The sequence below is a fragment of the Notothenia rossii genome (genome assembly GCF_949606895.1).
Source record: "Notothenia rossii genome assembly, chromosome: 6".
Lineage (NCBI taxonomy): Eukaryota > Metazoa > Chordata > Actinopteri > Perciformes > Nototheniidae > Notothenia > Notothenia rossii.
Window position 1 is genome coordinate 33,865,735 of NC_136909.1, and position 144,179 is coordinate 34,009,913.

The 144,179-nt window shown below is 42.0% G+C and overlaps 2 protein-coding genes and 1 long non-coding RNA gene across 3 annotated transcripts; 1 reads left to right on the forward strand and 2 right to left on the reverse strand.

Moving 5' to 3' along the window:
- Positions 1-21,108: 21,108 nt before the first annotated feature.
- LOC307043402 (uncharacterized protein) lies at positions 21,109-27,200 on the reverse strand. Its single transcript, XM_079687830.1, has 2 exons — positions 23,836-27,200; positions 21,109-23,013 (listed from the first exon to the last, which is right to left on the reverse strand). Exons 1-2 carry the CDS (start codon positions 26,755-26,757, stop codon positions 22,939-22,941), a joined length of 2,997 nt encoding a protein of 998 aa, XP_079543956.1. The 5' UTR covers positions 26,758-27,200; the 3' UTR covers positions 21,109-22,938.
- A 91-nt stretch (positions 27,201-27,291) lies between these two features.
- On the reverse strand, positions 27,292-113,742 carry LOC307043404 (uncharacterized protein). Its single transcript, XM_079687832.1, has 10 exons — positions 113,623-113,742; positions 85,264-85,386; positions 30,422-30,578; positions 30,133-30,224; positions 29,947-30,030; positions 28,270-28,543; positions 28,038-28,174; positions 27,834-27,932; positions 27,542-27,647; positions 27,292-27,453 (listed from the first exon to the last, which is right to left on the reverse strand). The coding sequence occupies exons 3-9, from the start codon at positions 30,573-30,575 to the stop codon at positions 27,573-27,575; spliced, it is 915 nt and encodes a 304-aa protein (XP_079543958.1). The 5' UTR covers positions 30,576-30,578; positions 85,264-85,386; positions 113,623-113,742; the 3' UTR covers positions 27,292-27,453; positions 27,542-27,572.
- On the forward strand, positions 77,671-85,207 carry LOC307044361. Its single transcript, XR_013809612.1, has 3 exons — positions 77,671-78,419; positions 79,311-79,447; positions 80,312-85,207. It is a non-coding gene; the product is annotated as an uncharacterized lncRNA (long non-coding RNA).
- Positions 113,743-144,179: the final 30,437 nt, after the last annotated feature.

The following is a 144,179-nucleotide window of genomic DNA, read 5'->3' on the forward strand; positions in this document are numbered from 1 at the left end:
GGAAAAGCACAGGCTGACTCGAGTTATTACCAATTTCAATGGATAAAAGCAACAAATATTGTGTGAAATCCATCACTGCCAGAAGATGAGAAAATAATCATGTACAGTGTATGCACATAAATTAACTTTATTGACATTGTCAACCAAGACAGGTGCGACCCTACAGTATATGCCATAACAAGCTAATCTGCATTTCACAGTATGAATGAGTGTCTCAGCCCCAGGTAATGCGTTGGCTTGTTTTGTACCAAAAAAGGAAAGTATATATTTTTTTTAAAATACAACTGCTATGCTCAACATATTGTCATGAATGGATTACTGAACGGATCGTTGTAGGCACCCCCATCCCTTAGCATCACTGAAAGAGAAACATAACAACTATGGACGGACTTCAAATGACCATAAAGAAACCTAGCAAATACAAGAGACAACAAATAGAACTAATAGATGCAAAAAAGCTTCAAAGAGACCACAAAAGACTTACATAGATGACGAAAACGGAAAAACAACTGTAAAGAGATACAAAACACACACACAAAAAGACCCAAAATGACTGCAAAGAAAAACAAAACAACTACAAAGAGTCCCAAAAATATGTTCTTATTTGTTTTTGTTACCATAGAGAAATGTATCCCAAAACCACCAGTTAAAATGATTGAAGGAGAAACTCTTCAGTATGTTATAACAGCATCAGCCGGTACCCCCCGCCCTCCCCTTTTAGAGTGTCAGGTAATAACCGCAGTCTTCCTCTTCCCAACTTTGACTCTTATGTATCTCCAATGTCATCAATGGATGAAGCTCATTTCTGCTTTATGTTGGAGTGAGACAGGCACAGTTCATTCTCTGCTGTAATGACATAAACATCAATCTGTCTGAACTGCTGCTTAAATGACTGTGTAACCTTTACAGCACTGTTAAAGAAAGATGTATCATTTCCGCATTAAAGAAAGGGGGAAGCCGAGGTGATAAAAGAAAGAGAGAAGTCTAGCTGATGCACTTTCACTTTACTGGACTTGCAGTATTTGTTATGCTCAGTCAAAAAGTCGTGCCCCAAGAGTCACTTTGTAAAAGACTCACTGATATTTCCTGCTTTTAACACATGCATTAAGATTCACAGAACTTTAACAGATTTAAAAATTGCTGAGGACAACAACAGATTGAGAGCCATAAAAGTAGAATAAAACCTTTATTACCCACTGACATTCCCTACATAATGGAAATATTTTACAATGCCTCCCATTTATGGACCTCTATCCGCTATAAATTATATTATGCAAGAAACATCATGACTGGTGGCATTAACTACTTTATATTAAATAGGTTTCCAGAGGGAAGCATTGACTTGCTATATGTGGCCTGGAACAAAATTCAATCTGCCGCCATGTTTAATACCACAGTTTTTATTATCTCGCAAGCATATGCTGGAATGGCTACAGATGATGAAGCTAGCTGCTGGGCAAAGTGATAATCAGTGCTGTTTTTATTTTAAGCTCTCTTAATAACAGGATCCAGCAAATTGTTTGTGACCTTTGTCAAGGTTTTGCTGGAAACACAGAGGCTAGCAGCAGCCACTGTGCTAGCCCGCGGCATGTGTGAATATGCAAAGCTTTTTTTCCCCGTGCAAGGTTTCAACATGAAAACGTGAAATTGTTTGGAAACCTTTTGCCTTGCAGGGCCTTCATGGGGAGAAGCCGCATAGAGCTGAGCTCTGCAAGAATGTTTGATGCCGCTTCCTTAGTTGAGCATATGCCACATTCTGTTGTAGGGAGGCTGTGTTTGTGCGGCGGCCTTTTTCACAGAGCTGCAACTCTGGCCCTGGGAGGAAGGGCTGGTCAGGGACAGCATTTGCCCAGCCCTCAGTGAGCATTATGACATGCATGACCTGGCCAAAAACACAAGGTAAGCAGAAAGCATACCAACAATGCTGCTTTTCTCATATTTAAGCTCATTTTACTGTATGTGAAATCCCAGTCTGCCTCCCATAACATCTCCCTGTCCTTCATGTCAAGGGTGGCCATCCAACCGGTTTTCAGTCCAACAGTCCGTTTTTCAATTTGTCTGTTGGAGCAGCCTTGAGCCAGACACTTTTGATATCATCCCTATTTTATATTTATGTAGGGTATATAATAAATAAAATAAAAATAGCCAATAACAAAAAATAAAAAAATAAGCTCAATGCAACAATACATCCCCTTAAAACCTGGTTTTACAAATGATTGACGGATGTCTCTGTCAAATAAATATCTTGTATTTCATTGGTTAATTAACCTAATCATTTGGCCCAAAAACGCCTTTTCCCATTGACTTACATTGGGAAATAGACGTCTGTAAATCAGCATATACGTCCGATACTACCCTGCACAAATATTAGTCCTTATTTAAATAATTAGGGTCTATAAAATCTAAATCTGAAGCGCCACCAAAAAAACATTGTAAGGAAAAGGAAAGATCGACTGTATCGAAAAAAGACGTTCAACTTTTAGTTATTACACTACAGTCTCTGTGTTTTGAATCTGTAGGATTCAGTGAAGCCAGGATGAATAATCCCAAAGTGTCCCCCTTTTTATTGTTAGGGTGATGCCCCCCCTATTCATGTTGTTGCATTAGAAATGATACTCCAGGAGAAACATGTGGGTCAGAGTGAAATGTATAAGCAGTTAAACATACAGTGGCCAGGAGGGAAGAGGCGTAATGGAGAGATCAAGAGAAAAGACAGCAGCAGCTCATGGAAGAAAGACGGAGGGAGGGAGGAGGGAGGGAGGGGGCAGGTGGTGGGCATGGGCAAGGGTATGCTGGTGCATCTGCCCGCGGCGGTGGTATTGACAGACATATTTCCCACAGCTCCGTGTCACGGCGGGATCATCGCGCATGATTACGGGAGGAATCAGCATGATCGGCTGTCGCTGATTTCACTGACATCTGTCGTTGAGGTGATACAAGCTGTGACAAGGATTGCCCCAGACGTAAAATCTTGAGCGGTTGTTGAGCCACAGTGACCAAGGCGCCGGTTTCTCTGAGCGACAACGACAAGGCGCCTCCATGTCATGTTTTATCCCCGGATGAAACGAGAAAGAACTTCTTCATCTGCTCATGAGTGTCCACACTTTGAGAAGCTCTTTATTTGCTTCAAAGAAAAAAACGTATTTACAATTATATTTTATTTTATTCTTTTGTGCAGGACAAACTGGCAAGACATTCTGGATGTTGCTTCACAAGATATTACAATGTATTACTTCTTCACTTTTTATCATGGAAGGAACTAACAATACGGCCAAATAAAGTAGTTGCAAAAAATACAAAAAGACAAGACCAGTTAATGTAAATAGTACTGAAAATAAATGGTCAAGTGTGAAAAAGGTTTTCTTTAATTATAAAATATATTTTCAAAAAAACATAATCAAAGTCTTCTGCTTCTTCCAGAGCTTTCAACCAGGGCAACCAAGACCCTTGGCATAGGCAGTATAGGCGGCTGCTAAGGGCGCATCAATCAATGGGGGGCCCCAAAAATTAAAACATTTTTTTTCATAACAACACAATTTCCCGATTTTGGATCAACAAAGTACATCTTATTATCTTATACTAACAGAATTACGCCTATATTGCGTACAGCGCCCATAAACTATGGCGCCCCCCCCCCGCCCCAAATCAAGTTGAACTGCCCCAGCCCCAGTAAAAACCAGAGGTTTATGTGAAATAGTTCTTTTTTGAAATAATGGTTTTAGTGTGCAATTATAGGTTTTGAATGTTGTATTTGTGTTCATTTAAAATAAATCAAACTCCCAAAAAACGTATACAGCTTTTATTAACATTGGAATTTACTGTGTAAGGGGACGCGGGGGGGAGAGCTTTAGAGAGCTCTCTCCTGAAAGACTGAGCGGCTCTGATAACCTCAGCTCAGTGAGTTAAAGGCACACCTTATTATAGTTATACATTTGAGATTTTCATCTATTCTCTTATAGTATAAAATACTATATGACAGTAAAAAAAAGTTGTTGTAAAATATCCATCAAGAAAAAGAAAATCTGCTTCCAGTTCTGTTTCATATGGGTGTTGAGAGATGTATCCATAGATCTCCTCATGTTGCTCTCAAAGTGCACCAGATTGATGCTTTTAACTTCAATATTTAAAAAAAAAATCTTCCCGGGGGAGCATGCCCCCGGAACCCCTTAGAGGAGGTGAGGTCCACCCCCCACTTAAATCATGCTCAAATGGATAGGATACTAAATACACTTGCACACATCTTGTGTCCATATCTTTCTGTTTTTTTGATGCCACAACCGTGCATGCATACGCGAATCATAGTGAGTGTCTGCATTTTGGGGGGGGGGGCGCCAGCTAAAATCTTGCCTAGGGCGGCAAATTGGTCAGGGCCGGCCCTAGTTTCAACCATATCACAGACGATAGAGCACTCCACTAATGCAGACCATCAGAACAGCTGAAATCTCAGGAAAGCTTAGTAAAATAAATGGTATTTACCTGAAAAATTAAAGTGTGCCAATTTTTTTTATTTAAACACACAAGAGATTAGGTCTACTGTGTCAAAGAAAAATAAAAGCTTTCCTTCATTTGGCGGCATCACTTGTAAATACAATTTTTTTTAAAGAAGATTTTCAAATGTTGGACAAAGCTAGAAGAGTTTTCTTAATAGCACACAGCACACTTGACTGGTGAGATTGAAACATCACAGTGAAAGCGATTCACACATAATCCACTGATTGAGCGTCCTTTGGTTAAACCAATGGACAGTATCTGTCCAGCTTCAAAAAATGGATTATTTTTCCCAGGGTAAGTAATTGCATGGTTCACAACAATGAGATTCGGATTAGGGAATTCATTATGGATTTGAAGCGGAGCACAGCTTGTATACAATTACCTTTAAGTCCAGCCCAAGAGATAAAAATCATTTCCTCAATATGAAGCGCCGGGACTGCTTTGATATGACCCTCAGCATAGTGGTGGCACAGAAAATGATCTCCCAGCTAAATCCTTTCTTCATTTAATCTTGGAGATTGGAGGGAAATTCTCAAACATATGGCTTAAATTGTTGTGGCGAGTCATCTGGGGCAGAAGCCTGAGCCCGCCCCTTTCTAATTTTTTTGATACAAGCTCCATCTTTGATTACATTTCAAGATCACACATATGCTGGGAGAAATCACTTTTTTCCCTAATGTGCTATTCCAAGAAAATATATCTAAACTGCGCCCTGACCATTATGAAGACATCAGACATAATGCTGCCATTCTTGTAATGAATCATCTCAAAGGTTGTATCCAATAAGAAAACTGACAAAAAAGCTTCATGTCTGATTTAGTTGAAAAATGTACCGTCGTAAAGTCAAAGAAATGTCTGGCCTCTTTACCTGACTGCTATTGAAGCGGAAGGCTTTTCATGTCGTCTGATTGTCTAAGTTAGTTTCAGATGCTTTTTCCAGAACCATAAAAAACATGGTTGTATGCCTCCACCAACCAGTTTTGTTGCAGTTTAAATCCATGTCTAACTAAAATCACCTCATTATTTTAATCTTTTAGACAGTTGTATAAAATCTTCATAATAAACATTTGAATTGTTGATTTACAGTTAAAAACATGTTTTTTGAGGACACAGTGACCTTTGTCCACCTAATTTCAATTAGTTTCTTCTTGAGTCCAAGTGGAGATTAGTGCCAGATTTAAAGAAATGTCTTAGATATTGCGACACAAGAGTACAGAGGGACAATCCATACAATTTGATTAAATTACACTTGAAAAAACATTAAGGTATGCAAGTTTATGTTCAATTTAAATCTATGAATCTTGGTTTCCAATGTTGATTAATTGTCTAATTTCTGGTAAGCAGATAGATTATAATTGTGTTAGTCATATATAATTTCTGGAGAAATTGTTGGAAAGTTCTAAAAACTGTCCGTCCACACTACAGCTTCAAAAAAAGCTTGCCGGCGGGTGCGTCTGAAGCTCGACCAACAACTACTGTAATCACATGAATCTCCCGCCCCTGACACACAAGCAGCGGTTTGATTGGCTAGAGCTTGTACTGGCATATGATTTGATTGGCTGACGCTTCCACCGAAAGCTTCAGAAGTTTCAAAAGTTGAACATTGCTCAACTTTTGCAGCCTGAAACGCCAGGAAAGTTCCGCTCTGCTACCCACAATTCAGTTCGGCGAAAAGCGAGGCAACGTGACGTCACCCCATTCAAAGTGAATGGGCAGACGCGTTGGAAACCGTTTTTGAAGCTGTCGAAGCTGTAGTGTGGACGGGCCGTAAGACCTTTGGTAATGACTAGAGTGCCCAGCATCTCATTTAGCCGTCTATAAAGTGTGTGATTATAATTTACAGATGAATCTCTCCATTTAACAGCTCGTTTGAGCAAACAATGAACATATTAAATCACCATAATAACAATAATAATAACTTGGATTTATATAGCGCCTTTCAAGAAACCCAAGGTCGCTTAATGATACATTTAACAATACATGGTTTTAATAAGAAAAAGAGCTCAACTGCAAATACAAATTTCCCTACTGACACACATATTCCTTAAGAGGAGAAATATGTTCATAAAATACAAGAAACTTGAGAAATGACATTTAAAGAAACGGTGTGTTGTAATATATAATTGTTAAAGATGTTGATTTCTTTTTGGTGAAAAACTCAAAGCTAGCTGTAAAGCTGAATGCTTGTTTGAGGTTGTTTATTGTGTATGATCAGTCATTTGCATGAGTTATGTCACCCCGCTTTACCACTGAAGTGTTTATGACAGATTAGAGGGCCAGCATCCAACTGCATTTTCATTCCAGTTATTATTGTTTTAATGCATGTGTGAATCAATTAATTCTGTCATAAAAGGCCACCATAAACTGTGTGGAGAAGTTAATGAGTCCGGCATTACCACATCATTACACCAGCTGGCATAATGGAGCATGTGTTGTTTGTCATAATATATGCTGCCATGCTTAACAGTCATAAATTGTTTGGATTGCTACATTTAGTTTTTTGTTTGATGACAAAAGGCTTGTGCACTAAGATTACCATACTAACCGCAGGTAGGTACCTACATGTTTACATACAGTGACTTAACAGCTGATGAGAGTCTCACAGTTCCTGAAGAAGCTTAAGAGCGCTGGACGTAAGAGAAATTAACAAAAGAAGCAAGACGGGAAGTAAACACTAATGGGAACAACAGAGGACAGACAGGAAGTAAACACTAACGGGAACAGCAGAAGAAGGGCTCTGACAGTGTTTAAAGACTGGTTAATGGAAAACAAAATGTGAACAGACTCGTTACAGAAAACCTAGATCAGTGCTGCCGTCATGACAAGTTACGTTGCTGTCTCAGCAGTTCCAGCTGTTGGCAGTGGAACGGACACCTTTTTCCTTAAAGGAAGCAATACAATCATTTTTAAATCAATAAAATACATTTGTATCAATGTTGTGATTCAAATCATTGGTTTATTTAGTAGGTAGCTGTATAATGAGCAAGATAATGTGCAGCAAGGCAGTCATTAGTGACTGCTCGCTGCACATCATCCCTTACATACTGTACTGCATCGATATATTGCTCAGTCCTACCTACTGGTACTGCCTGCAGTAGAGAATCACCACTTTCAGTCATCTGAGTGCTTGTTTTTCAGTCACTAGTTCTCAAAATGTATTATTCTCACATGTTAACCTGCCTGGTGTAAATGCATCCTTACTGTGTCAACTGTTAAAGGGTACACTAACATTTTGCTCAGTCAAGCCTCCCACCATAAAGCCAGGTTAAAAATGCATCACAGTGAGTGCCACTCATGCAGCACATGTTTCGTTCAGTCACAAGCTGCACAAAATGTGCCTCCATCCATCGTCTCATAAGCAGTCTGCAGCACAGCGAGGGGGAGGGGCGGGCGGCCTGTCTCAAGGTCACTGGGCCCTCCACCACTGTGGCATGATGGGTAGCTCCTGCCCAGGCCAGGCAGCCAGCCAGCCAAGGACTGCCCGAGTTTGCCTGGCCAGCCCTACCTTGACTGAAAGGAGGGAGGAGGGCACCGGTGCCCCCCTGCCGCTCTGTAACTGGTACCAAATGGTGCCTCCCCTCTTGGGTCCTGACCTGCGAGCAGGCAGAGTCCCAGGACACCTCAGAGCCGGGCTGGAGGACGGGCAGACAGCTGTCTTCTGTCAGTGGGCCCGCGGACCTCGAAGATCATCTTTCTCCACACACACACACACACACACACACACACACACACACACACACACACACACACACACACACACACACACACACACACACACACACACACACACACACACACACACACACACACACACACACACACACACACACACACACACACACACACACACACACACACACACCAAGAGACTTGGTCTAAAACCAGGGAAGTATAGGACTGTAATCATCTCATCAATTATTTATTGGTTACAGTCACTCTGCAACTGTTGTGACTGTTTTACCCTCCAGGTGCAGATCTAACGCTATCTACTGTATGCACAGAGATGCACGCATGAAACCTATTATATTGCAGAATTCATCAACTAACTTGGTATTTAAGATATTGAAAAATAATGTGACATTCATCTCTGTACAATATACCCATGTGTTTATTATCCTGCATTTGTTCCACACTGAATCTTAATGTATGTTTTGTACAAAATCTAAAAAGCCTCTTAAAAAGAGGAAGTTTAAAACATAATGAAGCTCTCAGAGTCCAGGTAATCTATTTAAAAGTGTTCTTACCGTGAATTTGAAAGGCAGTAAATTATTGAGTAAAGTCTCAGACCTTTTTTTGTATAGAAATGACGATATAACACAGGAGATATTACTTCCTGTTCTGCTACCTCTGCCTCAGAAGTCACTGAGGCTCTGAGGAACAATGTTATATGGATCTTGATGGGGAGAAGCTGCATAATTAATTTGTATATTCTAGCATGACAGATGTTTGATTTTGGCCGTAAAAGTAATTAATAAGAGAGTGGAGGGAGAGGCAGATTGCTGGAAGATTATTTATGGACTCCTCACTGAGCATGTTGGTGGTGGTTGCGGAGGGAGCTGTGTTTGTGTATGTGTGTGTGGCAGAAGTATCAGCCCTTGCCCATACCCCAACATCACCTGCTCCCCTGGCTGTTCCAGCTGTTAGCCTAGCTGCTACCACGTCAACTTCAAACCTTTGTTTTAATGTCCCTCTATGCAGAAGGTAACAACTGAAATGATTACTATTAAAACAGATTGCATCTGTGTTTGAATTGTTATAACACAGAGCTAGAGGATTTAATTGCGGTAACGAAAAATCAACAAATTATACACACTCGTCTCACTGTTCTAAAGGGCAGACCAGAACACCTGCTTATATTTGGAAGATGGGCTATTCAGATAATTCAACTCAGACAGATGTTTGCATCTGCCTCACACAAAAGATTACAGAAACAGATTTGTGTTCGGTTTATTTTAGTTCCCAAAATGTAGTTACAAACTAAACAGGCCTGAGAAGGAAATCTACTGGTTTGGCAATTATCCAAACAAGCTGTGATTACAGTTAAAACGTTAAGAAATGTGGACCTAAAGCATTGTTCTCCTCTGAGGCGGTCAAAAAAAACTTTATTCAGCAATGTTTCCATTAGCCAGTATTTATTTATATATATATACACAGTGGGGCAAAAAAGTATTTAGTCAGCCACCAATTGTGCAAGTTCTCCAACTTAAAAAGATGAGAGGCCTGTAATTTTCATCCTAGGTAGACCTCAACTATGAGAGACAAAATTAGAAATAAAAAATCCAGAAAATCACATTGTCTGATTTTTAAAGAATTTATTTGCAAATTATGGTGGAAAATAAGTATTTGGTCAATAACAAAAGTTCATCTCAATACTTTGTTATATACCCTTTGTTGGCAATGACAGAGGTCAAACGTTTTCTGTAAGTCTTCACAAGGTTTTCACACACTGTTGCTGGTATTTTGGCCCATTCCTCCATGCAGATCTCCTCTAGAGCAGTGATGATAATAATAATAATAATAATAATAATAAATTCGATTTATAAAGCACCTTTCATTGCTCACAGCAATCCCAAGGTGCTACAGTACATGAGGCATAATAAAAACAAACAAAATAAACAAAAGTTTAATCAAAAGCTTTTTTAAAAAGAAAGGTTTTTCAGCCTTTCTTGAAGGCATCAGTGGTCTGTGGAGTCCTCAGGTGGTCTGGGAGGGAATTCCACAGACGAGGAGCAGCTCGTTTTGGGGCTGTCGCTGGGCAACACAGACTTCCAACTCCCTCCAAAGATTTTCTATGGGGTTGAGATCTGGAGACTGGCTAGGCCACTCCAGGACCTTGAAATGCTTCTCACGAAGCCACTCCTTCGTTGCCCGGGCGTCGTGTTTGGGATCATTGTCATGCTGAAAGACCCAGCCACGTTTCATCTTCAATGCCCTTGCTGATGGAAGGAGGTTGTCACTCAAAATCTCACGATACATGGCCCAATTCATTCTTTCCTTACACGGATCAGTCGTCCTGGTCCCTTTGCAGAACAACAGCACCAAAGCATGATGTATCCACCCCCATGTTTCACAGTAGGTATGGTGTTCTTTGGATGCAACTCAGCATTCTTTCTCCTCCAACACATCTAGCTGAGTTTTTACCAAAAAGTTCTATTTTGGTTTCATCTGACCATATGACATTCTCCCAATCCTCTTCTGGATCATCTAAATGCTCTCTAGCAAACTTCAGACGGGCCTGGACATGTACTGGCTTAAGCAGGGGGACACGTCTGGCACTGCAGGATTTGAGTCCCTGGCGGCGTAGTGTGTTACTGATGGTAGCCTTTGTTACTTTGGTCCCAGCTCTCTGCAGGTCATTGACTAGGTTCCCCCGTGTGGTTCTGGGATTTTTGCTCACCGTTCTTGTGATCATTTTGACCCCACGGGGTGAGATCTTGCGTGGAGCCCCAGATCAAGGGAGATTATCAGTGGTCTTGTATGTCTTCCATTTTCTAATAATTGCTCCCACAGTTGATTTCTTCACACCAAGCTGCTTACCTATTGCAGATTCAGTCTTCCCAGCCTGGTGCAGGTCTACAATTTTGTTTCTGGTGTCCTTTGACAGCTCTTTGGTCTTGGCCATAGTGGAGTTTGGAGTGTGACTGTTTGAGGTTGTGGACAGGTGTCTTTTATACTGATAACGAGTTCAAACAGGTGCCATTAATACAGTTAACAAGTGGAGGACAGAGGAGGCTCTTAAAGAAGAAGTTACAGGTCTGTGAGAGCCAGAAATCTTGTTTGTTTGTAGGTGACCAAATAATTATTTTCCACCATAATTTGCAAATAAATTCTTTAAAAATCAGGCAATGTGATTTTCTGGATTTTTTTTTCTCATTTTGTCTCATAGGATGAAAATTACAGGCCTCTCATCTTTTTAAGTGGGAGAACTTGCACAATTGGTGGCTGACTAAATACTTGTTTGCCCCACTGTATATATATATACACATTTTATTTGGGGGGCGCCTTTCATAGCACCCAAGGACACCTTACAGGGCAGAGGGGCAATATAGGGAACAATTAAACAGTGGATTTAGTGAAATATCAGCCGGGGTAAAACAAGACAAACAACAGGAAATGGACTACAGAAGGACACAAAAGGACACAGGGTAGGCTAGAGTTTATAAAGAAAATGCCAGTTTGAACAGGTGGGTTTTGAGTTGGGTTTTGAATGTTGTTATGAAATCAGACTGTCGGATATGTAGTGGCAGGGAGTTCCAGAGTCTGGGAGCCGAGCAGCTGAAAGCTCGAGCACCCATGGTGCTGAGGCGAGAGCTTAGGACGGTGAGAAGTCCTACGGACGAAGAGCGGAGGGTGCCTCCCGCACCCTTTACTGGACTTTGACGGGAAAGATCTGTAGAAGTCAGTTATATGTTACCGGTCATATTGTCCGGTAACAATAATTTGCCGTTAGCACAACTTAAAATATAATCAAAAAAGCTTGAATAGACAAGACGGCACTAGCCGTCTTATCAATGCCACAAGCATGCACCGAGATACCATCTCTGAGCGAACAGTGCTGAAAGTTCCGCAGAGCGCACTGGTACGACACTTAGGGACCTTTTTTCTCTGAGGTAAAAAATAATTATTTGCAATTTGCATTGGGGGCTACAAACATGCTGCCTATTTGCGTGCTGAAATTCACTGTTGTGAATAGGGCCTGTTGCTTAGGGCGGTACAGCTGAGTAAGAAGAAAAATAAATAAAGATGGAGGATGATTTAACATCAGGAATCTGCTCGTTCTATGGTGAAGTTCTCTGTAGGCGGCAGGAAGTGAGGGAGGGAGAGGGACCGCGGGGAGGGGTAGTTAGCTAATTCTTATTGGTCTGATAAACGACGCAGTCGCGCAGAGCTACATCTGTGCAGAAGCGGGCGTGGTTAAATCCAAACAGGGATGGAAAAACGATACACGCTAGTAGTCCTAATTAAGCTTTTTACTGTTAGTGTTTGAACTTGTTTCTTTCTGAACCAAATTGTATTAGGAATCATTTCAGACTTTCAAATATACTTGTTTGTGATGCCCACTTATGTATTCAATGTGTCTTTTAGGTATTCTCTGTCTAGTCAATTACAGTTTGTAGTGCCGAGGACATGGAGTCGGAGGCGGTGCAATGGAGATGTGAAAGGGTACTTTAATAGAGAACAGAATAGGACATGTTGTCGGGTCGCAGCCCGGGTCGACAAGAGAAAGAGCCAAGAGGGCACAAACTATATATAAGTAACACATAACATGTCCGTGCGGGAACAATAGCCGCAACTGTAGTTCCCAGTTTGAATTATGAACCAGTGGTTGAATACGTGGTCACCACACAAGCCCCCCCAGAATTCAAGCAGGGCAAAAATAAATCCTCGCGCCCGTGGAGGAAGCACCACAGGGGCCGACGAGGGTGTGGTCGCAGGTGAGGACCGGGCCATGGAACGGGCCACGGTGAGGAGAGGGTAGGGGCCCTAACAAGGGCGAGGGCACCCCCACCGGGGGCGGGCCGCAGTAGGTGTCGCGGAGAACCCAACAGGAAAAAGTGCAACCCGGCCGCAGCAAGACGCACAACGACGGCGGGCACGAAGTCCTCAGCAGGCGTTGAGGTATCCCCGGAAAGCAGGAGCGCAACCCGGCCGCAGGCAGACGTGCCGCGGCGGCGGGCATGAAGTCCTCAGCAGGCGCTGAGGCGTCCCCGGGAAGCAGGAGAGCAACCCGGCTGCAGGCAGACGTGCCGCGGCGGCGGGCATGAAGTCCTCAGCAGGCGTTGAGGTATCCCCGGAAAGCAGGAGAGCAACCCGGCCGCAGGCAGACGTGCCGCGGCGGCGGGCATGAAGTCCTCAGCAGGCGCTGAGGCATCCCCGGGAAGCAGGAGAGCAACCCGGCCGCAGGCAGACGTGCCGCGGCGGCGGGCATGAAGTCCTCAGCAGGCGCTGAGGCGTCCCCGGGAATGAAGTCCTCAGCAGGCACTGAGGCGTCCCCGGGAAGCAGGGGAGGAACCCGGCCGCAGGCAGACGTGCCGCGGTGGCGGGCATGAAATCCTCGGGAAGCAGGAGAGGCTAGACAGGGTCCCGGAGGGTGCCACTCATGGGCCGATGGAGCATGGGCGACGTCCGGAACTGTCGAGGCGAGACGGGGTCCAGGAGTGCACCACCCAGGCATCGATGAAAACGTGAGTGGCGTCTGGAACCGGCGCCGATGTGGTGAAAAAGGTGAGAGTGTCCACATGAGGTCAACCGGCTGGTCGAACCTCCTCTCCGGCACCAGAAAACTCAAAAGGGCCGATAGCCATTAGCACTAGCCGTTAGCAATAGCTGTTAGCAATAGCCGTTAGCACTAGCCGTTAGCCGCTAGCTAACAGCCATGGGTAGCTGCTAGCCGTCGTTAGCCCCACGTGGTTAGCCGCTAGCTGGCAGCCATGGGTGGCTGCTAGCCGTCGTTAGCCCCACGTGGTTAGCAGCCAGGATGTGCAGCCACATGCCCCAAAGAACAAACCCACGAGGTAGCAATGGGGTTGCTGGTCAACCCAGCAGGTCGTGCATCGTCCCCCCGTTGGATACAAAGCCGTTGCGGGAACGGCGAGCAACGTCTCCAGCCTTCCGCGCAGCACGCACCGAGCCTCAGTCCGCGTGCCGGTGGCAGCCACGGACGTCTCCAATCAAACCCCAGCATTTCGAGAAAGGAACTCGAGTTCCTTTTGCCGTGTTCGGCTCCGTCCAGGAAACTTCCCAAGACGTATCGGGGTCACAAGTGTAGTGCCGAGGACATGGAGTCGGAGGCGGTGCAATGGAGATGTGAAAGGGTACTTTAATAGAGAACAGAATAGGACATGTTGTCGGGTCGCAGCCCGGGTCGACAAGAGAAAGAGCCAAGAGGGCACACACTATATATAAGTAACACATAACATGTCCGTGCGGGAACAATAGCCGCAACTGTAGTTCCCAGTTTGAATTATGAACCAGTGGTTAAATACGTGGTCACCACAAGTGACCTGATCTTTATATTTTATATGCACATTTTCAACTTTTCAGTGATCCTATATAGTTAATACATCTGTAAAATGATTACGGCAATGTCTGTTAACAGACTTGCGGTCAGAGCTGTGGTCTCATGGAGCTGTTATGTCAAAACTAAAACATGCCCCATGATTAACTGTGAGGAAGACGAGACCTTGCAGCACCTCCTCATGGACTGCTACAGAGCTGAGGAGGTGTGGTCGCTCCTGCGGGGCATTGGTTTAGTATTCAATGTAAGATATGCCTCCATTATGTTTTGTATTCTGGATGAGGGGATGGGCATAAAGCAAAGGGAACTTTTTCAGATGGTAATTTGTATCGCATGTATGAAAATATGGAAGACAAGGTGTAAAATGATACTGAACCAGAGAGTAATAGGCAGTAACACCATCATGAAACAGATACTTACTGAACTAAGGAGAAGAAAGACCCTGGACAAATCCCAGACTCTGCCATGGGGCATCTTGAGTCTGTGACATAACTGAGCCGCATAAAATAAAACGTGCTCTCCTTATGTTATTTATATATTTTTACTTTATGTGATGTATGTATTATTAATGTAACTTGTATATCTATAAAATGTACTGCCCTAATAATTTAAAATAAAGTTTATAAAAAAAAAAAGGTCAACTAAATGCCACCTCTTATTCCTATATTAATAAAAAAGGGTAATCATAATAAGGAATTTATATTCTGTGAGTAGCAATATCATGTACATGTGTAGGGATGGGTACCGAGCCCCGGTATTAAACGGGCGCGGGGGCTGAATTATTAAAGACCGTGGTACCGTTAAGCTCCGACGTTAGCGGTCTTTTTATCGGTAGCCTACTGGAGAAATGTAAAAAATATATGTCCTATGTATTATTGCTACACAAACATTATATTGCATATATTATATTATATATTTTCGATCCCTCTCCCCCGCCCGCCTGCTACATGCAGCAACACACACACACACACACACACACACACACACACACACACACACACACACACACACACACACACACACACACACACACACACACACACACACACACACACACACACACACACACACACACACACACACACACACACACACACACACACACGGAGGAGATGGCGGAGAGAACGCGCTCCGAGGTGTGGTTAAACTTTACCCGTCTCGATGTAGACAATGCTCGTTAACAAAAGTGCAATAAGAGTTGAGCATGTCAGGGCGGTAACACGAGCAATTTGTCTAAACATTTAGCAAAAGTGCACCACATTCAGACGGAGGAATGCACCGTTTTTGACTGTTTTTCTAGTAGCTCTGTAGCCCCCCCATCCACGAGTAACGTTTCCACGTCAGGTATTATGTATGCTAGCAGCAACACACGGAGTTAACTCAATTATACAAACATGGGTTAATGATTAGAGGTAACTGAGTTATTTATTTCGTTAAAGTTTCCGCTATTCTGTCATCAGATTATTTAATACGATTTGTTAAAACGTTGTTTCATTTGATGTGAAATATTATGTATTTAATTTAAATAAAAAGCAATGTAAGTTTTGTTCACAATTTGTTTCGTTAGTTTACCTTTTTTTTCTCCAAAAGAACCGATAAGAGTACCGTTAAAAGACCGGACCGATAAGCGGTATCGATAAAAGTAGTAGTACCGTTAAAACTTTAACGATACCCATCCCTATAAATGTGTATGCTTCAGTTAGCATGTTTAGCATTTTAAAATGTCAAACAGAATGTTCCTTTTCTTGGAGATTAATACAGTTGAAAAAGGTACATTCAGGACTATTTCACTCTGGACCAACAGACAAAACTGACAGTGCTACAGCCACACTGCTAGTATGGCTTAAAATAAGTCCAATCTGAAGAGTGGCTGCATATCTTTGGTCAACAAGTATGCTTGGACTTACAGAAGGACAGATAGAGGGGGAGATAGAAAATAATTGGATGCCGCCAAGTGTTTTGCAACAGCAGGGACAGGACAATTTATGCCTCAATCTAGCCAAAAACTTCAGTTTTTCTTTTTTTCCGTTTTTATTACAGAGCTGTATGGCTTCAGAAGATAATAATGAACTGTAATGGATGCCAAACAGTGAGGACAGGGAGTGAATGTAATTTTCGCAATGAGGTCATAAATCTCACATGGAGGCTGTAACTGGAAAGTCTTGTGGATATTCAAATCTGCTGCTTTGATTGAAGCAGTCACAGTACATCACAGGCATTGTAACTCGACAGAAGGTTAGGGCAGGTGATCTGCCACAATGTGATCTTGTTCAGTGCAGCTCTGGATGCTCTGTGGGGCCTTATTATTTAGCAATGATTAAAAAAACAAAGCTTTGGTAGCAGTGCACAGGAACAGGCCGATTTAATCAACCCCCCTCCTCTTTGCTGTAATATACGTTGTTGTGACAACAATAGGGTCTTGTTTCATCTAGCTGTGAAGTCTACTGGCTTACATTAATTCAGACTATAACTGGGGCCATGGATTATGGGAATTAAACATTATCTGAATATGAATGGAGGTGGAGAGGAAGGCATGCATGGACAGCTATGGAGAGATTAAAGTCTGACTGATCTATCTGTTAAGCCTTATAGCTACAATGTGATGGGACCCTCTGGTGGATAGCTTTCTGTGCAGGCTCCTGGTGTCAACAGTGGAGGTTAACTGGAAAGTGCACTAGAAGTTGTTGATCTTTTATACCTTCAAGATGCTCTAAACCTAGTAAGGTGCCAGTCATGAGTTAAAGTTGCAGATGTAAATGTGAGGAGATAAAAAGGCAAATTTTGGCATGATTTTTTTTTCTCACCTACTGTATGCTCTCGCGGACTGAACCTTAGGTATAGTTGTAAAGATAGACCCTTCAGAAAAACGCGATTCTGCGTTCGCAGAATTTACCGCATAATCAGCAAAATGGCGCAGATTTTTAAAAGGCCGCATATTTATCAAAAGGCCGCATAATCCCCGCATTTTTCCACACAAAGTTGAGAAAAAAAAAAGTTAACTCGTATTGACGTGACGTCATCAGCTCGCACGTTACAGAAGGTAAACAACACCGTAGAGTGAACGTGTGGAACTCACATGAGAGAGAAAACACCAAGATGAAAAAATCTGATCCTTCTCATTTACCGACGAACATTTATACTAAAGACCGGGCAAAGCAGTACCCCAATGTCTTTCACAAAAGTGGGGGGAAACTATTCTGCACCCTGTGCAACTGTGTGTTGGAGCATAAGTCTTAGAGAAAATCGACGGTGACGACCAACTTTGATTCATTCAAACATTCGAAAATGCTTTCTGCTGCTGCGGACAAGAAAGCCAAACAACTCACGTTCACCGAGGCATTAACCTCCAAAACCCTTTCGAGGGCTACAAGAAACGAAGTGAGTAGCCTACAAGATTGAAGCTGGTCAGATAACGAACGAGTAAATGAAAACAGAATCAGACGGAGTAGTGTGTGTGTGTGTGTGTGTGTGTGTGTGTGTGTGTGTGTGTGTGTGTGTGTGTGTGTGTGTGTGTGTGTGTGTGTGTGTGTGTGTGTGTGTGTGTGTGTGTTTCTCAATGTCGAGGACACTTCCTTGGTAGGACATGTCTTCCGGGTCATTTCCTTCAGAAGCGAGGCATGAATCCTTCCTAGCCTCGGAAAACCAAGAACGGTGGAACAGGCTAACAGGTGTGCAGGTGTGCATCATATGCGAGGCCCCGCCTTAAATGGAGCGCGATTTCTGGAAATTGGTCCGCGCGCAAAGCATTGTGGGGATTCTAAGACCGCGGAGGATACAGATGTTCAGCCTCGTGATTAAAATAGCCCAATTGCTTTTACAATAAATAAACATTGAATGTGTTTAATTCAATAGAGCTCCTACGGATGATGTCACATATGCTGGTCACGTGACGAGAAACGAAGGGGGCAGCCATTTTGGCAGTAATCGCGTCAGTAAATTCATTGGCAGGCACTGGCAGACTGTCGAGGATGGTGGATAACTGCTGTGCACCAGGTTGCACAAATAGGCGTGGGAAGAAGAAAGGTGTATCTTATTATCGCATTCCAAAAGACGCGGAGAGGAGGGAAAAGTGGATCGCAGCGATTAAAAGAGCCAGGAGCCGTCTGAACAAGACTGAAAGATGGGACCCCCCGGCCGTTTGCTTTCGCTTATGCAGTGATCACTTCATATCAGGTGGGTGAAGGAATACAGTACAATGCTACAAAAATAGATAAATAAAGGTTAAAAACGCCAGCCACTTTGGTTGAGTACGTTCAAAAATACAAACTAGTTTCAGACGCACTGCAGTAGCTATCCAAGCTAATAAACAAACATGCTAACGTGACACTGCCGTAGCTAGACAAGCTAATAAACAAACAATGCTAACGTGACACTGCCTATCAAACTGGAATAATTTAATACTTACCCTTGCAGTGATGATGCCAAAGTTTTTGGATGTAAGACTCCACAGTTGAATGTTGTTTACGAAGCCGGACTGACACCATTTGTAAGCCTCCAAGCTTTTGTAAGCTCTGAGGGAGTCTCCTGAGTACACTGATGGAAAGCTTACAAGATAGCTGTGGATGTCCGCGTAGCGCAAGTCGGGTACATCGTCTTCAGAGCAGGAGGTTATGCTCTTGAAAAGCACACCGGGTGCATTATATGGGTCGCTTATATTTAATCTTTCTAATTTTGTACTATAAAGCCGAATTTCACTTGAATTAAAATGAGATGTATACTCGCACGGTAGGAAAACGCTGGCGCCGGTCGTCATGTTTACTGCCAAAATGGTGGCTGATAACCAAAAGTCACGTGACCGCAGGAGCTCTATAGGAAAGGGGTTTAACGTTAGTGGCAGGTTGTGTGTGAGAGAGAATAAATAAGACAGCCCGCATATTTCGCAACTTCCCGCAATTTCACCGCATAAAATCACATAAAAACCCTGCATGTTTAATCGCATAATCAAGGATTTTAGCCCGCATAATCAAGGATTTTTGCCCGCGTTTTTCTGGAGGGTCTATAAAGAAATATTGCGTCTTCCTTTCTTCACTAAAAGGCATGTTACCAACTTAACCTGTTAAGCCCTGAGCCTGTTTTTCAGGTTTCAGGCTCGAAAATGAAATGCCCAGAACAAATGACTATATCTTCCCTTCTAAAAGGGATAAATTCATAATATTTTTTCTCAAAGCAATGATAAACCTGTGAGTTTGATGTAGAAAAGTCAGAATCAATATAGATGTTTTTGTTTTAAAGTAAATTCATATTGAACATAGTAAAAAAATTATAGTTTCCCGTCCAAAAAAACCCCATTACTTATATTGAAAACCACCCTTGAATGATGGGATAGTAGACAAAAAGCTTTAGGGAATCCAAACTATAACATATAATAAGTACCCTGTAACAAGATTGATGCAAAACAAGTGAACCTTTATAGAGAGGTTTAGAAAAAAAAAAACACCTCTGGGGTCATTTGGGTGTATTTGCCATATCTCTGGAACCCATTGGTCGATTTTGGTGATTGACACTTTTGAACCGTTAGAGCCAATAGAATTGAAGGGGATCCACCTTCACGTTACCATTGAGGAGTGAGAGTGATGCGCATGCAGTTTGCCCAAACCGAAAGCTATGTTACGCTCTGAAAACTGAAAACTGAAAACTAGGCTTATTGATGGATTATCAGTAATAATTTCAAAGGGACACAGAGACATTGGATTAACCTTCAGCAGCATTTATCTGCGTTTTCATGCCCTTGAACACAACTCAGCAAAGGTATTTGCCGTTTTGGCTACGTAAAGTGAAAGAAAGGAGCAATTTCCATAAACCCCCATTTTATTTTATTTTGTTTTACTTGCTTGTAAGCGCTTTGAGCACCAGGAAAAGCGCTTTATAAATGTAATGTATAATTATTATTATTATTATTATTTTAAAATGCCCAACTTTACGGCAGAATTAAGCATGTTTCTAGCCTGGATTCCAAAAAACATATTCTGGATATAGTTAGATTCCACCTTCATGACAACGGAATGGGGAGTGATTTTTTTTATAATGCATCCCTTTTACTTATATTAGGTCTTAAAGGTCCCATGTCATGCTTTTCTGGTTATTACCATTCCCCTTGTGTGTTATGTAGCTTGTTATGCATGTAAACGGTCTGCAAAGTCACAAACCCTCAAAGTACACCCTGTAGCGAGTAAAATTCTAACACAGAAAAGACGTGTCTATGCTGCCCCAGAACGCCTCGATGTAGATTTTGTTGTTGTAGGTTGTCCGGTGCCTTGCTCAAGGGCACCACGGCAGGGCAGGAGGTAAAACTCTCCAAGTAGCAGTCCACACTCCATACTTTAAGTCTGTTCGGGGACTAGAAACCAGCGACCCTACAGCTCCCAGTCCAAGCCCCTACTGACTGAGCCACTGCCGGCTAATGTCACAGTAGTGTTGTTGACCAGCGTACTGTGAGATTAACCTCACTATAAGATCTGTGTATCTTAAAAATATGAATCTCACATTTCCAGATGGTTCCAGAAATAACGTTAACGTAGATATTGCAATATGGTTTGTTGAGCTGGAGTTGATTATTGAAGCTTACTGGTTAGCGTTACCATCATAATAAACGAACGAACCCAAACGTTGTTGTTTTTATTCCATGCAAAAGGTTACATTTAGATTTTACCAAGCAACAAGCAACATGATTTTTTTGTCAGCTTTCACATGTCAATGTATTTAAGGCAATTATTATTTTACATTGGGAGAATTACTACCATTTGTCTCTACATATTGTCTGTAAAAAACGTGGTAAAAGTGGTTCTTGCAGTGAGACAACCGAACAGCATGATTCTACAGTTGCACTAAGTTCTGATAACAGTTGAATATTATTTTAATAAAAACATATTTCGAAATTAATTAACTGCATACTGTTCATTCCTAATCTGATTATCTTTGTAGTACAAAGTGCTGAATTAAAAAAACACATTAACATAAAAATATATATATTTCTACAGCCCCTAAATAAACAAACGCACTTCTTTCATAAATAACAAAGTTACTCTTCAATAATGTCATATTATTTATGTTTATTGTCATTTATTTTTGCCCTTATTTGGATCAGGCTGGAGCAGGCGACAGTTACAATCTGACCTCATTGTCGTGGCGGCAGTGGCCGACTCCGCCTACTAGGGGCTTCACAGCAACTCTGCAGAAACCTATGGGTGACGTCACGGACACTACGTCCATTTACATATCAGGCATGAAAACGGGTCAGGAGTGAAAAAGGTGAGAAGGATATTATCCCTCTAGGGGGGTCCGGGGGCATGCTCCCCCGGAAGAACATTTTTAATATTCCATATTTTAAAGCATCAATCTGATTCATTTTGAGATGCATTTTTTTGCCAACCTGGGGAGAGCTGGAGAAACTTAACTTCAGCCATGAGTCAAAAAATATTATGGCCTCCTTACTAAGTATTATGCAAGACATTTCATGCCAGCCTGTCACTGGGTCTAACATTTACAGTATATGAGGCACAATGTGGTAAGGGCTTAATGCAAATGGCTTAATGCATATGCAGATCGTGGACATGCTGTAACTTAACTTGTCTACTCTTCCATCATGACTGACAGCCAATACAATGTTATGTAATTCAGATTTTAATACATTTTATTGGCAAAGATAGCCTAAAACACACAATACAGTGGTTTCCAGCATTATGAAAACATTAAAAACCTTTCAAGGGATAGTGATATATTATTTTAAATCTGTTAAGGTCAACATAGAAAAGGAACACAATCAATCTTGTTTTGTACAAAATACTGAATGAAAGGGAGAGGAAAGGGATGTCCTTGTGATACTGTAGTTACAGCTGAAACACTCCCTCCTGAGACTTAAGGACACAGTTTGTAATACTCTCAGAACCAGATCTCATTTTTTCTTCTTTGCCTGGAACACCAGTGTCTCCATGGCCCGCTTTTGCTGTTTTGCCACATGTCTCAGCCTTGCCCTTTTCTCTTCTTCAGCAGTCTGTTTCTTGGCCTGCTGAGCACTGCCAGATGCTTGGGAGTCATACTTGCTCTGTTGCTGCTGCTTTTCTTTCTGATTCATCTTCTGCTGGCGTTTGTATGTGGCTTCTACAGAGTTGATGTTCTTGCATAGTGTTCTGTCCACCTCCCCAAACTTCACATCCTCCCTTCTGAAGAGCTGCACGGCTGTCTTCCCCCTGGACTGCAGGGTATACTTGACCGTCTGGAATGCATTAAATGTTGGTACATTCATGTTGCCACTCCTTTGGTCAATTACTTCATTCATCAAACTAAAAGAAGACTCAACCCTTGGTCCGTGAAAGATGGAGAGGCAACATTTAACCACCGCACTCAGGGAGGGGTACTTATCTGGCTTGTCAAAGACATGACCCCACCACTCAACGATGCTCTCTCCCTCCTTGAAACTGGGGATGGTCAGGTCAACATTGAACCGCATATGTTCTCTCTGGATGTCCTGGTCTGCTGGCAAGAGGTGCCGCAGCATACCACTCAGCCTGCCAAGAAATGGATGAGAATTTGAAATCAGTTTAAGGACATGAGGTAACAAAAATCCCAAAGTACCTGGTAATATGGCAAAAAAAACTTTAAATGTTATTTTTACCTCTTAAATAATAATAATAATAATAATAACTTTTATTTATATAGCGCTTTTCAATAACCCAAAGTCGCTTACAAAAAAAATTAAAAGTACAGAAAGGGGGTGAACAGGCAGAAGACAACATATTGGACAAGAATATTGAACATGAACATTACATGAACAGGCAGAGGACAACACAGGGGGGGAGCAAGCATAGGACAACGAGCAAAAGACAACATAATGGAAAAGAGGAAAGAAAAAGTTGATGAATGTATGAATAAGAGATGCAGCGTGGGGTGAATAAGAGATACAGCGTGGGGTGTGAGTGAAGTCAGTGGGTTGGGGGGTAGGGTAAGTTGAAGGCTTGGGAGAAGAGGTATGTTTTCAGCTGGGTTTTGAAGGTAGACAGTGTGGGAGAGTGGCGGACAGATTGGGGGAGGGAGTTCCAGAGGCGGGGTGCTGATCTGGAGAATGCTCTGTTGCCAAATGTTTTGAGTCTTGATGGTGGTACTGTGAGGGAGAGAGTGGAGGAGGATCGGAGGGCTCGGGGGGGGTTGTAGGGGATGAGGAGGTCAGAGAGGTAGGGGGGGGCTAGGTGGTGAAGGGCTTTATAGGTGAGGAGGAGTGTTTTGAAGATGATGCGTTGTTTGATGGGGAGCCAGTGAAGAGAGCGGAGAACGGGAGTGATGTGTTCACGGGTCCGGGTGTGGGTGAGGAGGCGGGCAGCAGAGTTTTGTACCATTTGGAGTCTATGGAGGGAATGGGAGGAGATGCCAGTGAGGAGGGCGTTGCAATAGTCGAGGCGGGAGGTGATGAAGGCATGGATGAGGGATTCAGCAGCACGGGGGGGGAGGTAGTGTTTGATTTTGGCAATGCGGCGGAGGTGGAAGTAGGAGATCTTGATGATGGAGCTGACATGGGGGTCAAAGGAGAGGGTGGGGTCCAGGATAACGCCAAGATTGCGTGCCAGGGGGGAGGGGGTGATGGTCGAATTCTCAATGGTGAGTGAAATGGGTCCTGTTTTATTGAGGGTTGATCTGGTGCCTATGATGAGTAGCTCTGTTTTATCACTGTTGAGTTTAAGGAAATTGTGAGTCAGCCATGTTTTTATTGAAGAGATGCAGGTTTCGATATGGGTGAGGGGAGGGTTGTGAGGGGATTTGGTGGTGATGTAGATCTGGGTGTCATCGGCGTAACAGTGGAAATCAAGGTTGAGGTTGCGAATAATGTGACCAAGGGGGAAAAGATAGCAGATGAAGAGGAGGGGGCCGAGGACTGAGCCCTGGGGGACCCCCTGTGTGACTGGGGAGAGGGCGGATGTGTGGCCAGAGAGGGAGATGAATTGTTGCCTGTCGGTGAGGTAGGAGGTGAGCCAGTCGAGAGCGGAGCCCTCAACACCCTGTTGGCGCAGCCTTTGTAGGAGGATTGAGTGATTCACAGTGTCAAAGGCTGCGCTGAGGTCTAGTAGTAGCAGGATGTTGAGGGCACCGGAGTCTGCAGAGGAGAGGAGATCGTTGATTACTTTGACCAGGGCTGTTTCAGTGCTGTGGAGTGGGCGAAAACCAGACTGGAGGGGTTCATAGAGGTTGTTGGACTGGAGGTGGGTGTGGAGCTGGGTGGCGACAATACGCTCCAGTGTTTTGGAGAGGAATGGCAGGTTGGAGATGGGGCGGTAGTTGGAGAGGTTGGCTGGGTCAAGGGTGGGCTTTTTGAGGATGGGGGTGATGGAGGCAAGTTTGTAGATGGAGGGAACAAGACCAAGGGATAGAGATTGGTTGAAGAGGGTGGTGAGGTGGGGGATGAGGACAGGGAGGCAGGCCTTAGTTAGGGTCGTAGGGAGGGGGTCAAGAAAGCAGGTGGTTGTTTTGGATGAGGTGATGATGGCTAGGATGTGGGAGGAGTCAACAGGAGAGAAGGCAGTGAGGGGAGGGAAGGGCGGGTGGACTGGGAGAGGAGGGGGGGCGTGGGGGTTGGAGGAGATAGTGGTCATGGCAGTTAGGGAGCTGTTGATTTGTGAAACTTTGTTGTTGAAGGCGAGGAGGAAGGAGTTGCATAGGTCAGGGGAGGAGGGTGGATTGATGTCAGGTGGCTGGAGCAATTTATTGATGGTGGAAAACAGGATGCGGGGGTTCCGGTTGGTGCTGTCGATGAGGGTGGAGAAGTGGGCAGATTTGGCGGCTTGGAGAGCATCACGGTAGGAGGAGATGTGAACTTTATAGGCTTCGGCGTGGACGGTGAGGTGGGTTCGTTTGAACAATCTTTCAAGTTGACGGCCGGTCTGTTTCATGGTACGGAGTTCCGGGGTGTACCAGGGGGCGGGGTTGGTGAATGAAACAGAGGAGGTTTTCCAGGGGGCCAGAGAGTCGAGGGAGTCAGAGAGAATTGAGTTGAGTGTGGTGGCATAGTCGTCAGGGGAAGAGGGGGCAGAGTCGGGCGGGAAGGCAGAGGATATGAGCTGGGAGAGCGTGAGGGGGTTGACTGCCTTGATGTTGCGGTAGGAGATGGTGCGTTTTTTGGGGTTGTGGGGGGAGGGTAGAGGGGCGGAGAAGAGGATGCAGAGATGATCAGAGAGTGGGAAGGGGAGGGGCTGGGGGTTAGATAATGGTAGAAAGGAGGAGCAGACTAAGTCCAGAATGTGGCCTTTGGTATGGGTGGGGAAGTCAATGTGTTGGGTGAGGTGGAAGCAGTCAAGGAGGGAGAGGAAGTCAGATGTCAGGGGGGCATTGGGCTGATCCATGTGGATGTTGAAGTCGCCGGTAAGTAGGAGGTGGGAAGATAGAGAGGATGCAATGGTGAGTAGTTCAGACAGTTCAGAGAGGAAAGAGGGGTGTGTCTTCGGGGGACGGTAGATTAGAACAGTAGTGATAGAGTTGGGGAGGGAGAAAGCAAGGTGTTCAAAGGATGAGATAGGTGGGAGGTTGAGGTTCAGTTCAGTGATGTGTAGGGATTGTTTGTGGAGAACAGCGAGACCACCCCCGCGCCCGGAGAGGCGGGGTCTGGCAGTGAAACTGTAGTTGGAGGGAGTGGCTTGGTTGAGAGCGTAGAAGTCCAGGGGCTGTTGCCATGTTTCACAGAGGAGAAGCAGATCAATGTTATTGTCCAGTAGCAGTTCGTGTATAACAGGTGATTTGTTGGAGAGGGAGCGGCAGTTCAGGAGTGCGAGGGAGATGGATGGTGGAGCAGGGGAGGGGGTACAAAGGTTGTTGAGGTTGGCAGTGCGGTGGATGGGGATGGCGGGGGGGTGGGGGATAGTCCAGAGTGAGGGGATGGGTGAACCGTCAGGGAGGTGTCGGTTGCGGGGGAGGCCAGCGCCCCGGTGGATGTAGCGGCGTCGGCGGAGGATCCCAGCGGCGCTAGCTGCGGTGGCAGTAGCAGCAGGGAGACGATGGTTGTTGTTGAGGCTGTGGAGGTCAGCAGCAGTGTAGATGAGAGGGCGAGAGGTTGGTGGTGTAGTAGGCTGAAGCAGCGGGAGAGATAGTCCAAGCAGCAGATGAAAGGTAGCAGCAGATGAGAGTAGCCAAGGTAGTGTATTTGCAGTGGTTATTAACTGATTGGCTAGGAGTTGGTAGGCAGTGAGATATGTGAAGGCAGCAGTGGACCAGGTGTTGGAGTGAGTGATGCGTGTGGTGTTGGCCACCCCAGACCGTCCCTGCGGCACCATGTCTGGACCTAGCTACCCAACAGTAGACGAGCTGGTGGGGAGTGGAGGCTCCCCGCAAGAACGCCGGCTGGGCAGCCAGACAGAGTGAGTGTTGTTGTTGTTGATGTACGGCGCACAACAGGTCGGTCCAGGTCGGCACAATCACCATCACAAAACACACAGCGTACTCACCCGAGTCCAGAGCAGCGATCAACACACCCAGAGCCAGGAAAAACAATCCAGTGGTGTAATAAGGTAGTCCAATTGTGACGGGAGCCAGCTGTTAGCTTCGGTGGCTAACGTAGCATACAGACCGGGTAATCAAGGTGACGGAGTGGAGCCAGCTGTTAGCTTTGATGGCTAACGTAGCATACAGTCCAGTAGTGAGGGAGCCTATGAATGGAAACGGAGCTGGAGAGATGCACAACGGAGTGAAGAGCAGCCTTGGATCTGCGAAAACCAGCATAGAGACCCGTAGACAAAACAAACAAACATCCAGAAACAGTCCGGGGGTAGAAGCGGCAGTCAACAGACAAGACGCCAGCGTTGCTCTAGCACCGGGATAAACTGGATGGTTTCCTGTGAGTGGCCTCTCAGAAGAGGGTCCAGAGCAGACAGGGCTGTAAGAGTCGGACTGGCCAAGGGGAGCTTCTTCTGGAGGTACACAGCAGTGGTGATGTAGGCTTTCCTGACGTCTGCTAGGAATGGCACCAACAGCTGACTCAAAACACCAAAAACTGACCATTATTTTAAGTCTCAAAAACAATTGAGAAAAAAGGTCATGCAGGTGATGCAGGGTACTTACAGCATGATTGGGATTCTGGCTCCTGAACGTGTCAGCCTCCTGTCCCACATAGACCTCCTTGGAGGGCAGCAGCATATGATCCTCCAGGACCATCTCCCTCAGAGCCCTGGGAGACAGCAGTGTAAGGGAAGTAATTAATGGGAGTAATACCTTAAGTGCCTTTCAAAAGACCCCAGGTTGCTTAACAAAAAAGGAAACACTCAACTGATAGCACAGACAACAGAAAAGTAAAAATAGGGATAAAATCAATATACTAATGTAGGCAGAGTGGGTGTGAGGAAAAGTTAATTACCTGAGTAATGTGTTCGGCCTTCACGAAGCAAGCCATGAAGGCCAGGAACAGCTCAAGCTGCCGATCATCATCAAGTTTGTGAACCAATGTCTGGCTACCCTGTGTATGTAAAACAAATTCTTATGAAATTGATTGATTGCCAACATTGGATGTGCATGCACGTGCACTCAAGTTGCAGCAATTCCAAGCACAACTAACACCCACCTGGAAAACCATGACATACTCCTTGAGAATAGCCAGCAAACCCATGTAGATGCTGAGCCGTAAGACTGTTGTCGTCTCCTCATGCCGCAGCTTCTGACATACCCTCTTTTTTCTCTCACGGCCTTGTGGAGTCATGCCTGTGAAACATAATACATATTCCTCCTCATTAGTAACTTCAAAACAAGTATAAGTGCTAATTAATATAAGGGATTGGAACATCAAGTCTCATCACCTTTCCTGTTGAGTTCCTCCTGAACCCCCTTGATACGGGCTCTTCCCGCCTGGTTGACGTGGTACTTGGTGTACATCAGTTCCAAAGGCTCCCTATACAGCTCCTTATCTGCAGTGGAGAGGAAGCCATAATAGAGGACTCCGTACGCAGGCATCATGGCATGGGTTGCCATCCTGGCATCGTATGCAGACAGCCAGCGATGAGGAACAAAGCCCCTCTGTGGGCTGGAGGCGGGGAGATTTAGAATCATAGCTATCTCCTTGAGGTACATCACCTGACAAAAGACAAAAAAAGATTTTGAAAGAGACACATACATAGACATTCTACACATTCCATAGTTTTACCACAGTACAGTACAGTAGGGCCAGCAGCCGTGGTCTAGACTAGAGCTGCATTTTGTTTTCCTGGTCTGGACTCCACTGATGGTCAACCTGGAGATCACTGAACAGCTTCTCCAAGTAGCTGTCAAAGGGCTCTGAGAACTTCTTTGCCTCATTGTTTATATGATGACTAGACCCTCCAGAAAAACGCAATTCTGCGATCGCAGAATGTACCGCATAATCAGCAAAATGGCGCAGATTTTTAAAAGGCCGTATATTTATCAAAAGGCCGCATAATCCCCGCATTTTTCCACACAAAGTTGAGAAAAAAAAAAGTTAACTCGTATTGACGTGACGTCATCAGCTCGCGCATCACAGAATGTAAACAACACTGTATAGAGTGAACGTGTGGAGCTCACGAGATAGAGAAAACACCAAGATGAAAAAATCGAATCCATCTCATTTACCGACGAACATTTCTACCAAAGACCGGGCAAAAAGTGGGGGGAAACTATTCTGCACCCCGTGCAACTGTGTGTTGGAGCATAAGAGAAAATCGACGGTGACGACCCACTTTGATTCATTCAAACATTCGAAAATGCTTTCTGCTGCTGCGGACAAGAAAGCCAAACAACTCACGTTCACCGAGGCATCAACCTCCAAAACCCTTTCGAGGGCTACAAGAAACGAAGTGAGTAGCCTACAAGATTGAAGCTGGTCAGATAAAGAACGAGTAAAAGAAAACAGAATGAGGCGGAGAAGTGTGTGTGTGTGTGGTGTGTGTGTGTGTGTGTGTGTGTGTGTGTGTGTGTGTGGGGGGGGGGGGTGTGTGTGTGTGTGTGTGTGTGAGATTAAAATAGCCCAATTGCTTTTACAATAAATAAACATTGAATGTGTTTAATTGAATAGTAAAGGGGTTTAACGTTAGTGGCAGGTTGTGTGTGAGAGAGAATAAATAAGACAGCCCAATATTTAAAAAAAATTGTTATTCTTTTCCCCCGCATATTTAGCAACTTTCCGCATATTTCGCAACTTCCCGCAATTTCACCGCATAAAATCACATAAAAACCCCGCATGTTTAATCGCATAATCAAGGATTTTAGCCCGCATAATTAAGGAATTTAGCCCGCATAATCAAGGATTTTTGCCCACGTTTTTCTGTAGGGTCTAGATGACAGGAGTCCCCATCAACATCGAGCAGGTTGGGACAGTATTGGTGCATCCTGATCTCGAGGCCGGTCTTGCTGCCACTCATCACAGCACACGAATCCATCAGCATACTCACAAGGTTATTCCACAGGATGTTGTTTTTCTCAAAGAACTCACAGAGCACCTTCTCTAAAGAAGCAGCATTCACCTTCACGATCTCCAAGGACCCCAAATGCTCCACTATCACCTTCCTCAAGTCTGCATGATAGTAGCAAACGAGCATGGAGAGGATCTTCAACATAAAAAGGTTTATTAGCCATGCAATATTTTACAGGGCATACACTGAAGCAAAAACAGAAGGACTTTGATGGCAATAGCTTAATATGAGACCAACCTTTTTGTTGTTGTTGGAGGTACTCTCGTCTAAATTTAACGAAAAGGGAAATATCTTCATGTTGGAAAAGGTCCTCTCAGAGTAGGTCCGCCCTACACAAAGTCGGACAGATTTGTCACATCACATGCATAATCTAATTGGTACAATATAAATCATACAACAGGTAATTCTGGCAACATAGCAGTATATATAGCAACATGGTAGTTTAAGGAACATGTTTTATGTGTGCAGTTCACTAAAATGGAAATTAAAACACTGAAATAGTAGGTAAGAAAGAAAATGTAAATACCTAGACCATGGATCATCTTGTATGAAGCTGCCGTCCGCGACAGCTTCATTCCCTGCAAAGCTGGTTTATCCAAGGAAAGGGTCTGGGCAAGCTCAACAATTACAGGAGCCTTAGAAAACGGGATGGAATGCTCTGCCAAGGTTCCAAGGACCATTGCCTAGAACACAAATTATGTAATTAATGTAAAGCTAGTGTATTCCATATTTAGGTGATGATGCTGCCAGTGACCGGAGCTGATTGTGAATAATAATAATAATAATAATAATAATAATAATAATAATAATAAATGATTATTATTATTATTATTATTATTATTGTTATAATAAAAATAACAATCTCAAAGTGCTAGTGTACTCTGTCTATGCTGCCTGTGCTGACTAACAGGCCTACACCACCTACCTCTGCATTTGCTATGCAGTTTATAACTGGTACGGGCATCTTTCCCTAGCAGGGGTAGACATTAAGGGTAAAATGCCACCAGCCCTCCGGGCCGGTGGAATGTTATCATCACTGGCCCCACCATTGTAACCACTGGCCCGGAGCATTCGTCCAAAAACAAAAATCGACTTATAATGAAAAAAATTAACACATTTGTTGCAATAGTAATATATGCACTAACTACATTACTACTTGTACTACAACATTTGAATCATCAGTTCTTCCTCATTTTCCTCAATTGTTCATATTTGGTTTATTAAAAATAATGATATTGTGGTCATTGTTAAAAAATGCCTGCTATTATTATGAGTATTATTATTTGTATAATGCGATTTCTGCCTTCCTGTCATTAGGAGTTAGAAATGTAATGGCTATGTAGTAGATTAGATTAGAACCTTCATTATCCTAAACTGCTGGGACATTTCCCTATAGCCAATACCTTTATATTTTCTACTGTTCACTGACTTGTCAGCATAGGTCGACATTGATGTACAGAGCCGACAGAAGACCTTGTTTATATTGGAATCATATTGAGAGGTGCAGCCAGTGACGCGTCCTAAAACCAGGAAGTAAGACGCTGGTTCCCTCGTCAAAAAGCAATGGGATTTCTCCACAGGGTTTTGGAAAATAGCTGGAAATAAGGTCTGTGGAAAACAAACCTGTTTCATAAATGCACGTTTTGTTCAGCCGGATAATCTCCACGTTTTGTTACCCTACTTTTATAATTTTCGAATCATAAATCTAATCGATAGATTATAAAAGGGTTTTAGGACGCGTTACAGTGTGGCTAAAAACTTCTCTCCCTCTTCTCATACTCCCTGTCACTCTCCTTTAACTCCTCCGGTGACTTTCTTTTGTTTGAAGATTGATTTTTGCCCGGCGCTTGGCCGGTTATCCCTGGTATTAAAAACATTTTGGCGAATAGTTAGGTGGCGCGATAGTCTGTAATGAAGAAGGAGCACGCTCCCGCTCACGGGAGCCTGCTCGCGCTGCGCTCCGCAGCAAACAGCTGTTTGCTTTTCACCCAACAACGACAATCGCCTCACAAAGACGCTATGTTGTTGCATTAATAAACGAAACAATTTAACTAAATTGGTCAAAATACCAATACCACAGGACCATTTTTTTTATTAAAAAAGCAATATTTTTAGTGGCCCGAGCGGGCAAGTGGAAAGTACGTTATGCTGGCCCGGGGTGTCTAAATAGTGCTTCCGGGCCAGCGGGCCATTTATAATGTCGAGCCCTGCCTAGCACTGCTGCCTGATTGTTTCTGACCCCTGGTTGGCTTGAATCTGGCTTGCTGGATTCACCCTGGCTGATGCTGGAAGGAAGCTGCTGGTAACACTATGAGTGGAAGCTATCATCTGCACCTTCTTCTTGTGAACTTCCGTCTGGCAGTGAGCCTGCAGAGCATGGCTGCCTTTGTTAGCATAATTGATCTCTTTGTGGCAGAGAATGCATCTGGCGAATCCCTGCCTGTTGATTTTGATGAATACATCTCCTAGATCAGGGGTGTCAAACTCATTTTCACAAAGGGCCACTCTGGGAAATTGGAATCACATTAAGGGCCGGACATATGCTTTACTGACATGCCTTTTTTATTCAATAAACAACATAAAAACATATCTTTCAATGTATTGTTGTATGTACTATATAGCCTTCCCATATATATTTAAACACATTGCTTGGCAATCATAGCATTTGGTAAAGCAAAATAATGCTTTCTGGCTAGCATACAGCCAACTCAGAACCTGTTGCACAGGCCTGAATATGACAACAATATGAAAACATTGTTGTGTTGAATAATAAACAAACACAAATCAACCTAATATAAAAGGACAAATATTGAACGTTGTCCCACATTTCAACAGATATCACAAGCCTTGATACAACAATTAAATGGTTGTGTGGAACATTGTATAAAAGTAAAACACATCTCAACATGTTGTCCCTTGCAGTCTGTCCCATTGGCATAACATCAGCTGCAAATAAAACCCCCAACATTTACATACTAACCTCACTGTCAAGCAAAACACACATTTAACCTAATTCACAGACCAGTACCATATGTACATTTATATATATATAAATATATATAGCCTTTTCACATTAGTTGGTCAACATAAAGCCCAAACTAAGTCGACAAAAAACAAAATTTCTTAGCATCATAGCATTTAGTCAAGCAAAACAATGCCTTCTGAATACATTTGAACTGGTAGGCAGCCAACTCAGAGCAACCTCTTTCACAGGCCTGAATAGGACTATTTAAAAAAAGGTTATTTGGGACATTATATAAAAAGGTATGGCCTGATGTAAAAGCTAAATAATGAATAGTGAATGATCTTGCCCACATTCTACAACTCTCAAAAGGCTTGTTTTAAAGTCCTGAATATGGTTGTGTGGGACACTAAATAGTAAGCAAAAAAGTAACAGTAACAGATCTTTGATCATATTGTTAACACGTTCCATATAAACTGTAGCCTTCTGATTTGCAACCAGGTGCACATAAATGTCAACAAACGTACAAATAAACTTTTCATTCAAGGAAAACTCACATGCAGCTAATTTCCCAGATTTGACACATCAATATTGGCATGCTATTTTAAGCCACCAGACACCTGACATCTTTTCTTTGATGCAAGTTCATCTATTCTTGGCTGAAAGTCCTGAGCTGTAGCCACTTTCAGAATGGAGCCAAGGTGTTTGTCTTTGAGTCGGGATCTGTGAGAAGACTTGTTGATCTTCATCAGAGAGAACATCTGCTCACACAAATATGTGCTCCCGAACATGCTCAGGACACGGGCACACAGAAGGCGGAGATGTGGCATTGTGCTTGGGATGAATGTAGCAAACTCACCTGCCCCAACAGAGTCAAACTTGGCCTTTAGTGGCCCATTGCATTGTAGTTCTATTAGTTCTAACTGTAAGTTATCTGGGGCGCTTTCCACATCAACTGAAAATGGATTTGTAAAAAGGTCAAACCTGAATTTCTGGGTCTCAAAGTCGGAAAATCGCCTTTCGAATTCGGCTTTGAGTGTTTTCAGTTTTTCTGCGCATCTCTCATTCGGGGAAGCAGTGTTGAGGTTGTCTGCAACAAACTGACAGGTCGGGAAGTGAACATAGTTTCCCTGCTGCATTTGGTTCTCCCACAATCGCAGTTTTGTCCGAAAGGCTTTCACTGCATCGCGCATGTCCGTGATCAGCTGTTTGCGTCCCTGCAGTTTCACATTCAGTGCGTTGAGATGGTGCGTTATGTCACACATAAAAGCCAAGTCATGTATCCACTTTTCATCGGCCAGCTCGGGGACAGCTTTCCCCTTCATAGCCATGAAACTAGCAATATCCTCGCGCACCTCATAAAATCTGTGCAACACCTTGCCACGGCTTAACCAGCGTACTTCTGTGTGGTATGGCACATCTTCATACTCCGAATTTCTCTCCTCCAAAAGTGCCCTGAATTGGCGGTGGTTCAAGCCCCGTGCTCGGATGAAATTCACCGTTTTCGTAACCACTGTCATGACATGTTCCATACCTAGCACTTTTCCACACAGGGCCTCCTGATGAATAATGCAGTGGTAAGCAGTCAGCTCTCCTCCCGTCTCCTTCATCTTCTCTCGCACCTTTGCTACCAGTCCACTCCTTTGCCCACACATAGCAGGCGCCCCATCGGTCGTCAGCCCCACAAGTTTATTCCATGGTAAGCCGGTTCCACTGATGCACTCATACACCTTTTTGAAAATATCCTCGCCGGTGGTTGTTCCGTGCATCGGTTTTAAGTCCAAAAGCTCCTCAGTAACAGACAACTGTGCATCCATTCCGCGGATGTAAATCGCCAGCTGAGCCGTGTCTGATATATCCGTACTTTCATCCACAGCAATTGAGTAGTTTACAAATTCTTTTGCTTTATCTTTGAGCTGTGATTGCAAATCGTCAGAAAGCTCATCCACACGGCTGGCTATGGTATTTCTTGTCAGACTGACATTGGCAAAGTTTTGTTTATTGGCGGGGCAGACAATGTCACAAACTTTAAGCATACAGTTTTTTAGAAAGTCCCCCTCGGTGAATGGCTTCCCTGATTTAGCGATTTCCTCTGCTATGATGAAACTCGCCTTTACAGCTCCATCTGTTAAAGATTTGGCCCTATGAAACATATTTTGCTGTTGTTGCCTGCCTTTTTTGAGCTCCGTGACTTTCTGAAGCCTCTGTTCCCTGTCCATGGTGGCATATTGCTGCTGGTGGGCCGTCTCAAAATGACGACGCAAATTATATTCTTTGAACACGGCTTTTGTCTCATTGCAAATAAGACACACAGGCCTCTCTTTATACTCAGTAAAGAAGTATTCTATCTCCCACCTCTCTTGAAATAGCCTCCCTTCAACATCAATCTTCCTTTTTTTTGACATTCTCTGTGTTACTAGCTAACAGGTGCGGGCTAGCAGACCGTTAATGCTTCTGTGTTGGCTGCTACGTAGGCTCCGCAATTGGCCATAGGAATTGAGAGCATTCTGCCTGTGCCAATCAGGTACCAACAACGTAACTTGCGTAGCTTACGGCGTAGGCTCTTCGTGCCGCCAGAACAGTATCATACATTTAAGCGGGCCACATTGTATTGATGATATAAATTGATATGCGGGCCTGATCAAAATTGTAGACGGGCCGGATTCGGCCCGCGGGCCTTGAGTTTGACACATGTGTCCTAGATGAAAGGAAACCTCTTGCTCTTTTACTGAGACCTTGCCTTCCAGTTTTAGCCACGACCAGTTCCAGCTGCATTTCAATCCAGCATCCAGCTGTTTAACAATGGCTGAATCCTTCTCTCCTAACACACTCATTCTGCAAAAATAATGTTTGTATTAGTGTTAGCACTAACTTCTAGTTTAGCCTTATTGATAGAACGGTGGACCACTTTACCCTTCAGCCTTGTCAGTCCCCTCACCTCAAAATCATCAACACGTCTTGGAAAAACGAGTTGTAGAGATTTTAGAAAGTAGCACTAACATTAACCAGTTTTTATTTTTTGTGATTTACCGTAAGCTATACAAGCTAGCATCTAACTTTAGTAACGATATCTAGCTAATGTTAGGCTAACGTTAACGGTAGCGTTAGCTAATCATTTTCCACCGGAGCTTTATTGCTAGCTGTCTAAAGTTGCGTTCTCTCCTGCTGTGTTCAATGACTCAATTCATCAAGCTATCAAGCTGTAGCTAACGTTAGCTAAGCCTATGTCAACAGAGCTCCTGGGTAACTTAGATATACCAGAAAATATTAAAATGATTGAAACCATCACTCACCAAATTCAGTCAGGTAAATCACCGAGGCCAGGCGTGCTTTCAGCTTCTGATGGTGGTCTGGATCCCACTCTGGTCAACACGAGCGAAGCGAACTGCTTGTAAACCAATGATCAGGTCCCTTTTGGCACGCGCACCTGTTCGTAGTTCACTGAATCTCTGGGGCTGGTTCAGAGGCCGTAACAAGACCCAAGTGATTGGGTCTCGTCTTCCACTCGTCACCCAACGGTGCGTACCATTACGGCCTCTGAACCTACCCCCCCCTTAAATATTTTCTCATCGAATCTACACGATTTACGTAGGTCACCTATTTTGGTTTCAAAAAGGCGAATTTCGCCGAAAGGTGAGTGATTTTCATGCCTGATATATACAGTCTATGGCTAATACAAGCGCGAGTTAAGTAGTGATGTCACTATGTAAACAAAGGACTACAATCAATGCGTTTCAGAGAGGGAACTTTGGTAATTTAACCTTTGCAGACCATTTACATGCACAAAAACCTATAACACACTACAGGAAAGGGACACCCTGAAAAATCACAATAGGGCCCCTTTAAATGATCTGATATTTAAAGCTAAAAGTCCCCTTTCTGAAACCTTTTAAGGACAAAAATACTCAGCCAGGCGAGATAGCCAGTTGTTAGGCTATTTGGAAGCTAAATCTTTGTCAAAGAATGGCAGCACTGAGATTGAATTTTGGTCAATGTTTACCTGCATACAACCAGTTAAAATACAATTGATCAAGACTGCTTGGACTATAAATGGACTGCAAACAGAAGTCAAAACTACCTATAATCTTCACCCGGTGCCTACACATCCTGCATCTATAAGCACATATTTATCGATGGAGATTAGGCATAATTTGACTCGCTGAGGTAAGAGATCTTGTGTGACCTCGAACAGTGCTTTAAAATCCCACACACTAGATCTACTGGATTGATGTGTCAGCTTTTTCATTCTCAGATTTCAAAAGGCGAGCAAGTGAAAGATGATAATTGATTTGAAGTACTCTGGGAAGTAGTGTATGTGCAGTAAAAAAGTGATAACGCTTCAGCTAAGTAACATAAAACTTCATGTAGGTACTTGTTTGACCTCCTCTAAGTTGTCAAATTGGATGTACATGATATTAAATGTGCAAAACTGCAGAATGGACAGGTAAGTTCGGCCATTATGGAAGAAATTCTGTGCATATAATTGTACAGATGTGTCTGATTAATGGGTAATATATCTGAAATTAATTACAAAGCGATAAATTAGCGCGCTAACACAAGACAAAGTGAATTGAATCGTTCTTTTTCTTGAAGGATAAATAGAGAGATGAAATATAATGAAGAAAGAACGAAAGTGATCATAAAGAAATGCATTTGCATACTAATTAAAAGAGGTGTAATAATCTTACCAATATTCTTCAAAGGAGTGTACTCAATCTAAGTCATTTCCATAACTTACTGAATTATTGTCCTACTGTACTGCGTGGAACTTCTATGCTTGAAATGTGTAAGCTTTTCTCACTGTTTTAAACTTTTGTGTGACAAAACTTCAGTGTCATTGTTATTCCCAGCACACCCTCAACACAGGGTTAAATGTCCTTTCAATCTGTTAATTGCAAGACTTTATAATTCAAAAGAAAGGGATCCAAGACCTGCCATAAATCAAACTACTAGTCACAGGGTTTTTAATAAATTCCTCCCAGTGACATTGCAGGAGGTATAGTCTAACCTGAAGACTCAACAGTATTCAGTAAGCACACTCACCACTAAAAAATGTGTGTTCAAAAATGATTTAACAAATCCTAAGGAAACTCAGGTGTCTGTTCTGCAGCACAATTGGAGTTTTGAAGATGTTCAATCAGATCGTACAGTCATTCAGCAGGAGCTAATTACATTTAGCATTGGAATTCTGCTTCAGTTTTTTATTTTTTTGCACTATTATTGTCATTACACAGTACAGGTACTATGTAACGAAATGGTTTCTCTGCATTTGACCCATCCTAGGCCGTGTCTCAATTCAGGGGCTGCACCCTTTGAAGGCTGCATTTTGTAGATCGCATACGTCCCTTCCGCCAAAAGAAGGCTGTCCCAATTTTTTTTAAAGATGAGACTCCTCCGAATGCGGCCCACGATTGCAGCCTTGTTTTCCCGGATTTGGAGGATACATCTGATGTATCCTCCGCGGTCTACCATATCCCAGGGTGCAATGCGCGCAGGCAAGAGTGAGTTTTTTACAAATTGGATTTTGTATGTGTCCTTTCTTTTAATAGATATTTCACGATTATAGCTTGAGTCTGTCTGATTCCCCAAACAGCTGCTTCTATATACTTGCTGCACATATAATACAAATAAACAACTCGATATATTTGTTTTACTGCTGGTGATGTTAAATAACATGATTGATTTCCTCTGTCTCAATGATGAAAGTTATAATAATAGAAGACATGTAGCTGCAGAGAGAGGATGGATATATTCTTACCTCTACTTTGTGATTAGATGAAAATACAAAATAAAATTAAAATCGTAATTGTTAATCTGTTAAGCCCCAAGGTCCCCGCCGGCGGGTACTTTTTTTTTTTCACGACACTGTGTCTCAGGGGATCTTAATATTTAAGAACCTATTAATGTGTTACACCAGATTAACGGGAATAATCTCAGCTAACTGACGATACAAACCATTTTTACCAAAACAAAACACAAGTCTCATAAGAAGCATCTAAATGACCCCTGAGCGAAAATTGCTAACGCACTTTGGCACAGAACTCAAGATAAAAGATACCCTTATTACTTATCGTAGCTGCACATACAAGATATCCGATTAAAGCTGAGTTTCCACAGATTATATAGGTATAGTATCATCACTGAGTGATCCAAACTCTTGACAGGGGAAGCAAACACAGAAGCGCACTCTAATTTCCGTTTTCAATAAATGTATTTGTATAAACAACAACCAAGAACATTTGAACAGTCTCCACCCACAAATCAGCACAAAGTGCAACAATCCATTATCTTTAGAGGGTCACACTGTAATATGCCAAACAAACATATCAAGTGAGCATGAGAAAGAAGAAATACAAGTTTGAGCTATTTATAAATTGTTACTGGGAAATTATGCACATTGTTGTAATCTAGATTTTGGATGATGAAGATCTTTAGTCCAATTCTCTTTACATTTGGGGTTGAGTCAGATCCACATTGTTAAATAAATGGCGGAAATAAAAAATGTACCCAGCAATACAATGTACTATTCATGCAGCTCATGTCCAAGGAATTAACTTTATAATGTTGTTTTGTAATGTGATATGTGACCAGGCTTGCAATAATGGATGGCAATCAAAGTGTGGTATACAACCATTACCACTGCTAATGTCAAATATTAAAACTACTGCGTTGTCTAGCTTTTATCAGAAGCTTCTTTTTTTTGTTCCAATCGATTATGGGACATTAGTGCCACACATTTTTTGCTGCTTTTAGTACAAAGAAAGGCTACATAAAACAACAACAAATAAAGCTTTTATGACCTAAATGTAGGTCTCATCAATATTATGTTATTGCAAATGGACAATTATGAGAATAAACATTTCACTTCCAGCTTTAAAAACAGAAACAGGAAGTGAACGAGTGTATGCTGTGGTGAGATTAGCAGGGAGATCATGGGTCATGCACAAATGTGTGCGTGCCCGGATGTTCGTCATATACTGATATACTTTAAGTTGGCCTGTTCTTACTCTAACTCCACATGGCAGTGAACGTGGATGCATTAACGAACAAACTTTCACTAGTTGAGATTAAATAAATCCTTCTGTTAATTTTCTGGCCGTCTGTCCCTCATCTGCAGTCGCCAGGAGCAACAGTGTGCCTCTCCGTCCCAGCGGGGTAAACCCTCTCAGAAGCAATATGTAATTAAACTCAGAGAGCATATTCTTTAATCCTAAAGGCTATTATAGATTAATGGTCAGTGCATTGTCTGAGCTCCACAATGGCTTTTCCTCACTGCACTCTTGTGGATACCGTGAGCCCATATATGTTCTTAACTGGGTAGATAAAGGTTTTGTAACCCTTTTAAATATAGCTTCGTAATGGGAGTGCTACAATGGCTTACTACCCTCGTGGGGTAATACGATGGCTTTTGTATTTGGCCCAGGATGGATAGAAAAAGCTTAGAAAGGATAGAGGAATCTGTAATTATAATGCATCAACCGTCATCAATGACACATTTTTGAACCCATTTGTAGTCATATTAGAAACAAGTGAAGCTGTACATGTGAAATTGTAATTATGGGGTATTCATTGTTAGCTCCTAGGGATTAAAGTATTGAGTATGTTTAATTGTAAGTGTTCTACATTTTAGAACAGTGGGGCCCTGATTAAGAGTGATTTATCCCCATGACAGGATGAAATTACATTAATACTTAACTTAATTCAGGGTTCCTGCAGGTTTCACCAACTCAAATGTAAGACTTTTTAAGACCACTTTGAATAGAATTTAAGACCTATTTCACGGCAAGACAGTATGAAGGAAAATTGCTATGAAAGAAGAAATACGTCCCATAATTACTTTCAAAGTAAATGTATTCACGTTCAACATAAGAACGATGACTGAACATAACAGCACACAGAACTGTGTTAGCCAAAAACCAGAAAAAAAGAACTGCCTAACCGTGTGTGCGTGTGTGTCTCTGTGTATGTATGTCTGACAAGAGCTATCTTCTGAGCTCTGCCCCCTTGGCTACAATCTTCCATCGTTGCTGTTGTAGGATTGGTGTTTAGCTACGGTATTTAGCGTCCACAGCACCTCCACTTTTAAGGTTGAGGTAGACCCAAACGTCGCCCGGAGGGAGTGGTCGCGTTTAACCAAATATTTTCCGTCATTTTTTTTAACAATGACGGAAAAATCTGAAATCAGTCTGTCATTTTGACGGATTAGAACAGGCTCGGAACAGCGTAAAAGTTTCCCCGCAGCGAGGCTCCGGTGTTATGTCGTGTTATGCATGCCCTATCGAAAATGATATAGTTTCCAAACCGTACTTTGCCTTAATCATTGAAATGTCTGGGCACTCTCGCGAGGTGCATGCATATCTCGGCGGGCATGCATAACACCGGCGCAAGGGTTCACGAGCTTGCTCTCGCTCGCTAAAGCTTGGTTGCTATAGGTTACTAGTTGGGTGTTCTCCGATAAGGGGCCGGGGGGATGCAAAGTTAGTGATTACTGGATCCATGTTGATTCATTTCAATAAAAATTGTTTGGGGGAACTGAAAGGCTCTTACGGCCCGTCCACACTACAGCTTCAAAAAAAGCTTGCCGGCGGGCGTGTCTGAAGCTCGACCAACAACCAATTACATGAATCTCCCGCCCCTGACACACAAGCAGCGGTTTGATTGGCTAGAGCTTGTACTGGCATATGATTTGATTGGCTGACGCTTCCACCGAAAGCTTCAGAAGCTTCAAAAGTTGAACATTGCTCAACTTTTGCAGCCTGAAATGCCAGGAAAGCTCCGCTCTGCTACCCACAATTCAGTTTGGCGAAAAGCGAGGCAACGTGACGTCACCCCATTCAAAGTGAATGGGCAGACTCGTTAGAAACCGTTTTTGAAGCTGTCGAAGCTGTAGTGTGGACGGGCCGTTACTGTACTGGTTACTTTGCAGCCCGGACATTTCCCCCCAAAACACATTTAGACGTGATCGCAACACAGAAGTAACTTTCAAATCCGATCATTTTTAAGACCTTTTAAATCATATTTAAGACCTTTCTAATTTGTTTTGATCATATTTCAGACTTTTTAAGGCCTTAAATTCTGATTATCAAATGTAAGACTTTTTAAGACCCAGCGGGAACCCTGTTAATTGCTACTTTTATTTGCAATATTTTGACTCAATCTCCATTCCCTAGCTTTGCAGGGAACCACTGATGTCATGTTGTTTCCTTCTGCATTGGTGGAACATAGCCTTTGTAGCATTTCTTCTTTTTATTCAGTTCAAACCTATCTTTTCCCATCAGTTTTAGCAAGATCTAATAACTTGTCATGAAGAACAGTAGAAAAGTGCTATATAATTAAGGTTTACTTTATTCAAACCTAGGTTGCACCACAGACAGCAAACAGCTCAACAGTGGCTCTTCTTCCTCTGCAGGCTGCGGAGATTCAACATGAACTCCAGGATACTCTGCAACTTCTAAAGGTGCACCATAGAGAGCATCCTGACCTTCTTCAGATGCTCCATAGAGAGCATCCTGACCTTCTTCAGATGCACCAGAGAGGATCCTGACCTTCTTCAGGTGCACCAGAGAGAGCATCCTGACCTTCTACAGGTGCACCATAGTGAGGATCCTGACCTTCTTCAGTTGCACCATAGAGAGGATCCTGACCTTCTTCAGGTGCACCATAGAGAGCATCCTGACCTTCTACAGGTGCACCATAGAGAGGATCCTGACTGGCTGCATCAAGGCCTGGTACGGCAGCTGCACCGCCCTCAACCTTAAGACTCTACAGAGGATGGTGAAAACTGCACAGCACATCACCAGGACGGAGCTGCCATCCATGGAGGACCTTTACCTCCAGCGGCTCAGGAAGAAAGCCCTCAGGATTATCAAAGACCCCCATCACCCCAGCCACAAACTGTTCTGTCTGCTGCCGTCTGGCAGGCGGTACCGCAGCATCAGGACTAAAACCACCAGACTCGGACAGTTTTATCCCACAGGCCATAAGACTGTTTAATGTCTGTGCCTCCATAACCTAAAGCATTAATCTATTTGCTTCTTACAATTTATATATCTTAATAATTATAACTACAATAAACAGTATTTTATTTTACTGTACAATATTTAATTTTACATTCTGTTCTTGTATATCTTCTATTTACATGTATATAGACTGCTGCATTTAGATGGTCACTCAGAACATTCTCTGCATAATTTAGCTCAATTTATTTATTTTTTCTGACATGTTTATAGTTTACTTCATCTGCATTACTCAAATACACTATTTGAATCTACTCTATTCTACTCGGTTTCATCTTGCACTATTTTATTTAGTTTTTATTCATCCATTTGTTTTATTATTTTATGTCCTACAGTACTATTTTGCATTGTTGGAGGAACTCTGGGCGTTTTTTAATTCCCATACCTACACTGTAGCTAGAGTGCATACAAAAAAGCCTTTGAATGATTGAATCTTGAAATGTTACATTGCTTTACCTAAAGAACTGCAATTATGTTTCTTAGAGTCAAAACACAACCCAAACATCCTGAAATCTAACAAAAAGTGTAATGATTAAGTAATTCATCTAGTTATGAGTTAGTTACTAGTTACTTTATTAGTTACTAAATTATAAAAGTAACTAGTAACAAGTTACTTTACTTTAAAAATAATAACAATAAAAATACAAATGTTGTTCTGTGGCACAGTAAGACAATACTTTCTGTCCTGCGCACAGTTTACATTTGACCGTAATATTTTTTGCGTCCTTTATCCCCACAAATTGAAAATAGTGGTTATATCTCCAAGTTGTAAATGCGCTGCTGCTCTTGCTGATACTTGCATCTGCCATTGTCTGTGTGTGTGTGCTGGTTGTGAGCGTTGCCGTGTGTCAGAGTCCTGCACGGGTCTGATTTTCAAGACCCGCTACCGGCCCGCACCCGCGACGTGCAATACTGAACCCGCCCCGCTACCCGCACATATTGCCAATTAGTTCCGCAACCCGACCCGACCCGCCGGCACAAGACCCGCAACCCGACCCGAACCCGCATATATATAAGCAGTGAAAACGTGCAATTATTAACACACGCAGTTGCATATTTGGCTCAAAAAGCCTGGGATGTTGGTTATTTTCTGCATCTAGGATGACACCAAAAGCCTCCCAGACGTTGGATTTCGCTCTTGAGGAAGAGTTATTGAAAATGCTGTATTCTTAGAGAGCTTCACTTCAGCCATTCAGAATGTGGCGCGCTCAGCAGCAGATAGATGCGCTGCAGAGGTTATGAATATGCTCGGTCCCGCGGGGGAGAGGTCTGAGGATTTAAACATTAAACTAAATTATTATTATTTAAATATATTTATTATGCAACACCCGCAACCCGACCCGCATCATCTTTGTTTTACCCAGAACCGAACCCGGAAAAAAGCGTTTGAAAAAATACCACCCGCAAATCACCTTTTTTGCGGGTCACCCGTCGGGTACCCGCGGATACCCGACCCGATGCAGGACTCTGCCGTGTGTGTGTGTTATAGCATTAGCAAGTGTTGTGTATTTTCCCCATAAGGCAAGACCCGCCCAACTCTGTCTCTGATTGGCTTACCCTGAAATGTTACCCCGCATTAACCAATCATCACTCCTCTCTGGTTACTTTCACTTTTCCATGGTGCTGTGAGAGGACATCGCTGTATTCGCCTGCAAGTTAAATCTGCAGGGAGGTTCGGTTCAGTTCCATCACATAATATAACGCAGTAACGCACCCATTTAAATCACAGTAACTATAACGGCGTTACTTAATGGGAATAGGTTACTAGTAACGCTATTAGTTACCTCAAAAAGTAGTTGCGTTACAGTAACGCGTTACTTTGTAACGCGTTAGTCCCAACACTGCTTATTACACACATGACTACACATCCAAACAAAACATAACATAAAATCAATCTGCCCTAATCAGCGCGTTTTTGGATTATGGAAAGACAATAGTACGAGACGAAAATAAACAAGATCAAGGAGAAAAACAAAAAACGGCATATAAAATATATTTGCCTGTTTTCTGTGTTGAATGCAATTCTCTGCTCTCATTATCAGTGGACTAAACGTAAATGGTAAAGGCAGCAGAAAACTTTTATTGGGGACACCACTTTTGCTCACAACCTCTGCTTCTCTTATGCTAACAAACCAAACACCCTTTATGTGCCAAACTAGCCGAGACTTTTTGTCTTTTTCCAAGCAGCAGTTGGATCCCTTTGTCCTTCTCTGATACGTACATCTGAAAATCATCAGGTATTGGTGCCTCAATAATAATGTATTCTCTCTTATTTGACTTTTTAATGGGCTTTCATCTAATTATCATCACATGGTTCCTCCGATGAGTGCTGGAGAGGGAACTCAGTGGTCGGGGAACAAAAGGAGGTCAGATTTGGAATGATGGCACATGGCCTGCTCCGCTCCGGTACCCCCCTGTGCCTGATGATAAATGTTCCCCTTGAACATGATGTCAATATGTTGATGTGCCTTCCTTTATTAAGATACCATCCAACTGATAACAAGTCTTGCTGTGTGTTACTAACATAAATAATTAGAACAGAGACCAAGGAACGGCAGGTGGCTTTTGGCACAAAGAAATAATCATACTTGATGTGGAAAATAAAGTAAAAGGACCCATCTGTTCACGGCAGGGGGAGGTGAATAAACACGTTAACATATTGTCAGTAACATTATGAAATACACAGTTAATAATTTAGTCATGGCACATGGCTCTGGACACTTGTTTGAAATAATCGAACAGAAGTGAGCCAGCGCCTGCTTCAAGGCTTCAAATGAACCGCACATTTGCACACTCATGACTTGTCCACCGGCCATTTTGTCCCACGGTCTGCCAAGGATTTACCCAAAGGGTTAATGAAGAAAGAGATAACAATGGCATGAAATGTGGAAATAACCAATATTGGACAGAATTCAGGGTTCAACCGTCCACTGCTGTTGCTTTTTCTTGCCTGATCTTATATCAGGCAAGAAAAAGCAACAGCAGTGGACGGTTGAACCATGAATTCGGTCCAATACTCCTATTCAACAGCAATATCTTAATTTTTTCCAAAAGCAAATTGTGTGACTGGTAATTCATTTAATTTTGCAAAGATTTAAAGGTCCCATGTCATGCTTTTCCGGTTATTACCTTATCTCCCTTGTATGTTATGAAGGTTTTTATGCATGTAAACGGTCTGCAGAGTCAAAAACCCTCAAAGTACACCCTGTAGGGAGTAAAACTCTAACACGCCAAAACACCTCGTTGGAGATTTCTCATTGTCCATTGTTTTCTTCCTGGGTATCGCTACGTAGGGATACCCAGTAGCCATGCCCAGAGCTATGGCCGCACCCTCTGCCAGCCTTGCACGAAACAAAGCTTCCCAAACCTTTCAGTGATTCATGCCGGATATGTACAGCGTATAGGGCACTGAAGAACAATACTGTTCCTACTTTGTTTGGACCAGCGGGAGATTCGGGTACACAACCTGTAAGTATTCATTGTTGTTTGTGTATTTATGATGTTTAAAACAAACAAGGTATATCTACCACAACTGTGTAAATGGGTAAACGTTTTTCGGGCTGCTAAGCCATTGACACAGTACTAACTAAGTTGCTAGCGTTTCCATATATAAACTCCAATGTTAGCAGATGGCCTTACATATACTGTATCTCATAGCTGGAGAATGTCTGCAATCACACACGAAATACTCAGACAGTATACTCCGGGTGATTTACCGTATGGTCAGTACATTATAGTTGGCCTTCCTAGCATGTATGCTACGGAGCTAAACAACAAGGCTACCAACCTTGAGATGCTAGGGAAAACATTGTTTTTATGCAAGCTAAAAAGAATGTCCGAAACGTAGCAGACTACCCGTATAAGATTGCAATTGTAAACACGTTCTTGCTAGCCTAATATGAACCACTAGCTTTTGTTCATAGTAGGTTGGCATATTACACTGAAAAAGCCATTGACTCAGTGCTAACTGGGCTAACGAAGTAGCTAGCGTTTCCATATATCAATTACAATGTCAGCAGATGGCCTTACATGTTTCTCATAGCAGGAGAATGTCTGCATTCACACACGAAATACTCATAGACAGTATACTCCGGGTGATTTACCGTACGGTCAGTACATTATAGTTGGCGTTCCTAGTGTGTATGCTGCCGAGCTACCGTTCATAGCGTGTATGCTACCGAGCTAAACAAGAAGGCTACCTAGAGCTAGACATGCTAGGGAAAACATTGTTTTCATGCCAGCTACAATGAATGACCGAACGTAGCAGACTACCCGTATAAGATTGCAATTGTAAACATGTCCTTGCTAGCCTAGACTAGAGCTGTTCATAGTTACATAGTAGGTTGGCATATTACACTGAACAACTAGCAAACGTAGGTTAGCATATTAGCTAGCACGCTAACTGTGTTGATTAGATAGATAGATAGATTAGATAGATACACACTCCTACCACAACTACTACTAACAAATCTAAAACAACTAAGTTTCTCTAATATTTTGTGATTTGCATTTGATTTCTTCCAGCCAGATCAGGAAACTCCTGGCGTATCTGGCGGACAACACATGACGGGATGACCACTCTGATGCCTCGTCCTAAAAAGCCCCGGCAGCAGCTTACAAAGCTGCAATAGGCAAGATGCCGAAAACACCTATAAGGGGAGGAATGGATTATATACAGTGTATATATGTATATTTACACATGTTCATTTTGTATACTTTTGTATACTATATTTCTAAAAATAAAGTTTGATGGAAATACTTAGTAACATTTCTTCCCTGAATGATTTGCTCCTATAACATATCATTCATATATAGCAAACCATGATTAGATTTTTCATCAAACAGTAGTAGTTTATTACAGGTAAAAATAACTTACTCTTCTATAACAACAGTTGTAGGTGCAGTTCGGTTAGGTAGCGTATAACATATACGGCTGTACCGACGCCATTATAAGACTGATGTTCCGTTCAGAGCGAGCCGAAAAAAGCACTGTTAGACATGGGCGGAGCCTCTCTGGTGGTTGACTAATCAGAACAGAGTGGCCGAGCTGACCAATCTGAGCACACTGGGCTCACAGGGAGGGGGGGGCAAGAGCTCCAACGAGCCGTTTAGGACAGAGAGTGAATACCGGTGAATACACATACTTTACAGAGATGCTGTATGCGAAACCAATGTGAGTTTTGAAAATTGCACAGTATAAATCTGTTTTAGTATACCTCAACAATGGAATTATGATTAGTGGAAATGGCCATGACATGGGACCTTTAAGTTCAATTCTGACGATTCAAAGATACAATTCCGAAAGTTTTTATTTTTGAAACATTCAACAATGTTGTAGATTGGATGTATATTGGAGGAGAGCACAGCCCTCAAAGTAAAAAATATTCCAACTTTGACCCCGTTACTTCTGACCAATCGACGTGCAACCAATAAGACAGCTTTCGTAGCAGGGCATGCTAGCAAGGGACAAAACCATAGATACAGAACATAACTAGACGTTTTCACCTTATGCTCTGTGCTCAACCTCGCTGTCGCGGTGAGCACATCGCATATAATGTAAATGCAGCTTAAGGGTTTTCTTTCCATGTACCAGAGCCACCTCCTACCCTCTACCCTCACTGTGTTGCTGATAATCACTTTCCGTGGTGGAACTAATTGAATCTTGTTGACAGAAAGCTGCACTTCAATGTAAGTATTTTATATTTCTTACATGTGATTAAGAAAGGCATGTCCAATCCTACCTGATCAATTCAAGAATGACAGTCCTGCATGTATATTTAAACTAAATACAATGCTTTCTATAGTCTGTTATGTGCAAACGTATTACATAGGGAAACCAGTTGTAGTTCACATGCATTGCAGTTCAAAACCACTTCATAATTTTATCCTATTATGCATTTATGTAAAATTGTCTTATTCAACAAATAACATCTTGCCTTTTCAGTGAGCCTGATTGTGAAAATCGAATCGGAACTATTCCTGGGAAAAGTACTCCGGTGTGAAAGCGCCTATTGACTTACTTCAAACAGATGCACTTGCTTTGGGGCACCTTGAAGCACCCTTCATTATCCATGTAGGGATATATAGAACCTGTATAGTTCATTGTGCAATATTCAATAAAGCAAAACTTAGAAACTATAAATTGGTTTTAGAAATTAAATACAGTACGTTGTAAATGTATTAATGCAATGAACAATTCTTTATCTGTATGCACCCAGGATCAGGTCTTTTTGGATCCACTTCAGGACTCATATTGCCAGAATGAAGAGGGCGTCTAGTACCTAATTCACACCAACGGTGTTTCAGGGCCGGTTCGGAGCTGGAGCTTGAAAAGCACCGGGTTTTCCTGTTCACACCGCAGCGGAGCAGCCTTTTAGCTCCGGAATCCGGTTCATTTCGAGCACCAAAAAAGTGTCCGGCCAGAACAAAAACACCACAGGGTAGGGGTGGGATCAACTCCTGAACAACAACAAAAAGCCGGCGTTTTATCCAGTTTGTACACAACGATGGAGAAACTTAAAAAGCAGCAGTGCTCCACTGAAGAGACCAGCTACCTACTGGGAATCTGGTCTTCCGAAGAGGTACAGAGGAAGCTGGAGCACAATCGGCCATTGTTGTTGTTGTCGGTGTCAGCTGTGAGGGGTTTCCGCGCGGTTTGGCTTTATGAAGCAGGCACGCAAACGGTTACGTCATGACGCAAACGATGACGCAATGACGCAGCACCAGTCGGACTCTGGGCAGTGTGAAAAGAGCCGGAGCTAAACCGAAGAACCGGTTCTGAGCCTGGAAAGCTCTAGCACGGAGCTTGAACCGGAGTTGCGTTGGTGTGAATGAGGCACAGGAGGCCACTTGAGCCAATCAGAGTTCAAGCGGCCTCCCATAACGAGCTTCTTGACTGTGAGGAGACGTGGCAAATTAAGGCACCCGCAGACGCCTGCATAGATGCAATTTCCTCCTACTCTGTTGTACCAACAGGTTCATTTGTGAACGGCTGTTCTGCAAATTCGATTTATTTACTCGCTTGTTTATATGATCAGTTTAATGTTTACTGGTGTGTGGAATGCTCCTTGGTATATAAATGAGATGATTAAGGCTGTGGGTCTTCCCTGCTCAGGGAGTTCAACATCCACCTCCAAACACAACGGTGCCTCCACCGTCGGACTAAACTCCACCGCCGTTAGGTGCCTTCAGCTGGTGTCTTCCCTTTTACCATTAAAACAATTAAAAATCAATTACAGCAGCTTCGCTGGATGTTTTTAGTCCATCTCTAAGATAAAAATGTTTTAAAAGAAAAACAAACACACACATTCATACAATAATGGATAAGAAGCTGTCATGCAAGATGTGCCAAATGAGAGCACCTTTGGGCAATTGTCTTCGAAGCGGAACTACCAACTTTGAGATTAACGGACAATCATATTCAGAGTAGTGTGAACATGTTGCATGCAAGTAAAATGTGTGGAGAGAAGTAGGGGTAGACATTGGCTGTTGTCTCACAGAGATATATAAACAGATAGGTGTATATGAATGCAATTATACAATCCTTTCATAGGCAACCTAACTCAAAATATCACAACCCTGTCTGTGCGTCAAGGAAGGGAGCCATTTTCTAGCTAGAGTGCAACACTACTTAACCACCATCTAATTTCCACAAGTTCACAAGCGTAAATGTAATTGTTTAATTATTACACCTTGATTATTTATTTTGCCTGTACAATACGTCCATTGTGTGCAATTGGGTATTAATTGACATAAGGCATAGCAACACAGCTGGTGTTGGGGTCAATAAAAATGAAAAAAACTATGGATCATCAAAGAAAATGTCTGAGCCTGACACTGGATAAGAGGTTCTTACTTTACCGAAGTTCAGAAAGCAATAGTTTTTAAGATACGGTATAAAACCATAAAAGAAGAACCACTGATGAAATATGCACGTCTATAGAATAGATAGAATTAGAATTGGGAGGGATGAAACGCTCTTTTAATGGTCACACATGCAGAGCACACAGCACACACAGTGAAATGTGGCCTCTGCATTTAACCCATCCTAGTAACAGGAGTCTAGTACTAGGAGCAGTGGGCAGCTATTGTACAGCGCCCGGGGAGCAATGGGAGTGAGGGTGTTCATTACAAAAACATTAACATTAAAAGGGGCCCTATTGTGCTCATTTCAGGTTTCATAAATGTATGTCGCTCCTCTACTGTGCCATGTTTACAATTTCAGAAAGGTCTTTATTTTTGTTATACTTCTTATACTTCACCCTCCGTCTGAAACCAGAGTCCAGTCTGCTCTGTTTGGTTAGCTCTTCTGATTGTTCAACTGGTTACAAATGTCTCGCCCCTTAGGCTATCACGTACAATGTTTTGGAGCGCTAGCAAATAGAAGCACAAATGTTATGTATTGTGATACGTAAACAAAGTAATCCAATCCTCCCCGCTAGAGGGGGGGGGGGGGGGGGGGGGGAATTGTGTGTTATAAAACTTCTCAGCAAACAGACAAAATAAGTTTTACATGCAGTGAAAAGTGCTGTAGGACTTTTATAATAGCTACATCTAAAACAAAAAATTGTATTCTCATCTCACTCTGCTTAATTCATTTTATTAATTTCACCTTGAACAACACACTCAACTTTAGGCTTTTTCCAATCTTGTTTTAATTAAGGGTGGCATGTTCGGACAAGATGCTGAGGTGCAGCAGCGGCAAAAACAAAAAAAAATCCTGCATCTTCCCTAAAATGGCTACTCCTTTATCCCTCGCATGGAAACATTATTCCTAATAAAACTCTTTCATAAATACTTCAGGTCCTGGGAGAGTTCCTTGAACCTGAAAGGAAACACTGTCTATACCCAGGAGCAAAGAAGGCCATTACAGCTTGTACTGCAAGATTTAATAGGTGTCATAATTTATCATGTAAACCGAAAAGTGTTTCTTAATTAAGTGCGAGCGTTAATGAATTTTTTAATTTGATCCCTGTAAGTACTTTGCCATGCTAATTGCAATATTCCACACATTAGTTATCGGCTATTGCCCTTGGCTATTTGCTGTCGCGAGGAGGGGAGCCCCTTTTCCCCTCAGCTTAAGTTCATTACCCGAGCCTCCAGCCTAAACTACAGAGGCAGTGTTGACTGTGTACTGTATGCCTGTTTTGTATGCATTCTGGCCAACAAACAGGTAATAAGTGTTATCAGGTTCTTTTCACCTTGACTTTGAGTAATGTAAATGTCTTTTTTATCGATAGAGTTCAATCAGTTGTACTTATTTTCAGTAGTTTGAGCATTACTGAGATCATAACAGTACATCCCTTTACCTCAGATTGAAACTGTGCATGAGAGTAATCACTGAGTGAGCTATTTAAAATGACTAATGCGATCCGGGCTCAGTCTTGATGACTGCCTTTGTATCCAAAGTCTCGCTATCACTGGTGGCAGGCTCATATTGTTCACTGCAATTAATCGAATCGTTTGAGAAACATAATAATGGAGTTGCCAACTGCTGCCTGCGCTGGTATTTTATTAATCAACCGCAATTAGGCAGTGCTGCTATGTCCTTAGGATGACTTTTCAGTCACTTGCAAAGGAAAAACTGTGCGCCAACCACAATGAGGATACAGTCCTCTGCCACAGAGATCACAGATGGGTCCAGACAGACATAAAGTAGTAACAATGTGGGGAAATTATCGTCAGCCACAAACAGAATGCTAGTGCATTTTGGCTGTAAACTTTGTGTACTTCGTCAGTGACTCGGCAAATAACAGACCCCATTTTAAGGCCGATGTACACTCTGAAACTTCAGCTGGCTGCTGAATTTTAGAAAGTATAAGCACTGCTGTTGCCTACAGAGGAGACAGCTTAAAAACCCACAATGTAGTTCAGCATTTCATTAACCGATTATAAACTTGAAGGCCCCCCCTCAATGACCACCCTGTGAGGGAATTTTAAGGGTATGATTTATTTTCAGCACATTACCTACTAGGGCTGCACGATTTGGGTAAAAATACTATATGCAATTATGTTTGATGGATATTGGACATGTCAAAATATCTTTGAATACATTTTAGCACATATTTAGCCTTTAAGAGGGCTCTATTATGCTAATTCTCAGGTTTCATAATTGTATTTTGTGTCGCTACTGTTACATGCTTTAATGTTCAAAAAGGTCTTTATTTTTCTCGTACAGCACCTCTTTTCACCCTCTGTCTGAAACCAGAGCCCAGTCTGCTCTGATTGGTCACCTGCTTAGAGAAGTCCTGCCCTTTAACCTATTAGGTATAGAGTGGCGAAGTCCCTCCCCTTCCGGTGGACCTCCATGGGACCTTATTTCAGGAAAATTATGTATTGAAGTCAATGGAGAGAGAAAGATTATCTTTCGATCCCGAATTATGCCACGAATTACACATATGATGTTTGTCAATTTAAAAGATAATTTTGAAAGTCAAAAAAAAAAAATTGTTGTAAAACTGTGAAGTAACACATTTGTTTTTGTGAAACGCTGAATGAACTACAACTCTGGTCTAGCAGAACAACACACGTCACCAAGATGGCCGTCACTACTGTCTTGTCAATAGGGTTGGGTATCGTTTGAATTTCCACAATTCTGATTCCGATTCTACTTTTCGATTCCGGTTCTTAAAGGTTCTCAATTCCGATTCTTTGAGGGGCAGGGTAAAAAAATGATACATGCTTCTTCCATCAAAAAAATCAAAACATTTCGAGAATTTTTTACACAGGTTAGTTTACAGTAATATTCACATTAATCAGTCTGTTTATATTCACTTCTATGTAACTGTAACCTGAGAACCACTGAAGCTAAAACATATACTGTAACAGTCCAACTTTTAAAGGAAACTCCCCCCCCATTTAAAAACAGTTCTTGTTGAGAAAAACAAGCATATCTGCCTTCTCAGGCATACCGGGAAGACATGTTTGAACATTTTAAAGTAAAATGCTTCAATCTGGTGCACTTTAAGCAGAATTACTAGAGACTAGATCTAGTGGGTACAACTCTAAACACCCCTATGAAAAAGATCGGTTTACATTTTAATAATTAAATAAGTATGTGAACATAACCAATAACCTACCATAGCCAATAACAAATACATGTAACATATTTTATTTTGTTGTTCATTCATATCTTATTTTACAATTTTATTTATGCATATTTTTTTATCTCTCCAGTTTAAAACGATATGTCTGGTTCACTGTCCTATAGTATACATTGGAATGATTTCAAACCTGTTTTATCCCAATATTAATAAAGGAGTGCTTTGGAAATATGTGTTTACATAAAATGTGATCAAAACGTTTGAGACCCAATGAGATAACTTAGACTAAGGAGAACTATCTAAACACTCAGAGTCCTTTACCTCACTTAGCTGTAGTTATCAGCCTCTCAGTCTGACTGGAGAAGACTCTCCCTCCACATCATTGTAGAAACATTTTTCTTCTTCCGTTAGAGCAGCTAGCACCAGATGCTAATAACAACAGCGCTGATACCGGTGCACCCTCTCTCTCTCCCTTGCTCGCTCCCATGCTCACTCGCACTTTGGCTGTGAGCTGCGGGTGCCAGATAAGCCAACATCCCCCATTTTCATCACTTACAGCGCCCATCGTACAGGGCAAATGAAAAGTGTAACCGGGATGAAAAGGGTGTTACATTTACTTAATTATGAATGTTGTTACATCAAGGCCGAAAATTAGGATGAGCACCAACAGTAAAAAAAAATGGTTCCCCTCCCAGAGCTGTCAGCGCAGCGCATCCACAGATCTGGCAACCTAGAAGAACATCTATAACGCCAGTGCGACGGGCCGGCCCTGGTCTGGTCTCAGGTTACGCTGTAGGAAGTGTAGGTACAACGCTACATTTCCCGCCCCGCCGCAGTCATACAGTAAGCTACGGAGAGCGGCGAGAAACATTTCGTCAGGCATCGAAAAGCGGAACCGAAATTCACATGTCTAAATGATGCCATTGGAATCGAAATGTTGGAGCCGGTTCTCGATACCCAACCCTACTTGTCAACAAAAGGATTGACTACCCTCACTATCACCACAATGAAACACGTCCAGAAGAATGTCATGCAAAGCTACCTGCCTGCCTGCCTTCCTTTGATTCTCTCTGAACTGCCTGGTCTTTTTAATGTTTAATGTCAACCATTTGTGTAGATAGCGTGAAGTAGAAAAGATCGCAGATGCTAATGTAGCATTAACATTTCTCCCCCGGGCTTAAATTGTGTATTATAGAATGATCACACTGGTGTGACAGTACTCTTCAAAGGGGTCACGAAATATGACTACTACTCTTACTGTTTAACATGTTAAGGCTAATAAAAATGACAAGGCTGTAATGCTAACTAACGTGCTAGCTACTAGCTAGGTAGCTAACTTGATCCAGCCACTCCTGGTCCTTTCATCAGACGGGAAGCGAAAGAATGAGCAAGACCCATTGCTGGTATGATAATAACCTGGTACTAAGCACACAGGCATCTTGTTAAAGTTATCTTATCTTAGCCAGCGCCATATAGATACAGTGGGGCAAAAAAGTATTTAGTCAGCCACCAATTGTGCAAGTTCTCCCACTTAAAAAGAAGAGAGAGGCCTGTAATTTTCATCCTAGGTATAACTCAACTATGAGAGACAAAATGAGAAGAAAAAAATCCAGAAAATCACATTGTCTGATCTTTAAAGAATTTATTTGCAAATTACGGTGGAAAATAAGTATTTGGTCACCTACAAACAAACAAGATTTCTGGCTCTTACAGACCTGTAACTTCTTCTTTAAGAGACTCCTCTGTCCTCCACTTGTTAACTGTATTAATGGCACCTGTTTGAACTCGTTACCAGTATAAAAGACACCTGTCCACAACCTCAAACACACTCCAAACTCCACTATGGCCAAGACCAAAGAGCTGTCAAAGGACACCAGAAACTAAATTGTAGACCTGCACCAGGCTGGGAAGACTGAATCTGCAATAGGTAAGCAGCTTGGTGTGAAGAAATCAACTGTGGGAGCAATTATTAGAAAATGGAAAACATACAAGACCACTGATAATCTCCCTCGATCTGGGGCTCCACGCAAGACCTCACCCCGTGGGGTCAAAATGATCACAAGAACGGTGAGCAAAAATCCCAGAACCACACGGGGGGACCGAGTCAATGACCTGCAGAGAGCTGGGACCAAAGTAACAAAGGCTACCATCAGTAACACACTACGCCGCCAGGGACTCAAATCCTGCAGTGCCAGAAGTGCCCCCCTGCTTAAGCCAGTACATGTCCAGACCCATCTGAAGTTTGCTAGAGAGCATTTAGATGATCCAGAAGAGGATTGGGAGAATGTCATATGGTCAGATGAAACCAAAATAGAACTTTTTGGTAAAAACTCAACTAGACGTGTTTGGAGGAGATAGAATGCTGAGTTCCATCCAAAGAACACCATACCTACTGTGAAACATGGGGGTGGAAACATCATGCTTTGGGGCTGTTTTTCTGCAAAGGGACCATGACGACTGATCCGTGTAAAGGAAAGAATGAATGGGGCCATGTATCGAGAGATTTTGAGTGACAACCTCCTTCCATCAGCAAGGGCATTGAAGATGAAACGTGGCTGGGTCTTTCAGCATGACAATGATCCCAAACACACCGCCTGGGCAACAAAGGAGTGGCTTCGTAAGAAGCATTTCAAGATCCTGGAGTGGCCTAGCCAGTCTCCAGATCTCAACCCCATAGAAAATATTTGGAGGGGGTTGAAAGTCCGTGTTGCCCAGCGACAGCCCCAAAACATCACTGCTCTAGAGGAGATCTGCATGGAGGAATGGGCCAAAATACCAGCAACAGTGTGTGAAAACCTTGTGAAGACTTACAGAAAACGTTTGGCCTCTGTCATTGCCAACAAAGGGTATATAACAAAGTATTGAGATTAACTTTTGTTATTGACCAAATACTTATTTTCCACCATAATTTGCAAATAAATTCTTTAAAAATCAAACAGTGATTTTCTGGATTTTTTTTCCTCATTTTGTCTCTCATAGTTGAGGTATACCTAGGATGAAAATTACAGGCCTCTCATCTTTTTAAGTGGGAGAACTTGCACAATTGGTGGCTGACTAAATACTTTTTTGCCCCACTGTAGATTCTATCTTATGGCGCTGATCTTAGCTATCTCTTAGTGGAGGAAAACAGTTATGACATCACTTACGCGACTCTGGGATGTGTAGTCTTTCTAGTTGCGTATTTTTCATAGTCTTATATTTCAACGACAAACTGTGACTTTTTTTACATGGAAATGATTTTTTAAGATTGACAAACATCAATTACAACATGTGTAATTCATGGCACAATTCAAACGGGATCGTAAGATACGTTTTCTCTCTTCATTGACTTCAATGCATGATTTTTCCGAAATAAGGTCCCATGGACCGGAAGTAGATGGGCGTGACTTCGCCACTCTATAATGTGTTGGAGCGCTAGCCAATAGAGGCGCAAGTGTTACATAGTGATGTCATTGTCACAGAAGTAAAAAAAGGACTACAATGGAGGCATTTCAGGCAATATGGGGATTGTGTGGGAGAGAAACTCTCTCTGGAGGAACATTTGGTTTTAAGCCTTTGCAGATCCTTTACATGCGCTAAAACCTATAGAACACACTACAGGAAAGGGAAAACTCAAAAGAACATAATAACAAGAATATGTTAACCATGAAAAGCTCATGGAAATTATTCTAACTAAGCAAATTGAATTAGTTGACAATGCACAATGAATCAGACCTGCTGAGTGACAATACTCATAATATCCTGCACAATGCTGAGGGAGAGTTTCTCCTCCCTTCACCCCTTGCAGTATAGTCATGGTTAAGATGGATTTGCTAAGCCCTTTCATTTAGCCAAAGCCAAAGGAACACAAGAACCTTAACACAAATGTTATCCTCAAACCCCTCCCCCTTTGTGTCATGACATTCAAGCGTAATGGAAAAGTCTGCAAAGGCAAACGCTTCCCCATAAATGTTTCATGAAGTAATTCCACCCATATGAAGAAACTCAGAAAAAAATCTGTTGACATTATCCCGCCGGTTATCGGAGCATCCGCAGAGGAAATGTATTTAATATTCACAGGCCATCTTACACTCTGACATTAGCCGAGGAAGATAATCCCTCATAGATTAAATTAAATGTGGGCTGGAGTGTTTAGTGCTGCTATTGTTTTCATTAGTGCAAAAAGGAATTGTACTTGCTACGTATGATATTAAATCATGCTGCTGGGCGAGCACTTGACATCCATTCTCCCATCCACCCACCCCTCTGATAAAACATAATGTCATTCAGGGCCCATAATCTCCAAGCAGCAGGTTAGCATTATAGTTTTTAACTACACTTAGCAGTTACTAAATATGCATTTGTGGTATTAAAATAAATCTCCTGTTGAGATAAAAGCAGAAGGTTCACTACACTCCCATGGCTGCTTCGAGCCATTTGCTCAACTTCACTTAGAGGTGAGGAGGCGTGACGCTGGATTGTGAGGATGATAATGCAACATTTTAAATGTTTATTCTAGCTATCAGATGTTCTCTGTTGCAAGGGCTTTTTAGGGGAAATGTCAACAGGTTGCAGGAAACATTATCTGTGAATGTGGATTAATTATGGTTTGACAGATGTGTTACTAAATGTCTGCAGAGTCTGGGATTTGAGAAAACAATAGAAATCCTCGTCCAATCCTGTTATCTACAACGAATACGTTTCTACATGAAGCAGGACTTTATTTAACATGTGTTGGCAGGCAGTGGTGGACAAAGAACATTTACTCAAGTACTGTACTTAAGTACAACATTTAGGCCACTATATTCTGTAGCCAAATGTTGTACTATTTACTTCACTATAATAAATACAAAATAGATTAGAAAAACAGAATATAAATAAAATAAATACATTTTTATATATTATTAGAGGTAAAGCTATAGTTAATCAATTTAACCCTATTTTCAAAGTGCAACATTGAAGTGATGAACATATAAATGCATCAATATTTATAATACAATAATTAAAATATATATAGTGCTTTAATACACAATTCTGCATGATGAGTACTTAAACGTTTGGAAATGTAAGTATATTTTGATAACAATACTTTTTAGTTACTTAAGTATCGCTTGGAATACAGGACTTTTACTTGTAAGTGAGTAATTTGACACTGGTAATAATCCGAGTACTTCCTCCACCACTGCTGGCAGGGAAACTTGCCTTAGATTTATGATGTATTACATTATTTGTATTTCATCCTTGATCCCTATAAAAATAAAGGGTTACAGCAGCAAGTAGGACAAACTAGAAATACTTAAGAAAAAGGCATTTATATACATATAGATATCATCATCAGCTTTATTTGAAGAGACTAGGTCCATTTTTAAAATACATACAAACATTCAGATATTATTTATGCCACATACATTCCAATGCAGCTCCATGTATGTATTTAAAGGATACAAAGTTATGATTTCAGCTAACACAGGTGGCCACGAAGAACGTTTTTTCATAATGATTAATCTGTTGATTATTTTGTAGATGTATTGATTAACTGTTTGGTCTATACAAAAATCAGAAAATTGTGAAAAATGTCCATCCCAGTTTCTCAAAGTCCAAGGTGATTAAATGCCTTGTATGGCAGCCATATTCTCTTTAATACGATATAAGACACATACAATTAAATTGTTTGAGAGGATGAAACAGCCTTTTTGCATGAAAATGTCCTTTAAAGATTCATCAATCATCAAAATAGTTATTTCCTGTGTATCATCGATTACTCAACTATTCCATGATGTACTTGCCATTGTAGCTCAGTTGTAAAGAAATTAAAAGTACACTACATGGTCTACAGGTCATTGAATGCCGTCTCTTTCTGAATACTTCAGCACCCCTGGGCTGGTTTTCATGCTGATTTTCAGAATCATGAAAGAGAAAATGTGTATTTCCAGGGTATATGCAGAAATCCTGAGGTCAAATTTTATACCTTTTAAGACCTTTTTTAAGACCCTTTCCATACATTTTAAGACCTCATCGCAACTTTAAGTTCTAACCGGTTACACACTTTACCTCACATTGACTATATTGATTGTAAGATAGCACAACTAAACAGAGTGCAGACAGACTACTGAAGCCTCCTCTGCACATGAACTTCAACCTCTCTGTGAAGGTCAGGTTTAATGCAGTATGCTGCTTTGTTGCTTCTGTACTCTGTGCTCTTTCATTCCAGTAAAACTCCTCAGAAACCATTAGAAACCAGTATTTGACCAAAAAACAAAACAATTGACAAGACTTTGAACTATGAAATATATTAAACTTTGGTGAGCTTCAGCGGGGTAATGCCATATAGGAGCTCCCTCACAAATACCCAGGGGTTAAATTGGGCTGGGGCTGTTTGGGGCTAAGCCCTGGCACATAGGACGATGCTCTGACGTCATCACCCTCACACATTTGTCATATGTTTACAAAAAACGATATATATGTTAAGACTTTTCTCGTTCTTAATATAGACTATATTAGGGTCGATATGTGTTGACTTTACTTTAAAATAGCAGATCTCTGTGACCGGATATAGTTTGGCTTAGACCCCGGTCCCACGAGGACGCATACGGTAAAACACATACGCAAACGCAAAAAAGTATTCCGTTCACACGCATTTGATTCATTAATGTATCCGTTCACACTAGACCGCTGGAAATGCTGGAAACGCTGTAGTACATATGCCAGGCCTGTAAGTGGCGCAGCTGCCGCCACAAAACACCCACCTCTCCGCCACTTCCAAGGGACGATGGAACCGTGCGGCAGAGTTTCCGTTAAAAAAAATGTTCCGCTGGTCAACATGTCCGTTAAAGTTTAAATCTTCCATACAAAATTAGAAAAGTGCCGATCAGAGGTCTTCTTTGTTATTTATTGAGCTTTAAAACAAATTGATAACGACTCTGTTCTCTGTATAATAATATTTAATAAATGGTGCCTGCCTCTCTTTTCCTCCCCCTCTTCTGACAGCCCAGCAGCAGCAGGAGACGTGGGGAGAGGGAGGCGGGCTATTTCATCGTTATCAGAAAATTATCATATAGGGCTTACACACGGAGCCGTTGGACCCCCAGAGCGTTGCGTATATGTCGGTCTACCCACCTTGGGACCCCCCCCCCACAGAGCGGAGCAAGGCAACGAAACTTTAAATAAGAAGCAGCATTTTACGCATTTTATGCATGGGGGCGCCTTGAGGGGGTTTCCCGACATGTCATTTCAGTAAATTAAAGGGTGTTTCATGTTGTCGTTGCTGTGGGACTTCTTAATACCTTGGAAAATGCCGTTTAATACTTTTTAATACTTTTTAATAGCCTTAATTTTCGCTAAATTGATTTATCAACTTTTAATACTTTTTAAGACCCCGCGGACACCCTGATTTCTGTTCCTTATCAAAAGGTTCCAGAAGGAATTTCTAAAAAGCCACAAAAAACAATGACTGAGACAAATTTGCACTATAAAAAAGCCCATAACTCTCGTTTTTCCCTCCTTCCTAAAAATGCTCACTTCTGGGGACACAGAGGGTCTTGATTGGCATCTGTGAGAAAGCTCAAGGTGTCCCACTGCAGGCCAGTTTCAAGGTGATGTGAACAGGGAGCTCTGACAGTTTGTTTCTAACTTGTCATGCAGTTAATATGAATTGAGAAAGAGGCAAACCAAAACTCAGCAGCAAGTGAGAGCATATTGACTACTTTCATTTTTATTGAAGTTTACTATTTACTTGTATGATTGTTTGTTTGTTTTTGTACATCATAAATCTGTTTTGGTGGTTGATCGTTTAAGGAGCAGGAAAATGTTTAAAGTCAGCCGATAACAGTAGCTGTTAAACTCTCATAACAAGTACCATACTTTGTAAGACTGGGTACTATTGGATTGTTGTCCCACATAAATGAACACTTATATAGGTAAGCTGATGAGTGAGTAAGCCAAGAGATGCCTGAGACAAAGAATAGTACGTACAATTCTAAATGTACTTTTCCCTAGGGGAGAACGACAATGATAACAGATGCCAGCTGCGACTGTAAAAAAACGTATAAAGCAGCGCAAGCTAGCAGAAGACATAACCGTAGAAACAAAACTAACTAGCTGTTTTCACACCAAGGGTCCACGCCCTCCCTCTCGGTGAGCAAAGTAAAAGAACAAAAGCATTAGCATCAAAATAAACTTAAAGTACCAAAAGAAAAGTACTCATTATGCAGATTTGTCTATTTCAGAATAATAAATTATATGTTTTGATTATACATTTTGATGCATTAAAGCAGTGGTTCTCAACTGGTGGGTCCAACCCGTTTGGACTGGGGAGATGTGTGAGTGAAGAAAAAAAATTGAAACGTTTTCTTTTTCAAATAAAAGTCAAACTTTTATTTTGAGGGCCCGATATTCTAATACTGTGCATGCAGTAGGTGTTGGACTGGAAGTACCGAGACCATAAACGGTTTTGAACTTCTGTCATGTAGTGATCATCTTCTCAATAAAACATCTTTGCTGATGTTTTTTCGAGTCTTCTGGCCAATCAGAATCAAGATTGTTGCCGGAAGTCCCCACGGAGAATAACTTTGCGGTAGAACTACTCTATGTCAAAGTCCTACATCGGGTCGGGTGTACCCGATGGGTGACCCGCAAAAAAAGTGATTCGCGGGTGGTATTTTTTCAAACGCTTTTTTCCGGGTTCGGTTCTGGGTAAAACAAAGATGATGCGGGTCGGGTCGCAGTTGTTGCATAATAAATATATTAAAATGATAATAATTTTGTTTAATGTTTAAATCCTCAGACCACTCCCCCACGGGACCGCGCATAATCATAACCTCTGCAGCGCATCAATCTGCTACTGAGCGTGCCACATTCGAAATGGCTGAGGTGAAGCTCTATAACGGAGAATACAGCATTTTCAATAACACTTCCTCAAGAGCGAAATCCAACGTCTGGGAGGCTTTTGGTGTCATCCTAAATGGAGAAAATAACCAACATCCCACGCTTTTTGAGAAAAATATGCAGGGGACCACATTACTCCTTTTCTGGCTGCCTTACACTGGGTCCCTATAGAACACAGGATAGAATTTTAAATTCTTCTTCTCGCCTACAAAGCCCTTAATGGGCAGGCGCCATCTTACCTTAAAGAACTCATTATACCCTACCGTCCTACTAGGGCATTGCGTTCCAAGAATAAAGGGTTGTTGGTTGTTCCTAGAGTCTCTAAAAGTACAATGGGAGCCAGAGCCTTTTCTTATCAAGCTCCACATTTGTGGAATCAGCTTCCAGTTTGTGTTCGGGCGGCAGACACCCTATCCGTTTTTAAGAGTACGCTTAAGACCTTCCTTTTTGATAAAGCTTATAGTGATAAAATAAAATAATCTAATAATAGTGCATTGACGTAGATACGTTGTGCCTCTTCACCTATACATTTTAGTTCTTACTCTTTTACTTAAATCCTAAAAACTTAGATCTTATATTTAAAACGTTATCCAAACCTTTCCCCTCTATGACCTCTCAAGGTTTATTAGAGGGTAACAGGTTGCAGAGAACGCCTAGCCCGGCCGGGGAGTGTGGAACGTAGTCACTGACCCACTCCTACCTCTGACAAATTTAGGTTCAAATGGGGACCTTTTCCCTGCGCGTGCCTCTCCACCTCTGTTTCCTAATTGTTACTTGCTACCCTTTTCCCTCAACCTATCCTAAGGGAGTGCATGTATGTAGACACGTTAGTTTAGCTGCTATAGGCTTGGAATGTTGGGGGGGCACCTTACTCCGTCTTTCTGGCTGTTTGTACCTGCACTGTAAAAAAAGATTGTAATTTTACAGGAAATAACTGTACATTTTTATAGTAATTATCATGTTTTTTTAAATAACTTGCAAAATCCTGTAAAATGACAGATATTAACTATAAATTAACAACTCAAAACATTATTTTAAGTATTTTGACAATAACCACAAATAACGTTTATTTCCTCTTTTTTTTTACAGTAAATGTACTATATAATATTTACAGTATTTTTGCACTTTCAGAAAATACATGCAGATGTACGTAAAATAAAAAGTATTATCCGTAATTAAATATGTAACTCGTAATATAAAAGTGTATTACTATTATAAGACTTTAAGATATTTCTTTGTAATTTTAAGGTAAACATAAAACTGTAAAAAAAAAAAGTCAAATAAAAAAAACGTAAAATGTAAGTAAAACATTTTTACATAAATCATTTTCTCAATATTCGATTGAATCCACCACAAACACAAAATATCCAATGTTGAAACAAAAGTAAATAAATATGTTTTCATTAAATTCCTAACTTACTATATTGTAAACATCTACAGTTGACAATATCATTAAAAAAAATAAAAAGCATAGAAAGTGGAGAAATCTCTACAGGGAGGACCAAGGTTTAAAACACACACTGTTATGTACTCAACAATAAGTCACAGTTATCCTTTTTTTATTTATGTGTTCTGTTGCTGTGTTTTTTTTCCATTGGTCGTCAATATACAGTAATAAACCTTAGTTTTACAGTATAATGTATGGTTTTCGGATTCTGGCCGACAGCCAAAGCTACGGCACTTGAAATAGAATTCAGCCAGAACACGGCAGACAAGTCAGGCATGTTTGGAATGAGTCCACAACACTCCTGATTGGTTAATATAAACGTCATCGAAGAAACCTGCCAATGAGAACTGTCCGCGCCTCTCGTTCACATTTGAAACATCCACCGTCAGTTTGAGCGGGTCTCCTCCGGTCTCCTCCTGCTGGAGCTACAGCTGTCTGTCTGTATGTTTGCTGCAGGAGTTTATGGATTAATATCGGGATCTTTTTGTACACGTTAAATATGAGCATCGGGAACTGCAGGGGCGGATCTAGACAAATATTCATGGGGTAGCAAGAGGGTGGCAGGAGAATTTCAGGGGTGGCATCCCCTGGCAGAAGTATATGCTGATTTAATCGCAGTCATATAAATTACTGTAATGTTAACTTGGAAAGCCACAATATTTATTTTAACTGAATAACATTTGGTGACATTATTGTGGCACATCAGTAAAGCCTTAAATATAAATACTGTATATAAGGTGGCAGAATTAATTTAACCCTCTATGGCAGGGGTTTTCAAAGTGTCGGTAGGTGAGCCTCCCCTCAGAGAACATAAGAACAGCCGCGCCCCCCCTCCCAATTATTATTGCTGTTATTATTATTATTATTATTGTTGTTGTTGCTATAATGCAGGGGTATTCAATTGCATTTCAAAGAGGTCCAGTAAGAGAAAATGTAATTAAATGCTCTGTTTTCGCTGTCTACCTTCCGCCATTTGAAATTACTCCGACTGTTTCTCTCCTCTTGTCGTGTCCCTGTGTGTGTTTGAATCTATCGTGCTTACTGCACCGATTTGATTGGCTGAGTGGCGTCACCTCCTTAAAACATTAAACAATAACTTTTTTAAACCTTTTTATTTTTATGTTTTAAACATATTGTATAAAACTCCCCCACTACTTGGACTATTCCTTGCACATCTCTAGAATAAGCCCGAATGGTCTCAACCATATTGCATCAGTAACGTGCACTTGTTATTATAACAAGATCGCAAGGACGCTGGTAGCGATCGGAAAATTTAGTGTTGTTCAGTTTGTGTGTTGTGGAACATGCGTGTTCGTGCATGAAAATATACCACACACCCAATTACAATTCCATGTTCAATACACTACCCTGGAAGTTAATACAGTTGTTAAAGTTGGAACAGCCTGTGGACAGCCGTTCTTCCTTGCATGTCAGTCGCCGACACCTTCTTACAGAGGACAGGCACATTTAGCTGCAGTACGACCCGTATATTTCCGCACGCCGTGTTCTCAAGACATGGTTTTTTTTTACATTTTCAACACGGTGGATAAATCCTTATATGCTCCCGGTAACACACTGAACGTCAACTTTGCCTCCTTATTACACTCACCCCTACTTTAGTGGGAACAATGAGTCTGCGTCTTTGATGCACAGAGGAATAAACGCAGATCATCCTCTGGCTGCAGCCTTGACCGGTACTTGCTTTTGATCAAAGTCAATGCGGAAAACCTGCACTCACACAGGTAGGTGGAGGTGAAGGGAATGAGCCCTTTTACAGCCTTTTTGGCGAGGTGGGGGAACTCGGTCTCCACAGACAGCCACAAGTGGGCAAGTGTCACTTTACTCGTCTTTTTCTCGTTCTTTTGTGTCTCACGCTGCGCCTCCCCTGAAGCTCTCTGGCGCCCCCCAGGGGAGGCGTGCCTCACACTTTAAAAACCGCTGCTCTATGGTATGATGTTGCCTCCAGGCAACATACCCATTGTTTGCCTTTTGCATTCACACAATACATCTCAAATTATGATGCAATACTTTAAAAAAGAGGCAGGACCATAAGGAACCAATAGTAGTGTTTGAACTTGTCCCATGACTCTCTGGCGGCCAATTTGAAGACCCTGTTTGCTGCCTTTCCCACAAGGATCAGCTCAGCCATTTCTCTCCAAGAAATGTGTCTAAAAACGTAATTTCCTGCGTATTTCTTGTCTGGAAAAAAATGTATTCACAATAATAGGTGAGTAAACCTTAATTTCTAATAGTTTAATATACTTAATTTGCTAATTAGGTAATGGAAACTTGTTAAAATGCAAATGTTGCCTGGAGGCAACATCGTACCATTATGGTCAATTGTAAATGTTGCCTTGAGGCAACACCGTACCATTATGGATTCACCATGATATTGTGGTATTGTGTGTTTAGTTATAAACTGTTCAAAAGCATACCATTCATCATAGATCTCTACAATTTAACCAAGATACATTTGATGTTAAAGCCAACCCAACAATCTGTGCAAAGATGGGATAAGAAAAAGAAAGAAACATTGCAGGTTACCTGCCCAATTGTCGTGCATGCATACAATAAAAGTATGGGAGGAGTGGATCTTCTAGACTCGCTGATTGTTCTCTACAGAACAAAGATCAGGTCAAGGAAGTGGCATCACAAGATCGTGTAGCACATGATGGATTTCACTCTAGTGAATGCGTGGCTCTTGTACCCCAGGGACTGCAAGGGCTGTGGCATCTCCAAGAAAGAAGTGTACAGCCTGATTAAATTCAAAGCTGAAGTTGCAAGTTGCCTTTTGCAACGAGAGGAAAGTTTTGAAGAAGAGGGGGAGACCATCTCGTAATGTTGACAGAGACCTGGCTGAGAAGAAGCACAGAGGTTCTTCCTCATCAGTGCCATCAACACATGTGCATCATGACCACACTGACCATTGGCCTGTGTGGGTGGAGAAAAAGGGCCGGTGCAAACACCCTGGCTGTAAGGGTATAGTGAAAGTGCAGTGTCCAAAGTGTGTCACGTACCTGTGCTTCACTGCTGACAATAACTGCTTCATAAATTTCCACAATAGTGAGTCTATTTTGTCAAATGCCTCAATAAAGTTTGATGAAAGACGCCTACAGTAGGCTCTTTGCGTATTTATTCCTAAAGGTTGTTTCACAATGGTACAATGTTGCCTGCAGGCAACATTCGGACATGTAATCTTGTTAAAATATAAAAAATAACGATTTTCACATTTTAATTGGCATGCAATTTAACCTGTTGAGGCTATTTAGTATTTCCGATGTATTTTTAAATACATTTTGTTCAAATTTGAAAAAATAACTCTCTTTTTTCATAACTTACCATTATGGTACAGTGTTGCCTCAAGGCAACACACCCCAAAAAGTACCCCCAAATAATTATTTATTTGAAATGTCTTTAGATTATGTTTATTTGGTCTATTATATGACAAAAAAACACTCCAAACATTTTGTTCACAAATGGCATCATAGTGCGTACCATAGAGGGTTTTAATCAATTTTAACTGAACAATAACTGAATGAGTTTATCTCACTCTTAGACCAGCAGGGGTACCAAATCTATGCAGACTGCTGCAATAAGTATATTAATTAACTGTCTCGTCGATGTTTGTCTAAATTAATATGATATTAGCTGTCAATCACTGTTATGATTCACATATTCAGTGTTATTATTAAAAAAACTATATTTTTCGGAGGAGTTAATGATGAATGTTCCACAAGATGCTTGCTCACCCTCCTTCAAATTTGAAAGAAAAGTAATTACTATCATATATCAAAATAATCAAAAGAACAGTTCAGCGCCGCACAACTTCATTGCAAACAGTTACAACCTTGACTTTACATCAGAAAGAACACACATTAAAGAAGTGACTAACTGCATCAGTTAGGGTTAAAAAACGTGTATTCAGCTCCAACATAAACATCGCTGCAGTAAGTTATTTTCCAGTGGAAAGTCCTTACCTACTGGCCTAGTTAAATCAAAGTGGTTACTTTTTTTTGACTGGGCAGTGAAGTTTTACACACCGTCTTATTTGACTTTCTCAGGACATAAAACAGAAAAAATATATATTTACACACGTAAGGTCATCATCCCAGTTTATTATGCTCATCGAGTCATCCGTGAGCAGAGCATCAAGTTGGCATGCCTATAACAGCTGAATGTGGCGATTACCATCTTGCTCAGCAAAACGCCTCACAAACTTATTAAGATTTAAAGCTATGGTGCATTTTGATTCAATGCTGAGTACAGCCTGAAGAACATATCAAGGATTAAAAAACTAATGTCACAACAGGACTTAGAAAAGCTTGTCCATGCTTTTATCTTTAGTAGACTCGACTACTGCAATAGTGTATTCACAGGGCTGACACAAAAATCCATCAGAAAGCTGCAGCTGATTCAGAACGCTGCTGCACGTGTCCTCACTAACATTAAAAGAGTGGATCACATCAGTCCGGTTCTGAAATCTTAACATTGGCTTCCAGTCGGCTAAATAATTGATTTTAAAGTACTATTGCTAGTTTTTAAATCATTACATGGTTTAGGACCAAAGTATATTGTTGAACTCCTACATAATTACGAGCCATCAAGGTGCCTCAGGTCTTCTGGGACGAGTCTGCTATCGGTTCCGTGAGTAAAAACAAAACATGGAGAGGCAGCATTTAGCTATTATGCCCCGACAATTGAAGGATTATTTGAATTATTTGAAGGATTATTTGAATTATTTGAAGGATTAAAGTAACGTGTTATGGCAGGAAAGTTAAATCTGGTATATTCATTTTAATGTCACCTTATATATATTCATGTGTGTTAAATTTGAAGGGACAAAGTATCTTTTCCCTCCCCCAATATATTGAGGTGAAGTCCTTGTGCTTAGAGAAGAGATGGGAGCATGGGACACCCTTATTTGGGAATAGGGCCAAGACTCTGGAATGTTTCCCTCGTAAAAGAAGGGTGTGCGCTACACAATCTTGTAGCAGATGTGTGTGTGTTTTCATTGAAGTAAATATAAGTGCTACAGGATTACTGGTCAACTATACCTCTGTTCTTGTTCTTTCATGTGTGGGTACTAAATGGCTACAAACATTGTGGAGAAATTAGCTTAAACATCTTTTATTACTCTATATGAAATGGAAGCAGTTTTTTATGACAGGGACGAGAGAGCTGGGGGAGGGAGCGCATTCCGAGGAGTTTCAGCATGTCAATTGTCAGGGGAATCGACTTGTTTTCAATAGAGGTGTGGGGTTGGTTACTTTGTATTAATAATAACAGTATGTGTAAAGGAAGCTGGAAATATACAATGTGAAACCTTTTATTTGAAGTAAAGATGTGAACAATAGCTCAAACAAATGGAGGGGCTATAGGACAAATGAGTGTGTTCTCCATAGGTAAGCCTGTGTGAAGTTTGACTATTTGAAAAGCATCTCTAATACTGCTTAAGAGCATAGGTAATGTGTTCCTCGTTATTATTGATATGAAAGTAATTAACATGTATTACGTATATTTAGCCAACTATAACAACTATATCTTAAAACATACTTTTAACTTGTGTGTGGTAACCTGAAGGGGGGAAGATGGACTCAGGGACAAAGGGCCATAAAGGAGATGTGTGTGTGCTGGCTACAAGATGTGAAATAAGATAAGGAAACTTGTTGTTGAGAGCAAGTTCGTACCAGACACCAAAAGGTGTCTGGTCTTCGTCAAACTGAATGAGACTTTTTGTTTCCGGGTTTCTTCTGCTGTGTCGCACTGATTGGGTGCGACAGGCCATGTGTTGGTCTCTCCCAATAAGATGACCTCTGGGGGAAAGCAGGCACACACCTCCTCCTGTGTTTTAGTATGAAAGCCTGTGTTTTCCTTTGGTTCGCGCTCTTGTTTTTCACCGGCCGTTCCTGAGACCTGTCTCACACGGTGGTAGAACCTGAGCCCGGAGTACTCTGCAGAGTGCTTCGTGATTTCTTTGTATTTGTATTTTGTATCGTTACTGTTTATCATTAAAGCAAGATTATTGTTTAACTTGTATTCTGGTGTTTCTTAATCCCTTCCTTTTTCCCGAATTCACCCAGCTTATCAAACGACACGCGGAGACGAGGTTGGTTTTCAACATCCTCCAAATCTCCAACAAATGGTGAACCCGACGTTTCTGAGTGGGGTGTTTTCGGGGAAGAGACCACCAGCGGCAAGCGGACGGAATAGTCCAGGGCTAAACATCTCGGCCTCTTCTGACAACTACAAACAGAGCTCTGTACAATAGGCTACCAGGTGAGCAGACACGATTTAATTCGAAACCTGTGATTTGACCATATTCCAAATTTTAGGGTTGTCAGACGAAGTTTACAGTGTTTTTTATAGTAACAATGCAAATGCGTGTTTTAGTTGTTAAAATCGGATATCGAGTTCCGACAGGCCAGAAGGGTATTGAAGTCCCGGGCTTGTAAGTGGCGGTATTGAGTCCCCACAGTTAGACTGTCTAGAGTAGTCAGTTGGTTGTATTAAGTCTCCATATAAGACTGACCCAAAATAACGAATCCACAGCTCGACGGGGCTGGAGATGAGTTATTTGTTATAAGTGATCCAAAGGAGAGTAACGCAAACTTCAGAAAGTCATTCTGAAGTGACCGGGCCTCACTATATCCTTTGGTGTGTTGTGAATATTTACTGGTAACAAGGACAGTAAGTCAGATCAATAGATATGAAGTCTGTGAATATTTACTGGTAACAGAAACAGCCTAAGTCAGATGAATAGATACGAAGTCATAATGAAAGGAGAATTTTAACGAGAGGAGCGTGAGTTAAGAGCTTACGAGGACAGTGGGTTCAAGCAGAAAAATTGAATAAAAGGATAGCAGAAGTGTTAATTGTTGAAAGAAGCCCCCCTTTTCCAAAGGAGAGGCTGAGAGCTACAGCAGGGGAGAGAGAAGGGGGTGTCAGTATTTGTCTGTGAGAGTTCCCCCCACCCTTTTTCCTCTCGAGAGCAGCAGCAGCAGCCCGGAGTGTGTCTGCTTGCTTTTTTCTCTAGTGATCTGAAGTTGGAGTGAAATACATAGAAAATTAACAGATCAAGGTGTGATTTGAAGTGGAAGATATATTGAAATAAATAAGAAACAATGATTTGCTGCTATTTAAATATAGTCTTTGAGAACTGATTGATACCGTTGCATTGCGTTGTGAATTTCATGGTATTTGTCATTAACTAAGGATTGTACTTAATTATATTCCAAGGGGAAAATTATATTAAATACAGGAACAAAAGAGTAGAAAGTAAAGAGAAGGTTTTTGTAAGTTCGTCAGAGGGAATCTGTTAATGTTTAAGCATGACAGAGGTCCTGCACGAGGTTTTGCTCCAGCCATCTCACACGGTTACACAAAGGGGTGATTTATGAGAAACTTGTGGTCAGGAGAAATGAGATGTTTTGGAAAGTAGACAGAGAGAGAGAGAAAAGTAAGGTTGTTGCTAAAATATAGAGAGTAAAAGTTATATAAAGTTAACTACTATTCGGGAGAATGTCATATTGTTGAATGAGTAACCTAAAATAAGTGAAGATGGTGAAATAGTTTGATTAAGGATACAACCGGTAACTACTGATTAAATACACAGTGATGGTGTACATGAACATTGAGAGTAGATTAAGTTGTTTTGTTCTTCATGCTTTTCACCAGAAGTCATTTGAATTGTTATTATTTTTAAGTCGTGTTGTTTTGTGTTATATTTCTAGACTATAATGTACCCACATGCATGTGGTTTCTTTGTCCCAGTTCATTTTAAAGTCAGCCGCCTCATGGCTAAATCTATTTGACCCCATGAGGTCAAGAGTCATTCTGTTAGACCACCATCTTGTGAAAGACAAATCATTGTTCTTTTGTCACATTTTGAATTAGAAAAGAGTTCATTTTGCTAGATCAATTTATTTATAAATGTTGTAGTGGGAGTTTTGTGTTTGCTAACATTTTTAGGAACGACAACACTAGGAGATGAGTAAACTCAAGAATCCGTGGAGTGTAAATACATTGAGAAAAACACATTTTTATACTCTAACTTTTTGCACATCATAGACAAGGAATTTAGACAATATAAATAAATATTCACCAAAAGTAATAAGTAAAATGGAAAGTAGACATGGGCCTACACTTGAGTCAAATTATATTACTGTGATCTGATCAGTGTGCTCTGCAGGTTTACTATTGTTCTAAGTAACAGTGGGATTTAAAATATTGGAGAAAGTATGGAGATGTTCTTTCGTAGTGTGTGAAATATGTGATGCTTGAAACAGGTATTTCAATTTATGGAAGAAAATGGTTTCCTGAAAGAGTCAGGTTGGGTAGATATGTAACAATGGATGAAACAATTTATAGAGGGAGTTTTTGTAATATCATTAGTAGACATTAATGGTGTTGTTTAGATGGCATTTAGCAACTAAGACAGATAGTATGATTAGAAAGAGACAGAGTGGAAAGGGTTGGATTGATTCAATCTCAGTGTGCTAGATTTCTTATGGATAATGCGTCCCGGGACCTGGACTCCCCCTCTGAGTTAGAAAGGCTACGACCCCGTCCCTCCAAGCAGACAAAAGACCCAACCCAAAAGGAGGCTCCTCCTTCTCCATCAAACAGACAGAGAACCGGAGCTGAACCGTCTCCACCTGAGGCATCCAGAACCAAACCGCTTGCTGACATACAGAAATACTCTCATCAGTCCCTCAGACAGGGCATGAAGCTGAGCCACGAGATTTGGCACAGGAGCAGAGTGGGGGACATGAGAGCAGAATCCGCCCTCCATGAAGCAGCAGAGAGACTGTAAAGGGGAGATGAAATGCAAAGCAGTGCAAGAACAGTGGCATGATGTTGGCTGCAGATGTGACTGGGCCAAAGGCTGCCTAAAACAGTTACAGCGGATGGATTCAAGAGCTGATGGACTGAAGAGAAGACAGAATCAGAGGAGTTGGCATAGTCGATTTGAAGTGAGGAGGTCGGGGTCACGGCTTGAGACAACCAGGGGAGGAGAAAAGGAAAACGGGAATGAGTGAGTTTACACATAAACACACTTATTCACAAAACGCGCATAGAAGACACCACATTTAAAGAACTTGAATTGACTTGATAAATAAGTAAAGATAAAAAGAGGTATTAACCATGAATTAATCGATTGATAAATTCAAAATAGCAGTAAAGAGGAAACTATTAATGTAAAATGAGAAAATCATCCTAAAGACACACTGAGGGTTAAAGGGGGAGACATGAGGGAAATATGCACTACACTTTAAGCAGGGGGTGTTTTGGAGTAGCACAGTGTAGAACCATATTGTTCAATCTTTCCATCATATTAATAAATTATTCTTCAAGAGATTTTTATTCATGTGTGAATAAAGTAGTGATCTCATTTGTTACAATATTGATTTCACCATTGTGGCATAGTTATTACCATAGGAGGGCTTTAGGATGGAAACTGTTTTTAATCCTTGGTAAAGTAAAGGGTGATGGTTGCATGTTCGGACACCCAAGGTTCCACACACTGCTAAAGAGTTTAACATTGTTTTTAAGTAGACCAGAATTGAAGATAAATGAGTATAATGAGCTATGAAATGCAGAGCTACACAGATCCTAGTGATGTTTTGACTCAAGATAATAGTTATGTACACAAGTTTCTGAATTACATTTATTAGACATTTTAGTACTACTTAGTTGTAAATAAATTGCAGTAGTAGTAGTACTATTATGAAGTGAGTTTTGTACCAAGTTGCAGGAAATGTGGGAAGCAGCCGTCCCGATGACAAGTTAGAGATATCTGACTTAAGGTGGTAATCGTGAATTGATAAATGATGGCGCTCCATATATGACTGATTTTTGTAGACAAAGGATACTGGCCTATGCTGAAATATCAAAGTCTCTGCAGAGCACGACACATGGCCAATGAAACTGAGACCAAATGACCTTTGACCCTGACTGACAGTGTGACTTGAGAACAGCACTATCAATGACTGACTCTGGGGCTGACCAAACTTGACTTTACAACCTGACAGTGTGGGTGTGAATGAATTTCTGCATGTGATCAGTGTAACTGCATGATTCTAAAACAATAACTAACCGAGCATGTCTTTGGACTAATACATTATTTTGGAGCTCCATGGGAAACACAGGTTTCCTACAATTTCACACATTTGGAAAAACGCACATGTGACCCGTTTCTAATTCCCACAGGAGTTGGCGGTTTGCAAATGTAAAACTCAAACTAAAATCTAAAGATTCTGTTTCTTTTAGGACTGCCAGCTGGAAATGAACACTTATTTTCCCTGGAGTGTTTACTGTGAACGATGATGGATATACTTTTGTGAATGATGTTTGGTATTTTCTTATAACCACTGGTTACCTGAAGGTTTTCTTCCCATACAGGATTTTATTACACATGTTTACATGTGTAAAAAGGGGGAGTGTGGGATATTTTCATTTAGGGACTGGAAGAAACCTGCCGCCCCAACTCAGATGTTCAATCTGACCATTGATTGACAGTTTTAGATTTAACCTGCTCCATATCTGGGGATAAGATACTGTTTGATGAATGTTGACATGTTTCTAATATTGATTGAGTTATAACAGGTAACACAGATGCAGAATCAGTGGCCAAGGGGCTACTGAGAGAGGTAATTCCAGAATGAGAATACCAGAGAAGGTGAACTGGGATAATGAAAACAATTTTGTAATATTTCAACAGGTATTAAAGTAACTGAGGTTTGAAATGTAGAAAGAACATATTACAGCTAAGTTAAAACATAGTAATGTAATGAGATAGAATTTAATTTAGACAACATCTTGTAACTAGCCTGGTAAAGAAGTAAAAGCCATAGACTGTTTAGATCATTATGGGGATGTACATTTAATTTAAAGTCATAATAGAAAGACATTTGATGACAGTATGTTGAATTTCTGTATTCATTTTTCAGCTTGATAATATCCAAGCAGTGACAGGTAGAAGCAGTCTCGCCTGGAAATTATTCACTTTGTCAGTATCATGATTTTAGTTGTTTTTAATCCATAACATTAGTGTGTTTCTTTACCAGAAACATTAGCAGTTCATATTATATTTAGATTTTAAATGGGATCTCAAGGATTTCATTTATAATAACACAGATGCTTGTCAGGAATTCAGAGCTATTGAGATATGTTATTTAGTTCACCTGAAGATGTTGGGGTTTATTTTGTTGACACAGGCCAAGTATTAGAATTCTGAAGCGGCCTACCAGTGGTGGGTCAAACACCTGAGGGCCCAGAAGCACTGAGCGTAGACTTGAGGGGTGGGTATCAGATTTCTCCACACAGGTTGCTGACGCCAAAAGGGGGACCCGAGGAGCAGGAGGCCGACACAGCGGAGTTCGTCTGGCTGAAGGTCGTCAGGCCTACGTGACTCAACCCCAGGTTCTCCGGCCTCTACAGAGTGACCCAGAGGACATCTCATGCCGTCCGCCGAGGAGCAAAGGGGGACATCTGGTACTACTGGAGCCAGTGTGCGGCGAGGAACACTCCGGCTAGGACCTTGGAGGACATCAGGATGGACCTGGCTATCGTCAACGCGGACATCCCTACAGCAGACGACTTGGAAGCAGGCATCAGCGGACTGGAGGAGAAGGACCTCGCGGACATCCCTACAGCAGACGACTTGGAAGGAGGCGTCAGCGGGCTGGGGGACTTCTCGAGGCAGCAGAGGAGTCTACTTCTCTCTGATCAGATTCATCAGTTCCACCTTTGAAGGAAAGGCCGCATCTCCCCCTCCCTATCAGCTGCCTTTGTTGGCGTATTCCGCTTCGGAGGTGGGGGGAGGGGGGGGTGGGGGGTCCTGATGATTCAACAACACGCAAGGATGCTGCTTTCTGGCACTCAGGCTCTCACTCTGATAGTTTCTTCATTGTCATTGGAGGTTGTTTTCTGTTCTCAAGGGTTTAATGAAGGGGGACGGACACAGTATTAAAGAAGGACAGTAGTTTTGTTTCAAATGTCTTATGTGTGTTGGTCTCGTTAATGCGAGACCAAAAAGGGGGAATTGAAGGATTATTTGAATTATTTGAAGGATTATTTGAATTATTTGAAGGATTAAAGTAACGTGTTATGGCAGGAAAGTTAAATCTGGTATATTCATTTTAATGTCACCTTATATATATTCATGTGTGTTAAATTTGAAGGGACAAAGTATCTTTTCCCTCCCCCAATATATTGAGGTGAAGTCCTTGTGCTTAGAGAAGAGATGGGAGCATGGGACACCCTTATTTGGGAATAGGGCCAAGACTCTGGAATGTTTCCCTCGTAAAAGAAGGGTGTGCGCTACACAATCTTGTAGCAGATGTGTGTGTGTTTTCATTGAAGTAAATATAAGTGCTACAGGATTACTGGTCAACTATACCTCTGTTCTTGTTCTTTCATGTGTGGGTACTAAATGGCTACAAACATTGTGGAGAAATTAGCTTAAACATCTTTTATTACTCTATATGAAATGGAAGCAGTTTTTTATGACAGGGACGAGAGAGCTGGGGGAGGGAGCGCATTCCGAGGAGTTTCAGAATGTCAATTGTCAGGGGAATCGACTTGTTTTCAATAGAGGTGTGTGGTTGGTTACTTTGTATTAATAATAACAGTATGTGTAAAGGAAGCTGGAAATATACAATGTGAAACCTTTTATTTGAAGTAAAGATGTGAACAATAGCTCAAACAAATGGAGGGGCTATAGGACAAATGAGTGTGTTCTCCATAGGTAAGCCTGTGTGAAGTTTGACTATTTGAAAAGCATCTCTAATACTGCTTAAGAGCATAGGTAATGTGTTCCTCGTTATTATTGATATGAAAGTAATTAACATGTATTACGTATATTTAGCCAACTATAACAACTATATCTTAAAACATACTTTTAACTTGTGTGTGGTAACCTGAAGGGGGGAAGATGGACTCAGGGACAAAGGGCCATAAAGGAGATGTGTGTGTGCTGGCTACAAGATGTGAAATAAGATAAGGAAACTTGTTGTTGAGAGCAAGTTCGTACCAGACACCACAAGGTGTCTGGTCTTCGTCAAACTGAATGAGACTTTTTGTTTCCGGGTTTCTTCTGCTGTGTCGCACTGATTGGGTGCGACAGGCCATGTGTTGGTCTCTCCCAATAAGATGACCTCTGGGGGAAAGCAGGCACACACCTCCTCCTGTGTTTTAGTATGAAAGCCTGTGTTTTCCTTTGGTTCGCGCTCTTGTTTTTCACCGGCCGTTCCTGAGACCTGTCTCACACGGTGGTAGAACCTGAGCCCGGAGTACTCTGCAGAGTGCTTCGTGATTTCTTTGTATTTGTATTTTGTATCGTTACTGTTTATCATTAAAGCAAGATTATTGTTTAACTTGTATTCTGGTGTTTCTTAATCCCTTCCTTTTCCCGAATTCACCCAGCTTAGCAAACGACACGCGGAGACGAGGTTGGTTTTCAACATCCTCCAAATCTCCAACACAATCTGGAACAAACTACCCAAATCATGCACGTCCGCAGAAACGCTTACTATTTTTAAATCGAGACTAAAAACAGATCTCTTTGCCGCTGCTTTTACTTGAGCTGCTCATATTCACACTACAGTATGCCTTTTAAACATGTATTGTATACCTGTGGTGTTTATTTTAATTATTTTAATTATATTTGCTTTGTAATGCCTGTTGTAAAATGCCATTATATATGTGTTTTTACTGTATGTATTCCTAAATAGTATTTTAATTTGTTTTGTAAAGCACTTTGAATTGTTCCGTACAGAAAAGTGCTATATAAATAAACTTGCCTTGCCTTGCAGCAAAACTTGACCGTCTCTTCTCTGTCATTGTAGACCGCAAATACCTCATTCCTTCCGTCTACTTGGATCCGAAATGCTTCTCGTTTTGAGCTGTCCCCCGTTCAAAGGAAATCGCCGCCAATCATATTTCCAGGCTGGCGCCAGGGCCGGGGGAGGGGTTACAAGGCGCGTCTGTTGCTGCATTCACTTGCACTCGGACATTAGAGATTTTCTCTCATAAATGCCCGATGAGCCACAACTTTTCTTTCAAGACAAAGCTGCCAACTGGGGTGGCAGCTGGGGTGGCAAGGCATTTTTCTGAGGTGGCAGCTGCCACCCCCTGCCACCCTGTAGAACCGCCACAGACGGGACGTCAACAAAGAACAGAAGACTTGAGATCTGGTGAGTCCTGCAACTGTAATGGAGTGAAACATGTATTTAAATAATCCTTAGTTTGTGAATGTTTTATTTTTTATTTAAGGTTACGTTTCTTCTTCTAGTTAGCTGAGTTTGTTCCCGTTAAGTTGGTATGCATCATTAATAGGTTGTTAAATGTTAAGAAGCCCTGAGATGCTGTTTCTTGCAAGATGTTGCGCGGGAAACTTAGCTTAACAGGTGGCTGCTAACGTTAGCTTACAGCTTATTGCAGTGCTGCCCCCCCACCCTCTTGTCTCCAACACAGGAGAATTACACATAAACATGCAGCGGGGTGTCACAGTGTCGCCAAGTTTAATGTAAAGTTTCACAGCTTTCTTACAGCAGAATCTAGTTTGTTAATGTTCAGTAGACAACAGCTAGCATAGCATAAAAAGCTAACCTCTAACGTTCGGCTAACTTGCTAGTTAGCTCTGCTCTATATATTACAAGCTAACATGACTAGCTAATGTCACACTGTGTGAACTAACATTGTTTTTGTATTACTACATCATACATGCTTGGTCCAAATCACTGCTAAAATTAATTATTTTTGAGAATGTATAGCAAAGAAACACTCAGCCATGCATGAAACAACATAGCGAAAGAATACGTGTAATGTTTGACCCATGTTGTGCCTTAGAAGTGAAGTGATAAAAACATGATTTTTATTCAAAAAGTAAGAAAGGGAAAAATTAGAATTGGTGTTGATCCAAAACAGGTTAATTGAGGAATACCTGGAATCCTGAATGGTTAAAGTATTTTATTGCAAAGATATTTACAATTAAATCTAATTCGGGTCACTTTTGACACATGTTGGTAGTATGTTGTGTAACAAAGGGTTAACATGACAGCTGTGATGTTCACTCTTTTGACCAGTGGACAGTGAGGACTATGGAAGAGAAGATGTGATGGCTTTGTGTGGAAAGTTGCTGAAGCCAGCCTGTGTCCCTCATCAGTCTCTCCAGGCAGCACCCACCTATTCTTCCATCTTGCAGATGGAAAGACTTTGATATGTGAGTAATAACTAACTTGTGTCTAACATAATATTGAATGTGGTTTCGTAAAGTATTTCAAAATACCCCATATTGTACAGGACGATCAGACCTTGTTCAACAAAGATCATCAGACAATTGTTTTGTCTTTAAGGTACAGCCGCATCAGAGAGTCTGAGTTTGAAGAAAACACTAACATTTTATTTAGTGTTGTTTAATCAATCAATATTTACTGGTCTTGAATTTCCTCACTGGATTACAAAATGCTCGAATGTTATTGTACAGGGACATTATGCAGATTTAATCACCTGAAGATAAAAATATAGATTCAGCAATATGTACCATTTTAAGGAAATAGACTGTTAGCGGTATTGACCAAAGCTCCGCAACTGTAGCTAGGGGCTGCTAATGAAAACTCAAGTGCTCCATTTGTTGGTTTTTCTTTTTTATTAAGAATTGACCAAGCATATCTTCCTCTTCGAAATCCCAGTTGTACTTCGCTAACATGCAGTGCCTGGGAGGGTGCGTTTGATTGTTCCCACCCTTACCTCATTTATGGACTAGGCCATGTTAGACAAGCACTCACTTCACTTTAAGAGAAAGGGATTTCAGAAATCAGGTTATATGTGTGTGTGTGTGTGTGTGTGTGTGTGTGTGTGTGTGTGTGTGTGTGTGTGTGTGTGTGTGTGTGTGTGTGTGTGTGTGTGTGTGTGTGTGTGTGTGTGTGTGTGTGTGTGTGTGTGTGTGTGTGTGTGTGTGTGTGTGTGTGTGTGTGTGTGTTTCTAAGGTCCATCATACAAGATGTAGGGGATCTATTGGCAGCTGCTGATAATAACATCCATCATTATGGTTTACTAATAGTTATCACTTCACTTCCTCCTCCAGCACCTGGACACAGCAGGAACCTACGCCAGGATCCTGTTGGTGGACTTCAGCTCTGCCTTCAACACAACCCTCTGGCTGGAGGCTGCGCTCCATCAGGACCAAAACCTCTCTCCATCAGGACCAGAACCTCTCTCCATCAGGACCAGAACCTCTCTCCATCAGGACCAAAACCTCTCTCCATCAGGACCAAAACCTCTCTCCATCAGGACCAAAACCTCTCTCCATCAGGACCAACACATCTCTCCATCAGGACCAGAACCTCTCTCCATCAGGACCAAAACTTCTCGCCATCTCTACAAGGCCCGCCCCCCGACTGACACTTTACCTCAGCCACAACGCAGACTATGCATTACATAATGGAGATCACAGGATGGTAAATAATGACATGTTTAAATATTGCTTACTGCACATATTTTATATTCTATAATTGATTGCATTCTATTTCGATGTAAATGACTGCTTTATTTTATTTCTATCTTACTATATTTTTATTACAGTGTTCTTAATATAGTTGGCTATCTGTGTACCTTTTTTTATTTTTATTTTTTATTTGTATGCACCACGACACCTAGTCAAATTCCTCGTACGTGTGAACCCACCTGGCAATAAACCCGCTTCTGATTCTGATCTTTTTGTCCTCTAGGTTGCACTGCCAAGTCCACAGCAGCGCAGAATGGACAGAGGAAACATGATTGGGCCTCAAGTTTTTTGCAGCCAATATACATTCTCCTACAAACTTGGGATAGGAGGGTGAGTTAAAAAGTTATCCATTGGTTGGAACCTACATCCCCATTGTTAGACGTACTAAATCCTGCACACTGCTCCTTCAAATGGACAATGTGAACATATGTTGCCATTTTGCAATTTCTGTTATTTTCTGTTGAGAATGTTTCAAAGTAATCTTAAAAAATTAAACTTACTTTTTGTTTCTACTGTTTATAAGTATGGTGTTTAAATATGAAATGCTGTATTCATTATTTGTACTATAATTCTACAAATATTTTTATATTTTAAGTTTTCAGAGTAATTGTTTCCTACTGAACATTTTGTGATTTTATTGAACCTGTTTGATTGGAAAATGTTAGAAAAAAGCTGTAAAATAACAGTATTCTAGCTGTAGAACTTTAGGTTCTGTATTTATTTTAGTGTTTGATCATACAAATCTAATAAAAAAAATGTAAAAAACACTTTTTCTCATCAGAACTTTGTTTAAGGTATTTGAATGTAACATTTTAAGACAATGGATTTTGAAAAGAGAAGAAAGTTTCTTCTAAAATCTTTAAGGACAATTTCTGTATATTAATTGCTTTTGCACTTTATTTCAGTTAAAGTATTTTTACTTTAATTTTTATGGTTTTTGTTTGGCAGCCGCTGCTGCCAGTCATTTGACCGTTTTTTTTACGGGTTTTTTGCCCGTAGAAGTATTAGTGCTGTACTTTTATTAAAGGTTATTGATTGTAAAAAGAGGAGATAAATCCGTAAAATTAGAGTATTTGCCCGTAGAAGTATTAGTGCCGTACTTTTATTAAAGGTTATTTACTGTAAAAAGAGGAGATTAATCCGTAAAATTTGAGTATTTGCCCGTAGAAGTATTAGTGCCGTACTTTTATTAAAGGTTATTGACTTTAAAAAGAGGAGATACATTCGTAAAATTAGAGTATTTGCACGTTAAAGTATTAGTGCTGTACTTTTATTAAAGGTTATTGACTGTAAAAAGAGGAGATAAATCTGTAAAATTACAGTATTTGCCCGTAGAAGTATTAGTGCCGTACTTTTATTAAAGGTTATTGACTGTAAAAAGGGAGGATAAATCTGTAAAATTACAGTATTTTCCTGTAAAATCTTTAAGGACAATTCCCGTAAATGAATGGCTTTTTCACTTTATTTCAGTTAAAGTATTTGACTTTAATTTAAGGGTTTTTGTTTGGCAGCCGCTGCTGCCAGTATTTGGACCGTTTTTTTACGAGTTTTTTTTTTACAGTGTGTGTAATCTCATGTTCCGATTAACCCAGTTTCCCCCAAATCTCTTTTTTGTGTCCATATATACGCCGGGATCCTGAGTCGAGGCTAATCCTGTTGCTATGGTCGTGTGTCCTGGATCCTCTATCCTGAGTACTGGATCTGAGTCCTGGACTTCGAGTCGTGGCTGAACCTGTCTCTGCGGTCCTGCCAGACTCTCATCATACTACTTCCCTGATGGCTCTCACAAGATTGCTGACATCCTCGTGGATTCATCTTCTTATTATAGACATGCATTTCCAAACATTTGGACTACCTATGTTGTAAATATATTATCTTTTCGATTTACACACGGCATCTATTGCACGTCTGTCCGTCCTAGGAGAGGGATCCCTCCTCTGTTGCTCTCCCTGAGGTTTCTCCCATGTTTCCCTTTAAACTGTGGGGTTTTCTCTGGAAGTTTTTCCTTGTACGATGTGAGGGTCTAAGGACAGAGGGTGTCGTATTGTCATACTGATATTCTGTACAAACTGTGAAGTCCACTGAGACAAATGTAACATTTGTGATACTGGGCTATATAAATAAACATTGATTGATTGATTGATTGAAGGTCATTGGACAGACAAATTACAAATTAATTTAGGTTGCTTGGTTACTTTGAAGACTGCGTGAACCGGATTTTTTTTGCATAGGCCCCTGGCCGGCTCTGTTGCACCGGCTGCACCGGCGATAGTTACGCCACTGCATCCATGGGTACAACTTCAGATAAAAATGAACACATAATGAAATATGACCCCCGGTTTGATGATTGACAGGTCACAGAACAATGGGAGCCATCTACCCTTACCCACAATTTAAAGTAATTCACACATCTCCTCTTTACTCTTCTCTCTGTGTGGAGCAGCAAGTTCAGCTGTCAGAACAAAGTGAAAAACAAACAATGGCATAAAATATTATTAATATGTCGGGTATTAATAGATTTATTTATTTTCTTCTCAGTGTACCAGAATGCGTAGTTTATATTGTAGTATTTCAAAAGATCAGACCCCCCTTCTGGGGGTTGAGTTTTCAGCATGTGTGCCTTTTTATGTTATACAGTTCAGCTTTGATTCCATCATCTCATTAAACGTCTTTGAAAGCATTCTTTAGTTCTGTGAAAGGATATAAGGGATATATGCACTGTACTTCACTTAATTAATATTGTATGCTGAAAAGCGTATATATTACAGCACAGGGCTCGACATTAAGGACTGCCCGATGGCCCGGGGCCATCTAGTATTTAGCTCGGGCAATGCTCGTGGATCCAGTAATGAGTGACCCGACAGTAAAACAAACATATCTATAACTAGTTTAGGTAGTTTGAGAGGTAATTCAAATAGCTACGTGTGATATTCTAACCTGAAGTGTGTGTTTTGTTCCGCTCACAACTGCATGTGATCATGCAGAGCTGCGTGTCGTCTCGTCAGCAGCAGCTGATCTCTCTCCCGTAAGATTAGACTTCACTCGCGTTTATGTCCATATCGATCAGATCCAGCTAGTTCTAGCTAATGATATGACTACCTGCTTATTAAAAGACACCTAAACAATAAGTGTCGCTATGCAACTGGGTGAGGCCACACAGTATAACGCAGCATTATGCATTTGTGTACATGCCAGCCGGAACCCCGAGGCATTACCAACAGATCAACGCACAATCAACCCATACAGGACATCTCTTTCTCCACATTAAGTGTTAGACATTAGAATTGACTATTCTTGTCTGTCACATACTCTTCTTGTCTGTCACATAAGTGGCGCAACTGAAGCGGTATTGCGCTAAAGGGAAATTATTTTGACCGGAGAGATTTAGATTTGCGGCTAACGGGAACTCTGACGTCGCCATTTTGTGTGCTTCGCGGATGCATTCGGCTCCTCTCGACTGCTGCTCGGGTCTGCTCGGTCAGCTTCCGGATGAGGAGGCATTCGTTCGACCAACTTGAAGTAGATAACATTACAAACATTTTTAACAGGAGCCATAATAGTGTAAATAATGTTTGTTTTGGCAGTTATAACTGAATGTAATGTTTTCTACTTTTTTACATCTGGGAAGGCATTTGCCTTCATCAGATGGAGAGTGTCTTGACTCTTGACCAACAACTTAAGTATTTCGTATAGCTATGCAGGGCATGCAAGCGAACAAACAAACAAGAACAAACAAACAAGTGAAATGAAGAATAAAATTGAAATTGTACAATATAGTATTGTGGTGGTTCATCTTATAATTCAGTCTATAGAATGCAGCAGACAGCATAAGACCTGCAACAATCTAAATGTTCTAGGGGGAGGCCCCCCAAAACCTTTTTGCGTCATTTCGTCAGCGCGCATTTTTCAGGGCAGTCTCTATTGGGCTCAGGGCCATCTGTAAATTAGCTTAGATGGCCCACAGGGCCATCTCCCAAAATCCTTAATGTCATGCACTGCAGCACGATTTTTTGTTGAATAGATTTGAGTGGTTACAAATTTTGGGTCGCGATTTATTGACAAAGGAAGAAAGTGGGTCCCGACCCGAGGCCTGACCAGTTGAGAACCACTGCTTTAAAGTGTTCTCAAAGCTGGTAAAGGTGCAGCTAGTTTTAATGACTTTGTATGCAGGGTAGCTTGTGAATTTACTCCAGGTTTAACTTAAGTCTTATTTAAGTGTTTACTATATTTCACATCATTAGTACACAATATACATCTGAATTGTGGTAGAGTAGAAGTACAAAACAGCAATACATTTAAATACTCCAGTGAAGTACAAGTCCCTCAAAATTACTTACTGTAAGTATAATACTTTAGTAAATGTACTTTACTGTACCAAATGTACTCAAAGCAGCTTAACAATGATGTCCTTTTAAACATTATTTTAACTTGACCTTGAAAATTGGGACCAAACTCCTGTGTTCCCACGTGTTTACAACAAATAGAGTAGCTTGACATTCTGAGATGAAACTTTGTACTCTCAATACACTCACCTTGGGTGTGTCCAGGTGAGGTCCACCTCTGCATGAGGGTCGGCCCCTGCCACCCCATGATCCCTGACATGGAGGGCTGCCCCCTCTGTAAACCTGGCGTGGCTGATCAAGCTGTTCCAACAACTGGAAGACATCACAAGTTAAACACTCATTATTTTAATTTGATGCTAATCATGTGTTAATGAGACTAATCCTCGCAATGATTCAGGTAATTTGCTTAATGGCTCCAGTCCAGATTACAGCAATCAGTCACGTTTGATAAGACGTCTGTTGTGCGGCAGGGGTAAAACTCGGTGGAGGAGCGGAGGACAGGGAACAGGTAAAGGCCAGCAGGCCTCCAAGAGTGTGAAGACATGCAAGTCCACCAACCCTCTCACCTTTGAGCCTTTAATGTGGATGAAGGGGAGAGATTTTTTGATATTACCCACTTAAATTCTTACAATCTAGAATTCAATAGGATAAAGGGAAGCAAGAGAGCACTGATTTAAATCAGGAATTTAGCCACGTTTACTTTTGAGAAGACAGTTACTAGTATCGAAACAAACTATTTAGACAAGTCGAGCAAAAAAAGTAATGTGAATGGAGTCAACAAACAAACCAAGAGTTTCAACGAACCTGCGTGTGCTGATCTTACAGTAACTGTTAACATAAAAAAGCTAACCAGACTTTACTTAAAAGGTAGGGTATGTACATTTGAGAAACCGGCTCGAGATACACTTTTTGTTATATTCCATGGAATGCTCTTAACATCCCGATAGCAATGAATATCTTAAGTGCTTTGACAAAAAATCCATACAAACATGTCATCTGTGGAAGCCGTAATACTGTAAAAACTTCGACCAATCATTTTAGCCGGCCCGGCTAAAATAACTGGATGGCCTACCTGCCTGTCAGCCTTCCACCTGTGCACAAACTTATCTCGTGCCCTCATTGGTCATGTGCACGTTCGTGTGTGTTGGAGGAGGGGCTCTATAAAGAAGTGGCACATTTCCTCCGGTCATGTATTTTCAAATTCTAGTGATCTCCGGTTTTCTCAAACTTAGCTACCCCACCTTTAATGTACAATACGGACAATATAACATGTTGGCCCAACCGTAGTAAGAAGTCCACATGCACAAGTTCTGGTATATCTATTTACTATGGATTTACATAAACTGCCCTGTTGGTTATAAAAAAGACACTCAATTCAAATTGGAAATACAATAGACCTAATAGGTTCCATTGTCAATAACTTATTTTCCATTCAAACATTTTACACACACTTGCTTTTCCTTCATCGTGGTCAGAAGAATTATAATTGAGGGTTATATTCTAAATATAATTAAATTTAAGTTTAAATGTCTATTGCCATGTCTTGTTATCAAACTGTTGATAGGTAACCCTACAACGGCTGGCATACTGTCACATTTTATATTAAGCCTATTTTTAACAAAATGGGGGGAAAACATTGACACATCGTATCTTGCATACATTTTACTAGCACAACTTCTCTGCTCAGGCCTAGAACAGAACTGAAATCAGTAATAATCTAAATGTTTAATGAATAGGTAATGCCAAAATACAATGTGCAAATTAGCTACTGTATACACTATACAAGGTAACTGCATTTAAGAAAAGATAAATGGCAGTGCCTTCTTTTTATTCACACATAGCCATAGCACTTCTTATGTGGTGCTGGAAGGTATATTAGCCAGATAACTAGCTTCCACTGCAGAAGCTACAGGCTACTGTAGCTAAGCTAGTTTGAAGCTGAGCTATATTAGCCAAACAAACACAAAATGTCGGTAGCTTATGCTAGTCTAAAAAACTAAGTTGAATATAATTTTTTTGCTGGCCATGAAATTAGCTTTAAAATATAAGTAATTTCCTGTCTTACCTCATGAGTTTCTCCACCAGACTGTAGTTTCCTGCATCATTTCAGATAAGTTTGCATTGTGGTCTTAGCCTCCTGATAGTTTTAGCTATCAACTCAAGTTTGGCTAGCAGCATGGCTAGAAGAGGGGGCGGGACTTTTTTCATTTAACTGGGTCGACTTCATGAAATATAAATATTATGAGCCAATTTAAAGCAAAATTATATGATTCTTATGACTGTATATGTTCTTAATGCAATTTATTTAACTGTTAAAGAGGCCATTTTAAACAATTCAGCTTTTAAAACGTTTATTTAGGAGTGTTTCTTTGATTTGGTGGAGTCCTGTTTAATTGACAGTGCTCTTAGCCAATGACAGTTCATAGGACAGTTTTTTTGTTGGATCAATTATGTCCTACAATGTTGGCTATCAATTCGTTTGCTCAAGCCAGCCGTGTCCTATCTAGTTAGGTGTGCGCAGGGTGCACGTTCACATAAAAGGGGTGGCCTCTGGAGCATTCGACCAATCACAAACATGGAGAAGCGTACTGACAGCGCAGGGTCATACTTCCTGAATGAAAAGTCAACTATTAAACATATTATTACCGGATTATTACCGGAAATCCCAGAAGTTATCTTGCTAAATTAAAATCCTGCTTCGTAGTATACCCCCCTGTTCTTTCTGAGGTCCACACAAAACATCACAAAAATGTATGCTAATTTCTTCTATAATATAAATGGAAAAACAAAAGGCAGAACAAACTAAGAAAAAATACATAAAAAATGAAAAATATAATAATTATTATTATTATTATTATAAATACAGATGAATGGTGCAAAGACAGTCCATCCTGTGAGGAGTAGTGAAGGACTGAGCTCTCTTTTGGACTCAGATCAAGCAGAAGAAGCTACGCCCCTGACAAATCGCTACAGCATAATGACCTGTGAGAGCTAACAAATATAAATCGTTTTCTCTTGCATTTTTACTGTCATCAAAACAAATGCTCATTAGCCTTTTATGAGGGATTGTGTGAATAATAAATAGATCCTAATTACCCTCTATCACAAATGCAAATGTGGGAATTAAAAGCAACGGGTAGTAAAACAATAGAGCTTGCATCCCGGCCTAATGTTATATGTACAGTCATGAGTTATTGAGCAATTAATGGTTTAAATAAATGTTTGTGTCCAGTTGCTTTACTATACATTATTGTATTCAGTGATTTATCTTTAATCCATCCTGTTCCCACTGAATTAAAACAATTGTCCTGTTTTAATTATTCAAAAATGTTATTCTCTTTCTAGCAGTTCTGCATAAAATGATTATTAAAGCGTTTGCTATTGCTTTGACCTTCGACCATCTGACTATTTATAGACAAATGTTGTTAAGTTTGGCAATTCATTAAGAAATGATGTGCTTCAACCCCGTATTTGTATTTGCTTTATGATATTAGGACTATCCTCATCCTTTATATTAACCTTAGTGATTTGCATATTGTTCACGAAAAACCAACAAACAAAACAGCAGTACAGCATTATAACAGAGGAAGCTTTAAAACAATGGCACTTAGTCAAATCGCCATCACTGTCACATATCTACGAAGCGCCCTTGTCACCTAAATCAGAGGATAACCTATATTTTACACACTAATCTGAGCTAAAGCATGTCAGATGCCTATACAGGGGGCCCAATCCATTGTTCAGGCTGAGGGCTTATCCATGTTTCACATGCTGAGTGACAATGGACTTATGAGTCAGCCCAGTTGGCCTCTGCAGACCTATGATTCTGACTGCAAAGTTACCAGGTTCTTTTCAATGGCAATTCATCTGGTGCATGTGTTGATGCACCCACACCTTCTGTTGATGCATCGTCCGTCCCACACGCGCACGCGCGCGCACACACACACACACACACACACACACACACACACACACACACACACACACACACACACACACACACACACACACACACACACACACACACACACACACACACACACACACACACACACACACACACACACACACACACACACACACACACACACACACACACACACACACACACACACACACACACACACACACACACAGAATGCAAACAACGGGAACTTCAAACAAATATTTAGACATGCAAAACATAAAAGAAAGCTGTCATTGTTTCAACTCAATTGGTTATGGAACCATGTATTAGATATGAAGGGAAATGTCTTTGTAGTCACAGAAAGGTAAAGTGTCACAGTGACAGGGTGAAAGTAGATGCCAAAATCACCTGCTTTACTTACAAAATCAAAAATGTTCTGCATTATCTTGTACCAACTTCAATATGTATGACCAAAACCAAGAGCTTCTGTTTTAGAGAAAATTTAAGAATATGTCTGACACTGTTTAGCATTGTTGTCGAAGTCTTATAATGTATTTAAAATAAAAGATGGTGAACGTTTGTGAAAGTGAAACCTCTTTGATGCAGGTGATAAATGCTGGTGCTGTAAAGTACTTCTGATAAAAGCTGATCAAATTCCCCCATGGCTGGAGATGAGGGGGTATGTGACACTGACCCCCAATGTCAGAGATTACGCTTTGTCCTACAACAGAAAGCCCTTTCACTTACACTCATTTTATATGAGTCTTATAAAAAGGTAGATCACCAATGCGACATTCATTTATGTTATTGTTTGCCAGTCAGCTGCATGTGGATTTACCAGCTCAACTCTAACTGTGTGTGGACTAGATCTGCCTGATCCAGCGGATGGATTATGATTATTATTGCGTCCCAATATCACTTGAGTTGTCACACCCCAATACTTTAGGATACATTACATATGGGTAAATTATTTATATAATGGGCAGACAAAATTCCATTGATATAATGACATATGTGGCACCTTTAGACATATACTGCATTCTGCATTAATTATGCACTTTTTCATTAATTTAGTCTGTAAAAAGTTTAATGGAATTAGGTGGCCCTAGGGGGAGATATCTAAAGTCTGAAAAAATACCTCTATAGGTCCTATTGTGAATTATGAGGACAACACTTTTCTAAATGTGCTCCTCATCTAAGGCTTCAGACAAATCATCCACCTCTGCTTGTTAGGCATACACATCTACAGTATCTCTTTTCATATCACCATTCAAACATATAGGAAAACAGTTTAAGAAAACCCACACAACTCTTTATTTGACTTTATTTGCATACAACATTCAAAGTTCTTTTTGTCATAGTGTTGAAAATTAAAAACATAGAAGCAATTGAGCATGTTAGGGCATTAGTTGTAAAATGCTAATAAAAACTGTAGCTGTGATTTTCATTTTGTCACAATCATATTATTTCCGTGAACGGCCAAATGTTATGTCATGTTAAAAGTTGCGGCCATTGTGTGACAGCATTTTCTCCTTTCCTTTTGTAAAGGATGGTCCAGTGTATACTAAGCTATGGAGATGATAAAGGAAAACTGAAGCTTCTTTATGCCACTTATGGCGCATTTCCACTACAGCGCGGTTTAAGCGTGCCGTGCACGGCCCTTTTTTTTGCATCTCCACTTGGCGTAGTACCGGCTAGCGGGTACTATTTCAGAGTTTTCCTTGCCCCATAACATCGAGGTTCTTAGCGGGCCAACAACCAGGCTGAGTTGGGCTGAGTATGCTAAACTAGAGAGAGAGAATCGCTGGCAAGGGAGCTACAACTACAACAAAATGAACATATTTGATTGAGTGATTTACTTGTAATGCACGTTTCAAAATGATGCCGAAGTAACAACATACTGATACCGGTTAGTAAAAACCATGAGTTAATGCTTTGACAAGTCTGCAGACAGGCGGCAGGCGAAACACCTTTTAAAATGCGTGTTTTCTGAATGGAGATTTGCTAAGCTAACGCAGTATATGTTCCGACTGTCCACACACAACGGCCTATACAGACATAAATAAACCAGCGACTGTATTCGCCATGACACAGACAGTCTGTGGTTTGTACTTGTTTAACTTTTGTCTAGTTTCTGAACAGATAAGAGGAGCTGTGAGCTTGAGTGCTAACAGCTAACGGCTGATGTTGTTTTTCTGTGGTTCTCATTGAAGATGACGTCACGGCTCCGCCTAACACTGCGACACTGCCACAACTACTAAACTGTAATGGAAACGCAGCATAAAGTGAGCCTGTCCTAACAAGGCCTAACAAGGCCTAGCTATACCGTACTAAGCCGAGCGAGGCCCTGCAATGGAAATGCGCCATTAGATACTTTTACTATAGGAACCTTCCTTGGCACAATTGACAATTGCAACCATGTTCAGTGTAATGCAAGGATAGTTAAGGACACAGACATTAACAAGTCTGATGTTTTGATTCTGTTGTAGGCTATTATTGCTTGGTAAGAATCTAACAATGAGTCATATTAACTCTTGGTCAATTCAAACTAAGTTTTATACATTTTTAGCACATTTTAACAGAAAAAAGCCAACAAACATTTGGTTTTAACCAAACAGAGGGTGAAAAGCGAGATAATCTTTTCCCAACAGTCATTGCCAAAAGTAGTTATCAAACTGAATATAGACTTCATGATGGTTGGTTACCTTTGGAGGCACAGAACTAACATCCCACCTGTAGTTAACCCAAAACGCTGAGAGGCAGAAAAACATTCCCATTGGAAAAGATTGTCTTGTTGTGAATGAGACACAACAGGTCTCCGCAGGAAATGCTCTGCAGCGTCTATGATCACTGGCCTGATTAATAGGGGGCTGAATTGGAAATTTAATTGGATGTGGTTACAATTATAAAGCCATTCTCTCCCCGGAGCCGAAACTCTGACTGTCGGATGGCGCAGAGGTGGGGGAAATATATCAGCGGGGGAAACATGTTCTGTCACGCAATAGCCACGTTTTTCCAATAGAGAGCTGTGAGGTGGATCAGATCAATGTTGCCCACAATGGAGCGGTTTAAATACCCAGACTGCTCTCATGAAGACCAATTAATCGCATCAGTTACACCACAAGCAGGTTTTAACACAGGTGAATTTTTTGGTTGTCTAGTCCGAAAATTCTCTCTTTTCTACCCCTTTTAATTTATTTATTTTATGTATCCATAGGGCACAAGATGCTCTTTTTCCAGCACTGTTAAACACACCACACTGACTTGGGAGCTGCATCATAGTGCAACATAGAGTTTTATAGTGAGCCACTGAGCAGCTCCATTGGAGCAGTAATGTGCTGTGCTCACTGGAATCCAATATGCTAAGCAGGGCTTCTGCAGAGTGCAGACATGCATGTTCTCTCCCTCAACATTTCTTCTACGCGACTGTAGTTGATCCATCCAGAAAAATGTTCCAACCGATAAACCCTCTCAGAAATCACTTCCTCACATGCCCCTTCTCTGCAGTTGCAACTCCCCCAAGGCCTCCGGAGGTTGAGAGAGCCCTCTTTTGGTGGGAGGCAGTACTACACCATCACTCTACCACCAGGGTCAGATCTCATCAGTGAAATGAAAATGGCTCTGTCACAACCCAGGGATCATTGTACACAGTTCTGGCACAACCATGCTCACTGTTAGACCAGCGTACATTAGCATCCCAGACATATGTAAGATCTGTGTCATGCTTCTATTCCCTCTCAAAGCTAAAACACGTAAAGAGGATACAAGCTTTTAAGCTGCTTTTAGCAGTCTGAAGCAGCCACCACTAAATTGAGCAATTATTAGATTGAGGCTAAGAAGCACTAATCGTTCACTGTGTTGGTCTGGATCTCTAGCTTATATTGTATTAAACTCTAGAAATTAAAATAACTTCAAGGAAATTGTCAACTTTTTTCATTTTATCTTGTTTTGATAATTATTTTAATTGTCAAATAAGAAGTACCAAAAGGGGGTTATTTAAAGCTGACGCAACTTTTTTTTTTTTTTTTGGCCAAAAACATTGTGTAATGTATACAGTGTCTACAAATATTCCCAAATATTCCCATCACATGTCCTTAAATTACAGGTCCTCCAGCTCTTGTTGAACAGGGAGTCAGTTCTTAATAATAAGCTAACTGAAATAATTATGTTTTTATTTGAGAAATTACCCAAATTCTGCCTAATTTAAAAAAATAATGTCATTACTCATTTTATATGCCACCAAATTGTACCTTAGAGTAGGCTACAGCTAATATAAATCCTCTGCAGAATCATTATGCAATTTTTCCTTAACACTATTGGAAAAACTCTAGAGCTATATGAGATTCTGAATGGTTCTGAATGTAATAGTTTAGAATATTTAGCAATATTTATTAGAAACAATTATTCTATTATTTGTATTAACTTCTTATTTGTACGGCTGTGGCAGGCCCTCCATATAATAGACAAGCCTCATGTCAGTCTGCACAACATGAGGCTGAAGCAACAGTGTGAGTGTGTGTGTGCTGCAGTGTTGACATCCATATGGATGCATGTGCGCACAGAGAGTATAGTGTGCACATGCATTATCAAGTGACTCCTCTGACCGGGCTCATGGCTAGTTGACCATGTGTGTTGATCTCTCTCTTTCTCTCTGGATTACCCTCTGTACTCTCTCTTCTGTACTCAATGAATGTCTCTGTCTCTCCCCTCCCTCTTATCCCTCCCCTCGCTAACCCCCCCAACTCTCTGTTGACATGCCAAGCTGATAAAGAGAGCGTTTCATTTCATGCCCGGCATCGGCATCATGGCTACTCTGCATGAGCTGTTCGTTCGTCAGAGCGTAGGACAAGAGAGGAAGATCCTCAAGCAGCCAGAGCTGCAACATATATTATAAAGTGATACATTTTAAAAAGACAGAGAGAGAGAAAGAGAATGAGCAGCAACCTACATAGGTGTGCGTCAAAAAGTAATGTCCTATATAGGTGACTATTATTAGAACAGGTCACCATCTGCAAGATAAAGCAAAGGGGATAGGGGGGTGGTGACTTTGGAAGATTATGCTCCAAAACAAACAAACAAACAAACTCATTAACATATGATAATGCTAGCTAAATAGCAGACAAAGCTAAATGTAATGTATGTCCTAAAATTACTTTCATTTGGGTCTCTTCATGCTGCTGTATATTATGAATTGTAGTTTTGCTTTTTTCTTGGATATTAAAACTATTTGTTTGAGCAGTTTGTTTTCCTCAGATGTAGCCTCCATGCTTGGTATAATCGGAAATCTTTCAAATTTCTTAATTTTGTAGTTTCAGCATTTCTCATGGTAACTAATCTGGCCTCCATTAGTAAAAGGAAACAAGAGAAATAAACTATAAGTGACGGTGTCAAACAACCTTTTAAAATATAGTTATTTAAAATACAGAACTAGGATTTTTGCTTATTGCCCTAACCCAAACATTTTTTTCTCCTAGGAAGCATAAATACAATTCAAACATGCATTTTTCACAAAACAATATCTCTTGAGTCAGAGTGCAGCAGCGGCTGAGCAACGCTGCATAAAAAGTCAGACCTTTGCAGTCGCTCCATTGTTCAGCTAATCAGAGTGGGTATGTTGTTCTCAGAGCTAATGTCACCTTGCTATGAAGGCACATATTGCGCAGTGTGAGAGCAACTGATTTTCAGCCCACACAAACAAAACAGATGTTGTGGGTGTCAGGGGTCGGTGTGCAAGCTGCAGAGGCCTTAATCAACTATTTAAACAGCTGAGAGCTAATGACGTCATTACAAACACAGATTAACAGGCACTTTCAGCTCCCTCTGGTGCGACTGCACACATTTTAATGTTAATTCATCTCATTATAATTGTAGTAAGTTATTTTAACTGGTGCTATGCTAACAGTGTGTTCACTTATTCTTATAGCAAGTTTAAGTTTACATTGGTTTTATAGTGCGTCATGTCTGCTGTGTGAGTTCTTATTCAAGTGTGTTAATTGTGATTTGTCAGCAATCTTTAATTAGGTCACCAGGTCAAATCCCTTCACATCCATTTTCTTCTGTAAATTCTGCTTGTTAAAATCTTTGTTGAAATGCTAAAAAAGAAAAGAAAAGCAAGCCAAAGTAATGTATTGGTAAATGTTTCGGTTTCTTATACAAATATTCTGTTTACATGCCATTGTATTTTATATTGCAGTTTATTGTCTTATCTTGCTTATTGTTAATACATCCATTGTATCAATTACCAATACCATAGGTACCAAAAGCACTGATATAAACTTCACAACCTTCATATTTCAATATAACGCTACCTCTCGCTTAAAAAGTTAAGTAACGTAAGTTTAAGAAGCATAAAAACTAGCTGATGTTAGCTGGCTATGCTAGTGCTGTTATCAAACTAATATTAATGTAAGCACAAAAGCAAGAGGAAAAATAGCAAAAAGTTTAAGCTAATAACTTCAACGTAAGCAAACTCATAAGGTGCTTTTTTTGGTGCTGGATGTTATATGACCTAATTTGATATGTCCAGCTCCAGCCTGTATTTCTGCAGCCAGATATTTCTTTTAACAGAAACTGTGACTGCTTTCTGTGTGGATCAGGTAAGACAGTCTCTGTTAAAACTCATCACCCTCAGGATGCTCGTACACCACAGCATATGCACCTTCTTTTCATGTTACTGCTTAATCTTTCATTGTAATTGCGCCCTCTTTTTCCTTAAAGCATGGAGCTCTGATTCAGACTGATTGGTGCTTACACAGCACACATGTACAGCAGGTTGTGTTTACCTAAAAATCCCTGCGCAAACTTTCAGACAATTAAAGAACACATCGAGGAGACGGACAGACAGACAGACAGACATTCAGACATTCTACTGTGTGTTCCCAGAGCCTCCCATTGGCTGCGATAACAGTAATGGCATCGACTTCCAGTCCCATTAAATGACAGAACACTGTGGCGGTGGGAGAAGGATATATCAAAGAAGTGAGACGGACAGATCGAGAGGAAGGGAGAGGGAAACAGAGCCTTGGGGTGTTTCAGTCAGTTTGTCAGAGAAACTTAACGGCCACCAGAGCTCCAACCTGCGTCACTTTGAATTCCTGGTTTCAACACATGATATCTCCCCCCTCCCTCAAATGCCCCTCCACCCTGTCCTGTCTGCTTGGAGATAGAAGATAGATGCCCTTGCTGTGAAGTAAGGCCGTCTGTAACAACATGTAGACCTTGGCAAATGATTGATTCCCTCCTAATTCTTTCAAATAGGATGTATGAGCATGAGCATGGTGGAGGGTGGAGGGGACTGATTGGTGGTGGATCTGATGGGTGTGGTTATAGAAGAAGAAAAGGGGCGAGGGACAATAAGTAGGCCACCCTGTGTCAGGTAAACTTTGGGCGTGTAGCTAACTGGAAGTGTCAGGGTGGCTAAATGTTGAGCTGTCGCTGTTGAACAATGGGGTTTAAGATATGGCCTTAAAATGTAATGCTAGCATCACATCGGAGAGACATGAAGAGGGGGTGGAGGTTGAGGGTGGGGATTTGATAAACTCATGATCTATTTTGACTTTTGATTTTAATGTCACAATTCGATTAGCCATACAAGAGTTAGATTATGGAGTCTTGATTTCTAAATATGAACAGCTAATGGTTTTTATGCCATGACAACTATGATTTGAATTTTCTTTTTAAAGATCTGCTTCATTGTATCAAATATAAAACAAGTGGCATATTGGAACCGAATTAAGGCCATGTTGTCAAAGGAATATGCTATGCTATGCTATACTACTACTACTACTACTACTATTACTACTACTACTACTTATAACAATAAGATGCTTCTGGTCGCTACCATGTATCAATTTTGAGGTTTTTCATTTTATAAGTAAGCGGCGCAGTAGAAAATAAGAAATACCGGGATAATTGTTTATCTGGTTTATTTAGATCTAGATTTAGATTATCTATTTAGAATCACAAGTGTGCCATCTTTAAATTTGACATTGTGTTAATTTAAGCCTGTTTCCTGCAGGGTAAGGGTAAGGATTAGGGTTAGGGTTAGATTGCTGACAAATAATAATAATAATAATAATAATAATAATAATGGATTAAATTTTTTATTAGAGCGCTTTTACAGGTGCTCAAACCGCTTTACAAATTACACATTACACATTACACATATTAGACATGTAAGAGTCATTACTGTGGACATTACCCACAGGAGCAAATGCGGGTAAAGTGTCTTGCCCAAGGACACAAAGGCCTGACGCAGTGGCGGCCGAGGTGGGATTCGAACTGGAGTTCACCATCTGATGACCAATGCTCTAACCACTGCGCCAAAACCACCCTGTAATAAAAATAAAAATAAATAAAAATAAACCAGTAACAAATCTTTCTTGCCAATGTCAAAGTGTGGTACCGGTTGTTGGTAGCAGATAACATTACGTTTGTATTACTGAAGGAAGAAATATGTTGATTTAACAGTTATTTCTGTAAGTCTGCCTTCTACTACCAATAAGCTACTGTATACCAGTGTCTATTTCATCTAAACAATTAACCATTTATTTCTAAGATGTATTTATTTCCATTGTTCTGTGTCTGTCTCTCATTCAAGGATATGATGTATTCTTGATTAATCTTGCATGCAAATCTCCAATTGGATCTGCTGAGCACAATCATTGATACAATTAGGTGTGGGCTGCAATTCAGAGGTCTGGACCCAGGTTTCAGAGGAACTTACGAACTGCTGCCAAAATGGTTGAGGTGGCTAAATAACAACATTATAAAAAAAAAAGGCTAGAATAAAGGGGTTATTGGTATGGGGTGGATGTTATTCAAAAAACATATATATTATAAATATTATTCTGTTTCTGAATAACTTCAGCTACAACAACTTATAAGCTACAAATCAGGCAAGCATGTTAATTTAACATCACACAAAATCCCTGCAACAGAGCATTGACTTGCAACATGACCTACACTATTTTATTATTCATTGCCATAACTACACTGTAGCTACTGTGCATATGACAATAAAACCCTTGAATCTTGACTAATTAAACAGCTTAATTTAGTCACTAACACGCACGCACGCACACGCACACGCACACACACCTGCCAGATGTTTATTGGACACAGATTGCTGCAGTATATTCACGCTAAGATCACCCAATTGCGTTAAAACACAGTCTCTGATTAAAACCAAATAAACAAAACAGGTGACCAAGTGATCTACATACTGTACATATATGACAAGGCTGAGGGATAAAGGCCAACAGAACTAACACCACTGTGATGCAGAAAATGGTAATTTTCATCAATCATAAAATAAAATACATACGTTCCAAGAGCTCAGAGTGTCTTAAATAGCTTTTTTATATTCAGTCAAAAAGCATAAATATTAAATGTACACTGCTAAACAATAGAAAAATACAAATTCCTCATAATTGAGAGTTTAGAACCAAAGCGTTATTGATATATTACTAAACGGATAATCGACACCCAAACCAATTGGTTAATAAATCCTTTTCATCATTTCATTGTCACAATATTTGTATGTTCGTTTTCCTTCCAGCACAGAGTCTCTCGCTGTTCTAATAAGTCATGTAAACGTTTGGGACAAACAACAGTGATCCAGGGCTGGTCTACAGAGACTGGGCATCTGCCTTCGTTAATCAACGGCCCCTTCCCCCTCTCTGAGAATCGGAATAATGAGTCAATTAATGTGCTGAAACGTCAATGAGAGATAGCAGAGAGAGAGGGGAGGGGGAACTGGAAAAGACAAGAGAGACAGGACGCCATGTGAAAAGGAAGGGATTGAAAGGCAATACCGAAGAAAAAGGGTGTCGATAATTGACTGTCCTGTGTGTGTGTGTGTGTGTGTGTGTGTGTGTGTGTGTGTGTGTGTGTGTGTGTGTGTGTGTGTGTGTGTGTGTGTGTGTGTGTGTGTGTGTGTTTGTGGCAGCCAGCAGTTGTTTGCAGTGCACTGCTTTGTTTTTTCTTTTAAATCACATCCACAGAGCCCCAGCACAGCGTCCATGCATGACTGATAGTCACGGCTGACACCCGCCTCCCCTGGCCTGTCTGTCTTAAGTGAGGAAGCCCCGGGTTTAATTGCAAAGGGCACATTGGAAATGAATCATCAGAGAAACGAGAGAGAGGGGTAGAGAGAGAAAGAGTGTGTATCAGTGACACTAAAGTGGTTTACTTTTAGTTAACCAGTTCTCTAGTTTATTTTCGCTCATCATGCATTTTTCTCTTTTTGTGAAGTATAATGTCTCAGAAGACTCAAATGATTCATGGTTGATTGACATACATATTTTTAAATGTTGAAAATCGACTTTTGCTTAATCTGTATCCATACTGCACTAGCACTAAACATGGTTAATTTGTGAATATGGCTACATTTTTGATTTGTTCATAAATGTTTGTGTTAACTGATCACTATTGTACTCCTGCACTACTTATGTCAGTTACAATTACAAGCTAACAACACTTGTAGTGCTTGAGTCATTATTGTGCTACATGTAATAGACAAGCAGGGGTAGGACAGGCCTACTCCTGAAGCTTTTAATATAATCAGTGATTTTATTCCTGAACGGGATTATGGAAGCATAATTCATTCACAAAAAAAAGTATTACTTAAAGGTGCCATGTTATTCTCATTTTCAGGTTCATATTTGTATTATGTGTGTCTACTGTGACATGTTTACATGCTTTAATGTTCAAAAAGCTCTTTTCTCATACTGCCTATGCTGCAGCACCTTTTTTCACCCTCTGTCTGAAACCAGAGCCAAGTATGCTCTGATTGGTTAGCTGGCCAGCTCTGTTGTGATTGGTCAACCGCTAAGAGATGTCCCGCCCCTTAGCCTATCATGTAAAATGTGTTGGGGTGCTAGCCAATTGAAGCACAAGTGTTACGTAGTGATGTCACAATGGAAGTAAAGAAAGGAGTCCAATGGAGGCGTTTCAGGGGGAACTCAAAAAGCATAACAAGGCCTCTTTAAATGATTACAAACAAACCAGACCTAATGTATCATTAATTTATTGTGTTACATTTGCTGTACCATCAAGGCTGGGACCGGCCTTCTACTGGAGCTTTTGATATAATCAGTAATATCATCCCTGAACAGGAAAATTGAAGCGTAATTCATTCACAAATTAACAAGATTATTATCTCAAATCCCAAGAGGAGTTCTAAAGAGCTCGATACCACTATTGAAGATTTACACACAGTATTACCTTAAACATACATTTAAACATTGGACTTGTACAAGTGCTGTATTTCAGTCTTTAGTGATTTCCTGCAGATTCCCTCAAATTGCAATCAGTCGCCTTCTCAGCAGTGACACATTTTGATGAGATTCTTCTGATTTAGTTCATTATTCGATGTGACCATGGAGCAAGCGGAAATTGGTAATTTCTGACACATTTAAACAAGGTGACCAGTCAATATGGTAATATAAATGTGATGGGTCAAACCAAGACAACAGGCAGTAGTGAGAACCCTGTTTGTAACACTCACCACCTTGTCTTTCTTACAGTTCTTTCCCAGTTTCAACCAATTTGTAGTCCTAACGCTAAAGCTTAGATAAAATCACAATGACATTATTAGGGTTCTTTTCTCAGATCTGAAAAAAAATAGTGCTCCTCCTGATTGGTAAACTGGCCTATACAGTAAAAAAGAAAAAAAGCTTTGAGCAGCTCATTAAATGGCCTTTACCGGCTGTTATAGCTACCATTATAATGCTTCAGTCAGGGCAAACTGCACTTACCCACACATTGTCAAACATGTCACCGTAAATGCTGTGAAATAGAACAGAACAGATCATGGTTTAGGTCAAATCAATTAAATCAGTCAATACTTCACTTGTGAATGTCTAAAGTTTGTATGTGTCATAAAAAAAGCGTTTGCAAACAAATGACCCAAATTATTAACTAAATGTCATCACGCGAGTCCGCCTTAAGACAATGGTGTTGACTCGATGCTGTGACTGTGATGTCGGTTTTTTTTGTAGCCTACCGTTAGGTTTTTATTTCTGCCGATTGCATTGCACTTCAAAATTCACAAGGTGTTGTTAACATCTGGAGATGATCCTGCTGAACAAAACTTTTTACTTTCTTAAACAATTTTGCTGTAATATACCGAAATCCAATTGGGAAATCCCATTGCTTTTTGTCAAAGGAGGTCTTGCGAGCTGACTTCCGGGTCGGCCTAAGAAATACGTCATTACTGCACCATTCTATACAACTGAACTATCAGCTATCAAATTAGCTGATAATATTCCAAGCGGATGTCAAAGTTGCGCTCTTTAACCTGGGAAAAATCTGTTGGGTTGTGAAAAAATCTGCATACCCACAGTAGCGCACACATGGGGCATTAAGAGGCGCTGTTATTACAAATTGGATGTAAGTGTAATTACCCCTGTTGCTAATTGTCCCTCGTGAACGTGGCACTGCCCATGCTATTACAATGCGCAGGCACTTCAAGCTCGCTGATCAATTATTTCCACTCTTGAATAATTAATAACTGCTTAATTGTCCACATTGCTGGCGAAGAGTCAGGGCCCTCATTTACATTGTCGGTGGCAGCGTGAGCTCTGCAGGACAATTCTTTATTCATATTCTTGTTGAGCATGATGTTTATCTGAGAGACGCTGTTTCTCATTTCAACGAAACACACAAACGGAAATCACAGAGTGAAGACATGGTTATAATCCACAGCCACAGTGACCTGGGCGATCAATTATTTAAAGCCCATTTGCCTTTGAATCAGTCACTGACACACTGCACCGGCGACAGAGGCATGTACAGATACTAGCAGAACACCAGGGGGTCCGGGCCCCAGTGGAGCTTCAGGTTCAGTTGCCTGCACACTTACTCTCTGGCTGTCACTAAGAGTCACCGACGACCTTTAATGCTCCCCACCCCCTCGACCACTTTCTGAAGCTAAAGTAAATTAGCTTGTGTCCCTGTGGAACTCCTTTACAAGGCGAGGGTCTTTTAAGATACAGCATATCGCATGAACGCGTGATTGTAAAATGGAAGTAAAGTCGCTGTAGCGTTCAGAGCGAATCAGGAAGAACAGGCAGGCGGGAGGTGATAGCAACAACACCGCGGGGTATAGGATAATGACTGGTTACGTGTGGGAGGCACCTGAATGAGTGTTTACAGCACTGAATATCACCATACAGACAGGTGAGAGACTCAAGAAAAAAGTGAACAAATTAGTACATTTTTCTCTACAAATGCTGATGTCTCCATTCATAACGAATATGAAGGGATAGGAATCAGGCTCTGGCCTTCAGAAACACCAATACTCAATTCAAGACCAATAGAGGAATGAACGCTCCAGATTGTTTGTTACACCATAAAAACATGGCAGGTGATTGGATGAAGCATCTGTCTATCAGATCTGTATCTGTATTTCAGATTTTCTGACTTTGACTAATCAGATCTACGACGGCTGACGGTTAACTGCCATTCTTTGCCACCTAACTGACACCCATAGCTGCCAGAAGCTACTCAAATGTTGCTCAAATTGGATTTTGGTTTGATATTGTGATCACACAGTTCTCCTGAAAATCTTGTGAAGTCATAATAATCCAGATGCCGTTTAAGAGAGGCTGTCCATCCCTCCAGTAGAGTATCAGATGATTGACTGTGGTGAACATATATGAATATTAATCTTTTTTTTTTTACTGCATGCAAAATTCTTCATATATTGTGTCTTTTAGAAAAACAATCCCTTTGATATTTATAATTATACATTATTTGCCCATTGCCAGAATGATTTCTACATCAGCATCAGTAGTTCTGAAAGATGATGCACTGTATTTGAAGTTTTCTTGAAATAGATAGAAGAGGTTGAGTAGCACCTTGTCCTCTGGGCATTAAATCAAATACGTTTATTTCACTTGCTACAATTTTGTAATTAAAAACGCTATTACTTTCGGCCAACAATTCCAAAATCTGTTGAAACTAGAGCCATGCGCAAGGAGTGATGATACCTTATTTAACTGAAAAAACTCCTTAAATAGCACTGTGTTGCATTGCTGTTGCCATCCACAATAGAGCCCTTCTCTTGTTTCGGACAATATATTTCATCAGTACACTGAACCTGTCCAGTGTAGTTTATTTAAAAGAAACATGAAAACTGCATTTTCGATACCTGGAGAGAAGCTCCATGTCAGGCAAATGTCACTGAGCATGCTCAGCAACAATTTGCTACTGAATTCAACTCATAGGCTTTTAAAAAAAAACATAATATTCAACATAAATAAAAACAGTGACTTTCAACACAACACATAAGTCTGGTTTTGGTATTGTTATGGGATTTGGAGATAAAATAATATCAGTTTATCCTTAAACTGTGTGTAAAAATTACTGCTTTGCTTTTTTTCTGTCAGTTTCGTAGTAGGGCATCTTCACAAGACATCACTGTCCATGCTCTTTAGTTTTCATTCATGTCATAAATAAGGACTTCTGTGTCATTTCCTTAAATCCATTCAAATGCACCAACACAAACTACCAGAAGGCGAGACAGGGAGGCTTTGAAAGCACTTTTCCCCATCCAGATGTTGGTGACATCTCCCAGGCCATTCAGGCCTCACACAGACAGGCTGAGTCGCCCAGAGACCGCAGAAATTACATGAGGAATAAGAGCCAGATTGTGTGCTTTTCCATGCAGGCTTAAGGGAACAGTGGGGAGGGTGCTTTAATAGACAGTGTGCGAGGTGGTGCGATGGCACTGGATCCATGGCAGCTGTTTCCTTCAATGTTTCATGCTCATAGCCACAGCTGCTCTCCAAATGAGAGTTAATATTGCAGGGGGGCCGTCCACCCTGGGTTGAGCCTTGTCGCATGGTCTGAATGTCAAACTCCGCCCAGCAGGGTGACACCGGCTCAAAGGACACACTGTGTGTTTTCTCCCCTCGCTCCTCTCTTGCCCTCTCCTCCCTGTTGATGTGTCTTTCTGCCTCATTGGATCTTTTTCTCCCACCTAGACAAGGGTGAAATCTGTATTTTTCACGGGGACAGCAATGTAGTTTCGGCTTTTAATGAAAAATAAATGAGGGAATAAAAGATGGCTGTCTAGTTGTAGCCTGTCTGTTGGCATTGGGATCATGTTGTGTGTTTTTGTTGGCAGTCTCGGATACTCATGTTTCATAGAGAAGCTAAAATGTGGCCCCTGCTCCAATGTTCGTTCTTATGCAGATTCAGGGTTTGTACACATATAAGAATACACAAGGTGGACATGAGTATTTGAAACCATCTGGTTTACACTATGTAATGGTAAGAGTAGAAGCATGTTACATTGGCAGTTATTAACTGCAACGCCGCCGCCTAAAAGCTTCTCCTGTTACTCCCAATCTGTCATGTATAAACAAATATAATTTAGCTCAGGTGGGCCAGTTTGCACACAAAAAAGTGTAGATGGTCTAAAAGCTTAAAGGAAAAAACAAACAGGGACAGATGTTAAATCCTTTGAGTTTATTTTCCTTCTGCAAGGGCGTCAGTTAGAATTGAAAAGTGGTGGGGACATAGAGTCAGAAGATATTGAAATGGTCTTCAACCTTTACAATTATAGGCATGTAAAGCTGGAATCGGTATGACGTTTGAGTTGATCATTACAAAGGTCAGGAAATAACAAGGAACTGTATCATGAACTGTTTAAAGTTACTGATAAGTGCATGCATGATTTTTTTGGGCCAACTGGTAATAAACCCACTTCTTAAAAGTTGTATCATTTCTCGGTGCAGGCCATTGTGCAAAACAAATTATGCTTTTTGAAAAAAGTAGTGGGGACATGACCCTAGCGTCCCCAGTGTAAATGACAATTTATGCGAGTATAATGCCTCAGAAGACTTGAATATTTAACCAGCAATTTATTTAATCTGTATCAATTCATCACTAGCACTAAACATGGTTCAGTTGTGAATATGGCTACTGTTTGGATTTTCATTCTCCAATTTGTGTGTGTGTACAAAAGTGATCACTATTGTACTTCTTTACTACTGCTGTCGGTTAAACAAGAAATGTGTGCAAATATAATTAAATATATGGCAAAAAAGACCCCAATATTCCAATTGAGGTTTTTGAAATGCATTAGCTTTTATTCTGGATATATGAAAGCATCTATGTCAACACAGCTAGTACCTCCCCGTCCACACGACCTGCACAGCAGACCTGTGTTGCCTCTGAGCTGATAGTATCTATAGTGATAGATGTAGGGTGCCCCTCGACTCTCTGTTGTGTCTCGCTGCAACATCGGGCACTAGATCCCTTTGGACTGCCACGCACACACAGTGGTGGCAGTGCTGAGCTTGATTTGAAGTGTCCTGTCTGCAACGGTGCAGCTGCATAAAGGAAACAGCTGCTGAAATATCACAGGCGGCCCCCCCGTGTCTCCTGGTATCTATCAGATACACACACAGTGGCCAGCTCAGCCTGGAGAGAGAGGACACAACAAAGACATCTGCAAGATGGCCTCGGACACACAACCCCAGTGATGTGCGCACTGCTGTGATGTCGTCTTCGCTGGGTGGATGACAGGCGCTCCGCTGTGATGTGCCCTTCTCTTGGCTTTATCCCACTCCTGCTGTTCCTATTTTTTATGTTGTGTGTGTAGAGACTGACACGCAAACAGGAAATTATGTCTTTGTTGGTAGCATGAAGAGTTGATTTTGAAGCTTTATCTTTAACTGGGTTAAGGATGGTCCAGATCCTCGTTTCCTGTCCTCGTCCTCTTTGCTGCGTTTTGACCAATTGTTCTGATGGTATACTTCCTGAAGATGTCACTTCAGTTCATGTGTGTTTACATCTTGTGTCTCAATGCAACCCTATACATCCTTGGAGATAATCTTGAAAACACGGTGGGCAGCCAAAAGCAGATGGTCAAAGACAATTTCTGACTCAAATGGCGTCCATCTTAAGAAAATACAAAACTGATACCACTTAGAGTGCAACTTAAAAAATAAAAAGCTATGCGTTGATTCCAGCTTTATCTTTGTTTGTACTGTACAGTGACAATTTGAGTCTATTTACATTTTTCCAGCACTTTTGGTTTGTATGACTTCTTATGTCAGAGCTGAAAGGGTTAGTGTAACCCACTGGACCCTTTTAAACTGACTAATGGGTACAACAATGTTTGATTTTGCTCCACAATTGAGCATAACGCTGCAGAACATGGTGCTAAATCATAAACTCTGGGCAATTTTGCCCAGCCAATGCAGGCTGTGAAAGGATTATTTTTCTCAGATTATTTTTTTCTGACAACATTATGGAAAGGAATCTGACAAGAAATAAAATACCTTCCTTTGCCTTTTTCTTAAATGGTCTGTTTTTTATTTTGTCATTTCACTTTTTGCTGGAAGTGCTGGCATTGTCCGAATGTGTTGTGTTGGAGTACAGAAAGTGTAGCTGAGTGTTAACATTGTTGAGGAGATGCAAGATTTCAGAACAATTTTAGAATTTTTAACAAGACTTGGCTAAACACAATAACAGAGAGGGTAAAGTGAAAGTAAAAAAATAACGTCTTATATACATTATCTCTTGGCTACTTTCCATCCGTTTTAGCAACTGCAGTGCCTTTGCTAAATACTGGCCAATTTCAAAAAATTGTTCTCCTGCTTGGTCACTCCAAAACATAGGGTTAAGGTTGAACATTACGGAAGTTAACCTTTAAAGCTCAAATTTACATCAAGTTCAAAATCCCTTTGAACAGCTTGAGTAGGTTAACGCGCTTGCTCCAGTTCATTCTCGACACACTTTTTTTTCGATTAAAAAGTTTACGTTCAATACAAAATATTTCAGTTAATAATTTAAAAGGTAATTCAAAATTAAGTTTTTCGTGAATATTCTTATTAGCTGAGATATAAACATCTCACTGGATAGTAGTTAAGTGCAAAATAAAACATGATGACTTCAAAGACCACCCGTCTTGTAAGACAAAACAACGCCTGTGTTTCAGTCATTTCCGCACCTTTGAACAATTGGTGGCATGAAAAAACTGTAAAAGAATGGTGGCCGACAGGTGCAAAGGCGCTAAAACAGCCTAAAGCATATCCATTAGGAGAAACGTACTGCGGATTAAAAAACACATACAAATGAAGAAACATCTTCACCAACTTAACAACACATGTGCCGCACTTAACATTCAACAACTTGATGAAAAATGCGAAGATTTAGTAACAGCGCTGTGGAAACGAAACACTGCAAATACAAAACACTGCAAATGAAAAAAAGCTGCAAGAAGCACAAAACACAACAGAAACAGGGAAACTAAAGAAGTGATGCACAGCACACAGCTGGGACCGGAGCTCTTGTTGACGACCAGGGATTCTAAAGTTGGCCAACTGTCACTTTTGTTGCAAAGTTACCTACAAAGTTGTATTAGCTTTTTTAAACTATCACATGATTCCTCCTAATATTACTGCAGTTTTGCTGTAAGCTAATTAGCTAACCTATTAATTGTTATTTAACGCTGTGCAGGTTTAGTCAAATTGGTGAAGATGTTTCTTCATTTGTATGTTTTTTGGCACATTTTTGCTTTTGTATTTGCATGGTTTCTGAAGCTGCAGCGTGTTTCTCATAATGGAAATGTTTTTGGCATTAAAACCTGTTGGCCACCTTATAAAAAGTATTTCCTTTAAAAAAAGAAGATGAGCAAAAGCTGACGTAATCACTTTTTATGATACTTTGCTTATGTGTTTGATAGATTCATGACACCACAACGTGTGATGAGACACACACAATGAGACACAACAATATATTATCAAACATCTGGTCAGTAAGAATGAATGATTCATGTCCCATTACACCACATCATAGACCAGTAAACACTCAAGGTTTTTGTTTCGCCTCATCAGCTGTTTAATTCTCAGTGGGAGTCTTAGGTTCCTGGAGTCTTTCAGCTTTCAAAATACCATCTTATGACACTTCTAAGGGAAACAGAACCCTCTGCCAAGTTATTTCTCATAGACGTATACCCCCACACCTGTTGCGTTACAGCTCCTTTGGGGTTTTGCGATATTGCTGACAATTACAAGACATCAAGAAAAGTCAATGGCATATGGACCCTACTTGAGCTGCTTTGGTGGAGTTGAGCTGAACCAGATGTTTTTGGAATCAAACAAGTTGAAAGGTGGAGTGTGGTATTTGACAGAGGACCCCCTGATCCAGACAATTCAAAAGCTTTAATGATCTCACAGAAATGTGCTTTTCAACGCACAAAGGTTCCTCTTACTTCGAACAGGTCTTCCTGACAAAACGGGTCTATGTGTTCATTGTGTGGTCATTCAATGTCATTCTTGCTTTTACATTAAATATCTGTCCTGCATATTTTTGTTGAAAGAAAAGTATTAACTTTAACAGAGCTTATTTGAACTTCTAATGTAGCAAAAATTACAAGAATTAGATACCAGATTCTCTGCTTTGTCTTGGGTGTGATGATTTTTGGGTTAAAAAAAAATGAATTTGCATCGCATTCGTAACTTTAAAACTACTGTAATTATGTCCCCCACTTATTTGAACTTAAACAATTCAAGTTACTTTGTTGCCTAAACATAACCAGATACTAAGCAAACACTGCCTTTTACCTGGTCAGTCGTAATCATGCACACTAAACTAATTATTCAATAATGGAAGGTTTTTAACTCATATTTGGAATGTATAAAAATCAATCCATACTTATCGTGTATGTTGTGCTGTGACCTGCATGTAATTGTCTGCAAAAGCTAAAATCCCAAAGTTCCCTCCAGGGGGAGTTTCTCTCCAACACACTCCCCCCCTGCCTGATAAGCCTCCATTGGACTCATTTGTTTACTTTCTTATCATGATGACATCACTATGCAACGCTTGCGCTTCCATTGGCTAGCGCTCCAACACATTGTACGTGATAAGCTAAAGGGCGGGACATCTCTAAGCGGTTGACTAATCACAACAGAGCTGGCCAGCTAACCAATCAGAGCAGACTGGGCTCTGGTTTCAGACAGAGGGTGAAAAGAAGTGCTGCAGCACAGGCAGTATGAGAAAAATAAAGAGCTTTTTGAACATTAAAGCATGGGAACATCACGAGGCACTAGGGGTTTCACAACTACCAATATTTACTAGTCGACACATTTTTCAAAATAGTAGTCGACTAGTCGTTACGTCATAATAAAGACACACAAAGAGAGGTGTACAACTCTATTTTATATTGGAACTCATACAGTAACATTAAACACTGCATTTTAATTTGTGTTACATGGCAAAGTAAATAACAAACAGTAACTGGACTCACCAAAATCGACAGCAAAAAACTCTTGTTTACATAAATGCCACGTAAATCCAGTGCGCAACACTTTATTCGCTGTCCTCCACGATAACGTCCACCTTTCCAAATTTTTGGTTTGGTTTGAACACCAACGCATCGACATGTGAGGGAAGGAGGCTTAACCGCTTTCGGGTGACAGTGTTGCCTGCCAGGGAAAAAACCCTCTCACTCGGGGTGCTTGTGGCTGGAATAGCCAGGTAGCTCCTCGAAAGCGGGGGAAGCGGTGCACGTTTTCTGCCCACCACTCCAGTGGATTATCCATTGTGGGGATATGCGGTGTCCGCTGGCAGTAATCCCGTAGCTCATCATCCGCATCACTGTTGACCCGTGTTTTCTTGCTGTTCGTTTGCCTCTGTTCAGTGCTGACGCCGGTCCGTTGCTCACTGGTGCTAGCATTACTGCTAGTGCTAGCTGTCGGCAGCGGGTGTTTCATCTTCAGATGGTTGCGCATAGCAGATGCATTTGTATTGTACTTCAGTACAGCTGTACACAACTGACACTTCACTGTGGAGTTGGTTACATCTTCGTTGAAGTACTGCCATACATAAGAATGTCGGACGTGTTTTGGAGCATTTTGCAGCACCTCGTTTACCTCAATTCTTTTCAGGACTAGTCGACTAGGGCCTACAGCGCCGACTAGTGGTAAAGGTAGTCGACTAGTCGATTAGTTGGTGAAACCCCTACGAGGCACAAAATAAAAATATGAACCTGAAAATTAGCACAATATGTCCTCTTTAACTGGCCACTATGTCAGTGATTCATCACTGAGACTGTATGTCTGTGTTCTAGAGGACCATTTATTTAACGTCTGGCAATTTTTCTAAGCTACTTCTCACATGCCTTTTTCAACAAAGAGAACAAGATCCCTTTGGGGCCGGTTTCCCATGTGGCAGAGTCATATAGAGCATCTCAAAGCAGGGTGACGCTGAGCTATATCAACAGTGACAAAAGTATATTGAATAATTATCTTTGGAATTAATACATTAGCCCAAACTTAAGTAAATGTCAGCAGATCAGGATATCTGCAAATGATAGGGAGAGCAGAGCAGAAATGTGAGGGAAGTTACGCTTCATTAATAACGTCTTCCGGCTAATGTGGGCAGATGAAATGATTCTTACAGAGAGCTGTCATTACAATCACACTGGTCATCTTAGATATCTAATTCACTGCTCACAATTGCAATCTTCCTAACTAGATGGGGGGCAGACAATTAACTCATTCAGTGGTGATTACCTCCAGGAAGGATTTCGACACCACGCATATTTGAAACAGGAAGTTTCGGGCTGTATATCATTAACTGGGGAGAGCTCCCCAAGCGAGGGACCATGGTTGGAATCCTGCCTGGCACCATTTGCCACGTGTCATTCCCTCTGTCTCTCCCTTCAAATCTTATTGAACGGCGAGCTACTGAAAAGCGGTAGCTCGCGGGCAGCTTTTCAGTAGCTTGCCGCTCGATAATCGATTATAGCGTAGTAACGTTGCTTCTTGGTTTTTTCGGCCGCGGCTGGACAATAACTTTTTTTTGTTTTTGAATGTTTTCTATGACACGAATATCAAATTGGTCATTGACGCAAGGAACAGATGTGACAGCGGCACAGAGACACAGGGATTTGTGTTTTTTTTTAAAACACTCGTTATCGTCATGTCAGGTTTTTGGTGGATTTAATCAAGTTGTGGATTGCAGAGTTTGAATGTCCTCTTGCTATTTTTAGTTGATAAATATGCAGCGCTGTCCCTGGCCAACTTGAGGACCCACACAAAGTTATATGATGAGGCCCTCTGTTCCGCGATCGTCGACAGGGGAGGGGTGCTAGTTGAGCCTCGCAGCCGACGAAAACACAGATGCTCCGATGGAAGGTCGGCTGCTTTGTAGCCACTTCAACCACCAGGATTTTGAAACGCACGGGTGTTCGAGGGCAGGCACCCCTTTATCCACTCAATAAATAAAGAAAGTGAGTAGGCTACAAAGGACTGTTGGCTCAACAATACTAAGACAACAGTACAAAGAATACTGAAACACTACTTTTATTTTGAACTCAGTCTCAACCACTCGGACTTTTCACAGACTCAACTTAAGCGTCCTTGACTCCAGTGCTGTTTCAAAGGTTAGAAATCATGCACTAAAAAGGTTGAATTTGAATGGATGAGACAAGACGAGTGTTGTCGCCATCTGTACAATCATCCATAGTTAACCCCACAGTGAAATGTGATTGATATTTCCTCTGACACGAACATCAGTTTGTCGTGAGCTTAACTGAGTCGCACACCTGAACCAGACCCTGCTCGCTAAAAAAGTGTGTTTACATTATTCACTGGTATGAATAAAGCACTCCAGACTCTTGATTGTGCAGCATATGTGAGGCTTAAGTTGTGTTCATCTGCCAATCCAAACATCTGTTTAGCCACAGCCGCACTGGAGCCATGCTCTGCAGTGACCCAGCCCCTGCCGCTGGGGCAGGAGGATGAAATATAGATGACAAGAATGGAAAAGAAAATACAGAAGTGAGTTCAGGGCGGTGGGTTATTGATGATCCCTATCCTGTCTCTTGAGCTGCTCTCCCTATTTTTCCCTTCCCAGAACTTCTCCATATTAAATGATGGTTCCAGGGTCAGAGGGTCTTCATTTCTGGTTACAATTAAGTATTGGTTGCACGCAGTGATGCTAATCTATAACATACATTATTGTTGTTTTCCGCAGGCTGAGGAGGTTCAACATGGACTGCATACTCTGCAACTTCTACAGGTGCACCATAGAGAGCATCCTGACCTTCTACAGGTGAACCATAGATAGGATCCTGACCTTCTACAGGTGCACCATAGAGAGGATCCTGACCTTCTACAGGTGCACCATAGAGAGGATCCTGACCTTCTACAGGTGCACCATAGAGAGCATCCTGACCTTCTACAGGTGCATCATAGAGAGCATCCTGACCTTCTACAGGTGCACCATAGAGAGGATCCTGACCTTCTACAGGTGCACCATAGAGAGGATCCTGACCTTCTACAGGTGCACCATAGTGAGCATCCTGACCTTCTACAGGTGCTCCATAGAGAGGATCCTGACCTTCTAAAGGTGCTCCATAGAGAGCATCCTGACCTTCTACAGGTGCACCATAGAGAGCATCCTGACCTTTTACAGGTGCTCCATAGAGAGCATCCTGACCTTCTACAGGTGCACCATAGTGAGCATCCTGACCTTTTACAGGTGCTCCATAGAGAGAATCCTGACCTTCTACAGGTGCACCATAGAGAGGATCCTGACCTTCTACAGGTGCACCATAGAGAGGATCCTGACCTTCTACAGGTGCACCATAGAGAGGATCCTGACCTTCTACAGGTGCACCATAGAGAGCATCCTGACCTTCTACAGGTGCACCATAGAGAGGATCCTGACCTTCTACAGGTGCTCCATAGAGAGAATCCTGACCTTCTACAGGTGCACCATAGAGAGGATCCTGACCTTCTACAGGTGCACCATAGAGAGCATCCTGACCTTCTACAGGTGCACCATAGTGAGCATCCTGACCTTCTACAGGTGCTCCATAGAGAGAATCCTGACCTTCTACAGGTGCACCATAGAGAGGATCCTGACCTTCTACAGGTGCACCATAGAGAGGATCCTGACCTTCTACAGGTGCACCATAGAGAGCATCCTGACCAGTAGTGTAGTGGGGATTTTTTTACTGGGGGTTTTAATTAGGTCATCCTAAACAATGGCACACAAGTGCGCACGCGCGCAGTGCACTCACAAAAAGGGCAGACAGGTCCACAGAAACTACCGGTATGCTTAGTCCTACTTTAGTGACTGTACTGCAAAAAGAAGACGGCGCTGCGCTCAACACACACACAGACTCAAAACCATGGACACAGAAACAATTTATAGGCCTAAATAGCATAAGCTACAGTATTGCAATAAGCAGACAGCGCTGCTTCTCTCTCTATCTCTCTATCTCAACTTTCACACAACTTTGGGAATTTCGTTTGTTTGTTATGAGTTTTAAATAGATTTTAAAACTCATAACAACCAAACAAAATTCCCAAAGTTGTCCTGATATTAATTTATTAAATAAACAAAACGAAAAATATAGCCTACTTATGCAAACAACATTGAATCTGGACTTGAAATTATTCTGATTAGGCGTAGCCTACATTGCAAATAAGCAGACAGCGCTGCTTTTCACACACACACACACACACACACACACACACACACACACACACACACACACACACACACACACACACACACACACACACACACACACACACACACACACACACACACACACACACACACACACACACACACACACACACACACACACACACACACACACACACCTTGGGTTTTGAAGACTTATAAATCCGAAATGGATGAAACAGACTTTGCAGCCCAGTTTCCCAGCTTTGCAGTCTATCCACGGGTATGCCTCTTGTTTCCTCCACCACATCTCCTCCGTCAATACCACTGGGAAAGGTGAGCTTGAGCTAGCTAGGGGAACGTTGCTGGCGCAGCTGACGTTAACGTTAGTGCTAGCATTATCCACGTCTTTAGGCGGCTCTTCTGATGATGTAGTACTAGTAGCAGCTTCACTTGTAGCTTCGGTGCTGCTACCCTCTTTCTTCTTGTGAATTATATTCTTTTTGGAAAAGAAGTAAAGTAAAAACATGTTAGCCTGCCATTATAGAGCTTTTTCGTTAGCGTTCTTGAGGGAAAGAGCTGCCGCAAAATCGGCGGGCAGCGAGCTGGCTCGCCGTGGGTGTGTCAGTGACACACCCCCAGCTGACACACCGCCAGTCACGAGCGTGATGACGAATCATAATCTTTAAGGAAATCGTTTTTATTTTGTATTATAATTACTGTGAAATGTATTATGTTTTTGTCATTATTACAACAAATACACACTTGCAACTGATAACAGAGGCAATGAATTTATATTTATTAGACTATTAAAAAAAAGATAAGTGTCCAAATAAGTGGGGGTACGGCGTACCCCCGTGTCCAACGCCCACAACACCACACTGACCTGACCTTCTACAGGTGCACCATAGAGAGCATCCTGACCTTCTACAGGTGCACCATAGAGAGCATCCTGACCTTCTACAGGTGCACCATAGAGAGGATCCTGACCTTCTACAGGTCCACCATAGAGAGGATCCTGACCTTCTACAGGTGCACCATAGAGAGTATCCTGACCTTCTACAGGTGCACCATAGAGAGGATCCTGACCTTCTACAGGTGCACCATAAAGCACTTCAAGACGAGGCACAACTGTGCGTGTCATTGGTGCGATGCGGCATAAATAGCACTACAGACGCTCCTCCGTGGTAATGCTGCCTTGAACTTCTCTATAATAATTTCGATAAAATAAAAATCTACATTCCTTGATGATGTAATTCTTTAGAAAGCCCTCTTTGTCAATTTTTTTTTTTTAGACACTACAGGTGAATAGCGTAATCTCTTTAACTTAAAAATATCAGTTGGAAATGTCTCCAGTTAATTACTTACATTAAGACAATTGTTTATTGCATTACAAGTTTTATGAAATAACATGTTTAAATCTCATTAAATATGTGCATATTTTAATACATCTTACAACACAAATCTGAACATTGGATATGCATGATATATGAACAAACCCTTCTGTAAAAACCTTCATAATATTGATACGAATATAACTGGAAGGTTTGGTGTATGTACGTGATACTGAAGTGGAAATCTCTCACTCAGAATTGGAGAAAAAACTAATTTTGAGAAAACAACTTTAAAGATTGCTGTGTGGTGCTACCTAAACCCTCCTGTTCTTTGGATGACAGCTTGCGCATCTACGTACTCCGTAAAGGTATTTCATGGTCAGGGTTATTTGTTTTTTGTCTAACCTTACTTTGTGCAAGGGACAATTGTTGTCGTCTTCTCTGTGAACCTTTTTTCCACTGTTCTTTTGCAATTTTGAGACTAAAATTTCCAGCGGAAAGCTAAACCAGGAAGTGTTTTAGCACACCACGTGACGCATCTGAACGAATTACGTTTTCAGAAATTGACACCAGCCAATGAGATTTCGTTTTTTGGTTTAAAGACCCCTTTGTACTTTCACGATTGGTTACAATACAAAGGGAAATGACCATATTTGGATCCGATGAGATTGTGCAGGAGAGACGGAGCTTTCCAACGATACCTTTGATTACATGGTGCAAACTGGTACTTCATGTTGCGTTAGAACAGTGACGAGCTGTCAGGGCCCTCTAGGGCCTACGATATTCTACAAAATAATATTTAAAAACATTTAAAACCAAAATAACTTGATTTAATTGTATTTAAAATAACATTTCCAAAGAAATAAATCCTTCAAATCTGCCTATTGTGGTGGAACATTATGGGACATAATTCACCGTTGTATAGTGTGTGGGCACCACGCAGCAGGGGCGGATCTAGACAAATATTCACGGGGTGGCAAGAGGGTGGCAGGAGAATTTCAGGGGTGGCATCCCCTGGCAGAAGTATATGCTGATTTAATCGCAGTCATATCAATCAATGTTAACTTGGAAAGCCACAGTATTGATATTTTAAATCAATAACATTAGGTGACATTATTGTGGCATATCAGTAAAGCCTTACATATAAATATATAAGGTAGCAGACATAATGTAATGCATTTTACCTGAATGAGTTGGTTTCACTCTTAGACCAGCAGGGGTACCAAATCTATGAAGACCGCTGCAGTAAGTACATTAATTAACTGTATCATCAATGTGTGTATGAATATGATAATATTAACAATCATATTATTCCTATCAGCTGTCAATCACTGTTATGATTCACAAATTCAGTGTTATTATTAAATGAACTATATTTTTTGGAGGAGTTAATGATGAATGTTCCTCAAGATGCTTGCTCACCCTCCTTCAAATTTGAAAGAAAAGTAATTACTATCATATATCAAAATAATCAAAAGAACAGTTCAGCGCCGCACAACTTCATTGCAAACACTTACAACCTTGACTTTACATCAGAAAGAACAAACATTAAAGAAGTGACTAACTGCATCAGTTAGGGTTAAAAAACGTGTATTCAGCTCCAACATATACATCGCTGCAGTTATTAACCAGTGGAAAGTCCTTACCTACCGGCCTAGTTAAATCAAAGTGGTTACTTTTTTTTGGCTTGGCAGTGTAGTTTTACACACCGTCTTATTTGACTTTCTCAGGACTTCAAACAGTTTTTGGGGGGCAGACCCCCACAAAGAAGAAAAATATATTTACACACGTAAGGTCATAATTTTAACAGATTATTATTCTCATCGACTCATCCGTGAGCAGAGCATCAAGTTGGCATGCCTATCACAGCTGAATGCGGCGATTACCATCTTGATCAGCAAAACGCCTCACAAACTATTTAAAGCTATGGTGCGTTTTGATTCAATACAGCCAAACTTGACAGACTCTTCTCTGTCATTGTAGATCGCAAACAGTGGCGGCGCCAGAGTATTTGTGTTGGGTAATCTATGTTAGGGCCGGCTAACCCATACAGTGGTGGGGCTCTCAAGTCAGTGTTTGCAATTACATACACGCTCCCCTTGACAGTGAAACGCCACGCGTGAGGTTTAGATTACTTCCCTGTCTCAATCCAAACTGAGCTGTATTAAATAAAAAGGCACATTTCTCTAGTAGTAAATAAAAAGGGCGAACTGGAGCCAATCCTGCAATTTCCCCAAAAGTGAAAGAGTTGACATGCTAAAAACCCAACCCCTGGGGGTCTGGGGGGATTCTCCCCCAGGAGATTTTTTGAAATACTAACATAAAATACACATTCTGGTACTCTCTTGAGAAGAAAAATAAATAAATCTATTACTCCACGACATATTTTAAAAAATGAATGCCATTTTAGTTTTTGGTTACTTTGTTCTGAAAGCTGAACCTGCTGCTCCTCACAGAGAGAAGAGGGGAGAGGCTGTGTGAATTACTTTACATTGTGGATAAGGGTGGATAGCCCCCATTGTTCTGTGTGTCAAAATGAAAGACAGCCCACACACCTATCAATCATCAAACCATGGGGTCTTATTTCATTATATGTTGATTTCTATCAACACGTAATGTTGTATCGATGTATATAGAGATGTACTACAGCAAAAGTATTCTCCGTCGGGACTTCCTGCAACAACACCACGCCGTTATCGTGATTCTGATTGGCCAGAAGACATTATCAAAGATGTTCTATTGAGAAGACGATCACTACGTGACAAAAGTTCAAAACCGTTTCTAGTCTTCGGTGACAAGTGGCTACTGAAATCAATCTTACTAACTGCTGTCAGTCTGTGCAATTTACTCCGCGCGAGTTGGCAGACTTTATTTTGCTTACTTTCACTTCATTGTTCATGGTGGGGCTAAGCCATTTCTTGGTATGGCTGCCTGTAGCCTACCCCAGCCATACCCTGACCGCAAATACCTTATTCCTTCCGTCTACTTGGATCAGAAATTCTTCTCGTTTTGTGCTGTCCCCCCGTTCCAATGAAATCGCCGCCAATCATATTTCCAAGCTCGCGCCAGGGGGGAGGGGTTACAAGGCTTGCGTCTTTTGCTGCATTCACTTGCACTCGGACATTAGAGATTTTCTCTCATAAATGTCCGATGAGCCACAACTTTTCTTTCAAAATAAAGCTGCCAACTGGGGTGGCAAGGCATTTTTTTGAGGTGGCAGCTGCCACCCCGTGCCACCCCGTAGAACCGCCACTGCACCACGGACCTGTTAGAGAGGGTACCTGATTTGTTGTGTTCATACAGTAGCTTGACAGCAACAGTTAGCAAGTGATTTGTTCCTCTGTAAAATCTAATGGAAAATAAAGTGTGGAGTTCCATACCAAACACGCCGCCTCCGACTTCCATTCATCGGCACTACACTGGTGACCCTGACGTTTTCGAGAAAGTTTCCGAAGACTTAGTGAACATGTCTGATCGCGATGTTTATATTAAACTGCCAGAGTTTTGGGAACATGCCTCTACGGCGTGGTTCGCACACGTAGAGGCACACTTTGCCTGTCGCCAGGTCCGTGAGGAGGACCTGAAGTATTTTCACGTGGTAGCAGTTGGTTGGATTTATCACAGATCCCCCACGCCAGGGCAAATATGAGGCGATTAAAGCCCTTCTCCTTAAGACATCTAGCTTATCTGCTAAGGAGAGGGCTCGACAGATTTTTGGGATTCAGGGTCTGGGGGACAGCAAGCCGTCCCAGCTAATGGAGAAGATGGTGAATCTGCTGGGGGGGGAAGATCCCCGGATTTAGTTTGAAGAGACGTTCCTGCGCCACTTGCCCCCCCGGGTTCAGACGGCGCTGGCCAACACGACCATTACTGAACCCCGCGCCCTGGTTGAGGGGGCTGACCGTTTCTTCCTGGCGACCCAGCAGCCCGGCGCAGAGGTGCTGGTTGCAACGCTCAGTGCCCCCCTGCCGGTTAGGAGGGCTTGGTGGGAGCAGACCGCGGAAGCTCCAGGCCGGTGTGGGGACACAGGAGAGTGATTTTACCACGCGCGGCTCAGGGCCGAGGCGAAGAAGTGCATCGCTCCCTGCAACTACAAGCCTCCGGGAAACGAGAGGGCCGACGCTCGATAATGGCCCTGAGCGTTGGCGGCACGAGCAGGCTTCTCTACGTTAGCGACAGTTTCTCAGGAAGCTGGTTTCTCTGTGACACGGGTGCTCAACTGAGCGTGATTCCTGCGTCGAGGGAGGACGTCACTCGAGGGGGGCACGGACCGCAGTTGACGACAGCTAATGGCAGCCCCATCCGCACTTATAGCGTGAGGCCTATGTGTTTATGTGTTGGGGAGCAGCGTTTTCGTCACAGCAGACATTTCTTTTCCCCTCCTCGGGGCAGATTTTTTATGTGCTCACGGGCTCCTGGTGGACATTAGAAACAAGCACTTGGTTGATGCCTTGACGTTTTCCTCCCTCGTGTGTATGCTTGGCAAAGCCGCGTACAACGGGCTGTCGGGATGTCGGGCTCACTGTCACGTGCGGACAAGTACCTGAGGTTGTTGGCCGAGTTCCCGGACCTGATGCTGCCCACCTTCTCTGCGCCCACCACCAAGCATGGGGTGAAGCACCATGCCACCACTGAGGGACCCCCAGTCTACGCCAGGGCCCGACGTTTGAACCCTTCCAAACTCCAGTAGCGAAGGCGGAGTTCTCAACCATGGAACGAATGGGTATCATCCGCTGGTCTGACAGTCCTTGGGCATCTCCCTGTTGGCGCATCCGTCACCCACGGCCCCATTCTCCATTACCACTGACGCATCGGACTACGCCGTCGGTGCGGTGCATGAGCAGTGGGTGGAGGGCGCCTGGCAACCACTCACCTTTTTCAGCCGCCAGCTGACGCCCAGGGAACGCGGGTACAGGGCTTTTAACCGGGAGCTCCTTGGACTCTGGCTGGCCGTGCGGCACTTCCGGTTTTTGCTGGAAGGCCGTGAATTTACGGCGTTCGTTGACCACAAGCCGCTCACGCTCGCCATGTCCGCTTAGGGTGGGTATGAGTGAACAATGGTTGGCAGATAATATCCCAGGATACTGGTTTCTGTCCAGTGTGACCAAAGGTCAATGTTGAGCACTGACAATGGCCACTTTAATGGCATCATGACCATTGGAATCAGGCAACCAAACCGAATACTTATTATAGTATGTTACTAACATTGCAATCACAAACAAACACAATGCCATCGAAATCTTATCGTATTGACCAAAAGACCAATAGTATTAATTGGAAACATGAGTAATGTAGAATTTATTTTAGCTTAAGGAATATTTCAAAATAGTGTAAGTGGACTTCAACTTGAATAAATCAAGTTGCATAAAAGACAACCACTTTACATTATTTTCGAAATATTCCTTGAGGAGCACAAAACAACATGGACCTGATCCCATAAAGGCCGGGACACAACAACCCGATTTTGGCCGTCAATAGATATCGATAGATGTCTGGCCGTCGATGAGCAACCTGTCGCCCTACTCAGATTGGTGTGTCCCGCCCCGTCGTGTCTTTTTCGGCCGTGCCGACACCTTCCGCCACCAATTCGAAATGTTGAATCGGGAGGCTGTCGGCTAAAGGCTGTCGGCCAAAGAAATCACTCTGATTGGCTGTTCAGCTAGCGAATCAGTGCATGATAAGTGAGGGACCCAAACAAATGATTAAGAAGGCAAATCTGAGATTTCATTTCACTCCAGCTCTCGACACAGGTTCGGGAAAGCCCCATGAGCTTCTCGCTGTAGAGTGAAAATGGAACGCACATGCTATTTGTTGTTTGTTTATATCACGCAGTCTCTTCTTCTTCTCTCGGTGTATCACGCAGTCTGTCTTCCGGTTGTTGCCTCTTTTGAATGACGAATACACAATACCGCCGCCTGCTGGTAAGGAGAGTTATTGCCATTCACGCATGCGCAGTTTGTACGTGCAACTTGGCCGTTGGCTGAAGTCTTTGCGGTGTGTTCCAGTGCGACTGTTGGCCAAGACGCAGGAGACGTGAGGCGACACAACAGTCGTGTTCCATCGGAACGTGTTCTTTGGTGTCAGTTTGGTGTGTCAGGGCCTTAAGATCAAGTATGTTGGAGATAAGGGACATGGCAGACATCCTTCTAGCAGTCTGCAGTGTTAATTCATCTAGATTAAGTTGTCGTGATCCTCTTCAAAGTGTGACCTCCTCCATACAGTAGCAGGTGCTGAGGCAAGTAAAATGGCCCCGAATGATTGATGCCTTTTCAATTAGTCACAATGCGAGACCTTCACATGTCACTCTCCCTTCCTTATTAATGACATGCTGCGTTAATACTGGGTGTGTTTTAGAGCCTCAGAATAAGGGAAGTAATTAATGTGCTCGGCCTTAAAGACATAAGACGACGGAGGAATCATCTGATAAGAGCTTGAGGTGTTTTATATTATTATATTAATGTACTTCATTATCTCCATGCACTTCCTCCTATGCACAGGGCTTCGACAGAAGCTGATATTGACATGTACTACACTTAATTTACATGTACTTTGAAATTAATCTTTGTTTTAGGAAATGAACCTCCAGTTGTGACATTTGATTGATAAAGAAAAAGTTACATTTTGTCTTTCCCTGAGGCATTCTATAATTGCATGTGTACAATGTCCCTGATGCATTAACATTACCACTTTGTTTTGATGCCCATTACTTTATTCATGTTTGAGCCAACAGCACTAATTTGCATTATATTGTAGGTAATTTGATTTTGTATTTATATTAAAGGAATTTTCTGATCTACTTTATATTTTTCCATGTGCCACAAAGCTCAATTGTTGTCTAAAGACGATTAAAAAAACACCTTGTTGACATGTTCCTTCATTACGAACATGGTCAATGTCTATTTTGACCCAATCCCCTGAAAATAATCACAAGAGCACCACATGTTTTACATATTTTAAACTGATCTATTTTCAATGCAAGAAGAATTTTGATGATTGTTTTCCAGGCATTACGTTATTTACAATATACTACAAAAAGGATAAGATGCAGAGCTTCCCTCGCGTGATTTCCGAACTCCACTTCCTGCCTTAAGAAGTGCGAGAGTTAAGCTGTGTAATATGTTAGCAACTGATTTTCATTTGGCCCTCAGGACAACATCAGAGACCTGATAGCCATTGATCCTCCTTTGTAAATTTGGAGGTCAAATAAGTTTGTTCACGCAATTGAAGATTGCAACAATAACTCCAGACAAATACAGGATTATATGGTACATACACTACAAATGAAAATACAAGTGTTCTCAGCGTGCACTGTACAGTATGTTGTTGTTAGATAATACCCCAAGAGATACTTCTGACCTCTATAAGCCAGTGTCTGAACTCCCGAGGGGCCAGACAACTTCTTAATACAATCAAAGCCTTGGTTTTTTCACTGATCCCATTGCCTAAAATCCCCTTAGGAACAATATGTGTGCTTACTGTAAATGCACAACACTGTGTTACACTGTACATTGAACCAACTAACCATCCTCCCAACGGAAAGTTGGATGAACCAAACCACCAATGCAGAACTGCCCTAAACCTGCATTCTCTCTATCCAGCATATAGGATGACTCCACTCATTGCAATTTTTAGATTGCATAGAAGTCTATGACAAAATGACCCTACTTCAATTTATAAAGCATGAAATAATGTTATCATTTTAAGTAAAATAGACCATAAATCAGAGTTGGTCTGTGATTGACAGGTCACTACGGAGGAGATTTCCGGTTTGGGCGTTTGAAATGTGAAATGTTGCTGTGTTTTCAGGATTATGTAACACAGGAAATTAGGATTATTGAAATATAATAATTGTAATTACGGTGCCATAAAAGTATAATATACAATAAATCAGAGACGGCCTGTGATTGACAGGTTGCTGCGAAGAGGATATCTGCTTTGGCAATTGTCCGTGTGTTCGTCTTCGAAGATGCTGGAGGACAAGATGCCAAACTCGAGTTTTCAAAACAGTAATGTAGTCCACAAATCTATGGATGACTTCACGGTGAGTACGTCCACTTCCTGTACACAGTCTCTGGGATCAACCAATATCAAATTGGACACAGTGGACGACACTAGACATTGCAATGGATTTTAGAAGGTGTGCATGTTGACTCTTTCATATGATGATTGAATCTTTCCTGGTGTTGAGGAGGTAAAATAGGCCCTTTTATGCATTTTGAGGTTTTCCTTTTTCTGTAGTTTTTTTTTTTTTGTGCATGTAAATGGTCTGAAAAGGCTAAAACCCGAAAGTTTCCTGCCTAAAACACCACCATTGTTTTGTGTGATGTCTGTAATGGCACCTGAACACAATAACAAGTGCCTTTCTGCTTGATGTCTGCTGCTTTTGTAGCGATGGCCCTGGTGACAGAATCAGGACTGCAGTGCAGCTTCATATCATTGACGGTGTTTCTCTGCAGCGGGGGGGGGGGGGGGGGGGGGGGGCGTTGATGGTTCGGTGGCTTCAGGGGCTTTCTCAGGTGAAAAGACGTCAAGGGGATCTGGAGCTGCAGATGGATTTCTTCACTGCAGATCCATGCAGGCCCCCAGGGGCCACTCTCACTTTGTCTTAATGTCATTCTCTTTCATCCATCCAGACAGGTGAGATGATTGAGGCTGTCCCAGCCAATTGTCCAAGAAGCATTTGATAGAAGAGCGGGTCAATGAGGAGGAGAAATGTAGTGTAATATAGGCAGGGAAAATATTAAAAGGGATTTGTCGCAGTTGGATCATGGTTAGATATATGGCAATAATGGTGAATGTTGATTTTCTTTTACAGTGACAACCAGAAACCGATCGTTCCTTTAGGCAGTAATATAAAAAATTCTGGATAAAACAATTACAATTATATCCCAAAAAGCTTCTCATGATTGAACGCAAGTTTAGGTTTTAATTCTCTTTGGTGTGTCTTGTGTAATTTAACCAAGAACATTTACTCCATGTTGGATACATTCCTCTACAGGTTCAATTCACCTTGAACATTGGGGTTTCTACTACCAAAGCAATCAAGACAAGAAATTAGTTTGGTTTCAGTAAGTGTATTTTCGAATTTTGGACAGAGCCAGGCAAGGCTTTATGCTAAGCGAGGCTAACTGCACAAACTTAAATGCAAGAATCCTGTAGGTTAATTCCCTGTTAATAAACCCACCCAGCTTTGATGCAACTGCTATAACCTCACTTAAAGCCTAACCTTTAAAATGCTATGTACAGGGGTGCACATAAGTGGTACGCAGGTACGCATGCGCGGCAACAATCTGAAATGCGTACCGTCACTTGTGTCACAAAGCGCATTTGCGTACCGATGTATATGTGAAGCTTTTTCAGAAGGCGGTTAGATCATCGGACGACGGAGTTGGTCTCCGTGTGCACAGACAGGGCTGCTGTTAACGTCGGCCTGTACAGCAGCACTGCGCTAAAACAGCTGATCACAACGTTCACACGCTCTGTGGTCACGAAGCTCTGCACTCTACTACTACCCCCCCCCCGTTGACATTCGCGATACAGAGGGCTTCATCATACTCCACTAGCACCCCCACCCGCTGACATTCGCGATACAGAGGGCTTCATGGGAACTTTGAGGGGAGCCGGAAGTTGGAGTACCAAACACTGACTCCAGGTACTCATCTGAGTACCTCACTGAGAAAGTTGTGTGCACCCCTGGCTATGTACATAAGAGAGATTATTATATATAATTTATTTTTGTTTCATTGGCCAAGGTGTAATCGAAACAGGTAAGTTTTCATCCTGCGACGGAGGATATGTAGACTTTCTGTTGTCCTGATGTCAATGGGGAGCACATTCCACCATTTAGGGGGCCAGGATATCTAAGAGGCGTATTTTTGTTAAAGGGATACCTGGGTTCCACTTAGGGTGAGGGAGTAGCAAGCTTAACTGATGCTGATCAAAGTGCACGTGCTGGACTTTATGGTTTAAGCATGTCCTGGATGTAGGAAGGGTGTGGAGGAACGGTGTAGGAGAACTTTGGGAGGTTAAAGGACAGTCAGGCTACCGCATTCTGGATGAGCTGCAGATTTAGGTTTTAAGTCTAAGTGTACATTTGTCTAACAAATTGACTGTAAAGATGTAAAAAGGGGGTCTAAAAAATGATCATGTATTTTTTTGTCTGTTTGAAAAGGTGACTTAAAGCTGAAAAACAACAACCTTCTGAGATATCCCCTTTTTTCATAAATATTTACCTGTTTTTACGATACCAAGGTAACAATTTAATCATAATCTGGTGGAAATCTGGGGAGCCTGTCTGCAAAACAGGATAATCATGAGGATAATCTCAATTATTAATAGGATGGTACAAATATGATTCACTGACCGATTGTTTGAACACACAACAGAGATGAAGCAAAACAAAGGCAGCCAGGGAATGATCATGTATGTGTTGAACATGACCAATAGGAGATCAACAGAGCGATGTGTTTGGGCAATTTTGGCTCTAGAACTCAATTAGTCCGTTGTGATGTTGTTTATCTGGGAATTTGACCTTGTGTCATTTAAGGCAAGGCAAGGCAAGTTTATTTATATAGCACTTTTCAGCACGCGACAATTCAAAGTGCTTTACAAAATCAATTAAAAGGCATTTTAAGAATAAATACAGTAAAACCACATTATATAATAGCATTTTACAACAGGCTTTACAAAGCAAAGATAATAAAATAAACACAACATGTATACAATACATGTTTAAATGGCATACTGCAGTGCGAATATGAACAGCTCAATTAAAAGCAGCGGCAAAAAGATATGTTTTCAGTCTCGATTTGAAAATAGTAAGAGTTTCTGCAGACGTGCATGATTCGGGTAGTTTGTTCCAGATTCGGGGCATAATAGCTTAACGCTGCTTTTCCATGTTTTGTTCTTACTCTCGGAACCGAGAGCAGACCCGTCCCAGAAGACCTGAGACACCTTGATGGTTCATAGTTATGTAGGAGATCGTTAATATACTTTGGTCCTAAACCATTTTGTGATTTAAAAACGAGCAATAGTACTTTAAAATAAATTATTTGGCCAACTGGAAGCCAGTGTAAAGATTTCAGAACCGGACTGATGTGATCCACTCTTTTTCTGTTAGTGAGTACTCGACCAGCAGTGTTCTGAATCAGCTGCAGCTTTCAGCTGTGAATACACTTTTGCAGTAGTCGAGTCTAGTGAAGATAAAAGCATGGACAAGCTTTTCTAAATCCTGTTGTGACATTAGTTTTTTAATCCTAGATATATTCTTAAGGTGATAGTATGCCGACTGAGTAGCTGTTGTAATGTGACTGTTAAAGTTCAGGTCTGAGTCCATCACTACACCTAGATTTCTAGCTTTATTAGTTGTTTTGTAGTCTGACGACTCTCTGCAATTACTTAATCAATAGTTCAATTGGATGATGTTCTGAGTCATCCAGTCATTGATGTGCTCAATGCACTTGCTTAGTGTTCTAATTGGAGAATAGTCTCTTGGTGTAATTTAAAAATAAATCTGGGTGTCGTCTGCATAGATGCTTACATCGTTGTTTTTAATAATTTGAACCAGTGGTAGCATATAGATATTAAAAAGCAAAGGTCCTAAGATGGAGCCTTGAGGAACCCTGCATGACATATTTGTGACCCGCTCTCTCGAAATCAGTCGGCAGTCGCAAAGGCTCATTTCAAAATAAACGTGGATTTGTGTTTTTCGAGGTCCGGGTGTTTTGTTTGGTTTTAAATAAACAAAGTCTTGGCTTTCAGAATATGAAACTTTTATTTCCAAAATCACACGATAAATACATTTTTGAAGCTTGTAAAGGGAAGATGACAGCTCGCCTCTCACTCACCACTCTGCTGTTCCTCAGCGCCGCTCTCCCTCCCTCCGGCTGAAATTATGAATGCAAGGCATATATTAATCATAGATAACACGGCAGGGTCCGTTACAGTTTGCTTTCATCTGATTTCAAATAAATAAAGTCTTGGCTTTCAGAATTTTAAACTTGTTTCATCAAATTCAGATGATAAATACAACTTTGAAGCTTGTAACGGCATAATTACAAGCGGAAAACGGAGTAACTAACTGAGTATGAAAAAATAACTGAGTGTTTTCCCCGGGAAACAAACACAATACACACAAATGCAAAAATACACAAACACACACACACACATTCCAACAAGTCCTCCAAGTCATACGACCAAATGGGCCGATTGTTCAGGCTCTTATTACGACCAAATATATTGTTTGTTCAAGCGCTTAATACGTCCTATAATTACGTTTGAAAGTTTTCGCCCTCTAGTGCTCCCGTTGAATGCTAACGTTACAAATGGTCGTTTATTCACAAATAACCCTCTCTGTAAAATCCTAAATTGTAGGATAGTTTGGCCATTAAAACGCTTTTTGATTAGATTTCTAGCGAGAAGTGTGTATTGTACTTTTAGAATCCACGTCCAGTCGATATGTAGGATCTATAGTTTGATAGAAATTACGAAGATGATTTGTGGTATGCGGCAGCCTCCATGTAAAGTTACGGGTTGAAAACAGTATTTCCGGTCTCAACGTTTTCATAATAAAATCAATGATCAAATGATTTAACAGTGATATCTGCAGTACTCATCAACTAAAAAATATCAGTTTATCCTTGTTAATTATACGACATTTATTGGTTTAAATTGTGTACAATGCTTTTGTGTTTTTCCCATAGGTTTTTCTCTTTCGATTCTGAGAGACACCTTTCCTTTTTCAGAGGTTTTGATAGGCTAAAACATCGATTACTTTAGCCGCAATGCATGTTGGGATATGGGGTTCATGCGATATGAAATCAGAATTTTTTTTTTTTAAATAAGTTAATACTTTATTGCACTGCAATACACGGTTCGGCTGCATTACATATTACATATCTGCCGTATGTATTTATTTATAGAGCCCTGATCAGAAGACCTTTTGACAAACTGTAAGAAATGCCCCCAAAACTATAGGTTACTTACGTAATCCCAGTTCTCAGAGTAACATGAAGTGAGATGTCTCACTATGGGATGTGCCTCAACGCGTATGCAAACAGAAGCATCAATCTCATTACGCCAATCCTGTTTGGCTGGTGATCTTGACGTCTACGTCAGGGAATCCACCCACCCTTTAAGTAGCTTGCGCTACGTTGCAGCCTCATTCAAAATAAGCACCTCTTCTCGCTTCGCATTAGAAAGAAGGGCCGTCTGGTGAGACATCTCACTTTACATTACATTACATTACATGTCACTTGTTAGACGCCTTTATCCAAAGCGACTTACATACTCAATACAGTGGACAACTCCCACAGGAGCAATTTGGGGTGAAATGTCTTGCCCAGGGACACAACAACATGTAGTGGGATTCGAACCTGTGACCCCCTGACCCCCATTCCAAGGCTCTATCCACTGTGCCACACGCCTCTTCACTCCTTACTTCATGTTACTCTGAGAACTGGGGTTACGTAAGTAACCTATAGTTCTCATTCATAACACTCCGTTCGATGTCTCACTATGGGATATTGAAACTCCCGTATTGCTAGACATGCTTATCTCGAAAATCACCAAAACAACCAGAACTTAACAGGTAGAACCCTGTCTCAACACGGGGCTCAGCACTGCGCGGGCCACACTTGGAGCAGAGACATCTAGCCTGTAAAAGCGGACAAAAGTGAGCGGTGAGGACCAGCTCGCTGCTGCACAAATGTCTTGGATGGAAACACCCTTGAACAAAGCCCAGGATGTAGCCAGTCCACGAGTAGAATGAGCACGCAGGTCCGTTGGTGCCTGCAAACCCTGACTCGTATAAGCCAGAGCAATCACTTCCACAATCCAGTGGGAGAGCCGTTGCCTGGTAACGGGCTTGCCCTTATGAGGGTTAGCCCAGGATACAAAGAGTTGGTCATTGCATCAAAACTCTTTTGACCTGTCCATATAGGTGCGTAAAGCACGGACTGAGCACAGCAAATTCGGCCGCTTTTCCTCAGAGGAACACAGCAGCGGAGGAAATGCCTCAATGTCAATGGGGGTACATGAGCCAACCACCTTAGTTACAAAGGCAGGGTTGTGCTTCAGCAACACTCTCGTTTGCCCCGGGGCAAACTGAGTGCATGAAGGATGTACAGAGAGCGCATGAATGTCACTGACTCGCTTGGCAGATGTCAGAGCCAGTAACAACACTGTCTTCAGTGACAGGTGTTTCATGTCAGCTTCTTCCAGGGGTTCAAATGGAGGTCGAGTGAGCCCATCTAAAACCACTGCCAAGTCCCATAAGGGCACCAGTGACCTGGAAACAGGGAGGAGCCTGTGAGCCCCTTTCATAAAACGGCAGACCAAGGGATGTTGGCTAGCCGTCTTTCCCTTAAAGCCCACATGGCATGCAGCAATAGCAGCCAGGTACACTTTGATCATAGAGAAAGCCCTTTGTTTATCAATCAGGTCCTGTAGAAATTATAAAATCACCCCGATAGGACATTGAAAAGAGATGTGTCCCTTTTGAAGGCACCACTCCTCAATCACCCTCCACTTACAGTCATAGAGGGACCTGGTGGAGGAAGCTCTTGCAATCTGAATCGTGTTTATCATCTTCTGAGGGAGCCCCACTGTATTCAGGTTATACCACTCACGGGCCAGGCCCATAGTGCCAAGCGCTCTGGGTGTGGGTGAAAAATCGTCCCCCCCGCCTGAGACAGTATGTCCCTGGGTAGCGGGAGCTGCCACGGCTGCCCGCAGAGCAGCTGATACAGATGTAGCACTGAATTTCAGACTCCAGCTTACAGCTTCCTGCCTACGAACTGCCTAAGACCAGTATAGAAGAATGTTAGGGGCATTGCGTTCCAAGAATGCAGGGTTGTTGGTTGTTCCTAGAGTCTCTAAAAGTACAATGGGAGCCAGAGCCTTTTCTTATCAAGCTCCACTTTTGTGGAATCAGCTTCCAGTTTGTGTTCGGGCGGCAGACACCCTATCCGTTTTTAAGAGTGCGCTTAAGACCTTCCTTTTTGATAAAGCTTATAGTTAGGGCTGATTAGATTCAGCCCCATATTTTTGCTGATATAGGCTTAGTTTGTCGGGGGACATCTTACTTCTTCCTTCTCTCTGTCTATACCTGTGTACTCTCATGTTCCGATTAACCCAGCTTCCCCAAATTTCTTTCTTTTTGGTGTCTATATACGCCGGGATCCGGAGTCATGGATGATCCTGCGGTCCTGTGTCATGGATCGCGAGTCCTGGATCTTGAATCGTGGCTGTGGTCCTGGATCATAAGTCCTGGATGGATATCCTCGTGGATTCATCTTCCTATTATACACACATGCATTTCCAAACATTTGGACTACCTATGTTGCAAATGTATTATCTTTTCAATTTACACACGGCATCTATTGCACGTCTGTCCGTCCTGGGAGAGGGATCCCTCCTCTGTTGCTCTCCCTGAGGTTTCTCCCATTTTTCCCTTTAAACTGTTGGTTTTCTCTGGAAGTTTTTCTTTGTACGATGTGAGGGTCTAAGGACAGAGGGTGTCGTATTGTCATACTGATATGCTGTACAAACTGTGAAGTCCACTGAGACAAATGAAACATTTGTGATATTGGGCTATATAAATAAACATTGATTGATTGATTGATTAAGCCCTCCCACTATTTTCAAAGAGGGCGTTGCCAGATTTTCAATTTCAGGTTTTAACCAGGAGATGGCGCTTCATTCACAAATACAGAAAGACAAGTTTCATGGACTTTCAGTTGTGTTTTGAAGAGCATTTGAACTCATCAATATTTTAGATCAACTAAAGTATATGTAATCTTGTAATTCAATAATATATAGTCTTTATATATTAAATAATCATAATTATAATGTAAATGTTTACATTACACTTCTTTATTTGTTATGCTCATACTTTTACCTTTACAATCGTTTGGTTTAATATGCAGTATATTTTTTGTATATTTTTGTCTTTGCTTCCTCCTGCTCCCTTTCGGACACATACTGTAGGATTTATTATTATTATTAATATGAAGATATTATTAAGATAAGATAAGATGTTACTTTATTGATTGAACATTTTAGTTTAGAATGTGCTGTCCCACGGTAATTCAGAAGGCTCACAGGTCACATTCCGACCATTATTTAAAACAATAGGTGCTTTCACACCGTCTACAGTTTGATTTGTAGAGAGGGACCTCTGTGGCTGAATGGCCAGATTAGGTGTGGCGCATTTATCATAGGTGATCAGAGCTAACTGCCTGCCGTCAGATTTCATTTAAAAAACAGATCTGATTTTAAGACTACTTCAGCGCTCATAAAGAATGATAAGAATAAGAATAATGCGTATTGAACTGGTTTCATTAATTAGTGAGTTTATTTAACACTAGAACCGCCAATCGGGTCAATTTGTGTGATGTGTGTTGTGTGTGTGCAATGTAACTTTTTTTCAATAAAATATTAAAGTCTCCCAGTCCGTGACTTTTCCTGAAAGTGTGTTATGTAGCACCCTATGTTGTTAAAAATTGCATTCTAATAGCGGGATTTGACAGGTTTAGGTAGGCCTATACAAAAACCTCTGGCGGTTCTAGTGTTAAGGTACAGTAGAAGACCTTTTTTATCAGTAACAAATTTAGCAGTTGAACATAAAAGTCAACTAACTGAGGGTCACTTGCAATGACAGTGTTGTGTCTAACAGTAAGCTTGTCACTCAGAGTAACCTCCAGTTAATTTAGATGCTGGAGAAGAAAGATCAGGGGGGAGTGGGGAGAGAGCTGTGGTTGATGGGCCATTAGTTGTGTAAATACACAGCTGAGAGCTGCCGTTTCATTCAGACTGTTTAAAAAACGGTAACAACGGACTATTTTTCTTAGCGGATGCATGTCAATTTAAATAAATACATTACAACTATTTTTTAAATCAATACAACTATTTTTTAAATCAATAAAAAAAAATCTAAATCCAAAATAGGTCGTTTGTGCGATTCATGTAGATCTGCAATAAAAATATTTTTGGGGTATGGGGGGGTCTGGGACCCGGAGTAATCTGCGGCCGTGAGCTGTTATGTGCCATCATGACACGCGTGGTGTTCTTTTCTATATATATTATAATGAAGTGCGAGCTTTGTGTTCGAGTCTTCCTGCCTGTCGGCTCTGCTCATGGTGGATGTACAATAAGGCTCTGCTGCTCCGACATGATGGTCTAGCTTCAGCAGCTACATTACCTACGGGTACGTTCGTTAATGTTAACTGTGCGGTCGGAGTCACTGTGGCACAGACTGGACCGCTGGTGAACAGCTGTTAGAACGGGCCGTTCAGGTGTTCAGAGCAGAGCTCCCTGTCGGAGCGGCAGAGCGTGATGTGAACTGAAACGTTTTTCTGTGGCAATATTATTTAAGGAATCGTTGAGCTAGCTAGCTAGCTAGCATACATTGTCACTATCTGCTAACGTTAGCTTTAGCCTTCTATTTCTAATAGTTTTTTGCATAGGCTATAAACAGAGGTGGTATAAAAATATTTTTGGTGGGGCTGTTGATATAGTGAGTAAAAACTTTTTTGGGGGGAGAAATTACCCCTTAAATTGGGACTTCTGGTGATGTAATGGCCCCATAAAATCGTGGTTCTAGGGCCAGGAACAACCAGGCTGAGTCGGGCTGAGTATGCTAAACTAACTGCGGTCAAGCCAGCCTCCACTCGGGAAAACCTAGTCAAGCCAGCCCTCACGTGATATTGTGGTGCGCGAATATCCTATGTATTACGGTAGAGTAAAAAAAAAAATCATCCCTCTGTGTTTAGATGAGAATAAAACTAAAACTGTCCAGTATCAGAGACTCATTTCACTTCAGGGTGATAGCAGGACATCCCATCTAGTCACTCAGAAAAAATCAGGACATTCTGATGTAGAGTTTCAAAATAAAAGACATTTGAAATCTCTATTGTATGAGCTATCATCCCTGTTTTTAGATGAGAATAAAACCAAAACTATCCAGTATCATAGATCCATCTCACTCCAGGATGATAGCAGGACACCCCATGTCGTCACTCAGAAAAAGTCTGGACATTCTGATGTAGAGTTTCAAAATAAAAGATGAAGTCTCATATATGAGCTATCATCCCTGTCCCCAAAGGTCTTTTATTTTTGAAACTGTACATCAGAATGTCCTGATTTTTTCTGAGTGACTACATGGGGTGTCCTGCTATCACCCTGGAGTGAGATGGATCTATGATACGGACAGTTTTTTTTTTATTCTCATCTAAAAACAGGGATGATAGCTCATATATGAGACTTCAAAGGTCTTTTATTTTGAAACTGTACATCAGAATGTCCTGATTTTTTCTGAGTGACTAGATGGGGTGTCCTGCTATCACCCTGGAGTGAGATGGATCTATGATACTGGACAGTTTTTGTTTTATTCTCATCTAAAAACATGGATGATAACTCATACAATAAAGATTTCAAAGGTCTCTTATTTTGAAACTCTACATCAGAATGTCCTGATTTTTTCTGAGTGACTAGATGGGATGTCCTGCTATCACCCTGAAGTGAAATGAGTCTTTGATACGGGATAGTTTTTGTTTTATTCTCATCTAAACACAGAGGGAGGATTTTTTTTTACTCTACCGTAATGCGCACCGCAATATCACGTGAGGGCTGGCTTGACTAGGTTTTTCCGAGTGGAGGCTGGCTTGACCGCAGTCTAAACTAGAGAGAGAATTGCTGTCAAGGGGGCTACAACTACAACAAGATGAACATATTTGCCCGTGATGTAATTGTAATACACGTTTCAAAATGATGCCGAAGTAACAACATACTGATACTGGATAGTAAAAACCATGAATTAAGTGTTTGACAAGTCTGGAGACAGACGGCAGGCGAAAAACCTTTTAAAATGCGTGTTTTCTAATGGAGATTTGGCTAAGCTAACGTTGTAAATGCTCCGACCTTCCACACTCACAACAACGGCCTATACAGACATAAATAAACCAGCGACTGTATTCGCCATGACACAGACAGTATGTGGTTTGTACTTGTTTAACTTTTGTCTAGTTTCTGAACAGATATGAAGAGCTGTGAGCTCTGAGTGTTAAGAGCTAACAGCTGTGTTGTTTTTCTGGGGAGCTCATTGAAGATGACGTCACGGCTCCCCCTAAACTGCGTTACTATAGAGATACTACCCCAGTTCCTCACGAGTCTAAAAAACAACTCACGTCAACGCACGTAAGCAACGTGGGCGCCGAGTGAGCGCCTTCGTGACCAAAATATTTTACGGCGCTGATTGGCTGAAATTATGTTTCGGCGGCACAGTTTACTATTGAGACTTTTGCTACGTGCTGGTTGCTGCTGTTTTGCTCGGGGGCAGTGCCCCGTAATGATAAACTAATGCCAAGGGCAAGGCCAGGCAGGAAACATGTGACTTATCAGTAACTTTAGACATCGTAACACAATTTTAAACAAGATTTTATTGTAGATTATACATTTTACTGATACCAATTGTATGATATTTACCTTGTTCATTAAAAATAAAAAATAAAAAATAAATATATTTTTGAAATATTTTTTTTTGAAATATTTTTTTTTTTATTTAATATTTTTTTAATATATTTTTTTGTATGTGGGAAGAGGTGGGGCGGCGCCCCTAGCGCCCCTATGGGCGGGCCGCCACTGGGTATAAGTATATATATATATATATATATATATATATATATATATTGTACTTGAGTAAAAGTAGAAGTACTCAGATCTTGTACTTGAGTAAAAGTAGAAGCACATAGATCTTGTACTTGAGTAAAAGTAGAAGCACTCAGGTCTTGTACTTGAGTAAAAGTAGAAGCACACAGATCTTGTACTTGAGTAAAAGGAGAAGTACTCAGATCTTGTACTTGAGTAAAAGTAGAAGTACCAGAGTGTAGGAATACTTTGTTACAGTAAAAGCCCTGCATTCAAAATGTTCCTCAAGTGAAAGTAGAAAAGTATTCTCATCAAAATATAGTGAAAGTAGCGACAGTAAAAGTAGTCATTGTGCAGATTGGTCCATTTCAGAATAATATATATGATATCCTCTCTGACGAACCAGCACCTTACCGTGGTAGAGAGGTTTGTGTGCCCTGATGAACCTGGGGGCTGTGTTGTCTGGAACCTTGTGTTCCTGGTAGGGTCTCCCATGGCAAATTGGTCTCAGGCAAGGGGCCAGACTAAGATTGGTTCAAAAGACCTCATGAAAGACGACACACGAAGTGAGGATACCCGGCCCGGAGGAAGCCCGGGGTCCCCTTTTGGAGCCAGGCCCAGAAGGAGGACTCGTCGGCGAGCGTCTGGTGGCCGGGCTTGCCACGGAGCCCGGCCGGGCACAGCCCGAAAAGGCAACGTGGGCAACACCTCCGCTTCTCCGTCCCGCGGGCCCACCACCTACGGGAAACAGCAATGGGGTCGGGTGCGCTGCCAGAAGGGTGGCAGTGAAGGCAGAGGGTCTCGACGGACCAGACCCGGGCGACAGAAGCTGGCTTTGGGGACGTGGAACGTCACCTCTCTGGGGGGGAAGGAGTCGGAGCTTGTGCGGGAGGTGGAGCGTTACCAGTTGGATCTGGTTGGGCTCACCTCTACGCACAGCGTCGGCTCTGGAACCTTACTTCTGGATAGGGGTTGGACTCTATTCTTCTCCGGAGTTGCTCAAGGTGTGAGGCGCCGGGCGGGTGTGGGGATACTCACAAGTCCCCGGTTGGGTGCTTCGTTGTTGGAGTCTACCCCAGTGGACGAGAGGGTTGCCTCCCTACGCCTGCGGGTTATGGGGGGGAAAACTCTGACTGTTGTGTGTGCTTATGCACCCAACAGCAGTTCAGAGTATACGGCCTTCTTGGAGACCCTGGAAAGAGTCCTGTATGGGGCTCCTGAAGGGGACTCTTTAATCTTGCTGGGAGACTTCAACGCACATGTGGGCAATGATGGAGACACTTGGAGGGGAGTGATTGGGAGGAACGGCCCCCCTGATCTGAACCGGAGTGGTGGTTTGTTACTGGACTTCTGTGCTAGTCATGGATTGGCCATAACAAACACCATGTTCGAACATAAGGATGCTCATAAGTGTACGTGGTACCAGAGCACCCTAGGCAGAAGGTCCATGATCGATTTGGTTATCGTATCATCGGACCTGAGGCCGTATGTTTTGGACACTCGGGTAAAGAGAGGGGCGGAGTTGTCAACTGATCACCATCTGGTGGTGAGTTGGGTCGAGTGGCGGGGGAAGCCTTTGGATAGACCTGGTAAGCCCAAACGTGTAGTTCGGGTGAACTGGGAACGTCTGGAGGAGGCCCAAGTTCAGGAGGCCTTCAACTCACACCTCCGGCGGAGCTTTTCGGGCATTCCTGTGGAGGTTGGGGACATTGAACCAGAGTGGTCGGTGTTCAAAGCCTCTATTGCCGAAGCCGCGGCGGGGAGCTGTGGTCTCAAGGTCCTAGGTGCCTCAAGGGGCGGTAACCCTCGAACCTCCTGGTGGACACCGGTGGTCAGGGAAGCCGTCCGACTGAAGAAGGAGGCCTTCAGGGATTTGTTATCCCGGGGGACTCCCGAGGCAGTTGCAAGGTACCGACAGGCCCGAAGGGCAGCAGCCTCAGCCGTGGCCGAGGCAAAGCAGCGGGTGTGGGAGAAGTTCGGAGAAGACATGGAAAAAGACTTTCGGGCGGCACCAAAGTTGTTCTGGAAAACTGTCCGACACCTCAGGAGGGGGAAGCAGGGAACCATCCAAGCTGTGTACAGTAAGGATGGGACGTTGTTGACCTCAACTGATGGAGTGTTAGGGCGTTGGAAGGAGCACTTTGAGGAACTCCTGAACCCGACAACTCCGCCCTCTATGTTAGAGGCAGAGCTGGAGTATGAAGGGGGATCGACACCAATCTCCCGGGGGGAGGTCACTGAGGTCGTCAAACAACTTCACAGTGGCAAAGCCCCGGGGGTGGATGAGATCCGCCCAGAAATGCTGAAGGCTCTGGGTGTTGAGGGACTGTCATGGTTGACACGTCTCATCAACGTTGCGTGGAAGTCGGAAACAGTACCGAAGGAGTGGCAGACCGGAGTGGTGGTTCCCCTTTTCAAAAAGGGGGATCAGAGGGTGTGTGCCAATTACCGAGGCATCACACTACTCAGCCTCCCCGGGAAAGTTTACTCTAAGGTACTCGAAAGGAGGGTCAGGCCGATTGTCGAACCTCAGATTGAGGAGGAACAATGCGGATTCCGTCCTGGTCGTGGAACGACGGATCAGCTTTTTACTCTCGCAAGGATCCTGGAGGGTGCCTGGGAGTATGCTTATCCAGTCTACATGTGTTTTGTAGACTTGGAGAAGGCATATGACCGGGTTCCAAGGGAGTCACTGTGGGAGGTGCTGCGGGAGTATGGGGTGAGGGGGTCTCTACTCAGGGCCATCCAATCTCTGTACTCCCAAAGCGAGAGCTGTGTCCGGGTCCTCGGCAGTAAGTCGGACCCATTTCAGGTGAGGGTTGGCCTCCGCCAGGGCTGCGCTTTGTCACCAATCCTGTTTGTAATATACATGGATCGGATTTCGAGGCGTAGTCGTGGGGGAGGGGGTCTGCAGTTCGGTGGACTAAGGATTGCACCACTGCTTTTTGCAGATGATGTGGTTCTGATGGCTTCATCGGTCTGCGACCTTCAGCACTCACTGGATCGGTTCGCAACCGAGTGTGAAGCGGCTGGGATGAGGATCAGCACCTCCAAATCTGAGGCCATGGTTCTCAGCAGGAAACCGATGGACTGTCCACTCCAAGTAGGGAATGAGTCCTTACCCCAAGTGAAGGAGTTCAAGTATCTCGGGGTCTTGTTCTCGAGTGAGGGAACAATGGAGCGTGAGATGGGTCGGAGAATCGGAGCAGCGGGAGCGGTACTGCAGTCTCTTTACCGCACCGTTGTGACGAAAAGGGAGCTGAGCCAAAAGGCAAAGCTCTCTGTCTACCGGGCCATTTTCGTTCCTACCCTCACCTATGGTCATGAAGGATGGGTCATGACCGAAAGAACGAGATCGCGGGTACAAGCGGCCGAGATGGGTTTTCTCCGCAGGGTGGCTGGTGTCTCCCTTAGGGATAAGGTGAGAAGTTCGGTCATCCGGGAGAGACTCGGAGTTGAACCGCTCCTCCTTCGCGTCGAAAGGAGCCAGTTGAGGTGGTTCGGGCACCTAGTTTGGATGCCACCTGGGCGCCTCCCTAGGGAGGTGTTCCAGGCACGTCCAGCTGGGAAGAGACCAAGGGGTAGACCTAGAACCAGATGGAGGGATTATATCTCTTCTCTGGCCTGGGAGCGCCTTGGGATCCCCCAGTCAGAGCTGGTTGATGTGGCCAGGGAAAAGAAAGTTTGGGGCTCTCTGCTGGAACTGCTACCTCCGCGACCCGACCACGGATAAGCGGGAGAAGATGGATGGATGGATGGATGGATATATGATATGTTTTATAATGATTGATCATGAAAGTGTTCTCAAAGCTGGTAAAGGTGCAGCTAGTTTGAATGACTTTGTATACTGCAGGGTAGCTTGTGGATTTGCTCCAGGTGGAACTAAAGTCTGATTTAACACTTGATTATATTTCACATCATTCATCCACATCTGTAAAGTAACTAAAGGTATTAGATACATGTAGTGGAGTAGAAGTACACCATGTACCTCTGAACTGTAGTGGGGTAGAAGAACAAAGTAGCAAAACATTGAAATACTTAAATAAAGTACAAGTATCTCAAAATTGTGCCCAAGTATACTGTAGTACTTGTTGAGTTTATGAACTTAGTTACTTTACACCATGTGGCTAGAAAGATAGAAAGACTAAGCCTTGCACAGAGGCATGAAAATACATTTTCAAAATGCCCAACAGTGCTGCCAAAATTATAAACTGACTGCTACACAATTTAAAATAAATGCTTTTATATATTTCTATTAGATGTGACTCTTTGGCGTTTCTGTTATTATTAACACCGCTGCTTTAGTTGTTCTGACTGCTAAAATCCTCTGTTATTCCGTGGGGTGGGGGAGCCAGGGGCTCGGATCCTTGTCACCTTTTTCATACCTGATGAGTTTGCATCCCTGTATGTTAAAAAGCCTCAGTCACCTTAATTCATGTAATAAAAACATCTCAGGTCAGTAACACTCAAAGCTAAATGTGCAATACCATGTTCAGCTATGTTACTATTTATAATGTTATTGTTGTTACATCAGAAGATGTACATATTGGAATGATTTCTTAACTTACAGTAGGCTATTTTTTACAATGTATGTTGGAAGGATTTATTAAATTACTATGAATATTGTCATTGTTGAAGGCTTTTAGAGAAGGGTGAACTATAAGCCTGAATTACATAACATGTTATACCTAAAAACATAAAAGCCACAATAAATGAATCACAATTATTCTAGTTATTTTTACCTCCCGTATTGCTTTCAACCCACCAGCTTTTATGGTGTTGTTACGTCACTAACTGTAAGCTTGTCACATACAGTCTATGGTCACTCAGAGTAACCTACAGTTAATTTAGCTGCTGGAGAAGAAAGATCAGGGGGGGAGGCGGGGGGAGGGGGGGGAGAGAGCTGTGGTTGATGGGCCATTAGTTGTGTAAATACAAGAGAGCTGCCGTTTCATTCAGACTGTTTAAAAAACGGTAACAACGGACTATTTTTCTTAGCGGATGCATGTCAATTTAAATCAATACATACAACTATTTTTTAAATCAATAAAAAAAAAATCTAAATCCATAAAAGCATTTCAATTAATACTGGGAGTCATGTCGTTACTTTGTTGAGAATGTGGCCGTGTAATAAGCGGGATAATTTGCAGCGACTTGTTCCTTATGGGGAAAATAGCACCCGTCATGCAGATCAGGATCCCTCCGCCACGCTTTGGGATCCTGATCTGCCGACGAGGCTCCATTAAAATATAAATATTTTCAGTGAATTACTGAGTTTAGGCACGTTAATAACGTTTTAATGAAGTTGAATACAGTATATTCATATGTGTCAGTGATTTCATGTCAATTCGGCGAACATAAACATAAATGATCGTGGTGAAGATGATGATTAAATTAGGATTAGAAATCTGCATTTCCTCCTGTTCGTTTTTTTAGACTAAACAACATTATTTTGTTAAATAACAACATGTTGATGTTTTGTAAATGATTACATGTCTTTTATTTAGCACAGAGTATGATATCCGTGACATATGGATCTTAACAAAGTTCCGCTGTACATCCAGCGTACTGTATCTGACTTTATTTCACATGAGCTCCAGTGTGGAACCCCACTGCACCCCCTGGTGGATCAATGATCCATTGCAGCTGGCTTCATGATAATTACATTTATCTATCACGGGGGCGGTCTCAAGTTAAGCTGTAGGTTTTCCCTTGAGCGAGGGTTAGATCACGTACCAATCACGAACCTTGCGTTTCAAACTGTCTGAAATGAATCGCTACATCTGTATATCTCCACCAGCCAGTACATTGCAGGCCAGTGTGGAGCTATTAGGATCAGTGTGTGGCGTTGTTCTCTCACTCTGGCCAGAGTTGGGGGTATCAGAGCCAGGGGTGGGAACGCGTACAGGAGGACTGGAGGCCAAACGTGCGCGAGCGCGTCCACGCCTAACGGTGCGTTTAAATCGCGCATTGAAAAGAACAGCTGACATTGAGCGTTTTCTCTTGATGCGAACAGATCCACCGCGGCCCGGCCGTAACGCACCCACAGCTGACTCACAATTATTGGATGTAGAGTCCAGTCTGCATACAGTGGTACACCTCTGGACAGCAGATCTGCCCCGAGGTTCATCACTCCTGGTACGTGCGTCGCTCTCAGAGAGAGGAGACGTCCGCAGCTCCATAAGATCAGTTTGCGTGCCAGCATGTGTAACTGGAGAGAACGCAAACCCTCTTGGCGGTTTATATACGATATTGTGGTTGTGTTGTCTGTCCTCACGAGGACATGATGTCCTCTGAGAAAAGGCAGAAAGCGTTTCAGGGTGAGGAACACCGCTAAAAGCTCCAGATAGTTTATGTGTGACCGTTCGAGGTCTCTGCTCCAGAGACCCCTCACAGGTCGACCTTCGTATATACCCCCCCAGCCCGTCAGACATGCGTCTGTGGTGACCACCTTCCGTGATAGGACAGCACCCATAGGCATGCCCCGTACTAGAAAAGTCGGGTGCATTTCATAGTGACCATCACTCTCCGTGCGCCATGACGCACGGGGTCCAGTCTGAGGGCAGCTACCCAGCGCTGAAACTCCCTCATGTGTAAGCGTCCCAGTCGTACCACCAGGATGGCTGACGCCATGAGCCCCAGTAACCGCAGACATGATCTGAAGAGAACATATTTGCGTGGCTGGAAATGAGCGAGGCAAGCCCTGAAGGCTTTCACTCTCTCTGCTGACAGGCGGGCTGTAAAGGGCACCGAATTCAGGCGTAGGCCCAGGAAGAGTACAGTCTGGGCTGGGGACAACATGCTCTTTTCTGTGTTTATTATGAAACCCAGGTCGAGCAGGTGTTTTACAAGGACATTCGTGTGCGTAATAGCCTCTTGCTCCGACTGTGCGAGAAGGAGCCAATCGTCCAGATAAGTTGCCAGGCGAATACCCTGTTGTCTTAACGGGGCTATCGCGGCTTCCGTACACCGTACAAACACTCGTGGGCTGAGAGACAGACCGAAGGGAAGTACTCTGTACTCATAACAGACACCCTGAAAGGCGAACCTCAGATATTTCCTGTGTGGATAATCTACCGTGATGTGGAAATACGCGTCTTTCAGGTCGACTGATGTGAACCAATCGTTTTGGCGCACGAGACGCAACAGAGACGTGTGAGTGAGCATTCTGAATTTGTATCTTTTGAGATATTTGTTCAGAGCCCTCAAATCTAGTATAGGCCGAATTCCGTTCCCTCCCCGCTTGGGAACGAGGAAATAATTGGAATAAAAGCTGCTCTGACTCTGTTCGGAGGGTATTATAGATATAGCCTTCTTTTCTAGTAGCGAGAGAATCTCTTGCTCCAGAATATGGGCCGACTCTCCCCGGGCTTGCGAATGCAGAATGCCCGAAAAGTGAGGGGGGGGTGACAGTGAATTGGAGTCTGTAACCCCGTGCTATTGTCTTGAAAACCCAAGCAGAATCTGTGAGCATCCTCCACTTTTCGCTTCTCAAAGCGAGTGGAGATGTCACGTCTGCTCTCTGTGTCTTTATTTGTTGTGTTATGGGGCCCTCTAGTGTCTGAACACGTTGGTACCCCAGGTTGGCAACCTCGGTCGACACTGCGCATGCACGTGGCGGTGGTGCCTTCACAGCCCCGTCCATCGTCCGCCTTCTGAGAGAGGCAGCAGCCACTCTTAGAAGGGGGGTAGACCTCAGACTGTTTATTGTTTTTATTGTTTTTCTTTTCATTTTTATTGACTGCGCCCTTGGCTTTAAGCCTGGAAACGACAGTGGAAAATGATTTATTGAGAAACAAGAGTGATGACATGTGTTTGTGTGACTTAAACGAGCGGCGGAGCTTGCTGTCTTTGATGTTAAGTCCATTTCCCTCATGGCGCGAACTCGAGGATGACGTTCTGACATCACTCGAGGTGGCGGGAAGATGGGGGCATGGTTGCACCCCGGAAACACATGAGCATTTAACACTGGAACGTGTTCTGGAGATGGAGAACAGGGAACTTCCAGCTCTTTTATCGAGGAGAGGAGAGGAGGCTGTCAGGCCGCCCTTTTCTTCTTCCTCGCCTGATGGCTGAAAATCTGGGCCGGCTGTGCCTGAACGGCTGCTGCCGGAACCAGAGACTTTCTTGGCCAGCTCGTCCTCGCCTCGAGTCTGGGCTGGAGACCCGGGGCGGGCTGTGGCCTCTGCTGTTTCGGGATCTTGAAACGGGCAGGACGTGAGGCAGCCTGAGCGAAGGACTGCCGCAGGGCCGTTGAAGGCGGCGGCTGGACACTTCGGGGAAGACAAAGCCGGAGAGCCTCATCCTCCTTCTTTTTGGATTCACAGCACTGTTGCATTGAAGCCAGAGGTGCCAAATATGCCCTCGGGAACAATAGGCATGTCCAAGACGTCCTCTTTTTCCCGGTCTGGAAGGTTCTTCAGGTTAAGCCACCTGGCTCTCTCCTGTACCACCATTATCCCCAGCGTTTTGCCCGTGGCTTGGACTGCACAGCGCTTCACACGGAGGCAAATGTCCGTGATCGCTGTGATTTCGTCCCACACGGCAGGCTCAGGTTTGTTCGTCATGTCCTCGCAGAGCTCCGCCTGGTAGGTGGTCAGCAGCGAGGAGACATTGAGCGCCCTGGCGGACAAAGCTGCGGCTTTATAGGCTCGTTCGGTCATTACTGACTGGAAACGGTCTGCCTTTGCCGGCAGGGTGGGGTTCCTGCTCGGTGCCGAAGCCAGCCGCGGTTGGAGGTGGGCTGCCACCAGCGGCTCCATGGGCGGCATGCGGAGCAGGCCGAGCTTCTCCATGTCCTCAAAGTCCAAAGAGGAGGCACCCTGGATTGGGGCCTTGTTGCTGAAAGGGAGGTCTCTCCACGAGACCGACACCTCATCCAGCATCTCTGGAAAGACTGGAAGAAGCTGCCTCTTCATCCTCGCTGCTTGGGGCAAGTTCTTCCCCTCATAGCGAGATATGGAGGTCTCCTTGGCCACTTCAGGCCAGGGGATGTCCAGGCTGGACGCAGCGCGTTGGCACCCGGCCTGCAAGTCCATACTGAGGCAGGGCGAAGCTGGTGTGCTTTCGCCCGGGGGAGCGGACATCGCCTCCGGCTTGGCAGCATGGGCAGATGAAACGAAGATGTTATCTTCATGCTCATCTGAGTCGGATAAGAGGAACTCAGAGGCATCCTCTTCATCCTCCTCCATATAATCCAGCTCTAGGACATCCCCCGCGGGTGGAACCACGGTGAGGTCCAGTCGGGAGCCCCAGCTTGACACAGCGCGGGGCTCCGCTCTCGCGGCCCTCGCCGCCGCCGGGCCCCAGCCTGAAACGGCACGGGGCTCCGACACAGCGTGGGGCTCAGCCTCCGCTGCGGTCGTCACCATGTCTCGATTGCCGTCCAATTCCAGTTTTGGAAAGTCTGCCGTGGTTCCATTCCATTTCAAAGAGCTGTTTGACGCTCAGCGTAACCTTGTCGCACTGCCACTCCAACATCCAATCAAAGCAAGGCGGATGTTGTAGTCCCAAACGATAGCTGGGGATTCTGGGTAGTGTAGTGACTTCGGAAACTGTAGTGTCTAAACTCCGAAAAAACTATTTGTTTCTCTGAATCGAAGGTTAAAAACACAAAAGCATTGTACACAATTCAAACCAATCAATATTGTGTAATTAACAAGGATAAACTGATGTGTTTTAGTGGATGAGTAATACAGATATCACTGTGTAATGATTTGACAGTGAGGGGAATATATCCGATTTTATCATGAAAACTTTGAGACTGGAAAAACTGTTTT

Coding starts and splice junctions, on each gene's coding strand:
- LOC307043402 (XM_079687830.1), bottom strand. CDS start 26,757: ATGGTGCCGCAGGGACGGTCTGGGGTGGCCAACACCACACGCATCACT. Junction 23,014..23,835: donor CCCTCCATAGACTCCAAATG/GTACAAAACTCT, acceptor ATTTCTTGGCAG/GCTGAGTGGTATGCTGCGGC.
- LOC307043404 (XM_079687832.1), bottom strand. CDS start 30,575: ATGGTCCTTGGAACCTTGGCAGAGCATTCCATCCCGTTTTCTAAGGCT. Junction 30,225..30,421: donor CAAGATGATCCATGGTCTAG/GTATTTACATTT, acceptor GACTTTGTGTAG/GGCGGACCTACTCTGAGAGG. Junction 27,648..27,833: donor AGGCCGAACACATTACTCAG/GTAATTAACTTT, acceptor GCTGTCTCCCAG/GGCTCTGAGGGAGATGGTCC.